Source organism: Anas acuta, chromosome 1 (genome assembly GCF_963932015.1).
Source record: "Anas acuta chromosome 1, bAnaAcu1.1, whole genome shotgun sequence".
Taxonomy (NCBI): Eukaryota; Metazoa; Chordata; class Aves; order Anseriformes; family Anatidae; genus Anas; species Anas acuta.
This window is the reverse complement of record NC_088979.1, coordinates 178159460-178287431: the sequence shown is the minus strand read 5'-3', so window position 1 is coordinate 178287431 and position 127972 is coordinate 178159460. Positions and strand designations below refer to the sequence as shown.

At 37.9% G+C, this 127972-nt stretch overlaps 2 long non-coding RNA genes across 3 annotated transcripts; one reads left to right on the top strand and one right to left on the bottom strand.

The window, feature by feature from the left end:
- Positions 1–51278: 51278 nt before the first annotated feature.
- LOC137849671 (uncharacterized) lies at positions 51279–90739 on the bottom strand. Of its 2 annotated transcripts, none has more exons than XR_011092023.1 (4): positions 90398–90739; positions 78604–78678; positions 77284–77448; positions 51279–53979 (listed from the first exon to the last, which is right to left on the bottom strand). It is a non-coding gene; the product is annotated as an uncharacterized lncRNA (long non-coding RNA). The 2 variants fall into 2 exon arrangements; XR_011092022.1 differs by lacking the exon at positions 51279–53979 and adding an exon at positions 60619–70132.
- LOC137849670 (uncharacterized) lies at positions 82732–84436 on the top strand. The gene is made up of 3 exons (XR_011092021.1): positions 82732–83033; positions 83236–83302; positions 84118–84436. It is a non-coding gene; the product is annotated as an uncharacterized lncRNA (long non-coding RNA).
- Positions 90740–127972: the final 37233 nt, after the last annotated feature.

Below are 127972 nucleotides of genomic sequence, written 5' to 3'. Positions count from 1 at the left end.
AATGGAATAAGAGGCTGAGTTATGAACAGGCAGATTGAACAATAGTACAGTCAAAGAGATTCATATGCTTATGAGTTTGATAGACAACACTTTGTGTAAGAAGGGGAAATGCCCCAAATCGTAAGAAATAACCTTTATATATATATATATATATATATATATATATATATATATATATATATATAAAGTCATTGAAATACATCTTCTTGGTTCCTTTCCAAACTGTATTATATATATATATATATATATATATATATTTAATTTGTTTTTTTTAATAAAATTCATGTACCTAAGTGGATATACTTAGCGCTAAGATGATGGCTAATACATTCATCTCATTCATGCACTTTAGTACGTTGGCATTCATTTTCTTATTTGCCATGTAGTTTCATCAGGAAATTGCATGACTTACTTTTGCTCTTCTATCTATAAATACATATTACAACAGTACATCAGAGTATATATAGCAGGGTACATACATCTAAAAAGATTTGGATGACCAGTTATCCTAATGATAACTCCTTGAAAAACCTACCAATCCTTGCATTAGCACCTAGACTTAAGATCTTTTTCCTGTTGATGGGACTTCAGGTGTTAATTTTCACTTAAAAAAAAAAGCTGGTGTTAGGTTATCTGGAAATCCCCATCACAAATTGCTGCAATTAGCAGAGGCATGCTAATAAGAGGAAGTTGGAAACTTCCCTCAGTGTGAAAGAAGGCAATAAATAGAATATTTTCCATGATTTTTTCCAGAATATATTCCCCTGCTGATACCTCAGGAATATCTCAAGAGTGTGTGTCTGTGCAATGCAGATGGTGGTGACAGCAACAGCTCTTTTCTACAACCGGTCCCACTCTGGGCACAGCCATCTCCATTCTTCAAGGAAGACACCTCTCCCCACATTCTTTTTCCACCTGAATTTCTTCCTCTGAGCTGGAACAGCTCTCTTAATCATCCTGCCTCAAATTCAGATGGTGGTCTGAACAAGAGGGAGGCAAAAGTCTGGTGTAGGTCAAGAGCTCTTTCTTCTACAAACCTTGTGAGAACATCAGCTTTGTGATGGTGGTGATCTTCTTGTTTGCCTGTTTTTCATCATTATACCTAAACATATTTTTGTACATTCTATTTACTTTCAGTGGTTTTACCTTCAGTGACCACATGATTCCAGATTATTTAAGTTTAATATACAGAATGTGGAAAAATCTTGTAGCTAAATATTTCACACTGTGTCCCAGGAACAGACTATGTTAAAGCAGATGTGTCTCTTGAAAACATATGACAATAATATCAAAACTTCTGAATATGATGGCTTTTTATCAGTTAGTTGATCCATGTCATGGGCACCTTTTCTTATTATTAGAGGGATGAACCTCACCAAGAAAAAGTCCTGCATCACCACAGAGCCATTAGGAAAGAACAGCAAATACCTGGAGTTGTTGCAGAAATACCATTCCATCATTTCCATTGGAAAACACTTCCTACTATAGGACAGCTAATATACACAACCAGCTTGCTATATAAACAAACCAACACAAAGCAATTTAGCCTTGCTGTGAGATGAAGTAATCATGGTCAAGTGTAAGCATGGAACAAAGAACCAACTTTTGCAATAAACACTCAAGCATTGTCTCTATTTGGGAATTTACATTTCAAATTAGACTATATTTGACTTTTTTTTTTTTTTTTTTTTTTTTCCTCTCAGTGGGTAAGAACAAGGGGAAAACAAAACCTGAGGCAGCTAAAGGGAAGAAGCATGGTAAACAAAAGAAGGTACATTCTTGATCTCTAGATGTCACAAACAGGAGCTGGTGCACCAAGAGAAGATAGATCTAGTGCTCAAGGGAAAATTTAAACCTGAGAAGCAGGCAGCGGAGCACCAGGCTGGGCTCTGTCAGAGCCTACCCCTTCCTTCAGAAAAAAAGAAAGATTATTTCTGTCCCTCCTCAGTCTATTCACAGCTTCCATGTAGGAAACTATGGTGAGTGCCTCTCCTCACCTACTTCTCTAAAACTGTTCTTTCTTTTGCCTTACATTTTTAAAGGTTCTGTAGGACAAAACACAATACTCATCCCGACCTTCTTTGCTGTCCTTACTCTTTCAGAGGCTGGTGCCTGTGTGAGGAGCATCGGCAGCTCCTCCTTGTTATCAAAGCCCAACTGCAGCCTCAGCTGAAACTAGCAGATCAGTCAGTGTTTAGCAGGTTTATAGCCCGGAAACAATCCCAAAGTTCTACTGGTAAGAAATAATCATATGATTATTTAAAAGACTAAAAATGGTTTTCTAAACATCTTGACCCTCAATATTACCAAATATATGAGCAAAATAAACATATTTGTCCTTTTAGGCTTGCCAGCTCAGAGGAACTTAGTTAGTTCTGAAGCTCAGTGTATTGGAATTCAGTAGGACACAGATGTCTGATTCCATTACACCCCTGAGATACCAGAATGTTGGTGTTACCCATAGGTGCACATTTCTTACACTTGATAGCCTTGTTAGTGTGGGCAGACTGTTTCCACCAGTAAAGTCTTCTGGCTTTACTGGGCACTTTGTGGTAAATAAAGGTTTTTATGCCTCAGTTCTTGCACCCAAAGCATAAAATTATCTTTTCCATAGTCAATAAAAATATGCTTATTATTGCCTCATATAACAATCTTATGTCCTATTTTGCTGATCCTCCATGTCCTCAATTTCAGTGGGTTGGTAGGGAAGTAAAGATGTTACTCAGAGAGTGGCACAAGGAACTGGTCTGGTAGAAAGCTCTGCAGTGGCATGGCACTTTCCCAGGCAACCTGTGTTGCTTTCCTCCTTTATAGATCAGGTTCATAAACAGTGGTTTTCTCTTCCATCAGTGAAGCATATCTGCTAACAAAAGGCTGTGGAAGTCCTATTTCTATTTAGTACAGGGTCCTATGGCATCTTCCTCATCTATAAAATACAAGGATATCTAGGTCTGTATTATAAATAATAATACATGTATGTGGTACGTGATTCTAATGATGTAATTCAGTTTCAGGTTTTTACTGCCATTCATAAACTGCTTCAGCAGACTTCTTGTAATTTATGATATCAATAGAGCCCCTTAAATTACATCCTAGACTCTGCCATGTATTGCCCTATGAAAGAAAACGGCTTTGTATCCAATATCACAGTAAGAGGAGTGCTAAAGGGAGAATGAACCTGAAGTCAAGTGTCCTTTATTGAACACGAATATTGCCTTCCTAATGTGCAATATGTGAGTACGAAACACTTGAAAAAAACCACTGTAATCCCCAACTTAACTGTTTGCTTTGAAACTATGTTGTTTCCTAACACTGGTTAAAAAAAACAAAAAAACAAAAAAACAAAAAAAAACACAGATTGTCAGGGTCACATCTGTCACTGTGCTCTGCTTTTTGAACTCATAGCTCCTAACTCTAAGAAGGTCAGGGCCAAAACAGCAGCTGCAAAATTCTGGCATCCTCAGTCTGACTCAGGGGCCTTTTCCTCTTGCCTGGGGCTGCCATGCCATGCTGGGGGAGAGCAGAGCTCCCTGGCAGAAAAGATTGCTCCTGAAGCCCAAGTTTCTCAGTGCAGCAATGGCATTTGTACAATGCCAAATACACTTGGCTGGAGCATGAATCTCTATCGGCAGTTTTGAATATTATTTTGAATATTTGAATATAGTCATGACCCAGGTAGAAATTATCTCTTGCTTTTGTTAAGCAAGGGGATAAATCCCTATGCACCCATTAGAAGGTGGATCACAGCATGCTAGACTATTGCCTCCACAGCATTTTTTTACCTTTATTCGTCCTCCTCCTATAAAAACCTCTAAGGAGGTCAAGAACTGTGGGTGGTGAGGGGATGGGAAGGGAACTCTTCAAAACTAAGTGGAGACAACTGGCCAATTTAGCACTGAGTTATTTTAATTCAGGTGCTTTCTTCCTCTGCAATGTGTAAACCTTCCTTGAGCAGAGGAGACTTGGGGGCAGTGGCTGGAGGGGATCCATCACTGCCTTGGCTCCATCAAAGCCCTTCAGGGGACAGGGAGATGGTGTGGAGGCACTGAACCTTGCTGGGAGACAGCTCCTGTAGTTTCCCATCACATGAATGCTTTTATTCCCACCTACAGAATAATCTGCTTCTGCTAAAAATCATCAGAAAATAAAGTTGTACAGAAGGTGCACTTGCAGAACCAGTCACACTTCCGATTTCACAACAGTAAGCACATTGTTTGTTAGGTTTTAGCAATAAAGCCACTTGTATTAGACATTAAAGCTGGATTCAGAAGAAAAACTGTCACCAGTACACAGCCCAAAATATTTGAAATTTTAATAGGATTTGAATTAGCTTGTTTTTATGATTTGCAGATATATGTGATTTTTTGAAGTACTTAAATGGAGTTTGACCTTGACTGTTACCTCTGAGGGAAGATGACTTTAGAGTTGGTCTCTTACAGAGGGTACAAAAAACAACCTTAGCTGGTTTTATATAGGTAGGAAAACTCCTGTAGTTTGTATTTCAAAGCAGTTCAGTTGATAATAGGAGAGCACTATCAGATCTGTTCTGTTTGTTTAAAAGACTCATTCTGAATATCCCACAATTTTAAAAACACTTGGTCTTGCACTTAACTTTGCATATTAAATATACTGATATCTGCAGAGTGAAGACAAACAAGACTGAGCATATGAAATTTTCTCAGCTTTTTAGATAGTTCCCTAATCTTATTGTAGCTGTACCTAACTATATAGGATAACATACCAACTCATTGGAATATTATCTAAACTGCTTTTAATCACATTTACTATATCTCATGGAAAGATTTTATTTTATTATTATTTTTGGTGCAATTTAATTCTAGTGCTGTGTAATTTCCATCAACAAAAGAAATGAAATGTATACAGTAGAAAATGGATCCTGCTTTAAAATGCTCAGACCTGTCAGGTGTCCATTAATCTATATATATTCCGTGTAGGAAGTAGAAAGCAATATGAATTTTCACATCCTTTGTATTTAATATTTACCTGTGGGCATGTATAAAATAATTCTAATAAATCCACAGCTACTTACAATTTACAGAACAGGACTAATGCTGGTAGTTGATCCTAAACTGACACAAACCAGATATTCTCTTAATGTTACTCCAAGGAATTTTAAACTGACTCTGTTAAAGCCAAGGTTATTTGCCTTGGGGATGCCTAATGGAAGGGTTATTATAACACTGTCCACAAATAGGTGTCTTGAGAGAGCCAGGGCCATAATACTTCATTGACAGCTAATAGATTGTGCTATTGCTGTATCATAGTGATCTTTGAGGCCAAAGGTCATACCTCTTCCTTAATATTTAAATAAAGATACTTGACTAGAGCAGAAAACAGCTTATTGCCAGTGATGGCTGCTGCTCAATTTACAAGAACCTTTACAAAGTCATGCTAATTCCCGGCCTCCTTAGAATGCACGATAACCTTTCATAAATCCATCTTTTCCAGATGTCCTTGGAAATGACAGTTATAAAACTACAAATGATTTGTAATGCAAAATGGGACTGACAGACTTGGAGATTAGTTCTCAATGTACTAAAATGACTAAAGACTATACCTAACAAAAGGCTTAAAATGCATCAATAAGTGTCTGCCAAAACAGCTCATGAGTATCTTAAACATGCTCAGTAACAGCTGGAAAATAAGATATTCATGATTGTAATAACAAGTGACCATTTTCCCTGTAAGGGTCTCAGAGTAAAACTTTTCTTCTGTGGGTCAATCTGGAAGAGAGATTTTGAGTTGCTCATTCTTTGAATGCAACATTTTATTGGTCCGAATAATTCTCTTCGTGAACAGAACTGTTTATGAACCAAACATAACTGTTTATCAGATAAAACTCTACTTCGATGTATTATTTTTATAGTTAAAATGGATTATAAGGTATACTTAAATTTATAAGGTGCTACAAAAAGAAAAAATAATACATACGTTCCTTTAAAATTGGCAATACTCTTTTGACATTAAGGGGAAAAAACACTTCTTAAAGATTTTGAAAGTATATATGGTAAATGTTTCAAAGTTTCACTGAAGTTATACATTACATTTTTTATTTACAGATAATTTTGTTTTCTGCTACTCCAAGGGATATCTTATAATTCAGAAAAACAAAAACATTTTTAAAATACACCCATATAAGAGTAATATGAATTGCTTAATATTTCCAAATATCTATAGAAATCAAGAGATAAAAGATGTTGATGGGGATTCTTTGAATTATTACAGTCTTCTAGATAAGGCAAAAAACATTTTCTAATACTACTACTACTACTAATAAATAAATAAATAAAGAAGAGGAGTCCACACACCATATCTGCACCGCAGCACTCAGAAATCCCTGCAGGGGCTGCCTGGCTGGTGAAGCATTAGAGTGACGGCAACGGCTCACAGAACCTGCAGGACCTGCTGTGGGAGAGCATCCTGCTTTATGGCTTATATTCACTACCTCTCTCTTTTGTAATATTCTCTCCTACTTTCAATGTTCTTGTTCTCACTTTTGTTCTCATATCCTTTGTCTAAAATGCTTTAACCCTGGGAAATGTTATTTTTGGAACTTGGAAGCATTCATTGTGTTAATGAAGTATTTGATGAAATAAATAATAAATGTTATCCATCATGCTAAGGAAGTACATTATTATGAAATGGTCATTTTGTTCATCTTTTCATACTCTTAAAGCTACCTGGGAAAATGATAATATATATTAGAACCAATCACATAACTAAATTGGTCACAAATGTGTTCCTAGCCTTTGTTCATTTGTGAATTATTTCACAGTCCTGGTTTCTGCAGAGATTATTTGCAATTCCCAAGTTTTATATGGATTATCAAACATATTTCAGCCAATTGTCTGTCCACACTCATTTTACCTCACCTGTGCAGCATTTCTTTCATGACAACGATTGTTTGCCAGTATATAATGATTTTAGTTATTAATCATTCACTCCCTGGTTTATTAACAAAAAGCTGCTCATGTAGATATTAAGAAATGACAGCAATAAATAAACCTGTTTGAAATAAATAGCTCTTCAGACTTTGATCTGTTTGTGAGCTGTGATCTTATTTTCCTCCTAGCTCCATTTTTGTTTACTTTTTTTCCTCTTCTTGATGCTTAATAACATTTAACAAATGCAAATTATTACAAAGATTGTCTCATCTCACATTTGTAGCTACAAGACTATTAGACATATAGACCTGAAGACATATAAAGAAATCTATTTTTGTACTCTGGAGCTCAGACACCAACTCTGTGATGCTATTTGTCATAAGTCAACCAAGTACAGATATAAAGCCATGGTGCTCACTGTACCTGTGCAGTACTAAGTTTGTCAGAACTTTTCCTTTTCTGGGTTACTTTGACCCAAATTGGGAAGTTTTTATCAGCTGTTACTATTTGTTCATTCTCACTGAGTGTTCTTTCACCTCTTTCTCTAGGACCTTTCAGCTTTCCTGCCCACATAATTTATTCCAGACCACAGAGAGCATCTGAAACAAATTTCTCTCTGCACACCAGATTCACTTGTGTACTGTGCCCTGCCACTGGTGGTCTCTGCCTTCCCAGCAGCCTGGGACACCCTGCATGGCGATATGTGACATGGCATGATGGCTTCCAGCTCAAACTCTCTGTAACAAGACAAGAGGGAATTATGCATCTCAGGAAACCAAGAACCAACAGACCAGCTCCAAAAGAACCTGTCAGAAAAGGGGCAGAACTTCCACTTTTTGTGTCTGCCTAGGAAACACATCTTATTTTGTTACTCTTGCACCCATTAAATTTTCCTTGGCATGAAGCACTAATGATGGATAGATGAAAATTCAGAAAAACTTTTAACCTCCAAGGCCTCCTCAGTAAAGGAGTGGTTCAGGCATTCAGTCGAGGGTAAGAGACCTGGCTTTGAAGTACCTGCTTTACCACAAAATATTGCTTAGAGATTTAAAGAGAAATTTAGGAGCCTGGTCACAGTAATATAAATTCAACAGTTATGGAGATATTCCTTCACATTTACACTAGAATATTTGTGTCTGGTGGTTTGCAATAGTGACAGAAATGACAAAAATATTTCCTTGGTGTTTTTCCTGATAATTTAAGTAACGATGATGTATATGGCTAACTTAATTCCCAACAGAAAACATACCTCCAAATGTGTTCGTCTCTTGTCAGGGAAATAGGGACAGAGTTTGTTTGCCTGTACAGATGTTTAAGAAAAGTACACTCAAATAGCAGAGAAAAGTCTTCTCTGACATTTTAAGCTTACAAAGTCATATCTGTTTATATTAGCAGAAAATGAAAAATAAAAGGTAAAAAAAAAAAAAAAATCACAGTGAGAGAATGCTGTATTTTGGGTTGCCTTGGCTCCAAAACAACAATCTCTAAACTTACCAGATATATTCAGGAGATTAAAAAGAAAGGGAAGGAGTATTGGATGGCTACACATGAAATAGTTTTACTCTGCCAACCTGTCCTAAACTAATAATTCAATTTCAATAAGAAAATTGAAACCATGTGTTTCTCTTTATAGGAATGATTGGTAAATTACGTTTGGTTAACCATTTTCTTCCCACACATTCCTAATATGGTGTACCTTTTTTTCCTTTTTTTTTTTTTTTTTTTTTTTTTTTTTTTCAGGACTAGAAATGAATCTTTTCATATTTAAAAGATCAGCGCATATTTTATGCACAAGGATCACAATGCCAAATATGTTTCTGAAACAGACCACCTCCAGCAAATCTGAGAGGAGGGTCCTCCTCAGAGTCCACATAGAGGGGAAAAGTAGCCCAGACACCTATGTGATCACAGATGATGAGGCAAAGATGATGAAAGTATTCACTGAAGGAGACTCCATATTTCTTTTGCTATCAGCATTATGTTCATGTGACTGATTGATAAGATTTGTTTTCATGCAATAAATGTCTGAAGCATGAAGAGGAAAAATGAGGATGCACCATGTAAGAATAAATGTGATCAAAGCAAAAAAAAGCAGGTGGCTGGCAGATCTACTTTTAACATTTTGTCTTCAAAGAGAGAGAGACAGAGACAGAGAAAGAAATAAAAACAAAAAGAAATACAAATATTTGAAAAGAAAAATAACCAAAAAGAAAGAATCAAGCATTTTCTCCCATTTTAGTAATGTCATTGCTTGCTTATTCATCTATGTACTTATTCCTTTCCCCAGTTATGTTGTATTGTCATCCAGAAAACAAAGCTATATGGATAAATTTCATGCTACTGAAAAAGATAAATGCTTTCATTGCAAATTCCAAAGTGCTTATTGTCCGATTCCTGGGCTTGATGAAATGTTTATTATACACAAGTAGCAAACAGGTTTCCTTGGCAAATTGCAGATAACTGTTGGTAAAATTCCTGAAAGAACTGTGTGATGAATGGGGTCATCAAATCTCATATTCATATATCTGAGGAAAGCTTAATTAAGTCAAATAAAGAGGACTAAGATAAAAGCTGAAAATAAAAATAGATCTGCAAAATATTAGATCTCCTCTACCCTCAAAAGAGATCAATTAAATCGTTACAAGAAAAAAGGCACAGAAAAGGTCTCCTGTGGGGCTAGCAAAAGACTGAAGTGCAATATTTTGGAAATACCATAATTCAAGGAGAATACAATGTGTTATTTTTATATGCTGCAGAACCCCACAACTCCACCTCCGTGTCTTGTTGAAAATGCTACCCAACTAGCTTAATACTCACAACTCTTTGACATAGTGTCCTGGATTTTAACACTTTCTGCCTTTTTTTTTTTTTTAATTATTTATTTATTTTATTTCTCATGTCTGCAGCAGTTCCAGGAGTCAGTCACCTCAGTGCTATTATTCTTCATAAATCAGAGGAGTGACTGAGTCCCTTATAAATTATGTGTACTGCTCATGAGACCACCTGGTAAACACTGTGACGGTAAACAGGCCTTATCCTTTTACATATATTTTTGAGAAACCTGCAGAAAGAGTTTAAATTTCTGATGAACTGCTTGTTCTATCTCTAATTAGCATTAACACCAAAAACACTATTCACTATTCATATTTGCTCATCTCCTTATCTTAGATTAACCACTGTTTAATATGTGGTTAAAATTATTCTGCACATCATCAACTGATCTATGTGAAACAGCACAGAGAACAAAAGAAGCTTAATCTTCCATGAAGCTTCAGTCAAGTGAAACAGTACATAATCCAGAGACAGTTTCTTTTTGATAACCTGCACTTAATACACACTGAATGTCTCCCCTCTCTCTGGCCCTATGTATTTTGAAACTGCTTATTGAAGTACAAAATAGCGCCAGTTACTATTATTATTATCATTGTTTATTTATTTATTTTGCTAGATTTCACATTCTTTGGGCCTAATTGTGCAGACTTTGCATTGGGCATGGTTGTTGAGCTGTCCCATGGACATGACTGTGTGCTAACAGCCGTGATACCAATGGGACCACTTGCAGTAATGTTACATCCAGGAAGGAAAAAGAGTTTATGAGATGAGGCTTTGAACAGTGATTGTAGCTGCAAATGACTTGAGACAAATAGTTGTTTGGGCTGCTAAGCTGCTAAATGAGGGAATTGAGAAATTTAAAAATAAAAATTTAAAAAAAGAATCCTTCTCAGAAACAAGGCAAATAATAGTAAATACAATGTTAATACCCCAAAATATTAAGGCATGACAGCAAAAGATAACAGGCTCTTGCTAGTGAGTAAGAATGCAAATTGCTTCACTGACTCCCGTGCTTTTCCAAATGGGACTACTCATCTAAGTAACTCTGAGAGGGCTCAACAAACAAGTCTTAGCAAAACAAAACCAATTTTCTATACCTCGAAATACTGTATATCAAAAAAAAAAAAATAAAAAAAAAAATCACCTGGGAGTTGCAGCGACACCTGAAATTTTAACACTGCCTGCCCCAGCTTCCAGCACGGTGAGTTAAAGGCTGTCACTGCGCTGATGCCCACCGAGCCCAGTACGATGCCTGGGGATCCCCCGAACCCTTCTCGCCCTCCGAGCCGGGGACGGGGCGGCAGAGGCCGGAGGAGCCTGCGGAGGGCGGCGGAGGTGGCGAGGCCACCCGCCGGGGGGCCGCTGCCTCCACTAGAGGTCTCTCTCGTTACAGCTTTCCTCCTCCCGCGCTCGTTAATTATTTTACTCAAAGGAACAATTCTGCCTTTTAGATTGGAATGCCTCACTTTAAGTGGTGTGCTAGAGAAAGATATAATGCCTCCTTAGCTTGTTCTCCTGCTGATGAGTAGATGTTGGGTTGACTGAATGAATCATCCTGGATATTTTAATACACAATGGCTATACTTTAGCAAAGAAGTTTGAGCTCTCACCTTGGCTTCCAAAAGGTGGAAAATTTGACAAGATAAAACAATATGCTGCAGTAAAAGGTGCCTTACAGATGGACAGCGTGCTACTTCAAACTCTCCTGAGGGCACCTAGAACCCTGCTACATATTTTGACCCTGTAACTTCAAATGTGAATCCTTTCATATTCATTTCTATTCCTTTTTGAAAGAAAATAAAACATATTTTCCCATATGAGTTGACAGTAAAGTTCTGATGTTTAACTACTTGCAATTTGTGATGTGCTTTTATTTTAATAATAAAAAAATAGGATATTAATTGTGGTAGTCACTATTTATTGTAACCTTATTGTGAAAAACAATAAAAAAATAAAAACACCACCACCAACAACAACAACCAAGACACAAGAGAAAACACCAAACTTCTTTGTTTAATTATGATTTTTTTTTTTTTTAATTCTTGTAGGATGTCACGTCCCCTACACTGACTACATGTATGAAACAATTCATCCAACTTACATAAAGTTACATTCTTTAGATTAATAAAAGCAAAGGACATGAAGAAAATTGAATGAAATGCAAACATAATCCTATCCCCATAAACAATGCAAAACACGTTTGAAGAAAGTACAGTAAAGCACATTGATATCAGCTAAAAGGCTATATAAATATTCATGGAATAGAAAGAATTTTCTGATTTCCGAGGACAGTGGGGGAAGAAAGGTGGAGAGACAGTGCATCTTCTCAGCACAGGGAGTTGCATGTAGGAAGCAAAGAAGAAGATACTGCAGCAAATCAATGTCAGTATCATGCTAAAGGGAGTCAGAATGAGAGAAGATTCCCCTGTTGAACAGAGAGGTAGGCACTGTGCAACAATGTGGGGAAACAAAGGGATTTGATTCAGTGCAGTGGGGTGATACAACCTGGCCAAAATTAGGAGATGAGAAAAAAAAAGCCAGAAAGTTATGAAAAAAGGCACAATTATAAAAATTACTGTGAATTGAGCAAGAAGGCACTGGAAGGACATATTATTGGGCAATAATCACACCATTCAGGCTGTGCTGAAAGAATTCAAGCTGAAGCTTATTTCCCAGTAAAAAACTGTAAAGTAGAGTTACAATGTGAATACATACTCCACACAATACGTTACCAGGATTGTTAAAACTATTGTGTAGGTTGGGATCCTGATTTTGCTTCCACTAATATCACCGCAGTGCAACTGGAAATCTCCATGGAGTTACTGCTTTGCTTATTTACAATCCTGTGGGATCATACTGTACCTTAAAAGGCAAAGCCTTTCTCAGTATTCTTTTTATGTTTCCAAAGTACTTGTTCAGTTACAAAAAATGTTTCCCTTAAAGATTTTAAAGGTCCCCATTTTTCATTTCCATCAGCCTCAATGTGTAAAAGGCTACTTACCCAAATCAGCATCTCAGCATTCAGTTTACATAAGCACATGGAGCTGTGCAAGCACTAGGTGACAGAAAACCATGTGGTAATAATTCCTACTAGAGTGATAATCTTTAGATGTTCAGTAGACCAAACTTTGGACCATGGTACTCTTACTATGTTATGTACACAGAGCCAGACGCTCTGACTGCACTAAGGTGGACTTGCCTATCATGAAACTATTGGCCCACTTTAATGAAGCTGCTGGCGCCTGATGAGATACCTTTGTTTTACCTCTGCAGAGGAGAATGACAACTGTGCAGTTGCCAATCTATGGGTTTAAAGTCTGTTGTCCAAGTGAAGAAAGATTTCTGAAGTCAGAGGGCAACGCTGAGGGTAAAAACAGTAGCTTGCAGGAGAGACAGATTACTAAAACCATAGCTTTCCTGCAAACAGCAAGCACCTCCTTGATCCCGTGTGAAGAGTCCCTCCTTCCCAGTGTAAACACTGGGAGCCTGAAAAGGCTGCACAGCTCTTGGAGCCCACCAGCTGCAAATGTATTTCCAATTCTGTAGAATTGGAAAAAAAAAATTCTTCATCTTCTTCTGCATTAGGAAGCCATTTTTTGTTTTGAAATCCTGGTAGACACTTGATACAGTTAATTTCTCCATCCTTTACAGTAGTTCCACACAGATCGCTGTAGCCTGAGGGCTGTCATTACTGTTAGGGCTTACAGAAGGGGAAAGAAAGACCAAATTCATTATTCATTTGTACTGAAGGGAGAGGAAATGAATCCAGAGAGACAGTGGTCATAAGCAGAACCTGGTTTTCCCGATTCTCAGTATATCCACTGGGCTATTATGCCTTTGGCATGTGCCAGGGGTAAGAGCTGCATTAAGTACACGTGTCTGACCAATAAGCTGTGCAGCTCTTGCCCATCTCCTGGGGCAGAGCAGCTCCACTACTGCTTTGGAGCAGAGACTGCAAAGCAAGAGCTAAAGCTGGAGCCCTTGACTGCCTGTTTGGGAGAATACCCCAGAGCAGTAAGTGATGGAAAAGGACTGTCATGTCCTTAGCCAGAACTGGATACAGCTGTAATGGTGATACAGAGAGAGCAGCATTTTCTTCAGCTCATGACCCAGAGTGTGTGCTCCTTAGTTTCTCCTTTAAATCCATTGCTGCTAACTGCTGCATTAAATAGACACATGACCCCAGTATTTTTAGTTCATCTTTTCCTGGACTCTTGCTTGACTATTACTATAAATTAGGAAAATGAGAAAGGATTGTATTATCTCTGGAAGTGTCCTTGTTCTGCAGACCTCTCACCTGGTGTTAGTAGCAGCTTCAGCTTTCAATTAGCCTACTCCTGTGATTTGCAGTTTTTTGTTTTGTTTTGTTTTGTTTTGTTTTGTTTTTCTTAACATTCACTTAGGACAAAAGCATGGTCAGTGTGATAGGCTTATGGGTGATGTACTTTAGCAGCACTGCTAGCCAAATCTTTATCCTATGTTACTTCCTTAGGAAGATGTTTATTTGATCCCACAAAGGCATGGGTAGAGACTTCTGGGGAGCATCACAGTTATCAGAAAATGTCCAAGAATGGCTTCTGTGGAGAAGGTCTCCATGCTCCACTGGAAGATCATTTCACCCAGAGCTGGAGAAAGTACAACTCCCAGGATGCTGTGGAGAATGGATGCACTCTGGAGAGTGGTTTACATCTTGTAAAATAAAGGAGGAGAGAGAAGTCTGAAAATCAAAAAAGCTTGAAAGAGCTTTGGGTATGGGAAAGACATCCTTATATTTTGTTGCAGAGAAATGAGTGCCAGACACTCCAGTTTGCACATGCTGCTCTCCAATAGAGCTTGAAACTTTCTGATCCAAGACATCAGCCTGCACAATGTTGTAGGAACTGGTAGAGTTCCTGGTCTTCCTATTGGTTTGGCAAGATTAAGTCAGGAATTCATCACTGACTTGCTTATTGAAAAATGGGTTAAGCTTCACAATTGCTGGCCTAGAAAAGGTAAAAGCATTGTATAGAAATTCCTTTGCATGGAAAGTACTAGATAAAATAGCTCATGTAACTACCAGAGGTCTAGGATCTGATGCCCACGAAGAGAGTAAGAAAGAGAGTGAGTCAGTTTCCATCCCATTTACTGAAAGAATATCACAGTTCTCACTAGGGTAGATTATTTTCAGTGGCATTCATTGTTAATGGGAAGCTACCCCTTCAGCTTCCAGAACATTGGCTTCTATGCCCAGTCACATAATTATAGGTTTTGCAGTAAATTAGAAGGCTTCTGAACTTACTCTGTAGCCATACTTCACCAGGACATAACACCTAACAGTCAGTTTATGTATAACTCATTTTATTTATAGTTCTGCATAGGTAGCAAGAGAATAATATTACAGCTGAGATCTACTCTGTGTCTCAGGAAACAATATTCTCACGATAATGTTCTGACTTAAAGGAAATATTTGGAGATGGATTCTTTCCCTGGATGAATTGTGCTGTGGAGACTCCTTAGCCATCACATTTGCATCGTTTTTCTGTTTGGGATATTACCAGTCTGTTGGGTTGGCATTAAATTTCTGTTTATGAGGAAAGAGAATCAAACAAAAACAACCCCTGAACTGCCATTGAAACACCTCTCTTCAGCTTGATTTCAACCCAAAAAGTATAAATACTGATATTCATATTTGAGTACAGATATATGTCTGTGCATTTGTTGGGACTGAGCTTTTAAAAAAACTCTTTGTCAGTAGCCATCTGATACATAAATGGCTTTGTTTACAGCAAAATGTTGGCATAAATAAATAGGAATATTGAACCAGAATAATTGCCTTTAGCAGCCAACGCTGTAAATCATACACAAGCTGTCATCATGAGTTGAAACACGTCTGCATATTTAGTACCATGTTTAGCTTGCCTAATCAGAACAATATGTAAACCGTTAGAGCACATGAGAGCTTGCCAAGCCAAAAATTATTTACAAGTTGCATTTTGTGTTTCTGGAAATTTTCAACAGAGAGAAAAGAAGAAGAGAGGAGAGGAGAGGAGAGGAGAGGAGAGGAGAGGAGAGGAGAGGAGAGGAGAGGAGAGGAGAGGAGAGGAGAGGAGAGGAGAGGAGAGGAGAGGAGAGGAGAGGAGAGGAGAGGAGAGGAGAGGAGAGGAGAGGAGAGGAGAGGAGAGGAGAGGAGAGGAGAGGAGAGGAGAGGAGAGGAGAGGAGAGGAGAGGAGAGGAGAGGAGAGGAGAGGAGAGGAGAGGAGAGGAGAGGAGAGGAGAGGGGTAGGGGAAGGGGAAAGGGAAGGGGAAGGGGAAGGGGAAGGGGAAGGGGAAGGGGAAGGGGAAGGGGAAGGGGAAGGGGAAGGGGAAGGGGAAGGGGAAGGGGAAGGGGAAGGGGAAGGGGAAGGGGAAGGGGAAGGAAAACATTTCTATGTTAAGTGAGGAAAAATACAGTTGTCATAGTAATGAAGCAAACATTAAATGTTTTCCTTAATAATACAATAGTGTGGGCCAGATCCCCATTTGATATAAATCACAACAGTCAGTAAGGTTGTACAGATTTATACCAGCTATAATTCTGCCTGTTAAAATTTTACTTTCTGTTAAATTCAGAGGAATATAAACAAATAATTTAGAGCCACATGTATTTTTCAGCTTGATTCCATTTGCCAGACTACAGTGCCTTAATAATATGTATTCTCACCCTAGCAGTCTTTTCAGCCTGTAGGTAGGTATAGACTTTAAAGAGTACGTATGCTGGAGCAAATTCTCCACTGGGTAGATTGGATGCTTGATATGAGTTGTTGCTACTTTGTTATATATTTCCAAGTTACAAGAAACAGTAAAGTTTATTATTATTATTATTATTATTATTATTATTATTGTTATTATTATTGTTATTATTATTGTTATTATTATTGTTATTATTGTTATTATTGTTATTATTGTTATTATTGTTATTATTATTATTATTTAATTGAAGGCAACAAGGAAGCAAAGGTTACCCAAGTTCTCATCAAGTTTTGTGCCTCTCTATATAGCCCTCAGGTGTCCCCTTGAACACCGTCCCTGATAATTTTTTAGGATTGTATAGATTTACATGGATTCTCCTTGCATTGCTGTTGGTGAAAACACTTTCTGTATAGGAAAATTCCTCCAGCACATTGAGATTGCATCCTTAACACTACTGGGGGACAGTGATGAGGAATGAGTCTGCCATGACCAGTAATGCCTGAGGCAAAGTGCTTCTACAGCAGTTTCTGATAAGCCTTCAGATTCTGTCTCAAAGACCTTATTTGCTGCCTGTACCAAGAGAAGGATATAGTCATTGGGGCAGTCAAGGTCTATTCTGCCAACAATTGTGGAGCACCACCATCATCAAAGCAGTGCAGAGAAAATGAACAGGAGGAGTCCACAGTGCCTGCTCTGACTATGCACCCACTGCTCATCAGGGAGAGCCAAGATCATCAAATCCAGATTGACAGGGTGAATGACATGCACCAGCTTGGCTTTAGGAGAAGAAGCACCCATTCATCTGTACAGCCATGCAGGCTGATGGGAGGAAAGTGACTTTGGGGGATTCAGGTTGGTTTGCCTACTGTTGAAGCTCAGAGACAAGTGCAAGGGAGTTGAAGCTATCCCTCTGCTCCCTCTGTTCCCTCTGCTATCTGCTGGTATAAGGATCAGACATTCATCACTATAAAAAATAATATAATCAAGAATACAATTTTCACTGCTATGTCACCTAAAGAAAATTTCAACAACCACTCTCAGTTTCATCTGATAAATTTTCATCTATTTTTATAGAGAGCATTGTAGCACAGACTCCTGTGTTAAGTATTTGCTGTTTACAAATCAGATTTCCTTTTGTTTCTCAGCATGCTATTCCAGCAGAGGATCCTTGGTAAATACCTAATTGCTTTGTAGGCCACACACTATTTGATCGTGGTGGTCTATGAAGAACAATAAAAGTAGAATTATAATAGCTTTCTTTAAATCATGCTTGGCACTTGACCATGAACATGCATGTATTCTGAGGTTTCCACTTATTAAAAATCCAGCACTTTTTATTGAGCAAATTAATGGTTCAAAATCACAATGAAATACCACTATTATAGCTGATCTTACCTAGAAAAATATGGCACTAAACCTAATGAGAATGAACTGTTCTCTCTCTCTTTTACATATGCTGCCGACATCCATATGTGGCGTTACAAAAACTGTCTTTGGCCTTTTTAGAAAAATCTTAATGTGTATTTAAATGAAAACATAAGTGGGCTACAATCCTCCAAAGTACTTTATTCAATTAACTCTTTTTTTTTCTTTCCTCAGTAGAAAGATTTGAATTATTTTATATTGTTTTGCTCCCTGAAAGTCTCTAGTGTGATTATGATGATGATGCCATTTGTGCCACTCTGGGTACATTTATGTCGTATTTTTCGTTTATAACTACTTGATTCAGATTTTTATGATGAAACCATTAGGAGTCCAGTCCTGTAAAAAAAGGCTTAGACCCAGATCCTGGAAACACACATATACATGTGCTTAAGTTGACTGCTGAAAGTAGTGCTGATAGTGAAGTTAAGCATGGCTGTAACTCTAGTACTGTGACTTTCTCTGTTTCACTAGTCCTGCAATGGGACAAAGTAGCACAAAAAACTGAGATAAGGCATACTCTGTAGATACAAGGGGAAAGTTTTCTCTTAGATTAAACTATAGGATATTAGGTCAAATTCAGCTGATCTTAAGAAAAATTGGAAGCAAATTGTTTCAGCTGTTATTCTGTCAAATAAAGGAAGGATATAGAAATGGTGTGATATGAGGAGCCTTCTTTAGTTTATGAAAACAAAAAATATTTTTAAATGAAATTTTGCACGTCATTAGTCTTTAAAATGCAGAGAAGTGTTGAGGGCTATTTTGAAAATGCCAGATAACTAATATTTTTTCTAACTGGTCATTTATACACATGTACACCCACAACCTAATTTTAAAAATAATAAATTTCATAACTGTTCACAGATCGCTCTGTATGTGCAGCAGCCAAATAGAAGTGAAATGCTGAAACAGATTTAATGGAGCAGTTGTTATAGTCTATTGGGGTTAAAAATCTCCTGCCTACAAGAATTTAAATATGCATTTAAATAATAGCCCATAATAATTCCTATGCTGTATAGGTGAAATAGAGTAGTTGATAGTAGAAAGTCAGACAAGTTATCATAAAGATGTTTGGAGTACCCCACAGAATGCAGGTTCATAGGATAGAGAATAATGCCATGGACAGCAGTAGCCCTTAGGTACTCAGGCTGTCCATTTGGCTTGATGAGAGGCCAGATTTTGAGATACTCATTCACATTCCTTTGTTGTTACTCATTCACGCAGTGAGTCCTATTAAAACCTGAGGGACTCCTTGGGTGAATAGCATTTCTTTCCTGTGGGCAATTTGACTCCAAGAAAGTGAGATGTAGTAACATTGCACTGTCCAGCTGTGTTAAAGTCTTTTGGCAAACTGGCATGTACTTTTGGAAAATAAAGCACATTGAAAGGCATCCACTCCAGTGCACCACTTCCAAATTTGCACATGTTTTATCATGTCCGTTTGTCTAAGAGACTATCTTTCTTTAGTGGGACAAATGTACCAAAAGGAAGATATAATACTTGATGACATTCTGGGACAAAGTAAAAACATTGAATATTAGCAGTCCTATTTCTCATATTTTCTCCTCTTTTGTATATTATTTAGTGACATTCATGAACTTCTATCTGTTTTCTATACTCATATGTTCAACTCCTGAGCTTGCTAATGAACACTCGCATAAACATCTCCTTGATTACAAAGACACGAGTCATAACAGCAGTTATTCACGAGCTTAAACTCATGAAGAACCGTGCCTGTAGGATTACTGTCTTAATTTCATTTCCTTTTTTTGTTGTTTGTTTAATATTTAAAATTGATTTCAGTAGTTTTTGTCATTATGATTAAATACAGGTGAGGAGAAACATTTTTGGATACTTATCTTCCTTTCATCTTTATTAAAGTTTTTCTTTTATTGAACTGGAAAAATATTAAACTTTTCACCTTAGACAGCAGGTTGAAGTATGACAGTGTAATCCAGATGGGAAACACAGGAAGACTTGGATAAAAGAAAATGAACTGCAAAGGGGCTCAAGCTGATGAAGTTGACAATGCTGTAATACTACCTTCGATTCAGTCTCAAGCTGTTTGTTTTTGCAATGAACACAAGTTTCCATTATAACATTTGCCTGTATGAAAAACTATGGCAAGACTTTGGTTTCCATGGTGACAATTCTCGTTTTCATACATATTTATCATTAAAAAGCAGGAAGCCACCCTTTTCTATCTGAGAATGTTACTTTTAGCACTTAATAATTGAAGCCAAACCTGATTTATTTTTTATGTCAGGGTGTCTTACACACATTCCTCTATCAGTGAAAACTCATGCAGTATTACAATCATTTTCTTGTAAGTAGTTTATTCCATACATACTTCAAGAAAACATTACTATGTTTTAAACCTGGAGAGAAGCCATCCTTTCGTCCCCACATTTTCAGTTGGCACCACAGGGTATCAGGGCTTAGCTTTCAAACTATTCCAGAGCACACACTGCTCTATACACAAAGCTTTCAGCTTCATTAATATGACATGCAGGAGACACAACATTTCTGATTCTTGCCAGTGACCAGAGAATACTTGGAAGAGTAAAGTATTTTATGAAATTACCTTTTTGGAAACAGAAATGTTCTATCTTTACATTGGCCAGCAGTCTTTTGCATCTACACAGCAGCTTTGCTATTTATTCCTTTCCCCCAACAGAACTGAAACTAATAAATAAACTAGGATGACCACTATGTCAGTTTGCCCATTCTTCAAATCCATACTTCAGCTGGCAGTTTGCTAACATTTCTCAAGTGAAAAAAAATTTAGAAGCTCAAACCTAAACAATTTTTCTATTCTCAGGATCCCAAGCTGATGCCTTTTATTAGCAGAGCTTTGAATTGTGGAGGGAAGATACCCTGGTAAAATGTGTTGTCTAATTAGGTTTGAATTTTAAAGCACCAAAGATATGTGACATAATTAAACATACAAATGCTACTTGAACTTAAACAATTCTGACAGAAGTTTAGGTAACATCTAGATGATGCACCAGGCATCTGGTGATGAGTATGGGATAAAAATGTAAGTATTTTATAACATAATATCTAGGAGTCGTTACAGCATTACTTAAAATCCAATCATTATTGCAAGTGCAATGCAATCAGAAATATGTGGATTAAAAAAATCCTTAGCAGGAGTTGTTGCATGTGAAAAATCATGGACATTTCCTTCACTTTTTTCTCTCTAGCTTAAATGCAGATCATTGCATCTGGTTGGCAATGTTGAGCTGAGCAATGATTTAGCTGCCACCAGCACAGGATTTGGAATGTGCATTGTAAGGGTTCCCTGCTGTGATGGGAAGGCCACAGCCAGCACAACAGATTCTCCAACCAAAGGCCTGTTTCACCATCTTGCATCAGCTCCTTCAGACCTCTCAGAACTGGAGATATATGTGGAAGAGCAGAAAGTAGCAAAGCAGTGCTGACATGTTTGTTTTGCATAGATGGAACTGTGCTCCCTGTGTGGAAGTGAACAGAGATGAGACATACTTGTCTTTCTCCTCAAACATCTCCTTCAGTCTGTAGAATAGTTTCATTTAATTTTTTTTTTTTGTCTTTGGATTTTTTTTGGGGGGGTGCTAATTTGTATACTATAATAAACTTAGCTTAGGAGTAAAGAAATAAAAGCCATTAGGAAAAAAAAAAGAAAAAAATAGAAAAAAAAAGATCAATCATTAGATTTACATTACAATAAACAGGCAGCTAGATAGCTAAATAGATGCACTCATACATGTACTTGCTACCTATACTAGTGGTAATATATTAGTGGGTAATAATGAAGCAGTAAGAATTATTAATAAGCTTATAAATACAGGACAGATAAAACATAAAATTATATATAAATGTATAAAAATGTAGAATTAATATATATATATTTATATGTGGAGTCAGCAGCTGAGGTTTTTGAAAGCTGTATCTAAGTTAAATTTTATAAAACATTTCTGAACTATTCAGTTTTCTTAGTTTAACTGTCTCCTTCCTTTGTTTTCATATAACCTAATAACGACTTTTTTTTATTTTTCCTTTCTGGTAACTTGGTTGCTCACACCACATGCAGCTAGTTCAGTCTAGGCCTTGGTCTTCTTCTGGATTTATTTATCTTCCATTATAGAACAGAGGTGGTCTTTTGTACATGCACTAATAATGTTTACATTTCTAAAATGGAACACAGACTTTCTCTTGAGGTAAAAGATCACGAGGTCAAGGAAACTCACAGATTAGATCTTCTGCCTAAGCAGACTGCAACGTAGCAAAACTTTGGAGATCTTGATCAGTAACATTAATACTCTGCTTCAGAGCCAGAGGCCAAGGCCTTGTGTGCACTAGCATTTCTGTTAAAATTACCTTCTAAAATTTCTTTAGTTACTCACTCACACTAGTTAAACTCCAACCAAACAAACTATCAGTTGGGAGCATGAGTGTATTTCAGCCCTGTGCTATGCCCTCTGAGTGATCCGGCCCTGGTAGAAGCAGATGTTAGTCCACTTATACTTCCTGCCCACTGCTGTTGGAAGTACACTGGTGGTAATAAAGCAACAAGAAATGTTAATAAACTCACTGTGTATGGGCAGGTTAAATACATGATGGAAATTTTCGGTTGAACAATAGTAGTAGAACCTATCAACAGCTTCTAAATGAAGAAAGTGATAGTCAACATCTAGGAAGTCGGGCTGTTTGGGTAGCAACATCCCTAAACAATTAACTGTAACATGCTGCAGAAAATCTCTAGAGATGGGTTTGTTCATGAGTTTTGAATTAATTGGTGGTTACATTTAATTCACTCAGGTATGGTGAGACTAAAACACTAGAAATACTTCTAATAACATTCAAACAGATTTTCCTACAAAGACCTTTTGTCCTACATAAACATTCAGCATCATCTCCATGACATGCACATAATTTCCACAACAGTCCAAATATACTTACTGTTTTTTTTTTTTCTCAGTGCCTCGGGGGGTTGGGGGGCAGAAACTTATGGGTCTTTTTCAGCCAATTTCATATTTTCTGCCTGTACCTAAGTCAAGAAGTTTAACTTTCTGTGTTGTACTGTTGTATCTGTAATAATTTAAGAATTTAAGAGAGGCAAAGTGAGTGTGGAGAGGTAACATCTGTTATTTGACAATTTAAGACAGTTGAAAGATACAGGGAATCAAGAAAAAATCTCTGGTTTTACTTGCTTTCTTTCCAAAATACTACAACATGTAAATCGAAAAAAAAAAAAAATCAGCAGGAAAAGATTTGCCTAAATTATCAGCCTTTTGACTGAAGTATTTTGACATTTTTGATCTGAAATAAGTGTTTCTAGTTTGTCAGCTGGAAACAAATGTTTGTTTTGGGCAACATCAGTCTGCGTCATATTTTGAGAGCCTCATGGGAATGGTAGTTCTCAGACTTGTACACCTTTCTTGTTCCCTTGGCCATGCTTCACAGTCAGACCACATCTTTCATTGTCACCCTTGGATGGTCCCTATTAATGAATTACTACAATGTTCAAGGGAAAGAATACGTAAATTCTCCTACTTGCAAAAAAAATGTGTTTCTGTGCTTTGTGTAGGAATGTTTGTTGCAATGCTGACAAAGGAAAACATTTCCTTTCCTGTGGTTAAGTCAGCAAAACTACTTCTCCATTCCCCTCACTCTCTGTAGAAAGATCCCTCTAACTTTGTGCTGCACTGTGTTGTGTGTTGTGTGCAGCCTCTTTATATCTGTACACTGGAACCTAAAAGTACCGTGGTTTTGTTTCTTTGTTTGTTTTTATAGTGAACCAAATATAAGGGATACTATATATGGATGTTCCAGCTCTGTAAATCTATACATATCACAGAGTTGTCACCCAAACTTGCAACCTTTTATTGGCTAAACAGGAGAAAGTGGCTTCTGTAAATTGTGAATGAAAAGGGGATTATCAACCTTCTTGGAGTCAGTGGGTACAGAATGTGCACCGACAGCAAGAGATGATACCTGGACAGATTCACAGGCATAAATTTAGTTGCAACCACTGAGAATGGAACCAAATCAGTCACTGCAAACCCAGACAACTTCAGAATAGAGTTCTGGTTCCAGCCAGTTTCTAAAAATAACATGAAAGCTGTGGTGAAAACTGATAAAAGCTTGGAAATACCAAGCTACAGCTGGTCACCGGGCTTGATTCACTGCTCTTTTAAAACCCCTTTAAACATCTTTGGCAGGCAAAGGGTCTTTAAAGTGTGTGTGAATTATATGGTTAAATATTTGCAGTTGATTTATCATAACTTCTGTTGCTTTATAGAGTTATGGATTTAAATGTTGTCTGCTCCTTTTTTTCTGAGCTGCACAGGTTTAAGGGACTCACATTTGTAGGATAGTGGCAGCTAGAACATGCAGAAAGCGTCAAGGTGTTGGAAGCTCAGGCTTTAAACAAAAGCTCACATGTCTCAGAACAGGTTGCAATGTATCAAAATAAATCAATATTTAAATTATTTTTATTAAATAAAAATTGAAAATGTTAGAAACAGCTCTAGATTGCATTCTGTGTATGTTCATGTAGCTGACTACAGTAGTTGCATATATATAAGTAAAATTCAATATATCCATTGTGCTGTTCAGAGAGCTCTTTTTTAAAAATGAGGCAGTAAAATCCTAAAGTTCATTCTGTAAATACCACCTAATTAAATGATTTTGCATTAGTTTTAACACCATTATGCAAAATATCTAGGCAGTATTTTTCTCTGGGTCCCACCTAATCCAGCTGAATCTATTTTAAATAGCTATAATTGGTGATTTTCTAGATCAAAGGTCTTACTGAGATCAATGACACTAGCTTGTGTATATTGATTACTAACCATGCCTATGAAAATATCATTTGTTACCTCGGGAATGGTAGTGGAATGAACAAGCTAACTCCAAATTGGAAGGGGATCAATGTGTTGCATGTAGATAAAAAGAAGCATGTTACCTGAGAGAGCATCAATTTTTCATGGACTACGGACAAAACACGAAAGAAAAAGGAATTCACTAGGTCAGACACTTAATTACTAAGGTCCTGTATTATTTTCTTCTAGGAAAAGAATGAGCCAAGATCATTTTTCAGTCACAGGGAAGGAGGAAATTCTCTAAACTAACCAGAAATACATGGGGCATGCCCATTAAAAGTGAAGATGAGTGCTGTGGTGTAACAGTCATACTTAATTGTTTAGAGACACAGGTTACTATAACATAATAAGCACACCCAGGTAGGCATGCTAAGCTACCCTGGGGCAAACAAGTTATGCACATAAACATACATGTGTTCCGGCCTCCAGGAGAAGTTCAGTTCTCCCCTTTTCCTTAGACATCTGAAATATTAGAAATAAAGTATATCATACACAAAAAGGACATCAAATTCAGAAAGTATATGATACTGGAATCTTACTCACAGGATTCTTTGTGTCAGAATAATTTTTTCTTTTACCTTAGTTTTGACACCAAAGTGGATTGGAAGATGGTGGCTAACTAGATTTTTAACTGTAACCGTACAATAAAGATTTAGTCTGTAACTGAGCAGTTGTTATTATCATTTCAGGGAGCGCAGGATGTTCTACAGCCGAAAGGGATGTGAAGAACAAAGTACATGCTGTGCAGTGCTACTCTGCTGAAGCACGGAGTAACCCAGAGGCAGAGGAAATGGATTTGCCAAGCTGAGGAGAGGTAGATGTCCTGGAATCATGATGGAGGCTCCTGTAGCTCAACAGACAGGACTGTGCTGCCTTCTACCTCTGGGTGGCCACTGGGAAAGCCCAGTGCTTGCTCTGTAGTGAAGGGGGGGGGGGGAGGGGGGAAGTGAGAGGATAGACATCCTTTACTTGGGGAAAGATCTGATGGTAACGTTACAAAGGCAAATTTTGCACTTTTCCATTGGGAGGGAGGGACGGTGGCTTTTTGACTATCTGGTTATCCTTTTTTTGTTTGTTTGTTTGTTTGTTTTTTGTTATGCAGTTGGCAAACATCTATGTCCTAGGCTTTGCTAAAGGACACAGCAGAAGGTCACCCTTTGTGTTGTTTGCTTCCACTGTGTTGTGGGGCAGTGCTTGGTGCAGTGCCAGAGGCCACATGGCCCAAGGTGGCACTAATGTGAGTACCAGTCAACAGTGACTAAGCCCATCCCCTAAAATCACAATTGCCTGATGCACTCCAGGCCTACCTAGTAGGATCTTTGGGAAACTACTTAATAATAAAGTGACACAGTTTTATGTGATGTTTTCATGTTACAGAAAAATAAAACAGATATTGTACTCAGAGGAGAAGAGTGATGAACTTGTTATAAATGAAGTCCCAACTCAATCTGAATGTAGTAATATTTATAAAAGAAATATTTATGAAAGGTATAAAAGGCAAGTAAACAGCGCTGGGTGTGCAGGGAGTCTACGCTCCACCAACACGCACACACGACCATCAAATATTCTAAACAGAACATTGCTTTTACATACTAAACCTGAGTATGCCTATACAATCAGAAAAGGTAACAAACAATCCTTTAAGTTCCATGACTTAACAGTCTCCATTTTCCATTCCTTTTCTTAATTACAAACAAGTCTCCATTTTCCATTCCTTTTGAACAATATGTCTTGCTTTAAGTTGTCAAGCAACTTGGTCTTTGGGCCTTATGTATCCCGTTCTTCCCGAATCGAAGAAAAGCATATTCATCTCATTTTCAAGGCCAATAGAGCCTGGGTCAAAAGGCACGTCCAGGTCACCAAGGGGCATAAGAGCAAAAGCCTTCGATGGCTGCAGCAGCAGAGGGGCCCATGGTGTAGCAGTCGGATTAGTAAAGGAGCCTGCTGCTCCCTCACTATCTGGCAAACCGCACATTTGTGACTGTGGCCCTGCATGGGTCTTTAAGGCCTCAGAGATTGCTTGCCAGGTGCTGAGCAATCCCGCCGCAACCTTGTCATTTTTAGTTGCAGAGTCCTACACCTTGACCTCAATTTGGACCCATATTTCAGGATAATAAACTGTCTGATTGTTAATAAGGAGAATAAGCTGTAAGGTTACCAGGACAGTCTTTGTTTCTAAGGATGTATGATTCCCCATAATGCCCAGCTGCTTACCAGCGAGGGGCAGTTGTGTGCACAGGTCCGCTTCTCTCAGCTTGAGCTTCTTCCCAGCTCCAGTGCACCTATTTCCAGCGACTTTCTGTATGAGCTTCTTTGGGCGGTTTGCTGCGTCTGGCCGAACCTATCTTCATGAGGCAATCAAAGTGCCTGTTCGCGTCCTGGTCTCTGTTCTGCTTTTCATTCCTTCTTTCTGCTCCTTTATTGATGACATAACTTCATCACATTGTATTGCCCTTTTTTTTTATCTTGAGGGCAGACTCCCCTCTTATACCCTTCTCCCCACAGCAGTTCTTTTCAAAACAACTTTTCATTGGTCAAATAACTTTGCATATAACAGCAACAGCAAACATCCAGAAACTTCCATGCCTTAACGGCTGGAGAACAAGCAACCTGAGACTGCATGGAGTCTCCTGAATCATCCTTCTTAGTTCCCTCTAAACACTTTTATATTCCTGCTGGACTCCCACATCTCCCCCTTCTTTATTAGTATCAACCATTTTCTCGACACGAATTACCACTCCATATATAACAAACTAAAAAAGTCTAAATTTTTAGCTTTTTTTTTTTTTTTTGGTTACTTTTTTGAAGGGAAGGGAAGGGAAGGGAAGGGAAGGGAAGGGAAGGGAAGGGAAGGGAAGGGAAGGGAAGGGAAGGGAAGGGAAGGGAAGGGAAGGGAAGGGAAGGGAAGGGAAGGGAAGGGAAGGGAAGGGAAGGGAAGGGAAGGGAAGGGAAATGCTTTCCAGAATGAAAGGAGAAGTATTGACAGTTCTTTGAATCATAAGTGCAAGTAAAAAAATATTTATTTTATAAAAATTCCACATTTTTGGTCCTGTGATTTTGTGCCACATTTTTCATTCATTTTAATTCATTTAGGAATTTAGGAATAATCATTAAAATTATAGGTGTTATTGAAATCAGGCAAATTTCCTAGTTTCAGTCATATTGGTTTGAAAGATTTCAACCCTATGAGCTGAGGCAATCCTAACCAGCCTGTACCTCATCTTGGATTTGCTTGCAGCATTGAAAACCCAGAAAACAACTGAATTCTGTGTTTTTTATTTATTATTGAAGACTACCATATAGCCACAGAGTTTGCAGATTATTCATTGCCACTTCAAATAAACATTCTTTCACTGTTTTGTTCCCCTAAAATATTTTGTTAGGATGAAACAAGCCAATTATATTCATCCACTGATAGAAAAGCAAGAGAAGTTGAAAACACAACTGCTACTGTGGTTCAGAGAATTTATAGCTTAAAGTAAACAAGTTAGTTCCAATGCTAATCCTTTATTTGTTTTTAAAAAAATGAAGAAGGTCATAGAAACAACTCACAATGAAGAATCTGGCATATTGGCGTACTGAAGAAGTGAGATCCACACCAGAAAGGAAAGAAGTGTTGATATTAACACTGCTGAACTGGATTCATGCTGTTTTCTGCCTCTGCTGCTGTTGTTTTTTCCTTTGCTTCCAAACATTAGACAAATACTAGCTTTCTGCTTTGTTTCAAGCAAGATGATTAAATGTAGACATTGGCTAGCTTGGAAAAAGGAAACACTGTCTCATAGAATTAGCACCCTCATTATATGGTTCAGATTTTAAATCAGAATTAACAAATAAGACTGTCATGCTATTGTATATGAACCATAGGGCAATTTTTACATGTATAAACACTGATTAGCATTTCACTTCAATTTGTTAATTTAATTAGGTATTTCCAAAAATTTTAAATATTGTTTGAGTAGAACTCCTGTATTTAAAGCTTTTATATGAAGGTCACATGGGTAAATCTTGTTTTGCCAGGTGGACTGTCTACAGTGTACAGAGTCTTGATAAAAACCAGCTGCAATTGCCTGATACTGGTTAAGACTCAAAAATCAGACTGTGCAAACAAATATATCTTGGCCCTAGATACTTGCCACATCTGCCAACAATTAGTTATATATCAAGACTAGAAAGGGGCACAGAATAAACAAGATCTGATTTCAGAATAAGCAAATAAACAAGGAGCTCTGCATCATTATTCATCAAGTGCATGTGGAATTACCTAAGTTGTAGGTTTAGGTTCAGAGCTGTCAATCCTTGAGGTTTAGCTAAAAGTATTAGGTAACAAAAGATCTGATTGACAAATACTTTGCAGATGCTCTGGGAGCACATTATCCCACCTGCTTCCCTGCTCAGGATTGCCACCCAAACACTCAGCTGGACAGCTTCTGGGGGACAGATGCAAGGGATGAACTAGTTGTGGCTGCAGAAGGTGCCATTTCTAAAGGGCTTATCATTATTGTCAGGGTTTCTATGAATAAAGGTGCTATTGCACCAGGGTCCAGTGTCTGTCTGTTCAGAATTAGGCAAGAATCTAAAAAAAAAAATGAAAACAAACATTTTGGACTGAAAGGTAGTTTTTAAACTAAAGTGTTTTATGGGACTTGAAGGAGGGAGGGAAGCTGAGACTTGGTGAAAATACTGAGGTTTCTTGGCTTGTGAAACTAAATTGCTGTGTAAAGAAACCATGAATTCTAACTCTCATCTTGCAGGAAAACTCTTCCAAGTTTTGAAGATTTTCCAAAACATTTTGACCTGTTTCTGGAGAGCATGAAAATGAAAAAATGTTGAGTTTCTGTAACAATGAGGCATTTAATGACAATAAAATTGACAAATAATAGGCCACGTTTACTTTACTATCTAGACAAAGCAAGTCTTTCTGATATCATGTTTCACTTGAAAGATTGTGTTCAATTAAAATCAAAGCAGAAAGGAATTTTATTACCTGCATGTAACGTGGGATATGATATAATGACCTTCATTCAAACTCCCAATCATTAAAACTCTCTAACTGGTGACCAGGGAGGACTTCAAATTCAGGTCCAACAGCTGCAAAATATGAATAAAAGCTATAGCTTAATTGAATCAGTGATTCTAAGCCTTAATACACAAATGGCATGAGAAAATCAAGCATGTGGAAAAAGAAGTTTTCACTGTAATATATTACATTATATTTTGAATAATTCTTCAGCTCAGTTCTGCTGGGGAAAAGATAGTAAGATTCTGCACATGGTCAGTGCTCTCTGATACCCCAATTTTATTCTCTTTAATGAAACCTCTGATGGCTGGCAACAGCAGTAACTTGCCAACAACAAAGAAAGAGCTCCTGGTCTCTTGCTCAATGCAATTTCAATAGTGGACTGGGTCCAGAGATCAATTACACCAGAGCAAATTAAGAATAAATATCCTTCTGAGAGCAGATCTGAATGGCATATGAGAAAAGACATTTTTATGTCTACTGAGTAGAAATTAACGAGGATGTTTTTTATTTATTTTTTTTCATTATTAGATTGATAATGGTCGTATAATCACATATTCAAGGACACTGATCACATATTCCACAGAAATCAGCTTTAAGATTTCCACCAGTTCTGACCAGCTTTCAGTCAGTATTGCAGAAAGCAAACAGACCAAGATGAGTAGGATATAAGTTATTTTTCCTAAGCTTTTGGGAAATCAATTTTATTCAGAGTATCTCTGAATTAGGACACAGGTCTTAAAGGGACCTCAAAAATAATTTCCTGTCCTTTTGTATGGTGTTAGAGTCAACACAGAAGCTCATAATGATCCATTTAGATTCTGTGGGCTAACCAGGATTAAGGGTTGCAATCATTTAATTTTGCATTGTCAGAAAGAACATGTCCTAGTCAATAATACTTCAGACACATCCAAAAGGAAAACTGAATGCTTTCCTCAGAAATACAAGTTTCAGATAGAGGAATATGATGCTTCTCCTCCACAACTCAGCTTGCTGTGGTCAACGTTCAAAGCTCACAAGAAGGTGAAACACAGTTAAAAACTGAATTCATTCAAAAACTGCCTTAGAAACTCACATATATACAATGAAATGTTTTGCTTAAGTTAATTAAAAAGTCCTCTTTTAATATTATTAACTGTATTAAACCAACTCGCTTGAAAGTTGCTTAAAAAATCAGAAAGTGGAAAGGAGTTCATTAAAAAGTGAATTAGCATTTCACTGATTTGAGTTGAATATGATTGCATTTAAAAAGTACAGAAAAATTATTACTTTATTAGAAGTCATTTGTATACTGAACTGCTGTATGAATTCACCTTTGATGTAATAGAATATTATTTATATCAACTGTGAGGTATTATAACGTAATTAGTCCTGCTCTGTTCTGCTTCTAAACAGTGAGTTATTAGATGCATGTGATATAATAAAAGTCTTATGATTTCTGGCCCTAAAACCTCCATGAATCTATTAGGATATGTCTGTGCAGTGACTTACCCTTATTCTAGGGAAAACATTACTTTAGGAAAAGTTACAAATGAAATGTTGTTCTTACAGGACTCCAAACCCTAACTTTTCTCTTTTTACCCAGTCAGAGAACTTGGATATTGTCTGCAAGAAGCTTTATTATGGAGGGTATTTCTACTAGGAAAGATGTGGTTGAGCAACATTGTGTTCAGAAACCACCTCAATACGTGAATGCAAGGGGAAGTTCACCTCTGACTCCTGTGTCCTAATATAAGGGCACAGTAGGAAAAAGACAAGTATAATCATATATTTTGTGTATCATGGGGATATGGGATCATATATGCATTCTGACACTTGCAATTATAGAAGAATATTTTTAAACTGCATTTCAGAATGATCAGTTTTCTTATTCTGAAATCAAGTGGTGCTGAAAACAAGGTGCTGCAGATTGATGTAAATGCTCTTTTTAAAATGTGAGTCTCACCATTTTTCATCTCAGACCCACAACATCTTTCTGTACATTCAAAATGAAGAAGGAAGGAAGAAAAGAAGGGAGGGAGGGAGGGAAAAATAAAACATTTCACAATACTCTTGCTCTTTGTCTCAACAACTGCAAAGAGACTGAACAGATTCCACAAATTATTTTGCTGGCTTTTTTTTTTTTTTTTTTTTTTTTAATAAAATCCCTCATATAATGAATGACACAAGAAAAACAAAAGAAAACAGAAAGAAAAAAGCCAACATAATTGTTTTGAGATACAGAGATGTATGCTTTTCCTTTTGAACAGTATTTCAGTGGCATAAAGGGATATTCCCCTTCATGGTTACACTTGAGAACCTTGAAAGATGTTTGACAGTAACACAGAATCTCAGGCAAAATTTGTACAGAAGAGCATAGTTTCCAAAAATGTGCTTAAATCTTAATTTGCAAGCGCTTAAGACACTAGAAGCTAATCTCCATGCCCACACTTCTTGCTTTCCTTAAAAGAAATCTAAACAATGTCAGATTTCATCTGTACTACCTTAATTTTACCTTTCCCTACTTTATGAAGAAAACATGAATGGGAATGGCCATTTCTCACAAGTCACACAAAAAATAAACTTTTAAAAGCTTTCATTCTCCAGTGATGTTAACCTGTTTCAGGAAGACAACTTACTGGGGAAAATCCCAATTGTTTTTCTGAGATAATTTGCATTTCCTTTCTATGACCTGTATTTTTAAAAGCAGCTAGAAGTATGATCAACGGTAACTGTTATGTGTTGCAGTGCAGCAAAGTTTGATGTCGTTTAAAATGGTGCTTTTTTTCCCGTTCTCACAAGAAATAGGGAAAGAACCAGGGATAATCTCTAAGTAGACTACAAGTCTCCTGGATTCTGTAAAATGTCTATTGGTCTGGCTAAGCCCTTACGACTAATATGTCTTTAAGTATCCCTCTTAGCTATTTAAAAAATGAGGCAAAGATCCCCACATACTGTTAGTGTCATTTCTCAGTCTTTATACGTTGATAAGTTTGTGTGTGTGTCTGTGTGCCTTACTTATTTGTGTAAAATAATGTGTTAACTAAGGAAAGATAAATTTGAAAAATGTACATATTTTTTTCTAAAAATCTTTATTTCCATGTTCACTGTGAATGAATGCACAGACTTATTCATGATCCCTTAAAAGCTCAGTTTCCAGAACTTGCAAGACTCTGCTTATAGGGTAAGAACTTCATTCCTGAAGGGGAAAGCAGAATCTCTCAGTTAATTATCGCCAAATTCCTGGAGAAATCAGTGGCTATCCAGATGAGCATCTATCATGAAGAATTTTGGCTTAGGATGCAGAGGGCCATCATATAAAATTGTATTCACAGGGAATTGCCTTGTTTAAAGGATGGGTTGCTGACTTCTGCAGCAAGACCACCTTCATGGAGACACTATCACTTTCTGCCTGGCTCTTAGAGTTGTAATGCCTATGGACTTACTGCGTGTCTGGTTCTGTGGCAGGACCTGCTCATAGTAACACATTGTTCAAATTTATGGTGATAATAAGATGGATGTATATATGTGTATTATACTACAAAAATATTCATAGCCATCACTGGTGAGTATTCTGAGGATGAAGACGGACTAAGTCATAGGTATATTCCTTCACTAGTGAGGTATGGTACAGAAGATGTCTTTCTATGAGTCTCTGTCTCTGTAACACTATCAGGCAAAATAAGAAAAAAATCTCTATGTAAAGAATGAAAAGTTTTCTCCCCACTCCTTCTTCACAGTCCAAGCCATTTTTCCTATTTAAATATGGAAAAGCAAAGCTCTGAATACATTATAAAAGAAGGTGTTGAAAGAAGATTAATAAAATGTGTGTCATCTTTTGCATTCATGGTTTCTATTACAGAGAGACCTGGAAAGACTGTAGTGCACACCTCTGTCATCTTTTCCCTAGGCATAAAACAGAAAGGAAGGCATAGATTAGAACTGAACATGCTTTGATTCTTGTCACTTGCATACAAATGTATGTGGATGACATAGCACTGCTTAGAGTAAATCTGTTACAGAGATAAGTCTCCTGTCTCATAGCAATTTCAGTTCTACTTGTTACTGCTTTAGAGATAATAGATGTGTGTTAAATGAAAATAAGTCAAGGTTGTGATCCCTTCCCTTCCCTTCCCTTCCCTTCCCTTCCCTTCCCTTCCCTTCCCTTCCCTTCCCTTCCCTTCCCTTCCCTTCCCTTCCCTTCCCTTCCCTTCCCTTCCCTTCCCTTCCCTTCCCTTCCCTTCCCTTCCCTGCCCTGCCCTGCCCTGCCCTGCCCTGCCCTGCCCTGCCCTGCCCTGCCCTGCCCTGCCCTGTGATTTCTATGAAAAATCCTTATAGCATTCTAGAAGTATACTCCAGCATGATATTCACAGACTCATAATAGGGAAATTATAGAACCTGTCAAATAGATGTTCAAATATTACTGTGCTTCTGTGGGATAAGTTTTATTCATTTTCTTTCCTGTTTTGTTTTCAAAGGGAAAGACATATTTGTATCAAGTTGAGCTACAGATATTTATTATCACAGTATGTTAAATAAACCAGCCAGGATATATAAAGACTGATGATTCGCTGAATATTTCACAATCAATTTACAGTCAGCATTAGACATTCCTTTTCTTTCTTTCTTTCTTTCTTTCTTTCTTTCTTTCTTTCTTTCTTTCTTTCTTTCTTTCTTTCTTTCTTTCTTTCTTTCTTTCTTTCTTTCTTTCTTTCTTTTTGTCTTCTTTTCTTCTTTTCTTCTTTTTCTTCTTTTTAACCCTCTCTTTTCACAGAATCACTAGGTTGGAAGAGACCTCAAGATCATCGAGTCCAACCTCTGACCTAACGCTAACAGTCCCCACTAAACCATATCCCTAAGCTCTACATCTAAACGTCTTTTGAAGACTTCCAGGGATGGTGACTCCACCACCTCCCTGGGCAGCCCGTTCCAGTGCCTAACAACCCTTTCAGTAAAGAAATTCTTCCTAACATCTAACCTAAAACTCCCCTGGCGTAACTTTAGCCCATTCCCCCTCGTCCTGTCACCAGGCACATGGGAGAACAGGCCAACCCCCACCTCGCTACAGCCTCCTTTAATGTACTTATACAGAGCGATAAGGTCACCCCTGAGCCTCCTCTTCTCTAGGCTGAACAAGCCCAGCTCCTTCAGCCGCTCCTCATAGGACTTGCTCTCCAGGCCCCTCACCAGCTTCGTCGCCCTTCTCTGGACCCGCTCAAGCACCTCGATGTCCTTCTTGTAGCGAGGGGCCCAAAACTGAACACAGTACTCGAGGTGCGGCCTCACCAGAGCCGAGTACAGGGGGACGATCACCTCCCTAGCCCTGCTGGTCACACTGCTTCTGATACAAGCCAGGATGCTGTTGGCCTTCTTGGCCACCAGAGCACACTGCTGGCTCATATTCAGCCGACTGTCCACCATCACTCCCAGGTCCTTCTCTGCCTGGCAGCTCTCCAACCATTCCTCTCCCAGCCTGTAGTTCTGCTTGGGGTTATTGCGCCCCAGGTGCAGGACCCGGCACTTGGCCTTGTTGAACTTCATACAGTTGACCTCAGCCCATCGGTGCAGCCTATCCAGATCCTCCTGCAGAGCCTTCCTACCCTCGAGCAGATCGACACACGCACCTAGCTTGGTGTCATCTGCAAACTTACTGAGGGTGCACTCAATGCCGTCATCCAGATCATTGATGAAGATGTTAAAGAGGACCGGCCGTCCTCTTTCAATTCATTGCAAAATAATTTGCAATAAACTTGTTTTTGGAAAAGCATATGTCAACAGTTATCAGTGTGATAATGTACTAGTAATGTAACCAAGCTCAAAAACAGACACTTGCTTGGCTCTTTCATTTAGGGGGTTACTTTATTTAGGATGGGACACAACTGTTTCATCTGTACACAATCAAGTCTCTGAAGCTGCTCATTTGTGTTTGGAAGCTGCATTTCAGCTCAACTGAGCTGAAGGTAAAAATCTTTGCTGATTGGTTCTTGGACAGTGAAATACCTGTGGGAGAAGTTAAAGAAGAGGTAATTGGGGATGGGGGGTATTTTAGGTTTATTGTTTAAGTTGAATTGCTTTTGATTTTGAATTTGTTTTGCTGATTCTGGACCTGTCACCTCCTATATGTTGGATTTGAGACTCAGTAAGTTTCATTCTGCTTTTTGCTCTCATTGGCATAAGCATGGAATCATTTGACCAACCTGGAGCTTTATTTTATGGATGTAAGTTATAAAATCATTCTTTTTAATTCCTTTAGTCTTTGATAAGACATTAACAAGACTTTACATCTGAAAATTATACAAAATTAAAAGGTGTTACAAGCCACAGTGAGGGGAGAAAAATAATATGGGAGTTGTGGAGGATGGTAATACATGTATGCAGTAAAAATAAATTAAAATAGGTGAGAATCAAAGCAGCAAACTAATATTATGAAATACAATTATTTGAAATGGAGATATTAATTGGAAGGATAATACTTAATGATCAGAGGTTTGGAGCACCCCTACTGTGGAGACAGGCTGAAGGATTTTGGGTGTTCAGCCTGGAGAAGAGAAACCTCCTGGGGAAACTTATAGCAGCCTTCCAGTACCTGAAGCGAGCCTACTGGAAGGTTGGGAAAGGACTTTGTCAGAGGGTGTGATGATAGGACAAGGGGCAATGATTTTAAACTTAAAGAGGGTAGATTTAGATTAGATATGAGGAAGCAATTGTTCATGATGAGGGTAGTGAAGCAGTGGAACCGGTCGCCCAGAGAAGCTGTGGGTGTCCCATCCCTGGAATTGTTCAAGGTCAGGCTGGACGAGGCCCTGGGCAAACTGATCTAGTGATCTAGCACAATGGTAAAAATAAAATAACATAAAAATATAAAAATAACAGTAAAAAATCCAAGTGCAGTTGTTGCAATGAAATTTTTTTTTGATAGAATAAAATCTTTATTTGCCATTTTGAGTCTGCAGAATATCTTGAGGCAAAGTCACTGTCTTTTGTTAAGTATTTTGTTCTATCCCAATTAAAACCACAGATTTTCCACAGAAGATGAACTTCTCAGTATTCCACACAAGGAAAGTAATAAAACATATATCATTGCTTTTCCTGCCAGCGTGTATGGCTACTGCTCTTTTTAGACTTTTCGACTGCTTTGTTTGCTTGTGCAATTATGGTCTTATCATGGATAAAGTGTTAGTTTATTGATTTCCATAGTCTAGTCTGAATCAGCATAAAGCTGATTGTTTTAGACTTATTATCTCAGTATTCTCAATGTAAGGTGCAACACAGAGCTGACCCAGCATGATCCTTCTCTCTAGTCTCTGTATAGTATCCAACAAATTGTAGAAGTGACCTTATAGTATAGATTTGTTCATTTGATTTCACACTCCCCCCACCTCCCCTTCCCCCCTTTTTTAATCCGAACTGGGAAAATGTTCTTGCCGACTAATTTAGTTTGTCCAATTGTGATCTGACTTACAGCTGCAATCCGATGAGATATTTTCCTTATAGAAGAAAAAGTGAATACTTTCCTTCAATGTGATTCATTTGGGCCTACAATGGAGAAACAGAAATTGGGTCAGCAATAAAAAATGTCAAGTTGTTTCAAATACAGGAGTCTATGAAAGTAATGATCAAAATGAGGTCACTGAATTATCTGATTCTGAAAACAATTTTATTTGTCTGCATACACTGAAGCTTGAGGGTCATAGAATTTGAGATGAGAGCAGGAATGAATATGCCTGGAGACCATGATAAGCACTTGAACTTGTAGCTACTGTGATCTTTGATTTTGGAATATTCTCCTTGAAAGCGATACTTCAAGGATTGGCATCAGAACTTCTAACTGAAATGACTGATTGTTTCTTTGACAAAATTCTGTTTATTTCTCCACCCACAGGCATTACTTCTGAGAATGTCTTTATGGGTCTTGTCAAGAATGCACAGTTATCTGTGAAGCATACATGGGTGCTGTGTACTCCATTTTGAGCACTCTCTGAGCAATGCTTTTTCTAGAGTATTAAATAGTCTGAAAAGCACAGTGGAAAAAAAAAATCGGATGTGAATTAAATACTTAAAAAAAAAAAAAAGCATTTTCAGTCTTTTAAGTCTCCATCAGTGCAAGTGAAAATGTCTGTCACAGCTGTCATGACTCATGTACTCCATTATTTTTAAAATGGCATGTGACTGCTGACATTGTGGCACTTTTATGTTGCTATGAGTGGGTAGATGAAAGAGAAATTTAACCACCTTTACTGAATTTTAACTGTTAACTTTTGACAAACCACTTTTCTCATGCACTCTTATTTCAGGAACAACATAAAACCGATAGAATTGTCTTCTGAGTTGTCCATATGTCCCATAATGTCACCACATGACATGGTGAAACACGACTGTTTCTTTCTGCACAGGTCCAGTGTGGAAGGATAGTCTTTTTCAGAGCAGAACAGTGGAAGCTTCTGTGGCAACAAACACAATTTCCCCAGGTATTCCACTTGCTGGAAGACAGGGAAAGATGTGCTATATATGGAGTTGCTGTGTATCTTCTCTGAGTATGTTACCTTTTAAAATACAAAAGCGCTTTCTGTACATTACGGAAAATACCTCGAAGAAACAATGCATGCAGGCTCACTGAACGAGCTCCTCCTGACCACTCACACTTTGGATCCTGCTTGCATTCCTTTGCATGGTGGTGAATGATGCAAATGTTAGAAAATCAGATCTTCAGAAAGTCAGTTGGAGGAAATAATTGTCATAGTAACTATGGCAAATATTAAGAAAACAGCTTTGGTTTCAGCAACAGTGAGAATGGTTAAAGCCAATCTCTTTTCTCTTATGTAATAGGGTCAGGCTTTTGGTCAGTTGCAGTGGTCAGCCAATGTGCCATAACTTATTAAGAGCTACGGTAATTTGAACACATATGTAAAAGCTTAAGCTTTGGAAGATGTTCTGCCAATGCAACCAGGATTTCTTACAGCTGACTAGGTCCATTTCAGTAGATTTATTGCCTGACAATAAAACTTAATTTATCTGCCTAGGTGTCTATCTTAAGTTGGGTTCCTACTAGAATTATAAAAGCAAAATATTTGTTCACAATAATTCATCTCATTCCCATATGGCGTGTCTTTGGCAGAAAGCACTATCTTCTCTAAAGCCTCTGTGGAGGTAGTTTAGGATAACAGGATATTGCAGGATATTCCCTCACTACTTCAGTACTTGTTTTTTGTTTGTTTGTTTGTTTTTAACCTACAGCAGTGTAAATAAGATGCACATTTTTAGAGGGCTAGCTTTGGGTGGGATAACATCAACCTATCAACCAGAAATTCAGATAAATTAAACATTTTAAAAGAAAATAACAAACAAAATGGCAAAAATAAATAAATAAATAAACTGTTCTTTAAAAACTTTGAGATGAAAATATCTTTGACTTTGATTCTAGCTCCATCTTCATATTGATGGTACTGATACCTAAATACATTAACACAAAAAGGTGGACTAAGGAGAATCTCCAACCTTTACTGGATGAGGAGGGAAAGTTATTGATGAGAGATGAGGCTGAGGTGCTTAATGCCTTCTTTGCCTCAGCCTTCAGCGGCAAGAACAGTTGTTCTCTAGATACCCATTGCCCTGAGCTGCTGGGAAAGGATGGGGAGCAGGATGTGGCCCTCACAATCCACAATAAAATGGTTGGTGACCTGCTACAGCACTTAGATGTAAGCAAGTTGATGGGGCCAGATGGGATCCACCTGAGGGTACTGAGAGAATAGGCCGAGGAGCTGGCCAAGCCACTTTCCATCATTTATCGGCAGTCCTGGCTATCAGGGGAGGTCCCAGTTGACTGGCGGCTAGCAAATGTGACGCCCATCTACAAGAAGGGCTGGAGGGTAGACCTGGGGAACTATAGGCCTGTTAGTTTGACCTCAGTGACAGGGAAGCTCATGGAGCAGATTATCCAGAGTGTCATCATGTGGCACTTGCAGGGCAACCAGGTGATCAGGCCCAGTCAGCATGGGTTTATGAAAGGCAGGTCCTGTTTGACGAACCTGATCTCCTTCTATGATAAAGTGACACGCTGGGTGGATGAGGAAAAGTCTGTGGATGTGGTCTACTTTGACTTCAGCATTCTCTGTGAGAAACTGGCTGCTCTTGGCTTGGACTGGCGTACGCATTGTTAGGTTAAAAAGTGGCTGGATAGATGGGCCCAAAGAGTTGTGGTGGAGGCCGGTCACTAGTGGCGTTCCCCAGGGCTCAGTACTGGGGCCAGTCCTCTTTAATATCTTTACTGATGATCTGGATGAGGGGATCGAGTGCACCTTCAGTAAGTTAGCAGATGACACCAAGTTAGGTGCATGTGTCGATCTGCTCAAGGGTAGGAAGGCTCTGCAGGAGGATCTGGAAAGGCTGAGGTCAACTGTATGAAGTTCAACAAACCAAGTGTCAGGTCCTGCACCTGGGGCACAACAACCTCAAGCAGGCTGGCAGATGTGTGGTTGGAAAGCTGCTTGGCAGAGAAGGACCTGGGAGTATTGGTTGATAGTCAGCTGAATATGAGCCATCAGTGTGCTCAGGTGGCCAAGAAGGACAACAGAATCCAGGCTTGCCTAAGAAACAGTATGGCCAGCAGGGCTAGGGAAGTGATCATCCCCCTGTACTCGGCTCTGTTGAGGCCACACCTCGAGTACTGTGTTCAGTTTTGGGCCCTCACTACAGGAAGGGCATGGAGGTGCTCAAGTGAGTCCAGAGAAGGGCAACGAAGCTGGTGAGGGGTCTGGAGAACAAGTCTTACAAGGAGTGGCTGAGGGAGCTGGAATTGTTCAGCCTGGTGAAAAGGAAGCTCTGGGGCGACCTGATTGCTCTCTACAGGTACATTAAAGGGGCTGTAGCGAGCTGGAGATTGGTCTATTCTCCCACGTGTCTGGTGACAGGATGAAGGGGAATGGGCTAATGTTGCACCAAGGGAGGTTTAGGTTGGATATTAGGAAGAACTTCTTTACTGAAAGGGTTGTTAGGCATTGGAGTGGGCTGCCCAGGGAAGTGGTTCAGTCACCATCCCTGGAGGTCTTTAAAAGACGTTTAGATGTTGAGCTTAGTGATATGTTTTAGTGGAGGACTGGTTAGTGTTAGGTCAGAGGTTGGACTAGGTGATCTTGGAGATCTCTTCCAAACTAGATGATTCTGTGATTCTGTAAACAGTTTGGTTTCAGTTTATGTTCTTTTTCACATTGCACATCATCTTTGGGAAGAGAGATTCAGACTGGCTCAGCAGCCTCCATCGACTTTCTTAGAATTGATTTGCATTATCACATACCAAAACATTAAAAAGAAAAAAAAAAAAAAAAAAAAAGTAAAATGGTAAAATGAATGTGTTATTAAGTGAACAAAGCATGAAATTCAAAAGATTTTTGTTCAGCCACTTCCAGATCACCTTTGAGGATAGAAACCAACACTTTAAAAAGGAGAATGTGAGTTACAGTGATCATCTTACAACATATAAAGCTTTTTACTACAACTAATTTTTCATTTTTATTTAATTTTCAGTAGAGGTAACCTACTGCTGCCAAAATTATGAAACCACTATGTTTGGAAATGGATATTCTGGTGTTAGCTTAGAAGAATAATTTCCTTCAATATGAAAAACAAAACAAAACAAAAACAAACAAAAAACCAGTCACCTCATATCTTCATAAAAATCACAATTGGTAGTTTTGTGAGGGAAGATATTTGGTATCCATCTTCTTATGATACTCTTTAAAATTTGTCACCAGTTATGTAATAATGTGAACATATTCATATTAAAATAAACTGCCCAAGCAGTTTAATTTACTTATATATTCATAAACAACAACATAATTCTTCACTGAAAGACAGCTGAGACATAGTTGCTATGGGAAAGCAATGGCCACAAAAAACAAAAAATAACAACAAAAAAACTTAGAAACCCCTGTCTATTACTCTTTCCATTCTCTCAAACAGAATCATAGAATCATCTAGGCTGGAAAAGACCTCCAAGATTAATAAGTCTTGTACTTAATAAGTCTAGCACTGCCAAGAACTTAGTAAGTCTTAATAAGTCTAGCATTGCCAAGTTTACCACCAGACCATGTCCCTAAGCACCACATCTCCACATGATCCTAGGTGTAAATATATAAACTATTATTATTCTCAGTGTTAAATTAATTAAGTATCTGAAACAATGGTTGTTCTGGTGCCTAAATTGAGTTCCTAGCCAAAACAGCCAGAAAAGCCTGTATAGATACTCTGCCCACTGTACAAGCTGTATGAGGGGAGATGAATCATTCTTGTGGATACATTACCCATGTATTTGCTGGATCGCCATTGACTGTAATGGCAGCTACAAAGATCAGATATGATCATCTTCCTTCAAAAACCAAAACTGCAGTATCTTAATCTAGAAGATGAATCCATTAAATCCCATGCTGGGGTTACAATCCAGTTGATTAAAAGTGGTGTCTAACATTATAACAAGTAACATGAAGTTAAGTAGTTTCACTTCAGCAGTTGTTGATCTGATGATCTAGGGAATAACAGATCTTGTGTGATTTTTTATTAGTCTTCAGTGAATGTTTCAGATAATCTGCATCATTTCAAATGCCAGTAGGCATTTGGATGGTTGCAACTGTAATAAGATATAAAATACATGCTTATATCTATGGCATAGTTATGGAGACTTATGTAGGAAACCACTGCATTCATGTAATTGCATATTCAATTGAAAAACACAAAACCTTTTTAACATGGTCATTCACATATGGTTTCCAGGCCCACTATAGACCCAGGTTTAATTTGACCTGGTGTTCTCATCAGGTGGTAACAGAAAAAATATAATTTTTGTGTCACCTCTCAGATGTACCGTCAAGCCACAAAAATATTGAAAAGGCTTTTTAAATTCAAAAAGTTGTTAGAAACCATTTACTTTACAGGCTGAGAATACGCTACAATACTGCAATCCACTTTCTGTTACTGACACTTCTGCTCATGGCACATATGCTTCACAATAATTCCTCAAAATTAAGGCCAAAACTTTATCAAATGACTTGTGTATATGTCTTATTTTATATGCTTCATAGTATCCTGTGTGAAACCTGCCACATCACTATTGAGCAGATAAGCTAAACTTGGTATACATATGTAGTTTTTCTGTTCATATAAGAACCCTGTAGGAATCAAGGGTTTTCCCATTCAAGATCTGTAAAACCTTTAATCTATGGTCTGTGGATATCACCAGGTTCTTCTTTGCCAGGTAGAAGAGTCTGGAAATTCAACTGGCTAGGAATTTATACTCCATTCAAGTAGGAATCCTGAGGGGATCCTTTCTCCTCTAAATATACCTACTAAGTGGTCTCATGGAAAAGGAAAAATCCATTATTTCATTAGAATCATATAATCATTTCTGAGAGAGAGAGAAGAGACAGAGAGAGAGAGAGAGAGAGAGAGAGAGAGCTTCCTGAAGGGGCTAAGTGGCTTTAGGATTCTATGTCACTTTTAGCCTCATGTAGATCCCATAGGAAAAACCGTAGACCAGATACATCCTCTAATTAAAGAGAACCTGAACATGAAATATCAAAACAGAAAAAGGTAAATTATACCTACCTATCCTACAGCAATTCACCCCTCAAATAATACTTAAGTGGACTTTTGCAGAGATTTCAGAGGATATTAATTCAGAATCATTCCTTTGAAAGTTTCCTAATATATTTGTAGGTCTTTCATATAGAATTCTGTGAGAGGGAAAAAAAATATATATTAAACAAACAAACAAACAAACAAACAAAGCCACCACAAATATTTCAGCAGAAGCATTTATTTGGACAAAAGAACAACAATATTTTAAAGTTTATCAAAATCTCTAAAATTAGTTTGCTTTCTAATCTAGATACAGTGGGAAATATGTGTGAATTTATTCTAGTTATCTTTTTTTTTTTTTTGTGTCACTGAAGGTTATTTTTAGACAAATATATTATTCCAAAAAACAAACCCAGATGTCAATTTCTGACAAAGTAAATACACACTCTCCACCAATCATTAAATGTGAATACACAAATAATAGTAGCAAAAAATAATAGACTGGTTTTAATTTGGGGATACTTTGTACACCCAACAAAAGATACATGGATTACAATTACTAGATTTTTAGTCCTTGAAAAAGTATTCAGGTGATGCTTTTCAGTTTATACATATCTACTGTATTCAAAATTTGATAAAATTTTAATAATAGGTCTAGATACTCAGGACATAAAATCAAACTTTCATTTAATAATATTTATTGTGATACGGCAATATTAAAGAAGATGGTAAAAAATGTTAATCTTCTATTGATCGAGTAGATTTAGCCAAATGAATATTACAGGTTGTCACAAAGTAAAAGTTTTTGTTTGTTTGTTTTATAATTCCTATCATTTTCATTTGTTATCCTAAGCTTTATCTTTTGAATGTATAATTTCTCACATTTTCTGTTTATGCCTCAATTTTTAAGCTCTAGAATAATTACAATTTTGTTTTTCCCCCAGTGAAGTATAACCATCCTTTGTACTATGGATTTTGATTGGATTGGCATTCCACCTTTGTCTGAAAGGTTATTGAGGCTGTCAACAAGAAAAGGACTAGAATTACCAGCCAATCAAATTACAGAATACTTAAAAGGTCAAAGTAGTACAGCACACTAACATAATTCACCGAATATATGAGGCATTAAAATCCTAATACCTCATTCTCGTAACAAAGGTTGTAATGAGAGCAAGAAATGGCACAACATGAATTCATTCACGTGACAGTGATTATAACAAGAACCTGAAAAGAGTAAACTTAACCCATTCTTGCTTCTAAATTAATACTATAACTTAGGTTCATTTTAAGCTGCCTTGAAAATGACTTATAAGCAAAATATTAAACAAGATACTAGGAAGTAAGTTGTGTTTGTATATCACCTCAAACTAATTTGTAATTATCATCCTGAATTTGTTGTCTGTGATGCCTTTTGTAAAAACAAAACAAACTCTAAACTATTACTGGATGGTATTTTAAATTTTGTTTGTTTGTTTTTTTTGTTCAGCAAGATATTTTTGGATATTACAAGTGATGCAATGTTACATCTGTTTCTATTTTGCTAGCAATAAACTTAAGTTTTGTTGTCTAACCAGATACCCTATACAGTAATAACACAGAAATGACACATACAAATGTAGACCTTGCAGATTTTTTGTAGAGCAAAATTCATATGTTGGAAGGTTTCACAGGAAAGAGACTTGCCTTTATACCAGTCTTTAGTACCCATGTCATTGCAGTTATTAGAACGTGTAAAATCTTAAAAAGTCTTTTTTTTTCCTGATAGAACATTCAGCTTTAGATCACAAATCTTGTCAAGGTAGAGAAGGCTAACAATGACAAGCAGTCAAACCCTTAACTTTCCAATGCTTTTTTTTTTTTTTTTGGGGGGGGGGGGAGCATTATGGTAAAAAACATGCTTTTATTTTAAATTTCCTTTTCTCTGTGAAATGTGTAGCACAATCCGTTAAGTAGTACTGTCTACAGAAAGGAAATAAAAATAAATTTAACCTACAGACCTTTGGTTAATTTTTCCTCAACTAAATAGAAAATGTTACCTCTTCTTGCTCAAATTATAAGGGATGAGGGGAAACTCCCCCCATTGCCACACATTCCCTTACTGAGAATCTCTTATATATAAAAAGAAGAGTCTGCATATAAAAGACAATCCAGAGACATCTTTGAAGGTTCTCTTTCAAAGCATCTCTACTTCCCTGAGTGTCTGGGGATTTCTGTTATTAATTGAAGTTAATTTTCTAGGATATCTGTTTGCCATGCACGTGGGAAAGATTGATAGCCTCTTCGATTCTCAAGAGTGTTGAAAATGACACTGTTCCATCACCGGGTGTCTTCACTTTTATCATCACAAATCAAATTATAAACATCGGGGCAACCTTGCTGGAATCTGGCTTCGGGAGATTTCCATAAGATTAATTAGGCGGCCAAAGCAAAGATGGTAAAATCTAAAGGGGGGAGGAGGCTGGGGGAAGGGGGGAGAGAGGCACCATTCATTCCTTGTAGAATGGGAAGTCAATTCAACAATGGGTAATTAGCGTGGGCCATGGATTCTCAAAGGCACTGAGGACACTGGACTCTTTCTCTCACTCTGATGTTTAGTGCGGTATTGTGGACCCCTCATTTAATTAGTGCACTTTGATACCCACAGGAGCTTGAAGCTCCAGGGCATGCTAAACACAGACTGACACCAGCAAGCTTCTACCTCCTTCCACTCTAATTAGAGACACAATGAGCTGCAAAGACAATGTTTTACTCCAAGATTTCTTCTGCAGATACCTCTGGCAGGAAACAATCGTTTATTTTGTGTCTATATTGGTATTCAGATTAAATTGTTAGCATGCAAAAGATGAGCTAAGGGCACATATCTATTAAAAATGCTTAGCAGAGTTCAGAAATGATGGAAGCAATTTGTGAAAAAAAAATATTTTTCCCTTTGGAATTTTTTTTTTCCTTTTTGTTCTCTTATCTAATTAGAAGTAAATGGTTTGAGTAAGAAAGCCAAAATAGGCTGGACTCCAAAGCATCTCTTATGAAATTATTTTTCCTCCTTTGCATTAATAATTTCTACTTCTCAGATGAGAATTATTAACTTAACTGTTTGCAAAAGTGGAGGGGGAGAAGAAATAAACCAACTAGTACTCGTATTTCAACTGTCTGTTGAAATGAACACCCACCTACCTGAACAGGTCATTGTGCAGAGATATTGTAACTCAGATTTAAAGCTCTCTAAAGAAGCAACCCAAAAAAGTTTTCAGTAGTGATTATGTGTGTGTGGTGTGTGGGTATATATATTTATAAAGTTACTTTTGATGGACAGTTCTATGCTGATTGGAAGAATATAAATATCCCAAGGGAAACTGCGTATTGAAAATTAATCTCAGCATACATAAAACACTTGTATGTGCTGCTTAACAATAGGTTGGAGAACCACTACTCCTAAAAATTCAACATCTTCTCTATTTATAATATCATTATTTTCCTCTTTCTCAGGTAATTAAAGAGAAACAGTCTAACATGTATCAATATGTTGACTCTCAGGCTAGAATGGTATTCTGCTGGTTAAAGTATGATGATCTGGACAGATCTATACTATAATAAGTGGTTACAAAGGAAGAGGGAATGCAGGTAAAAACATGCAAAAAAAAAAAAAAGAAAACAACAAAAACATTTTTTTTTTTTTTTCAAGTTTTAGGGCAAGGTCTGTGTATCTACCCAACTCTGGACAGGCTGCGCTGAGGAAAAGCCAGGCAACCAGGCTTATCGTGTTTCCTAAAATCAGGTATAGGACCCTTGCCAGTCCTTTTAATTGTGCTTACTTTGGTGACATCCTGGAGGCTGCTCCTGTTGCCTGGGATATCACAGGAGGGTTACAGAGATCCTGCTATTTTGCCTGCACTCCTCTGCAAAATGTTTTTTAAAGAAAACATTTCTGGGGATGATTCACCATCATCCCCACAAGGTCTAACCCTTTAGATAACATCCCTCACCTATAAATTCTTGGACAAATTTGGACAGATTTCTGATCGGAATAACAAGAGCTTTAGTGGCACTGAACAGAGATTTTGCCTCACTTTGGACTGTCCCAAACTCAGAAATTATGTTTATACCAGTAAGAAAAACATAAAGAACAGCAGTATTATAAACATTCATTATAAAACAGATGTCAATATGTTTTTAACAGCCTGAACCAATGTATTTGATTAGTAAAAATTGTGACTCTTGCTTCCTCTACGGGTATTTAACTTAAATACCTCAAGCAAGTTTGTGATGACCACACACTACATGCTGAAGAAAGCTGGAAACCACACATTAAACCCAAATACATAGAAATATTTAAATATTTCATTTCATATATTCATTAAAATATTTCATAAATAAGTTCATTTTCATGATAGTAACTGCTACAGTAGGTACAGGTCAGAGACTTAAACTGTGGCCTGTCATCACCCATGGCATTAACTGTTAGCAGGGTCTGATGTACCCTTTTGTCTTTTGCCACCTAGGACTTTTCCAAATATCTCAGAGACTGTCTTGTGGAAGAGCACAGATCAGGGACCATTCACAGAAGACAGTAGGAACAAGTTTAAAACATTTATCTTCTTCTCCATGGTGCAGTTGTCCAACACAATTCCAACAATTTTTGTACTCTCAAAATCCCCACATGTTCTCATCCATGCATTAAGTTGCTCTAACAAATCATCAGTTTCAAGCTAAAAATCTATCAGGTAGACACCTATCTAGCAGGTGAACACTCATTATTTCATGGACTTTGAAATGAGTAAAACACTCCTCAGATAATCATCATGTTTTATGGCTATGACATCTGGTGACCCCAGAGGAGATGCAGGAGCAATGTACTGGGAGTGGAGTCAGGAAATACCACTTGACCTGAGAACCCATGGCTGGGCTCTGCTACGTGCTGTTTAATCCTTCTGTCAGAGCCTGCAGAGCACTGGACATGAGCTCTCCATTATGAGGGTTGTGAATAATTATTACAGTTAGTAGTAGGATTGCTGTCTCTATCACTTGAGATAATTTTTCCAGTATGGAAACAATCAGACTAGGATTGTTGTTGGACAGAGTTAAAGTATATGTTACTTCTCATTTAACAGTTTTGTAACAGACACATTATGCTCAGGACTGTCATTATAGACTCATAGAATGGTTTGAGTTGGAAGGGACCTTAAAAATCATCTAATTCCAAACCCCTCTTCCATGGGCAGGGACATCTTCCACTAAATCTGGTTGCTCAAAGCCCCCTCCAACCTGAACTTGCACATTTCCAGGGATGGGGTATCCACAGCTTCTCTGGGCAACCTGTTCCTGTGCCTCACCACCCTCTGAGGGAAGAATATCTTCCTCATATCTAATCTAAATCTAACCTCTTTTAGTTTAAAAAAACATTATTCCTCGTCCTATCACTACACTCCCTGACAAAGAGCCCCTTCCCAGCTTTCCTGTAGGCCCCCTTTAGGTGCTGGAATGCCTCTCTAGTGGTTCCCCTCTCCAGGCTGATCAACTCAACTCCCTCATCCTATCTTCATAGGAAAGGCGCTCCAACCCTCTGATCATCTTCATAGCCCTCCTCCGGACTTGTTCTAATAGGTTCATGTCCTTCTTGTGCTGGGAGCCCCATATCTGAACACAGTGTTCCAGGTAGGGTCTCACAAGAGCAGAGCAGAGGGGAAGAATCACCTCCCTTGTTCTGCTGGACAAGATTCTTTTGATGCAGCCCAGGATATGGTTTGCAGGCACATATTGCCAGCTCATGTTGAGCTTCTCATCAACCAGAACCTTGAGGTCCTTCTCCTCAGGGCTGCTCTCAATCCATTTTCCTCCCAGCATGTACTTGTGTTTGGAATTGCCCCATCCCAGATGCAGGACCTCGCAATTGTCTTTGTTGAACCTCATGAGGTTCACACAGTCCCATCTCTCAAGACCGTCAAGGTCCCTCTGGATGACATCCCTTTCCTTGAGTGTATTGACTGCACCACACAGCTTGTGTAATTGGCAAACTTGCTGAGGGTGCACTCAATCTCATTGTCCATGTCACCTACCATGATGCCAGTCTGTCTGACCCCTGAGGAACACTGACCCCTGAGGAACACCACTCGTTACTGGTCTCCACTTAGACATTGAGCCGTTGACCACAACCCTTTGAGTGCAACAATCCAGCCAATTCCCCACCCACCAACTATTCCATTGACCAAATCCATATGTCTCCAATTTAGAGACAAAGGACACTCCATTTTGGGATGGGGTTCTCAAAGTATGTCACCAAAGATATAATCATACGTAAGTGTTATTCTTTCTCTTTGATATCATTTCAGTTTTCTTCTTTGGTTGTTCTGTTACACTGTGGTACTTATGGCTTTGCAGGACTTTTAGCAGACAAGGCTCAGGAACTCTGGCACGAGTGATCTGACTGACAAGCTCTGAGGGCCTGAGGAAGTTAAACTGTATTGCTTTCAGCCGTCCATCTCATAGACCAGGGTTTCACTGAAGACCAGAGAAGGTCAACTCACACAAAGACACTGAACTGTGAAACAGGTAGTAAAGGGCAAATTAATTTCCCATTCAGCTACACCCAGCATGACATGAGGCTGGCAGCATTCTGTCCTCCAGAACTCATCTTTCAGAGCCCCAATTGCTGACACAGGACTCTTAGATAAAATCTAGATTTTTTATTTTTTTTAAATGAGAAATAAAGAGAGTTTTACCACTCTGTTTCTGTCTTCGAACAGAGAAAGAAATAACAGTAACTATATGCAGTGGATGTCTTCTAGTAATAATGCTTTACTGTAGCTAGACTTTAAAAGCATGATCTGTTCTCCCCAAGGCTACTTATTCCCTATCTGAAACATTAAAGTAACTGCTGAAAAATTAGCCGTTGATACCTTGGAAATTAATGTTTAAAATGCAGAGGAAAAAAATAGTACATTTTCTTCAGGAAAAAAAAAATCAAGCTTTAAATCAAAAGACACTGTGTAATCCTTTCAAATGTCCCCCAACATCCAAAGAAAATAAAACAGGGAATATTATTATTATTTACCATATATGCCAAACTTACCTGTATTTTGGTGCATTTTTTAAAGATATGACAATTAATTTGGCAAGGACTAAAATTTCAATGTATTATTGTCCATATACAGGTTTTCAACAAGGTAAGACGTGACTGATATGTAAAAACAAAAATAGGTAGGGGGGAGTGGAAGAGTATGGAGCAACTGAGCAATATTTAGGTTTTAAATATTTACTATGGTTGAGAAATAATTAGGTTTTAAAAAATGGACATAGGTAGCAGCCAACAATGATACCCAAAAAGCTTTCCCAGGTGCACATGGACTTCTCAGCCATTCATTCCTTTGTAATTAAAGCTGTCATTCTGAATATACCTGTCCAAAAGCTAACTGCTGGAATCTCATCCTCCCAAGTATGCACAGCTTCCGAGCCTTTGCTGTTCCTTATTGGTTTGCACAGCCACAGTAAAATTAAAGCAACATATATAGTCAGAATCTGAAAAAAATAACCTCAAATTTCTGGTGATACTTCTTGGGAATACAGCAAATTATGGTGTGGGGACTGCAGTTAGCAGCTGTGTTTGGAAGCTGGATCATAAATTAGTTTTCTCACTAGAGAAAATGTTCATGTAACTGCATCCTTTGTGTCTATTAGTAAAAGTCAGCTCTGAAAACTTCAGCTCCTAAGCAGGTGGATATCTCAGGAGCAGGTTACTGGGAACTCCAACAACTTGCTTTCACTAGCAGTTGCTGGAGATGTGGGAGGGAAAAGACCTTCTGATCTTTTTTTTTTTTAACCGTAATGTCTCCTTGGTGACAGGTTCCTACATAGACTGTTGTCCAACATGACAAACTAGGTGGTGTAGTTTAACCCAGCAGGCAGCTCAGCTCCACACAACTCTTTGCTCTCTACTCTGCAGTGGGATGGGGGAGAGAATTAGAAAAAAGTAAAACTCAGGGGTTGAGATAAAGACAGTCTAATTGGCAGAAAAAGAAGGAGTAACAACAACAATAAAAAGAATACTCAAAACAAATGATATGACAAATGACAGCACAATTGGTCACCACCTGACAAACAAAATCCAGCCAGTCATCGAGAAGAGCTAAGCCCAGCTTGGCCAGCTCCCTCGGTTTTATTTTTCAGCATGGCACCATATGGCATGGAATACCCCACTGGCCAATCTGGGTCAGATGTCTTGGTTCTGACCCCTCCCAGATTCTTGTGCACCCCCAGCCTCCTTGCTGGCAGGGCAGCAGGATAAGCTGAAAAGCTCTTGGCTCTACTCTGCAACAACTAAAACATTGATATGTTATTGACATTATTTTCATGGTGGATCCCAAGCATAGCACCATACCAGACACTATGAAGAACATTAACTCTATCCCAGCCCAAAACATGACACTTGGTTAGGATAATTCATTAGTTCTTTGTCAAGTTTTGATCAAAGCTGATCCTGTGACAAAATGCAAGAGACCTTTAATTAGATAAATTTACTATAAAAAAGATGTCAATCGTCATCCAATAAAAACTGTCAGATTTTGTCAAAAACTCTGACCAGTGTTACAGAGTTATTGCATTTTTTTAGGTTATAGTAAATCAATATGCAAAGAGCAGTACAGGCAAGAAGAACCAAAGAAATAAGAGGAAAAGGTTTTTGTGATCTTGCCTGTTCCATATTGTTTCCCCTATTTCCATTTGCTTATTTTTTCTGCCACCCCTCTTTCTGTTCCTTTTGTTTAGAAATTCATCTCATTCCCTCTTGAATTCAATGATGCATCTTGCTTCAGGGCCCTTTATAGTAATTTATTCCATATACCTTCCATGTTTTTATTCCATTATTCCTTCTGTGTAAAATAATTTTGCCTTAGCTCTTCTTTTTGTGTTCCTAATTTTCTAATTTTTAGATGTCTTCTAGCTTCTGTGGTCTTGCAAGTGTAAAGAGCTTGCTTGGATCAATTTTATCAGTCCTTTTCATAATTTTTAAAACTTCAATTGGGTTACATGAAATCTCTTCTTTTCCACTGAGAATATGCTCAACTTTCCCAGTCTTTCCTCATAACTTAAATCATTGATATCTGGTATCATTTATATAATTGCTCTACACTGCTCCCCTGAAGAGCAATTAAACCTTTACAAAGATCTAGTGGCCAGCACTGTATGAATTACTCAAGGTAAGAGTCTAAAAAGTAAAAATTATTCTTAAATAAGAATAATTCACATTCTCTTGAATTAGATGGAAATTCCTCTGACATCACTATTTAAATACCAGTTCTGTTTACTATATTTTTAATTTCAGTTAAATAATGGAATGAAATATGATTAACAATTATTTCCTGTGCATAATAGATAAAATGAAGGAGAAGAAACAGTTTGCTGCTATGAAGATTACAGGGCAAGAAAAAGGAAGAGCCAAATTAGAGAACAAAAAAGATATGGCCTAATTGCACATAGCAGCGTAAGTACTCATATGTCCTCTCTAACCCATCTAAGGGTCACAGTTTCCGTAAAACAGCTCTCAGAGAAAATAAAAATAAAAATAAAAAAATTAATAAAAAGGCCAAATTCCAAGACCACAGAAAAAGTGCACTTACAGAGCCTGACACTGTCTATACTCCATCTTAGTTATCCAATGCATTTCACCTTAGATGAAGAGACAAAGAGTTGTGCTGTTTGTCAAACCTAACTTTAATCACTGCAGTGATTCAAAGTCTTTTCTCTGAGTAAGCAAGAGCAATAGCTTTTCCAGTAAGCAGATTTTTTTTTCTCACTCTTTATCTATGAGACTTAGAGTCCCTCACAGCCATCCCTACTTTACTATGCTGACTATCTCACCTGCAACAGAAAATCTGAGTCTTATAGATATCACAGTGGCACACTTAAATGATTCTTATTTTTGGAATATAAATGTAAGAATCTCACCTTAACTAACCACTCACACTACAATGCTGTCCCAAAATAGGAGTTATATTTTAGAATGTTCATTCATGTTTATTTAACCAGTTAAAAATGTTTAAAGCTTATTAAAACTGCACCATTTTCTAAAATATAAATTAAAACAAGTTTTTCAAAACCCTGCATTGACACATATTTCTTTAGAACCCTGAAGAGGCTGGATGGTCTTAGAGGACTGTACCAAAACCTTTTTATTAATTCATAATCAAATTCTTGTTTTTACTTTAATAGAGACAAGGAATAAGATGATTTTAAAATGTTTTCTGCCCTTCTCAGTTGGCCAGAAAATGTTTCAGTACCAACACTAAGTTACTGACAGTGGCAAAGTAGTACTGTGTATATTGCTATTATCGTAATGGTTCAACAAATTCATTGAAATATTCTTTTAGAAAATGTTCTCAACAAGCAATAGTAAACAACAATATTGGCCTTGATGTCTTATGTCATTGCCCAAAATGGGATTCTTTTTTATTAGCTTCAGGACTGTGTTCCTGTCACCTAAAGGACCAGATGTTATGCTATGGTAAATCAGCTTAGCTCTGGGACCCTGAAAAGGTATTTGTGATATAAAATCATTGAGGATCTTCACCCCTAAATGAACCATATTTTGTCTAGATATAGCTGTACTGAAAATAATCTAGTCAAAGGCATGGGTGTTCTGCCTTGTAGTAGAATCTGGACCAGGATCAGTAGACTCCCTTGTTCAGATCTGTAAAACAAACAAACAAACAAACAAACAAACAAAATAAACAAACAAAGAAAAAACATTGTGCTGATCTTACCAGAGAGATAAAAGGCATATAATGGAAGAAGTCCCTAAAGAGCAAAAGAATTTGCAGAACAGTTACCTCTGTAGCCCTCAACATCTCCCAAATCATAGAATCATAGAATGGCTTGGGTTGGAAGAGATCTTAAGGATCACCTAGCTCCAACTCTCCTGCCATGGGCAGGGATGCCACCCACTAAATCCGGCTGCCCAGGGCCTCAGGAATGGAGCATTCATACCCTCTCTGGGCAACCTCTTCCAGTGCCTCACCACCCTCAGAGTGAAGAATTTCCTCCTAACATCTAATCTAAATCCCCCCTCTTTTAGTTTAAAACCATTCGCCCTTGTCCTAGCACTATCTGCCCATGTAATAAGTCACTATCCACCTTTTTTATAACCCCCTTTTAAGTACTGAAATGTTGCTATAAGCTCTCCCCAGAGCCTTATCTTTAGGCTGAATATCCCCAGCTCTCTCAGCCTGTCTTCATAGGAGAGCTGCTCCAGCCCTCTGATCAGTTTCTTTCCCCTCCTCTGGACACTCTCTAACAGGTCTGCATCCTTCTTCTATTGGGGGTCCCAGACGTGGATGCAGCACTGCAAGTGGGACCTCTCAAAGGCAGAGTAGAGCGGGACAATCACCTCCCTTGATCTGCTGGTCACACCTCTGTTGATGCAGCCCAGGATGCAGTTGGTCTTCTGGACTGTAACTGCTCACTGCTGGCTTATGCTGAGCTTTTCATCCAGCTCCTGGGCTGTCATTCCTTACTGCCATCACTGTTGTCTACTCACTGCTCTCACTGAACTGCTGTTAGCCATGGCTTACTACAAGCTATGCAGAGTCTCGCTCATACTGCACATTTCCTGTGCTTGTCCATTCACTTTAACTCTGTCTCTTTATATATCTCACTTATCTCTTCTTCCTCTTCCTCTTCCTCTTCTTCTTCCCTATAGGCTGTTCTCAGCTCAATCCCATTGACCTCCTTGCTCTTGTCATTTCCTGCATTTAAAACTAACCATGTTCCATTGATAAATCTCTTACCCTCATTTATCCTCTTGAGCACCTCTGCTTTTCTTCCCAGCTCCTCCACATTCAACTTAAGATTCTTAATTGTTAAGCATCCATCACATATACAGTCTTCTCTAGGTCCCTCATTGCTCATAGCCAAATGCAAACCACGTCTTCAGCAACTGATGGCAGTACTATGCTCAATTTAGAACTCCCTCTTTTTCATCACAAAGATAAACTGGCAGAGACTTATTACTAGGAAAATAAAATATTTTTAATAGAAAATCATACAAGAAAAATAATGCTGAATGAATCTAGTGGTGATAACAAATTTGGAATGAATAGCACAATATGTGGAAAGGATAATACACTCTCTCTTTGCAGGTGAAGTTATTTGTTGGATGCACAGTCCAGTTTAAGAATGCTCAGGTTAACACTTAGATATAGAAATATCCTTTCTATATGTGCTCCATAATGAAAGAGGAAACAAAGATTTTCAATTTTCTGCACCTATATAAGCAAGTCAAAAACTACTATATACCTTAATGAAGAAATCCTTTTAAGGGGAAACTGTTGGAAATCATGACCAGGTTCAACAGGAGAAAATTCAGCTAATAAATTTGTGAATATGATATTTGATGTACCTACATTTTGTAATGTACAAAATTGGACAAATATATATATATATATATTTCTCAACTCCTGGGATGACATAAAGCATTATTTCTAGGAATAGCTTTTGTTATATATGACAATGCCAAGATACATTGACATTTATACGTTAGAAGAAATATTTGAACAGTGGTTAAGTCTACTCTAACCTACGAATATCTCCATCAGACTAGTTACTAAAGCTTTACCGCCCTTTCACAGTAGCTTACAGTGTCAACCTAGGAAGGAATATCTGTTCTTTTGTGAAATTTTCCTCCTAAAACCTAACACTTTTTTCATTGTTCTTAATCTAATATGTCTTTACTATGAGTATTTTCTATTTAGCAATATTAGACCTGACACGGTATTTAAAATAATTTTATGTCATATGTATTTTATTACTGATTTTTATAAGATATCCTAATATTTTCCTACTTTATGTTTTTCACTAGTTGGCTGTACTGTATTTTTATCAAGAAAATCAGGATCTACTCTTACCAAGGACTGCAAGTTCTTTCAGATGGGTAGCGAGTTACAATTACTAATTACCCAGGGTTAATATTACTTATTAACTCTGCATAATAGAATTGTGCTAAGAGGCCTCGATAAGGATGAAGCCAGCTGTGATATAGAACTAATGGTAACTGGTAACCCCTGCCCACCAAAAAAGGGATTAGTGGATAAAAGAGAAGAAACAAGGCTTATAGAATACAAAATAAAAGTTTTGCAGTTTAAAAAAGATCATAATGAGGTGGATGAGGAGTTGTCTCAACATTCACCTCCTCTTTACAAATTATTCATAACTGTATTGAATAGTGCTGGTCTTATCTCTGATCTCTGAAGTACTACTAATATATAGGTTCATTCCAATAAGAACTCAACATTTATTCTTACTCTTGCCTTCCCATTGTGAAAGCTCTTTTTAATCCATGAAAGTTCTGTATTTCTAACACTGTGTTTATTGGGTTTCCTTAGCTGACTCTGAAGCAGGTATTTTATCCAAAGACTTTTAAGAATCAAATGTCAATTTGTTTTACTTGTTCAAACTTTAAGAGAGTGTTTGGTATTTGTAATGTTTTTATTGCAATTTGGATTGTTTTAATATGTTGCAGGTAAAATTAATTGCTTTGCAGATGGATTTTTTAAAAATTAAGATGATATAATTGATATTCAATATTGATATATATTGTGACATATTACATTGAGGAAATGCCCTCTATGCCTTCAGTGCATTTCTCATTCTCTGATATTTGGCTAGGATTAAATCATGAAGCATCAAAAGTAACTGAAATAGTGGTGAGAAGTGATACAAAAATTCAGCCAATGACAGTGTCAACTCCTTGGTCTGCCAACACCAAGGAAAAAAAATGCAATATGCTGATAAAAGAGACTAATAAGACAGATATTACTGGGCTATCAGCAGCCTTTGAAACACGGAATATCTGGTGCATGTTGCAAAGCATGACTTCTTATTCAAAGAAGGGAAATTTATATTACCAAAGTTGCTCAAGAACAATGAAGCTGCTGACATGAAGAATAAGAACAAAATCTTGTGGAAAATAACTTGATTTGTGTACTATTTATTTTTACAGTAATTTATTTCCTATGTGATGTATTAAACAAAAGTGCCTCTGAGTATTTAAAGAAAAATATTGGTCATAAGGACTTTTATACTGTTTTTCTTTTAAATGAATATGTTCTGTCTGTTGATACATTGTCATAGGATGAAAAAGATCTCAGATCCATACAGTTAAGGTTCCTGGAAGAATGACATATAAATATTATTTCAAGCTGAGATGACTTGTATACACAGTGGTTATCCATTCTTTTTCCCATGAATTAGGATTCCTGACACTATCATTAGATAGATAGACTGGCCCAACTTTTTAACTTCTGTTAAATATTCCTTCCTTCCTTCCTTCCTTCCTTCCTTCCTTCCTTCCTTCCTTCCTTCCTTCCTTCCTTCCTTCCTTCCTTCCTTCCTTCCTTCCTTCCTTCCTTCCTTCCTTCCTTCCTTCCTTCCTCCCTTCCTCCCTTCCTCCCTTCCTCCCTTCCTCCCTTCCTCCCTTCCTCCCTTCCTCCCTTCCTCCCTTCCTCCCTTCCTCCCTTCCTCCCTTCCTCCCTTCCTCCCTTCCTCCCTTCCTCCCTTCCTCCCTTCCTTCCTCCCTTCCTTCCTCCCTTCCTCCCTTCCTTCCTCCCTTCCTTCCTCCCTTCCTTCCTTCCTCCTTTCCTCCCTTCCTCCTTTCCTCCCTTCCTCCTTTCATCCCTTCCTTCCTTTCTTCCCTTTCGTTCTTTCCCTGCTTCCCTCCCCCATGCCCATGATTGCATGGATCATCCCACTTTTCTTGGAGGACATATTTCACAAGATCCATGTTAAATATAACAAATGCTTTTCTTTCTCACTTAACAATCTTTTATTTTCTGAAGCTTCCCTGAAGACATGATATACTAGACTTAGCTATGTGGTTAGATGGCATTTATGTTAGAATGTAACATTTTCAAGAGGCCAAGTTTTTAATTGTATTTAAATGCCTAAACATTGTAGTAGATCATACAAGAATTTCCAAAATTGTAAAACAGCAATTAAACTTGTCATTATTTAGATGCCTTTGAAAATATTAACCTATAATTTTAATTAAAGTACTAGAACCAACTTAGGCTTTTAAACACCTGTTTGGGTTATTCCTTTCTCACAGGTTTTCATCTTGCTCAGATTAGCATAGTGTAATAACTCTGTTAAGCAAGTTCATATATTCTGAAAGGGTTAATCTGTATCAGATTATGGGTTTTTAAGTATATAAGAATGTACTCTTTTTTAATAATGCACATTTTCAGTGCCATGTCCAACATGACTATGGAAGAGAAGTTTGCCATTTTAAGTGCAACATTTGTACATCTGAATTTTCAGGAAATTTGAATTATTATATATAACTTATCTAAGGGGATTACAAGAACTGAGGGTTGATTTGAGACATCTTTTATTTTTTACATTATATATTATTTATTTCACAGCAGTGCTAGTATTTTTGCTAGGTTATTGTGCATATGAGCCAAAACATCTACATGTATGTTCTCATAAGCTTACATTCTAAAACCACAAAACAAGACAGGCTGTAGGAGATGGAAGAGTCATCAACCATATTTCACTAAAATCAATAGGGTTCTTGGACATGTTAAGGTTTGCCAAAGTCAAGTAGAGTTAATGACCTCAGCTCTCTGAGATCATTAGACATCTCTCTAGGCACTGATCTCAGCTCTCTAGTGTTCGTTATTCTTAACATGTCACTAGCCTTTCCCTCATTTCTCCCTGAATTTTATCAGTGTGAAACCAATCAGCTGCTGGGAAAGCAGAGTAGCAGACCTAACAAGAGTAGCTTTGCACCATTAGGTCCTACATAATGCTGTGCCATAAATACAGCATAACACCAAGGAATCATAAGCAAATTTAACCTTCTGGGTCCAAACAACTTCAGTCTCAGAACTGTTTGAGGTCTGTCAGGTCAGTATGCTTCTTTGGAAGGACAAATAACTTTTCCAAGATACAAAGGAAATAACTTTAAGCTTATTTGTGCTCAGAGTCTCTCAGTCAGAAAACTCTGACCACTATTTTTTATTTTATTTTATTTTATTTTATTTTATTTTATTTTATTTTATTTTATTTATTTTATTTTATTTTATTTTATTTTATTTTATTTTATTTTATTTTATTTTATTTTATTTTATTTTATTTTATATTTTATTTTATTTTATTTTATTTTATTTTATTTTATTTGTTTTTGCCTTTGCTTGATATGTAGTCTCACTTCATACGGATAGAGGACTGAGATGTCCACTAATTTAGTGAAAGCTACCAGCTTAGTAGACAGCCTAAATTTCCACTAGAATGTGTATCTAAGCGTGGGTCCCACCATGGAACAGTTAGGATGATCCTGAGAGGCTACACTGCTGATCTTCACTAACTGCAGAGGGTAAGGCGGCTTCTTACCTCAACAAAAAGAGACATTTAGGCAATTATTCTTTATTTTGTTAAAGGTCTGTCTTTACTATAAATAAATCAAGTAGTTGCAATGCCAGCTTTAATGACTGTTTCTGGATTTGAATGAGACTTATAGTCCTTGAATGGTTCAAATTTCTTCAGAATCAGGGTCCATAAAACTGAGACTTGGAGTGTGAAGTAATCTCCAGTGTTGCAGGGACAGTGGCTTTAGAAAGAGCTAAACAGAGACTTTGCACCTGATAAAAAGACCCAGCTAGAGTTAAATACCCTAATTTAGAGAAAGTAGAGGGCTATCATTAAACGAGATCCAAACTAAGGATTGTGACTTTACTATTTCTCCTAGGGCCTTAAAAAATGCAGATGCTTTTGTTGGCATATATTGTGGTATAGAATTAAAACAACAGCATCTGATGCATGTTACAGCCAGGATATTCTGGGGCCTGGGACCTAAGACCTAGGTCTTAGGTAATGTTCTGAAATTTCAAAATAGTCTCTGGGAATCTGCATCCCATTTCCAAAAATGAGTGAAGGTACATAGACATTTGGCATAAACTGATTTTTAGGGAAAAGAGAATTGTTCTGAATAAAACAAATTACAAAAGCTTATTCCAATGAGGGGAAAAATAATCTGTCATCTTAGAACCAGAGCATGTAATAGACAATCTGCTGCAAGCCCTCTGTCATTCTCCTGAATTTAAATTCAAATGGAAAATAGAACATTATTCTTTTTTTATTATTATTTTATTTTTTTCCCTACATAAAGACTTCCTTCTACTCATAACAAAAATAAGAAAAGATGGTTATTATATGTATTACTTCTGTAATTTTAATCCACACTTTCCATTTGTTCTTCCATATCTAGAGGGCTATTGTATGTCCAGTGGCTTCAACGTATATACCACTTAACATATAATGCAAGAAACATACATCATGCCAAAATCATTTAGTTTTTATTACAACTTTTTCCTTACAATTTTCTACTTATAATGAGTGCATAAAAGACCCCTTTTCACCCTATTGTTTTTAGACTAAAAGCCACTTTATTCTTAATAAAAGGAATAATAAGTGCCAGTTGTAAAATACTCTGTCAATCACTTCAGCACTTACAATTGTGTAACACCTTTCTTTAGGACCTCTTAGAGTGCTTTAGAAAAGATAAAAACAAATAAAATAAAATTACAATTACATTTAAATGCAGAATTAAACTAATGAGTTTTAGATCACTTGAATTTTGTTACTAAAGGTTGAAAAGATACAATGTGCTTCTGAACACCCTGCAAGGAGTTGAAAGCTGCAGTGGCCTTGTCCATGCTGATCTTCAAATGAGCTATTCCAGAAGACCCTCATTAAAAGCAGGTTGAATTGCAGCAGAAAATATCTTCTTCTACCTTGATTTCCCGTATCTGATTTTTGTCAGCTTATATTATACTTTTTTTTTTTTTTTTCCTGCTGTATATTGTTTCCTCCATGTGTACTGGTGGTAGTGGAAAAAATATTTCCTGAGATAAAAAGACAAAATTAGGATCTTTCAATGAATCCTATATTCAGGATAAATGGGAGGGATGAAGAGTGAAAACTAAGTGAGACATAGTCTAAGCATGTTGTGACTATGCTTTGCTTGTGTGCTATGGATAATTAATTTAGTTTTTTTGATGACTATGGTTTGTGGCTTCAGACAAACAAATTAAGCTTCAGAATATATGTTATCCAGTGATTGAAAATGCTGTCTCCATTTACAGTCAGGTTTACAGTTACTTTTACAGACAAACACATTTGAGACACCTAGGTTAAATACCTATAGGAAGCGTTCCCATGCCTTTTTTTCAAAAATGGTCAGTATAGTTGGTTTTCTTGTGGGTCCTCAGAAAGGCATATGTCAATGGTTTGTGACATTCTTACTGTTTTCTGCTGTTGCTTTTGGTAACAGCAGTCTCATTACAAGGAGATTACAATTATGAAACTCTTTGTTAAAGGTAATGAAAAGGTGACTAAACTGTCTTATAGGTGATGAAGCTACTCTGTGTTTATGTAACAGTAAAAGTATTCTATTTTTACTAGCAGACAAATGTAACAGCTTCTTGAGATACATTGCTTTCTTCTCTTAGGGCTCTTCCAGATTACAAAGAAATGAAGATCAACTTAATTTAATGAACCCTGTGAAAGATATTATACCCATTTGCTTTCTCATGCCTTAAAGTTCAGCAAGTCTGAGGGAAGTTTTTCAGTATTCTTTGGATTAAACTCACAAAATACTAAGGAAAGTTATTAAGAGGCATGCACTGCTGGTAAAGAAAGAAGCCATCTAGTCACATCCCATGAGTTAACTCATGCAATGACTGATATGGCTGATTAGCTGTATTAAGCATAAATAAATAGGGAGATGTCAATAGGAGATGGCAGTATTTAGAGGAGGAATGATCCCAATATATTAGCAACCAAATGCAAAAGACAAATAGAGTGCAGTCCAGTTGACTCACCTCTTGCTCTGTGCCATCTGAGATGCCCTGGGACATCCCGTCTCAAATGAATTTTTCAAAATAGCACAGGTCTTCAAAATAGCATAATTTGTTCAGAGTATTTGCCAGCCCTGTAAGGACATCTCAAAATATCTCTAAAAGCAGTTGATCTCTGTATTTAGCCAATGGAATATATCTGGAAATTTATGGGAATTTCCACCTGTAGGCATCTACATTAAATTGTTCTGTTTATACATATTGAGGACACCTTAAGGGATTGACTCAGTTTCATAAACAGTTGTCTAGTGCCATTTGAGGGTCCTTGGGGTATCTGAGACATCCACAGAGGGCTGGCATATGTGACATGGTGGATCTATGTCCTTCTGCAGCCAGCTGATGGAGGACAGGCAGTTTCAGATAGCACTAGTTGCCTATATTTATCCCACTGAAAATAAAATAAAATAATAATAATAATAAATCTACATCTCTGTAGATTATGATGGCAGCCTAGAAACCTAGCTTTCATACTGTAAGCAACTGAATGTTGATTTGGGTGTGTTAATCTCAAAAAGAATAAGACTCCTTGTAGCAAAGACAGCACTATCAGGAAGAGAGGGCACATGGCTGTGCTGGAGGTACAGCCATGCACACCCTTCTGAGCCATGGGATGTGACCTGTCGGTATCGCTGACAGGACCTTCTTCAACAGCTCCTCCTCTCCTCAGCTGCACAGTCTCATTCCCACATCATAACCTCTGCTGTGCCAATACAGCCAGTTGTGGGGCTCTGAAGTAAATCAGAAAGGGAACTGATCCATTTCTGGTGGGTCATTTTTCACTGGGACCAGGTTCCCAAGACTGTTCACCATGCAGCTGCACAAACAGTGGTGCCAGTACAACAAAGTCAGGGGTGAAGGAAGGAGTGAATGGGAGGTGGACAGCAGGAACCAAGTCTAAGTAGGCTTAAGCAGCCCTGCTGCTGAATGTGTAACCACAGCCTCAGTGGCTCTCTGATCATGCCTCTGCTCTAAATGATTTCCTTTTGAAACTTTCCTTTTGCCTGTTTACCTACTGAGGCAGATCAGTCACTTGGCACTTATATTTGCTTCCTGCATTTCTGCTTCTGTTTTTTCTCATGATCAGTGACTGAAAAGTAACATTACACTGGCAGCAATAAAAAATTGTCACTGGAATTCCTCCAGAAAGAGCCAGTCAGTGTTCTTTATTCAGCATACACTGGGGGATTGCTGTTGTTCTTTGCCATCTTTTGTTTCTTTCAGAAAATTAGTGATTAAGGAAGCTGTTGCACGGGGTGTGCACTCTCTCCCCATTATAAAGTTTGAGCATGGGGATGAAATCAACTTATTTCTTCCATGTAAGTGGGCTCGTCGTGTCATCAGTTCGTTTTCATTGTTTCCTTTGGCTTCTAAAACAGACTAATTTTCCATGGAGACATAGTCAGCCCATAGGAAGATGTGAATTAATTTATGACTCATTGTAATAAAGCACTTGAAAACATATACAGGACTCCCAGCGCAGGAGTCAAAGAGATTTAAACACATGCCTAAAAGTAAGCATCCACTTCATTCCTTTGTAAACAGGACCTTCATGGAAAAAACTAATGCCCACATTTATTCAGCACCAGTGCATCAACATTTTAATTCTTTCAGATATTGTCTATACAAAAATGAGATATCAAAACTTGTCTCAAAACCGAATGAACTACAGCAGATGAGGAAGAAAAATTTCCCACTGAAATATTTTATGTCTTTAAAGTGGGGTAATTAAGTCCTCTAGAATCTCTTTAGCCAGTAAAAAAGTTTTAAAATCCACTGCTTATGAACAGTTTTTTAAGCTTGCAACATTCCTAATAAATTAATGTTTACTATTCCAAAAATACCTTAGAGGTATCAGTGTACACATCTTAAAAGTATTCAGCATGCAAGCTAATCATCTGTTCATGTTTAAATGATACATTTCTCTACTTCATGTACAGCAGTCTTCAGGCTGGACTCTTTGTATTAAACAAAGGAGGAAAAAGCTGGTGAGAAAAGTCAGCTAGTGGAGAAGATAAGAAATGACTTGAAAAAGAAATAAAAATATATGTGATACAGCAATGAAAAATCATAATAAGAACATTAAAAAAACCACCCTCAAACTCCAAATCCTGGGATACATATTACAGCAAAGAGACAACATAATACTTTAAAGATGCATCTGCACTGTTTTGAGCATAAAGACGTAAACGATTATTTTCTTTTAAAAAATACTATATCAAATTTGTAATTCTATACAACTTCACAGTATTAAGTAAAATTTTTAAAACTTAAAACATGCCATTTTTATTAATGGTCCATTTTAAAACCACCAAACATTTTGATGTCAATTACTAAAACAAGGTTTAACGCTGTCAGAAAGCATTACTGCTAAAAACAGTCATCTTCTCGGTGTTTTTGTCTGCAAAGCATTACAGTTTATAAAACAATTTTAACTTGGAATACGTAAGACTCTATATGAAAGTTTCCATATGTTAAAAATTTTATTTGTGTGTTTGATTTTAAATTGCTTTGAAAAACAGACAGTTGAGGTTTATAGAAAGGAATCTTTCTTTTAGGAAATAAATGTCTCAAAAGTACAGGGCACCAGCAGTAAAAACATTCTTACCACAAATCAGAAACACATTGAGAAGTGTTTGTTGAGTACACCTTCTGAAACCAGAATTTGTTTCTATTTGCTGGAAAATTGAAAAATCTGTTGTATCTTGGCATGCTTGTTTGGCACTGTCCCAGGCTGTTCATGCAGCAGTGGCATTATTGTGCAATAAAGCTTTCAGGACTTGTAAAGCTTTCAAGTTTCTCTTCCATTTAATTTCTAATATGCAATGTATCTGCCAATGGTCTGCACAGAACCAACCAACACCGTTGTTTTATGAAGTGAAAAGCAAAAGTGTATATTCCATGATATTTTATTTTTAATAAAATGTGAGGAATTTTTAAGAAATGAAGACAATTAATCAGTGTCTCAGCTTCTGCATGGCACCTAGCCAGAAGCCACCAAGCAGACAGCTGAAGTTTGGAGATTGTTTTTGCAAGGCTAATTTAAGGTGAACTTAGATGGATTCAAGATTTATAAGCACTACAAAGTCCTGACTGGAGCAAAGTTCAACTAAGTAATCCACAGCTCACTCTGCAGACAAAGTGCTGCAGCCGAAACTTCCCTGTGATTTAGTCTACAGTCAATGAGAATTTTCAAAACAGGCAGAAGGACTGAATTTCACTGTTTCACTTCAAAGGTCTCCTAATAACTGAGAGGATTATACTCTTTTAACCGGTTAAGAAGGTTAGATGATTTTGAGTGAGTGGCTTTACATCCATCAATAATTCTAAGTTGAAAGTTTAAAGATATCGTATGTATGTACATCATTTAACTCTTGAAGGGTTGCAGTGCAACAATACACCTGTTTTGAAACTGCATCCAAATTGCTAAATAAGTGATAGCTGTTTTTAAACTGCTTTACCAAAGTGAAGATATTAGTAAGAAGATTAATTAAAATTCTTCACTGAAACATTTAGTAAAATTAAGATCCTTTAAACTGCTTCTGACTTCCTTCTTTCCCCACTAAATAAATATATAATGCCCATTTAAGATCATTCTAATGTGAGCTGTGCAGACTTTGATGTTAGTACCCTTTACCTCTAGCATGCTAATGCCATATGTATATTTTATCAAATTAGAAAGAAGTTTCAAATGCTCAGTTCCAGTGACAAAGGTACCGCTGAAGTAAAAAAGCTGAGGATTGTCAAACTAAAATGAAAAAGGTACATGCAGGAAATGGCTATAAATTTTGTCTTTTTACAGGGGAAGACAGGAAATTATACATCATAATAGTAAAAGAACTATCCTTTATCATATCAAGTGGCTCTTCTTAAGTTCTTTTTGCTCACGTTTACCATTATTAGTTCAGTCAGAGAGCCCGGTTAATAAAGAATTAGTTCTGCATTACATGATTGTACCTCAAATCTTCTGCAAAGAAGTCAGGGTAACACATGTGCTGTGAATTCTCAAAGAATGGCTGACAATTTATTGTGAGTTTTACATAGCCTATATTAACATTAGCATTAACACTAGCCTATGGAACTGCCCCTAAAATAGTTAAAAACAAAACAAAACAAAAACACTCCAAAAAAGACAAGAGGGAATGAAGAAGTGAAGAAAAGGCCATATAGAATTGCATATAATGTATCAAAAATTCCATTAATATTATTATTAACAATAAAAATAACCATTATTGTATTAATGTAATGCCTAGGAGTCATAATACTTTTTGAATAAAATATCAGAGACAATCGGGAAAGGTAATTACAATTTTGATTGATAGAAGGACCACCCATATCTTCTATCTGACCAGTAAGATATAATACAAATTGACTTAATATCTCGAATGGAAAGTGGAAGGGGTGGGAAATGAGTCAAATCTGCTACAATGACTTTTAGAAATGACTGAAATACAGGAAACATTTCCTCTTGGACTGTTTTAGAAAAAACTGCATCCTGCTTCCTTATCAACATAAGCAATTATCTTAATATATTCTAATGTACATTATAAGTGGAAAAACACTTCTGAAAAATGGAAACTATGCTTTTAAAAATGGGAATATTAAAAAATCTTATGGATTTTTTTTATTATTACTATTATTTTCCCTTAATCTTTCATTGCTCTCAAGTTTTCCATAGTTTACCAAAACATTGCTGAAATAAATACAATAAAGACTCTGAGAAACTGTTCTGAAGCCTAACTACAATGGGTAGAGAGTAGCCCTGGATGATTTCCATTGAACTGGCAGAGGATACAGGTCAGTGAGATTATGGAGATTTTTGCCTGATCTGATGCTCTGCACGACTGACACCTTTCCATTTTCCAGCGTTACCTGTTATGCATTGAAGCTTACAGTATGTTACTTGGGGCCTGCCTTTTGGGGAACGCATTTTACAATGCAGAAATTCCTTATGTTTGAAATATTTTGATAATTAGATATGTCTCCTTCCAGAACCTTTAAAGGGAATTTGAGATTTATTTTCCTTAATGATGAGCACAAGAATAAACGTACAAAACTAAATTGCTAGTTGGGTAAATGGGGTAGGGGCAGAGAACAACAAAAACAACAGAAATAAAATTGATTGGGTGGACTAATCTGGAAGCGGTGCCTTAATACGCATACCTTAACGCATCATAAGTGCTACTGGATGCATTTGTTTCATTTCTTTATTATTTTTTACATGGTTATTTATGTATTTTTCAGTTTAACCAGGACAAAAACAGCACTTTATGTATTGAGAAATCAGCTACAAAGGCTGGGTCAGTTGTTGGTCTGTGCTGAAGGATCTCTTCTGCATAGGATGCACAATGTGGTATGACTACTCAAGGGTGCACTTCAATCACTCCTAGAGAGGGGATATTTAGACTGGGTGAATGGGAGTCCCTGTGAGCAGCACTCATACATTTTGCCCATCAGAAGAGTGGATAATGTGGTTTTTCATCTAAGATTTCTTAGGCATTCTAAAATGTTTCTTTTTTATCAGTAGGTGGTTGAGCCTGCTTGATACTGTGGCTGCTTTGTTAACCAGTGCCTGACTGCATCACACAAGTGCCATGGGTTTTGTATTATTAACACAGTCCTGCACAGTGCTAAGCAAGACATCCAGTCTGAATTGGTAATGCTGGGCACTTCACGAGACATGCTCAGCACCTTCCAGTACTGAGCCCTAAATAATGGTCTGGAATTAAAGCAGCATATTAAATTTCACAGTCGTCTTCATAATCAGGTAGGGGGAAAGGTCATGATATATCCACCAATGCCTTGATACTAGCAAAGCTCTATCTATATGTATGAAAAGCAGCAAAATGTAGTTTAAGAAACGTATTTTAAAAAAATGATCTAAGGACTGTAAAAGCACTCAAAAGTCTTTTATTATGCATTCTTTTGAAAAAATGTTTCTATAAAACATAGATAGTTACGAAGAGAATTTATATAAAAATTGATCTATAGCATGTCAATGTGAAATGAGAAAGTTTGTCATATTGTTAATGCAAATTAAAAGGACAATCTTAATCTATGGGAGATGGATATTTCAGTCCTTTCACAAGGAACTGAGATTATACATTGGTAACTAGTTGGTGATACTTCAGTGCTTTAAATACTGTTCTTTCCCATAATAAATATTTTTATATTTATAATGAATAGGTAGGCAAATAATAAATTACAGGCATAAAATATGCATGTTTCTTCGTATTAATGGCATGTTTTAAATTTTCTTCCATAACTGCAGTAGGATTTTTTTAATGTAATTTCTATAATGAGAATCCTGCAGTTCTTATGTAGGCAAAACTCCACTGAAACCAATAACCATGTTCTTAAAGGAAGGTGTGCTCATCTTTTTAAATATAACTATAGCTTCATTCACTTAAAGTACCTCAGTCCTCTTAGAAGATGAGCAATGCTTTGTTATATAGACTTAGTTTGGAGCAAGCAGTCTTCATGTCCAATCCAGCTGTTGACTGGGACAGAATTTGACATGGCAGAATTGTTTTCCAGTGTGTGTAATGACAGTACAATCCTGGTCAGCCAGGCACATACTCATTTCAAGTTACTGACTAGTTATGGTTGCTAGAATGAAGTGTAGTATTCTGAGCTCTTAATCTCTTTTCCAAACTTAATGCCAGATATTAGTTCTACTGAAATTAATGGGGAATGGGAAAAAGTATCGTTATCCTTTTTGAAAAACAGATCTCAAATCTTTTTATAATGTTCACTACTTTTTTGATGGTGAACCATAAAAAAAAAGGAAAATCTTTAACAAGGGGCTATAAGCTTTTTCCACCCATAAGAAAATTGGTAACTACAATATATTTGAAAACCTTTGAAATATTATGAATGTTTTTCTCTTTAATGCTTCTCTCATTCACCTGTTTCAAGCACTGTGGCTGTATCATATCAGGTGAGACTGAGTGCACCTAGTGGGCTCGCTGACACTTAGGACAGCTGAGTGTTTTGTACCTGTCCTTCTCTACAAACAATCCACAAAAATTTAAAACAGAAAGAAAACCCGCTGCTGCCATTCAGCAAGAAGTCTATTACGAATCCCTAGGTGGCATAGAAAGCATTTAGACTCATTTCATTCACATGTCAGGTGAAGACTTTCATTTAGAAGTGAGATGAATGCTGAATAATGGATCGTTTGAATAATGTAATTAAGAATTCATTAAAGCAACCCTTAAAATAAAATCTCCAAAATGCAATGCATGTATATATTCCCCGTCTAATGTACCAGAGAATCAAACGAATGAATGGAACATAATATAATACCAATGTTTACAAAATTCTAACATTTAAATTAAATGAACTCTCAGTATAATACAATATATAATTTTTAATGGCTTCTGAGTAGGAACAATTAGGATTCTTGAAAGAGATTGGTGTCCTTGTTAGGAGTAAAATAAAAGTATCCAAATTAATGATAGTGTCTCTAAGTCTGGCTTTTGCAATACACATTTCTTGAAAATCTTGACTCAACTGAAGTTTACTGAAACTATCACACTTTGTTTCCTTCAACATTTATATGTCTAGTTTAAGAAAGCATGGATAAAAAAAAATAAAAATAAAAGCTGAAAAAAAAAAAAAGGTCTTGTTCCCCAGCTTTCCAATCTTGGGCAGAGTGACCACAAAATGGTAGAGTTCTCTATTCTTGCTGAAGTCAGGAGGGGGATAAATAAAACCACAGTCTTGGACTTCCGGAAGGCTGACTTTGAGCTGTTCAGGACACTGGATGGTAGAGTCCCTTGGGAGGTGGTTCTGAAGGGCAGACGAGTCCAGGAAGGCTGGGCATTCTTGAAGAAGGAAATCTTAATGGCGCAGGAGCAGTCTGTCCCCACATGCCCAAACATGAGAAGAAGAAGACTGGCCAGACTGAACAGAGTGTTGTGGCTTGAGCTTAGGAGAAAAAAGACGGTTTATAATCTTTGGAGTAGAGGGCGGGCCACTTGTGAGGACTATAAGGATGTTACGAGGCTGTGCAGGGACAAAATTAGAAAGGACAAAGCTCTTCTGGAGCTCAAAATGGCTACTGCCGTTAAAAATAACAAAAAATGTTTTTACAAATACATCAGTGCTAAACGGAGGGCTAAGGAGAATCTCCAGCCTTTACTGGATGCGGGGGGGGGAACTTAGTTACAAAAGATGAGGAAAAGTCTGAGGTGTTTAATGCCTTCTTTGCCTCAGTCTTCAGCGGCAAGAGCAGTTGTTCTCTAGATACCCATTGCCCTGAGCTGCTGGGAAAGGATGGGGAGCAGGATGTGGCCCTCACAATCCACAATAAAATGGTTGGTGACCTGCTACAGCACTTGGATGTACACAAGTTGATGGGGCCAGATGGGATCCACCTGAGGGTACTGAGAGAATAGGCCGAGGAGCTGGCCAAGCCACTTTCCATCATTTATCGGCAGTCCTGGCTATCAGGAGGTCCCAGTTGACTGGCGGCTAGCAAATGTGATGCCCATCTACAAGAAGGGCTGGAGGGTAGACCTGGGGAACTATAGGCCTGTTAGTTTGACCTCAGTGACAGGGAAGCTCATGGAGCAGATTATCCAGAGTGTCATCATGTGGCACTTGCAGGGCAACCAGGTGATCAGGCCCAGTCAGCATGGGTTTATGAAAGGCAGGTCCTGCTTGACGAACCTGATCTCCTTCTATGATAAAGTGACACGCTGGGTGGATGAGGAAAAGTCTGTGGATGTGGTCTACTTTGACTTCAGCATTCTCTGTGAGAAACTGGCTGCTCTTGGCTTGGACTGGAGTACGCATTGTTAGGTTAAAAAGTGGCTGGATAGCTGGGCCCAAAGAGTTGTGGTGGAGGCCGGTCACTAGTGGCGTTCCCCAGGGCTCAGTACTGGGGCCAGTCCTCTTTAATATCTTTACTGATGATCTGGATGAGGGGATCGAGTGCACCCTCAGTAAGTTAGCAGATGACACCAAGTTAGGTGCATGTGTCGATCTGCTCAAGGGTAGGAAGGCTCTGCAGGAGGATCTGGAAAGGCTGAGGTCAACTGTATGAAGTTCAACAAACCAAGTGTCAGGTCCTGCACCTGGGGCACAACAACCTCAAGCAGGCTGGCAGATGTGTGGTTGGAAAGCTGCCTGGCAGAGCAGGACCTGGGAATATTGGTTGATAGTCAGCTGAATATGAGCCAGCAGTGTGCTCAGGTGGCCAAGAAGGCCAACAGAATCCAGGCTTGCCTAAGAAACAGTGTGGCCAGCAGGGCTAGGGAAGTGATCATCCCCCTGTACTCAGCTCTGTTGAGGCCACACCTCGAGTACTGTGTTCAGTTTTGGGCCCTCACTACAGGAAGGGCATGGAGGTGCTCAAGTGAGTCCAGAGAAGGGCAACGAAGCTGGTGAGGGGTCTGGAGAACAAGTCTTACGAGGAGTGGCTGAGGGAGCTGGAATTGTTCAGCCTGGTGAAAAGGAAGCTCTGGGGCGACCTGATTGCTCTCTACAGGTACATTAAAGGGGCTGTAGCGAGCTGGAGATTGGTCTATTCTCCCACGTGTCTGGTGACAGGATGAAGGGGAATGGGCTAATGTTGCACCAAGGGAGGTTTAGGTTGGATATTAGAAAGAACTTCTTTACTGAAAGGGTTGTTAGGCATTGGAGTGGGCTGCCCAGGGAAGTGGTTCAGTCACCATCCCTGGAGGTCTTTAAAAGACGTTTAGATGTTGAGCTTAGTGATACGTTTTAGTGGAGGACTGGTTAGTGTTAGGTCAGAGGTTGGACTAGGTGATCTTGGAGATCTCTTCCAAACTAGATGATTCTGTGATTCTGTGATCTCTAGCAAAGCTGCTCTCTCCCGTGAAATGTCTTCCAAGGCTGTCTCTATAAGCCACTTATCCCACCCAGTCACTGAAGACACCTTTATCTTAATGTCACGCCAAACTGGACTGTGCCAGAATGTGTTCTGAAGATGTAATTCAAACAAGCACTGAGTTATCCACCCAGCATCTGTCGAGGGATTGCCTAACTAGGAAAAAACAGTGATACAGGTGCTCTGGGAGTGTGTTCCCCACTCCTGTCAGTGAGGCATCTGAGGCAAGAACTGCAAAGTGCAGGACCATCTTTCCTGAAGTTAGACTTCCTGCATCATCCTCCAACTGGTCCATCAGGAAGACAACATTAAGAATCAGGATTTTGAAGTAAAGTCTTAGCTTTTTTTTTTTCATGCTTAGCTTGAATTTGACGATGAACTTGGACTATTAGAGGGTAAAGACTTGATCCAATTTGTGCAGGTGGATGTGTGCAGAGGGACAGGGCTGGTGGTTTCATGGGTCTTGACCTCTGGCATTCAAGAATAGGAGTGTCAAGGAAAAGATACATTTAATGATGACAGAAGCCCTTGATTATGCATAAGTGACTGAAATCAGACTGAAAGTTAAATGTCTGACTAAGAATCTAAGCACACAAGATATTTATGTGGCTGTTGAATGGCTTAGACTACATGCCTAGGTTTTACACAGCCAGAGTTAGTTAAGATGAATTTCATTTAGGTTTTCTTCAAATGAGGGAAAAAAGAAAGAAAGAAAAAAAGGTAATAAGGTAATGAGTGAATTGAAAAAGCTGTTATGTTGACAAGAACAATAGTAAACCTAGAAAAAAATATTAAGAAGGATAAGTGCCTTCACTTCATTTAGGGTTATCTGTTAACTAATGCAAACGCCCTTCCGGTACTCATATAACTTTTTTTTTTTTTTTGGTAGAAAATGTAGTTTATAGAAAGCAGGGGTCGGTAAGTCCAGGATGTCTTAATTCTCCTTTTCTCTGTTATAGTTGTTTGGCACAACATTGGAGACCCTCAAGAACTCAAAGAACATTGCCCTGCATTTTTAGAGTGAAGTATTATGACGTATCAGATGTTTTCACCTGTTCTCAAGCAGGTCATTTTGATCATTTGTCTCCACTGTCCCACAATAAGAACACAATCACAATTCTACAGGCCTCAGACAACAGAGATGGTGGCAATCCCCTTAGCTTATCTCTTTTCTCCTTACAGAAACATATGCAGAGATGCAGGAGCCAAATCCATTCTGCCATCAGTACTTGTAGTGAAGCTGAATGAAAAACCTCCCATTTCAGCAACCTCTGGCAATTTTATCTATCAAGTTTCTCAGAACTGAAAAGCATGGTCTCAATACAGAGGTCACCCAGGAAGCAGGACGGGAAAAAGAACAAAACAGACTTCATTTCAACAGCCCATGGCAGGAAACCTATTAAAGAGCCAAAATTGATAAACAGAGATTTTATCACACTTGTTGCTAGACAGGGCTGAGATGTTTCATGGATACAACTCATTTTCTGTGCCTTCCCTCCAAAAAAAAAATAAAATAAAATAAGAAAAATAATACAATAAAATAAATAAAATAAAATAAAACAAAATAAATAAAATAAATCCCCCAAATAAAATTAACTTCAATTGGCATTATTACTGGACAGCTTTACCTTACATGGGAATATCACAGAATCACAGAATCACAGAATCACAGAATCACAGAATTGTCTAGGTTGGAAGAGACCTCCAAGATCATCTAGTCCAACCTCTGACCTAACACTAACCAGTCCTCCACTAAACCATATCATTAAACTCAACATCTAAATGTCTTTTAAAGACCTCCAGGGATGGTGACTGAACCACTTCCCTGGGCAGCCCATTCCAATGCCTAACAACCCTTTCAGTAAAGAAGTTCTTCCTAACATCCAGCCTAAATCTTCCCTTGGCACAACTTGAGCCTGTTCCCCCTCGTCCTGTCACCAAGCACAATATATAAATATATATATGTGTGTGTGTGTGTGTGTGTGTGGCTTCCTGAATGTTTTTAAAAAGCTCACTCAGTTGTTTGTGAAGAAGATGGTTGCCATTCACAGGATGCAGAACAATGGAAAACATCAGCTGATGTACTGGTGCATGAAGCCTCTTGAACTTAACTTTTCTCCAGACCATTAAGTTATTCTGTGTATCTGCTGACTGTGTTTAGCACTGACCCCCAAATTTAACGTAATCTATTTTATCCACTTTGCAGGAGACTAGGAGTGCTCACAGAAATGACAATGACATCTCAGTTGATTAGTGAAAAATTCCAGCAGTCACTTTTAAAGTACTTTAACTCAGTGGCTTGCAATTATCAAACCATGTTCAGGTTTTCAGTCTGCACAGCCACTCACTGAACTTCTCTTTACCCCTACTTCTTTACTAATGGAGCAAGTTAGCATACTCTAATGCTAAATTCAGTATATTTCATAAAGCATTTTATGAAGTTATTCTGAGAGAAGTTACTACAGATGCAGTAGAAAGTGTTCTTACTGCAGTGTCTCTTCTGGTGGGCAGAACAATCATTCACTGAGAAATTTGAGGGGAGGATCAGAAGTGTCAGAAGGAAAGTAGACAGCTGCCAACACAACCACTTCCAAATTGCTCTTCTAAGTAAGACAAAGCAGGTCATTTCTTTAAATCATTCCTCTCACAGAGAAGTCTCTGCCATTGCTATATAAGAACCTTAAGGTTATTGCTTTGCTGTTTGGGAACCTACAGAGCCTTCAGCTCAGACCACATGGGCCTAATGGATGATTCTGCCCTGAAGGGGAGAGTCCGTAGTTTCATTAGGAACTAGAAAAAAAGGCTGTATTCAATGGCAGTCCCCTGATGTCACTTGTAGTTAATCAATTGCCATATGTGCCAATCAGGGTAGGTTGAGCTACAGGCAACTCTTTTTATTTATGGCTAAGAGACTGGGAATAGCCTATGCAGCTGGGAAGCCAAGCAGACCTAAGGATTTTCCACAAGCAGGCAGTCAAGGAGGCAATTTATTGAGGGAAAGACCCCAGAGCAAGAAATTAAAAAAAAAAAAAAAAGTAAAATAAGGCAGTGATATGTTTTACATTACAGATTTTCTCTTGGTATGGGTATCAGCTTTTGAATATTTCAGTAACGTTACATCTCATCTCTCATCTACATATCCATTGAGAAGTGTTCAGCAGAAATTGCCCTTTGTTCTGCAGCACAGAATTAAACTGACTTGCAACTCACTGCCATACTTGGGTCCTGAAAACTAAATATGCTTTGTGATGATTTTAGAATGGCCTAATCTTTACTCTTGTCAAACTAAACTGCAGAATTATCATATGAAACTTTTTCAAATGTCCAGGTTAATCACACATGACAATCAATCTTTTATTCTAACCAATAGGGACAATCTGTTTTATGCACTTTTGAGGGTAAAAGGGTTATTTAGCAGTTGAATTCTATGATTTGTGACACTTGTTTTGAATTACACATCATCTTGTCCTGGGAAACCACTAAAAATGAGACATGGTGCTGTCTCCTCCAGAGGCATCTACTTTTCCCTTCTTCTCCATGTGCATCTTTGTCTAAATTTATGTTTATATATCATATCCATATAAAGATCATCTTCTTGACAGTTTACTCACCTAGGCACTAGGGAATATACAACACACTTGACATTGGCTTGATGTAGTGATACAGAATAAGTTAGAGCCAAAAGTTAATATCGAGAAAGAGTCACTACCAGCCATTCATTCTAGCAGTCATAACAAGCAACCTGTCAATTGCAAATACATAGGGTAAATGTTGTTTGCATTTTAAATTGATTTTACTTTAGAAATACATGTAACTGTTCCCAACATTAAATTAACATAGACACCAAGTTTTCTATATACTAAAAGATGTATCTTTAACTTTTAGGTTATATTCACAGTTACTGTTAAGAAAATGTTAAAATAATGGTGGGAACAGTTCCCCATGTTTCTAAAGTGAGAAGGACTGCTTTAATTCCCCACTAGCCCAGATTTTTCTTCCACAGCTCCATAGCCTACATTACAGGAGAATGCCTGGTTTGGCCAAGTCACAGCTTGAATGCTTCTGAAAAGAGACTGAGGGCAGAAGATATATATACATATATATGTAAATATATGCATTACTTGCTGTATACATACGTTTTAAAGAATAATCTGCACATTGTTTGACTGGCTGTTAGATTTCTATTTTTTCTTTATTTACATATATGCTACAAATATATGCTGATATATGCTCAGCAAAGCAATGAAATCCATGCCCATCTTTAAATTGTCTGTCCTGTGCAGGATGCTTCAACCTTTTTACAGTTTAGAAATAATTGGCATTAGCGGCTCGTCCCATACTAAGGTCTATTTCATCTGCATAAATAGTAGTATATTTAAAGATTCAGACCAACTTTCCACTTAAGTAAGAATGGCTATGTGAACATGTGAATAGTCCCATCATGAGAACAAACGATTTCAACATTCATGTCTCTGCAAGTGCTACCAGTTCACTGAGACAAGGATTCACATATCACAATATCACAACAGAGGTAGCTGAACTTCTACTAGACAATTAACACTTCTATAAAGAATAAAATAAAATCTACATTTAAGGCCATTTTGCTCTCATACAGAGAATATGCTTTTACATTGGGGAGGTTCGTCCATTGCATCAAGATCCTTGAAGAATAAATGAAGAAATACTTGCTGTAATTTACATGGTAAGTATTGCCAAGGAGACAAAATGGTTTTCCTTGTACATTTCAGCCTTGTGTTAGGCTAAAAACCATAAAAGTCTTACAAAATACTGCAATTCCTCCTGTGTTTTTTTTTTTTTTTTTTTTTTTTTTCCTCCCCATAACCTCATTTTCTACCCCTTCTTCATTTCTCACTTGTTGAAAGGAAAGTAAAAAAGAAATGTTCATATAGACAACCAGTAGGATGCCAGAAAGGGCCTTTTTCAGTCAGAAATGGTGTGGTGCCCTCTGGATAATCAATTGTCCCTGTAACACTTTAGGATTTTTCATGCACTGAGATGCAAACTGAGCAATTTCTTCTTATTTTTTTTTTTTTCCCCTATCTAGTTTGTTAATACTGGGTAGGCAATTGGACAGTGGGGCCTCCTCATTCTTGGCACTATTTCAAACACAACTTGAAATGCCCTGACAGCAGTTCTTCTTACAAAGTAACGTTAAGGTTGTGACACAGGCCAACAAAAGGCTGACACACTGTCGTTAGCTTACCCTGTTGTGCTTAGGTAATGGTGGAGCCTCAGATCTGCGTGTGATGTTAGCATTATATGTTCTTCAATAACAAGGCACCAGAGGATGAATTGAATGCAGAATGTCATCTTTAACTTTGAATTTCCAAGTTTAGGCTGGCTTCTTTCTTTAGAATAAGGACTGACTCTGCATTAATTATACAAAACCATTGATAGTAAATATATTAGTTTCTCAGAAGTTGTTATTATTTAAGTGCAATATTTTCAAAATAAAAATGTTTCATAAAATCTCAATACTAAAGTCACTTAAGTGTTCTTTTACATAGTTATCCTGATGTATTAAAAATCCTGGCCATGAGCTGGCATCCACAATCACATTTCCCACCTGTCCAGCAGTGTTCAAAACTGGGATTTTGTTTGAAATACATTTCTGGTTTTAACTACCCAAAACCCCACTATAAATTGTTTCCCTTATAAATTTCATGGGACAGTTAATCCAGATCTGGAATTTTGGGGCTGTGTTTCAACACAGACATGGTAATATAATAAAAATAATTAGATGGAGTACAGCACAAGTAATACCCTCATATTTTTGTAAAATTGGCTAATATCAATCACTGTGTAAACCACTCCTGCCTGTTAATGCTTAGCAGTTTCCAGTGTCTGTAAAAAGAGAACTCATATGTTTCTTTGTAATGCCAAAGAAAAATTGGCTCCTCAGAGATAACATATTCAGTATTTTTAGACTCTCCAGTTACTTTAAATCAAAGTATTAACAGTGCTTCTCTTCTTACATTCACAGTTAGTATGTTGTTTCTTTTCCCCTCCCCCCCAAAAAAGTCTTTAACTCTGTTATTTTTATGCACTTATATAAACATGCTAAAGAAATGCAATTTTGCAAGCTTTTAGCTGAGCTGATTTCTTTGAGACTAGAATCATACATAGACTTAAATTTTCTGGATCGGGTGATGGTAGCTTAACATAGCACACCCACATGTTGTTTTTCAAAAAGGGGAAGAATGCCATTCATTTCACTGCCAGGTCTTAGGTGATTTAATAGTCATTTGAGGTCCTGTGTCTGGGAAGAAAAAGCTCAGATCTTTCAGAATCACTTTCCTGGAACCTTCTTTTCTTCTTGTGTTAGCATTACATTATATGAATGAGGTATAAGCTTTAATTCCTGTAGTAGGTACTCATTGTTCAGAAAGTTTGCAGGCAGAACAAGTGAAATTTGCTTTGTGAGCTCCCTGTGGGAACCAAATGACAAGCTCTGTCTTCTCCATGAGAGGAAATATCTGGCATGATATTATCCAGTGCCTGAGACAACAATTTTCATCCTTACCTTTTATCTCTTTACTCCTTCCTCAGAAATCTTGGGCAATCTGTAGCAAACATCTTTCATCTGTGACTCTTGATCCTAAAGCAGTTGAGAATAAATGCTGTTAAAAAGAGTTTAGCAGAGTATCCTGTAGGATTAGGTCCTTTAAGATAGGGTCAGCCTGGAGGAGATGAGGGAATTTTCGTTCTCCCCAAGAGAGAAGAAGTTAGGTTGGAATTTGACAAATGTTGACATCTACATCTGTGCAAGTCCTCTTTGGCTGCCTTTATAGTCAGTGGAGAGAAACTGGCACTACTGGGGTGCAGTTAATGTCATCCTTAGGTAGAAGTCTAATATAAGTCAGATAAATTCTGCCCTTCCGTTTCCTGCTGGGACAAGTTCAGATTAATTCAGATCCCACTTGAAGATAGATGGAAAACTTCCACCTTTAAAGTTATATACTCTGCCCTAAAAACACTAGTGTAAATAAGGACTTCTGAATTCATCAGAGATGAAAATTTTGCAAGAATTCTTATTCTGTGTGTAAATAAAATTGAGGTCACAAAAATTACAGTACCAGTATTCATAAATATTGTCTCACATAACTTGCCCCCCTCAGGTAATTGAGACAAAATCAGACATGGAAGCACTGGCTAATCAGAAACACAGGGGTTATTAATGTATATGGAGCATGGCACAGAGGTCTGGGGAAAAAGACTTTTTGGGAAAAAGAAAATTAAAGGAAAAAAAAAAAGAAATATGGTCTCCTTTCATCATATCCATAGTTTTTTATAATAATCTCTGTTGTAGCATAGAGTCTGGCTTGTTTGTTTTAGAAATAACCCCTTTTTTGTGCATAAGAAAATATATTAAGTATTCTAAAGCTGTTTCTTTTTCTTCTCCGTGTAGCAGAGAGTCAGGGGTCAAATTCTCAACTGCTGTAATCCCCACTGGAGTTATTCTCATTCATTATTGAAATGGGCTTGATCCTGGGCTCATGTAAACTGGCATAGCAGTATTGAAGCCAGTGGAAATGTGTCAATTTTTTTTTAGTAGAAGAAAACCTGGTCCTTGAAATGCAGTAATTTTAACTGAGCTTAATGCTCCAGGCCAAATTATTTTTAGTATTTAGCAATGTCTGGCTTTTCCTGTACTAATCTATTTTATCACCATTCAGTGTACTTAAAAAGAAAAATCCCTGCAGTAGTGTTATATTAGTGAGTGGCAAAAACAAACAAAAACCAAACCAAAAACAAAAGCAAAACAAAAAAAAAACCACCACCACCACCAAAAAAAAACAGCCTCATTGCTTGGTTTCACTCTTTGCCCAAAATTATTTATATATTACTCTGCTGATGATATTTTGCCATACAAAACATCTCCTTTGTTTAGTAACAGCAGCAGATTCCACAATACCTTTTTTTTTTTTTTGTCTTTTTTAACAGTAAAAGACACTATGGCATGCAGAGCATCCCAGTGGAATAATGCACTGGTGCAAAGGAGCACTAAATCAAATGATAAATTGAGTGTAACATCAATTATGTTAGCTATGCATAGAAATATATACATTTGATGGTCATTATGACATGTGAATGTTCAAGACGAAAAGTGAAAAATACATTTCAAGTTCTGCATATGTGAAAAACTGACAATGATCTGTAATTTGCGTCTAGCATTAAATTCTATAAATCTGCTGGTGTTTTCAGCATTGAAAGCCTGATTCTAAATGGAAAGGTCATTATCATTATTAAGTTTTATAAGAAAATCAGTACGTGTACTAGTATCTATTTAATAACTGAGACATCATGAATGTCAGACTTAACACACTTTGCTGGGTGCTAATAACTCTTTAAGTGTACCCTTGACTCGAGTCGAAGGCAGTATTGAAATTTTTATATTATCTGAACGGCCTGGTAACATTTAAAAGTACTTCTATAATAGCCAGGTAAAAATATAGTGACTTTACACAACTTTACCTAATTTTGCTCCTGTTTTAAAGGTTAAGCTAAACTTGCAGCCCCTTTGCATAAGAACTGGATGTGCAGGCAGCTGAGTCACAGTGGACCTGTCCTACTTAACTATTCCCTCAATTTTATTGGAGTATATTGTACTTCCTGAAAAAATGTATGTGTCAGTAATGACAACAAAATGAAGCCTTTTGTACCCAAAATAAGTGCCTGGCAAAACAATATTTGCATCAGTGTCAAAATTGCTTTTTGAAATGTCTTAGTGGAATGATGCTGTCTCAATATAAAATATGCATTTATTCAACATTTTTTAAACTTTTGTAATTCCCACATTATATTATCTCTAATTCAAGTGCAATGATAAATTGATGCAGCTTGTTTCTTTTTTCTATTATATATTTAAATTAAAAATTGGAAGATGTAGTTTCTTTTAATGACTTTTGTAGGGGTCTTTTAGTATTATGTCCCTAAGCAAGTTCCTTACTTGATGTGAAGTCCTCATAAGAGGTGCTTGTGCACTTGATTAATTCATAAATGGTGTTGAGGGATGTATATTTGCACAACTCTTGTTAAATCACAGAAGTTTGCTATTTCTCTGTAGGATGTATTGCAAATTGTCACCCATATTATGCACCAATCTCATATAAAACTACAAGTCCCAGATTTTCCAAGTATTCTTATTTATGCAACTTCCTTTTCCCATGGTAAAGGTTAACCTTGGCTACATTTATATTGATTCTGAAGTAAAATAAGCAGACAAAAATAAGTGGAGTATACAGTTGGCTGAAAAAATAAGATTAACAAAAGTACATGACTAGCCAAAAATATCAGATAGTTTCATACCACTGAAGAGGGCTTTCAGCAACTAATACAAATTCAATACTGACCTACATAAGATATGATACAATTAATGTATCTGTAGAATTTTACCCAAACTTTGGGATGGGAGGCTGGCTAGTTATAGTTGTCTGTGAAGGTTGCAATAGCGTTTCCTAACTGGTAAAATGTAAATCTACTAGAAGAATCAGCAGTGAGTCCAGAAGTTTCTTCCAACTAGTAGGACTGGACTAGTAGAATTGTTTTAATGAAAACAAGAGCACCAATCTCTTATCATCATCAGTTGTGTATTCACCTACAGTTAAGAAACTGCTTTAACAGTTCCCTTTAGGGAAGGGAACAGAAATGGGTGAAACCACTACCATAATACAGAAAGCCAGACTGCTGTTGTCTACATACTGCAATATGAAACTGGACCTCATGCATTTCTGTGCAAAGAAGATGACAATTGTTAACTGATTGTTTTGCTAAATACGCGCCCATTAGAAAGATGTGACTTGTTCCACTTAATTTGTTAGTATTGATACCACAGCAGGAGCTTTGGTGCCCTCTGTGAGTGCAAAAGCATAAAAACGAATGGATATTTTTTTTCCCTCTAAGTATGTGGGCCTTCAAATGTCATTTAATTCAGAAACCAACAGAAAATATGACTCTGTAACTTTGCACCCAAAGATTTTTACCTCAGATAAGAATATCTGAGGTTCTCACTCCTCATCTGTACAGTAAGTCCACTTTATGTATTTTTTTTTAATTTATTTTTGATGGTAGTAGTGCGAGCGGGGGAGGAGGGAACGCATAAACGATCCTTAAGGAACAAAAAAGAAAGAGGAGTTTCTAGGATGTTTTTTAGTTTATATTACGCATTTTATTTTCTGGCTATTCACTTCTCTTGATGTTATTACAGGACAGAGAATTCAAGAAAATATGGCAGCACCCCAGTGGTATTTAAGTGAAAGACAGAAGCTTAGCATGGTCAAGACTTCAAGTCCTTATGTACCAATGGCTAAGACTACCTTGGAAGTATATTTCCACATTGCACCATTTTTCTCCCTCTACTTTTGTGCTTAAAATATATGAGTTTGAACTTGCTTTTAATCTGTGCTGATTTTCTTTTTCTGGTCTAATTATGGACAGAAATTTGGTTGTAAATTACACTGAAAAAAAAAAAAAGTTCTCACTAATCCAAACAAAACAACAACAAAAAACCAACCCTGCATTAGATACTTTACCTCAAAGATGCAATATATAAGCAAGATGATCAGTTAATTTATTTATTGTTATTAAAAAAAAAAAAAAAGACAAATTTGATAAATGGAATTGAAATAGTTCCAGCTTTTTGTGTCTTGTGTCAGAAAATGTGAAAGCTGGCTAAATTGTAGAGGCTATATTCAGGTGAAGTCTATAGGATGGGCCTAACTTTGAGCTCATGAACAGCTGCATTCACTCAGGTGAGACTGCTCAATTGCTCAGAGACATGTGTGTGAATAAGGTACTTCACCAAATCAAGGCCATTGTGCAAGAAGAATGCAGTGTCAGTGTATAACAACCGTGCTCCCCAGGAAGGAACTTTTTTTTATGTGAAAAAGAAGTGTTACTACAGAGGCTGCGTATGATAGGGCTGTGCTGTGTTCTTTGTTTCAACCCACTAGGGTGCTGTCTTTTCCCATATTATTATTATTGCATGCTCTGCAGTAATTTAACATCTCAGAAAGCTAATAGTTCTTCTTAAATTGTAGCCTGCATACCATTACTGTTAGTTGTGGTAGAGTGCAAAGTCTATTTGCACACTATACATCCTATAATGTTTTTTTTTTCTTTTTCTTTTTCTTTTTCTTTTTTCTTTGCAAATCAGAGAACATCGGTGGAAAATAGTTTATGCCCAATGTCTCAGAAGTACTGGATCAAGTTCAGCCTCTGAGGTATGCAAAAAAATCTCTTTGCAGTTGTTGGGTGATGCTTCTGCTTATATCAGTAATGAGGTATCAGATATAGTCTGTTGCATAAATAGCACCATAGATACTTCAGAAAGGGGAAGAGCACTGTCCCTATTGCATCTGCTTTGTGCTACCTCAATAGTATAAAGAAACTTAAAGCTCCTTTGTGTAAAAGTATATACAATGAAGGTACAACACTGACAGTTTTATACCCCCATCAGAAAATAGAGTTTAATAGGGGAAATGGGCAAAGATACTATTTTACAGCCTTTTTAGTGCTACTGTAGTACAGTTTAGTTGTAAGGGCATGTGTGGAAAGCTATACTATGGACTTCCAAAGGGAGCTTACAGCTAGCTACTTTTACATAGAGTAGCCAGATCACTCAGCCTGTGATTTGAGGGGGCTTCAGTTGTACATGTCCAGACAGTGCAGCAGGGGCTGTGTGCTTTGGTTCCTCTGCTAATACCATCCGACAAGGTGCCCTGGGGGTGCCTGCTGGGATGTTGGATGTTGCTACACTCTTGAATGGTCAAGCTTCAGTTTTACGAGTCACCAGACGGATGGAAAATTAAGCCAAACGCAACAAGACCTGCACTTAGCAAAATTAAAAGGAGCTGACATCCTGTTTAACTGCTTTCACAGAGATCCAACAGAGAAATGAACACAAATTAGGAACTTCTAGGACAAAAACAAAACTGTGGTCCCTATACTGACAGAATCAGGCCGTGATCCTGCTCTAAATTTCCATGAAAACTAGAAAGTGTAGAAGTGTAATACTGAATGATTATTTGCATTACAGGACAGGCCTGACATGAATACCAAGTAATGACTGATGAGCAAGAGAAGGCTTCAATGACTGCTCAGATCAGTCGCCCTGGTGCTTTAATCTGGGATCAGCACATGAAGAGCTGTATTTGAATGTGAGCTATGTTTCTGTAGAGCTCTAGAATTTATTGTGTGGTCTATACTCCACCGGCCGGGGAAAAAAAAAATTCATATCCTGAGTTTCAGTGGTCTTCGACATGGCCACAGCCTATATTCCAGACTAATTTGTCAGATGTATACTGAACATCTTAACATACTCCTGAGATGTCCTTGAAATAAAAGCCACATCATAACTTTCATGGTGAATTATGCTGCTGTAGCTAAACTTCTTCTAGTACTTGTAGTTAGGGTGTGTTCAGGTTATTAATTTAGTGCGTTGTGAAGCGTAAGTTTGTTATGTAGTGGGGATATTGTTGGTACACCCAGAACAGTTTCCCTCCTAGTGGAACCAAAGCAGAAACAATGCATGGGGGCAGTCCTCTGACATGCCCCATTGTAATGTCCACACAAGATCTTCCAGCATTTAACTCCTTGTATGTGCAATATGTGCCTGGGACAGGCAAACGGCCTGATTGTCATTGCCAGTAAAGGTATTACGTGGTCACAGGGTCCTAGGGCCAGCACCATATGGCAATGTGGGTATGTCCATAAAACTATTCCAAGTTACTCTGTACTTCAGCTTGCAGTGTGATTGAGTAATGGAATGGACTGGCAGTTACTATCTCTAATCATTGCTGTTATATCACCTCTGCATCCAATAAACAAGTGCTTCCTCTTGGGAGAACATATTCCTTTCAGCTATCCTTTCCTACACTGCCAGGCTAGACAAGCCTCCTGGTGATGAAGGATGACTACCTTTGTTCATTCTCACTGGCTAGTCCCAAATGATTAAGATATGGTGATTTAGTCTCAAATGCCATTAATGTTTTCTATGTGACAGAGCAAGGCAATGTGGCAATGTTAAAATTAGCAAATAGTGTGGAGCAAAAGGAGCAAATCTCCAGAATAAAAACAGCTGGTTCTGAGGACCTAAATTCTTCACCATAGACACCTGTTTATTTTTCACTTCAGATTATCCCTTGTTTGATCTCATAGGTTGAACTCTCATTTGTGGCTGGATAACATTAGGTATGCTTCTGGATATGCCTTGGAGTACTGTGTAAAGTTATATGGTCTTTGAATGTACCTCACAGGCATGGTGGTAACTAGATTTTTTTCTCTATCTAATCACCAATCTCAAAATTTTGCTCTTCTCAGACAATATCTCCAGTTATCTCAGACCATGTGTTTTGATGATGCAAATAACTGGAAAAATAAAACTGAGGGAGTGAATGTTAAGCCAAATATTTAAAGAATAATCTTGCAACTTTCCATGTGCATTTTCCTCTCCCACCAAACATTCCCTATTTTAGCTAGCTGTTGGCAACTCTCAGTTATCAGTACTGGATTACAGAAAATTTAATCCAGTGTGAGTGATCCATCCCAAAATGCACAATTTTTTCCACAAATAGTGGAAATAGGAATGTCTATATATCTCTGTGTCTTGGAGTATAACTGTCCAGTCTATTATAGAATAAGATTAATTAGATAAACTTTGAATTTGTCCAGAAGAGCATTTAATTCTGAGGATGAAGCAAGAGAGACAAAAACGCAAGAAAATTCTTGGCTCTCCTAAAGTCAATGGGAGCTTTCAGAGGAGCCAGGACTTCATCCTGTATGTTTTGTTTTTCTTCAGATGTCAGTTACCTGCATACAACATAAATACGATGTGGTCAGAGAAGTGTACAGTGAATGGCTGAAACAGTTAACAAAATCAATAAATGTGGGGAAAGTAGATGAAAACATAAACCAGACTGAGATATTTTTTCCAGACCAAGATTTTTAAGTCTTCTGTATTTTGTCATTTGTTAAACCACAAATAGTTATAAACAGAGCTGCAGTTCAGAGAGTCTTTGTTTCTAACATAAACAAGGTATAGGGCATAGCTCTGTATGTCGGCCAAACATGACTATAAGTTACAAAAATGATATATATGTATAAAAGAAGTGTCAGACCCTAATTGAAAAATTATATTTGGACATGAATAAATATAAGGAACTCACTTAACTCCAGAAATGCAGTAAGTATTTAACAGAAAATAACCCATATTAACACATGTATTATGTTTTTATTTTTTTTTCTGTGAAATTAATTTAATTTAATATACTAAAACTCAGAAACTGCGTTTGCATCATTAAAGTATCAATATGCATACTGAAGTTTGTCTGTCCTTGTTGAGAAACCTTATACTTTTAAACATACTGAACACACACAAGTTTTGTAGACCTAGGCGCAGAATAGCATACTACAGGAAATTTGATTAAATATACAGCAAAATTATTTTTTTAGCAGATATGCTTTGCATAGTCATTAATAGTCATGACATTTTTCACTAAAAATGGACACAATTCTTAACAACCAGGTCACATTATAAAACCCGAAATCTGTAAAGAACCCACTTAAATACTGATTTTTTCACTTAATTCACTTCTTCCTAAAGTAACATTTTCTGAACATCATGAATACTGACTTTCAAGTGGTGATTTTAAATTCTTTTACAGTTTTATATTTAGTTCTAAAAAGCAAGCAAGCCCTCGGATAGCCACATTGGCCCACAAGTGTGTCTGTGGTGCAAGCTGTTCCGCTGCATAGTGGGTCATGGCAGAGTCACTGCCGTAAACAACGCTGCAAACTTCCAAAGCCTGCAGAGGTCAGTATAGCGACATCAACAAGAAATTATATAGCTTCTCTGAATACATTAGCAGCCACAAATATTTATTTTTAAAATGCAAAAATGATGTATCATTCTGGCCATTACTATAATGGTGGGATTATTATGGCATGTGTTGAGTTTTTCCTGCAAATATTATATGCTATTGCATATGCTAAAAGTTTTAAAGATTTATTTTTGCTTTTGTATTTGTTGATTACAAAGGGTTAAATGCTCTCCTTGAGAGCATTTGAGAAAAGTTGTTGGGTGGGCATTATGGAAAACTTCATCTCACTCTTCGGAAGCTGTCTTTTCTGTGTTGCCCTGTCAATGACCTCCACTGTGACATTGAAGGAATACCCTCCATGTGGGTGAGAAGTAATTTGCTTCAATAGCTCTTCTGCCCCAGACATGTATAAAAAAGAGACTGTAAACATATACCCCGCGTTTGCTTTGGCGCTGACTGATCTGACACCATCAAAGTCATTTAGAGCAGAACTTTTAGACGTTTGTGACAAACTAGACCAGGACGAATGATCCAAACAGTAAATGCAAGACTCTGAACTCAGTGCAATGAAATCTCCGGGAATGAAATGAAATGACAGATAAATAGTGCTAATCAGGCACTTGAACACTACTATATTAATTGTATTTACCCTATTGGCCAGCTTTTCATGACCTGCCTGATCATGGCACTAAAAAGTGGTTGCCTTAGTGTTTCACTGCACATTTTCAACTGTGCATTAAAGAGTAAGTAGATGTTCAGAGATGACCTTGGGGCCCACAGAGAAAGATTTTGAGAGGCACAAATTAGGATTAGACCTGTGTGATTTGCTTCCTTCAAAGCACTCTACTTAGGCAGGCAAGAGTAAGTACACAGTACCCACACCATTAAATTTTGCCCACGCTGTCTCCCTTCTCCCCCCACCCTCCTCCTCCTCCTCCTCCTCTTCCTCTTCCTTCTCTTCTTCCTCCTCCTTCCTCCTCCTCCTTCTCAAAAAAAAAAAAAAAAAAAAAAAAAAAAAAAAAAGCTGTTTATAAATAAAATAATTTTCTTTCTGAAATCTTAAAAAGTGCAAGGTCAGCTTTTTCCCCCGTCAATAAGCAGTGTGCGTTCCCATCTCAGCTGCCCACCATAACATTACTTTGTAAAGCTGACATTAAGGTGTTGAAATGGTTCTGTATTCAGGCTATAAACAATTTTTCACTCCCCATAGGCTTTCATATAATGCAAGTCTTCATGTATTTACACCTTCACAGTTTCTCAAATGAAAATCTGGATTGCTTAAAACTGATTAGTAAAAACATCTGAAACAGAAAGACTATCCTGAATGTGAGTGATGGATCAGACACTGCTACTTCTATTTATACATCTCTACTTGAACTTAACATTGCACACAGATCTATGGCAGTAGGAGGAGTACATTTGAACTTCCTTGGTCTTAAGAGACCTATTCTTCCCTTCATTTCTGAAATTCACATGCATATATCTATGCAATATATACAATTATATAGAAATTACGTACTGTTGATGTCTGGCATAAGTCCAAGCTGGCAAAATAAAATGATAAATGATGAAACACATCTAACTCCACTTACCGTCTCTGCAAGTCTAAGTTGTTGTACTAGTAAAGAGTCATGAAATTAGTGGTTTTCATATATGTATTAGTTGCCTTCAGGTTTTAGTTATAGCTTTCTGCTACGTGACAATGCTGTAGGTTCAGGTATCCAAAGTGTCAGGAAGATTTAATGCAGCCTCATCAACTCCCAATCAAAAACTAGCCCTGAGAAGCTGATAAGAGCCTGTTGTAAGAAATTTAATGGGTGGGAGGGAGGTCACAGAGAAAAAGTTTAAATGTATATTAAATCCCAACTTCTACTGAAATGGCTTGTTGCCCATAGCAGCACTAGCATGACACTGAATCAAGTACCTGCTTCATGCAGTTCCTGCAAAACCAAATCTACAGCTTTCTTCCTTTGCTATGCTCATAATTATCTTTCTGAGAAAGACAAAGAAATGCAGCTCACAAACTGTCTTATATTGTATTGACATGGAGGGTTTTCCCTATAATCCATATATTTTTTACAGAGTTGTATTTTGCTGCTGAAAAGAAGGGACAAGAATGTGTGAACTATAAGTTAATACTTTTAGACAAAACAAACAAACAAACAAAGATTTTCACATAAGTTAACATATTGAAAGAGTAGAGGGAGCTTAAATAGACCAGTTAATAGAATTTTATTTTCAAAGATCATGTGACTGTGCTGGAGTAAGAAGTATTAACTTTCCTAAAATATTCACAAACTAGCTTTCTCTTTGACATTCCATTCATGCAGGTGGATCTCAGACCAGCCAAAGCAAAAGCATAGGTAAGGGAATTTTGGTCTGAGCACAGAATAAAGTCCAGTGACTTGAAATTCCCACAATAAGACAGCTAAAGGTGAACAGCTGGTAATATAGATATAATTCTCACAACCTTGCTTCTTATTCACTTATTTCCCCCTGTGCAGTATGGCTGCAGAGTGGAGATGAAGGAGATGATCTGAGCAGAAGTGCTTTGTCCTCACTTTGCACAGACATGCTTGATGGCTTCTGGTTCTAATTAATTAAACTCAGTCCTGTAAAACAAATGAGACTTAAAATATTTCTGATTTTGGGAGGTTTGGAATAAATGTGTAAGAGAACATCAAAACCTCACTTGCCTTTTTGTCATCATCACTGTTTTTTTCATACCATCAGTGGTGTACACCAAACAAGAAAGAACTCATAATTACTGTCAGAACTTGTTGTTTAGGTCCTTTTCAATCCCTAAACATTAACAATAATACTGTAATTTTTAAGTTAATTTTTCAGTTGTCTCTTACCTCTTCTCTGAAGCTCAGGATTATTGGGCAGGGAAAGAATCCTTTAGAAAATCTACAACTCCATGAGTACATCTTTATTTCATTTAGAGCAAAGTATATTTACTGAGCCAACAATGAAATATGGAACTGTTGGTAATCCAAGGCTGGGACAAGTGTGCTAAAATATTTTCAAGAAATATTAGATCCACCATATCAGTGGCTGCCTACTAATTTCAGTAGTGCAAAATACCACATTGAGTCTGTCCTCAGGGATTCTGTAGCAGAAATCCCACTGGCTTCAGAAGAAGCAGGATAAGATCAGAGCACACTTTCTCCAGTTCCCTGGAAAGATCTTTGGCAGAAGGCAAGTAAACCCAGCCTCGGCATACAGTCTTACTTCTTCCTCACGCTTGCCAAAATAATTTCTCCTTCACACCACTCCTCACTTTTAAGAGACATGTGAGAATCTACCAACAAAACAATGTAACAAAAACATTGCCTCCACCCAATGGAGGCAATGGGTGGTGTAAATATAATCAATAGTCAAATATATTCAGTATTTCTCAGTCTCTACCAAAAAAAAAAAAAAAAAAAAAAAGTTCAACCCAACAGACATTTGGCTAACTAGAGCTCTTAAAATCAACTACTTTCAACTACTTACGTGGTAGGTACATGCAGCTATATGGGTAGCATCCTGGGCCACACAGCAGAAATCATCATAGTCTAGATATAATAGAAAAGGTATACATTTGCTTCTTGCACTATGCAAAAAGTATCCTCATTATATATAATTAGAAAACTTATTTTCCTCCTGCTGCCCTAATTTGTTTTTTCTCTTCACTTTTAAAATTCTCCATTGGCTTTAATTAGCTTCTCTCTGCAATCACCAACCAGGTGAAATTAGAGCACTTTTTAAGTTTAAAAAATGTAGTTGGATTTTTTCAAACTTTTTTTCTTTTTTTTTTTTCCTGAGCTTTATTCCCTGAGGCCAAATCTTCCATGTTCTTACTCATGAGAGTAGTGCTGTGCACTTCAGTGAGGAAGCTTTCCAGAGGAAGGCAGGTTTTGGCCCTAGTGGGATGTACCGAAGCTCTACTAAATATAGATGTAAGATATACGAGACAAATCTTCACTGAAGGAAATCAGCAGTGTTCCCCCTAAGCCAATGAAGCTAATGCATTTACAGCAACTGAAGATTTTTCCATGTGTTTTCAGACTTCACAAGTCTTCACCAAATATTTATCACTTGTGAAATGCTGTACTTTTTGCTAAAACATTTCTATTCTTTCATTTAAATGCTCATCATTATACAATCAATACTAGTGATTCAGCTTCTGCTACTCTGACAGGAGCAAATTTTGCCTAAGAGAAATCATTTGTGTGGTCTATATGACATAACATATTCTTAAATGTCTCATTGTTAATTAAGAAACAAGCTATTTAAGAAATATGATAAAATATATCATTAGCTACAAAATAATACAGCTCTGAGCTTTAAAATGTTCTACTGGAGCTCTGGAGCTAGAGACAGTCATGTCCTTGTGATATTTCAGTGACAATTTCTATTTTAAGTGTCAAAAACAACTCTGCTATCTGGAGCAAGTAGTGTAGTATTCTCTCCTTTTAATATTCTAATCGTGAGGTGTAAAGTGAAATGGTTGCACAGTGTAATGGTGGTAAAGAAGCTGAGTGTCAATGAGACGGGAAAGGTGACAGACACGGAATGAGTCCCCAAGGTGCTCTCCAAGTGCATTGGATAAAGATTCCCCTGGGAAATTTTTCTCATTAGTTCTCAGACACAGTTCAGTAATTCAATAGCACCAGGTTACCATTAGTCACAAGACCAAAATATGTTACTTTCCATGCTTTAGCTCCTTGATTTGTATATGTCATTTTATGAGAAAAAATTATGAGATTGTCTATCATTCAAAGTAAGTTCACGTGTTGTTTACATACCTGAGTATGATCCATGACAAGACTCTGACAATACTATTACCAGACCATACAAATTAAACAGAAACAGACACTTTTTTCATATATGAATTTGCATTAATGAATGATTGCATTGTACATACACAAGAGAAACATTACAGATTGATTTTCTACATTAGCACCTGAAAAATTAATTATAATTTGAGAAGCAAACCTAGAATTATCAACAAGTAAAAAGTCAAAAAAGCTGGATTGTTTCTGTGGATATTGTGAGGTTAAAATAATTTCCCTGTGCTTAAAGATGAAATGTGTATGTATTCAGTTAATATGATGTGGAAAAGTAGCTAAAAACTTTGATGGTTAGCTAATTTTATGTGTAATTACTCTGTGAAAATGTTAAACTGAATAGGTTATTCTCGACATTTTTTTCTATGCCATAAAAATGTACTTCTATGCTATCAAAGTTAACTGCACTCCCACTCAGCACTCAAAGGGATAATGGCTGGAGGTATTGTCTCTCTCATTACCCACCAGGGTGGAAAGAAAGGAGTATCCATCCCCAATGGTCATTTAAATCCTTGTTGTTATATTAAAAAGTAGTCACAATGAAACTGGAAAAAAATTAGACACCCAAGCATAACAAGTTATTATATGTTTTACCACTGCAAACAGAAGATTAGTTTGTCTTTTTATGTACCAGTGCATGTGCTCCAGAATGTTCCAATTTATTTTTCATTCTTGATTAACATATTTAGCACTCATCACTGCACCTTGCACTCATATTTAAGAGACAGAAACTACAGATAATTACTCTGCCTAAAGTAGTAAGTAGTTCATGAAAGTACAGACATTTTACCTTTTTTTTTAAAAAAAAAAAAATACCTTCCCTGGAAGCTTTTTCATTTTACTTCAATTTGTTTTATGGAGTGTGGTTCTCTTTTTTTTTTTTTTCCTTTTATGAAGAGTGTACAACATTTATAAGAGAAACAAAAACATGTTTACATAGAATTGTCTGTCTTGAACAAAAAATATTGAAATCTGTCAGTCAATAGGTGCTTCATTTTCGACCCGTCAGACTGGTGAGAGCTTGATCTTTTATTGCAGTCAGATCAAAATCGTGTACCTGAGGTGTCTCATTTAGCTTACAAAATCAACTTATTAGTAGAATTTTTTAACAAGAGGAATTATATCCCCAACAAAATTATATCTTGTGCTGTAAATAGAACTCACTGCTTCATGACTAGATTCCGATACGCTTACCATTGTACTGCAGAAAGGCCATATGTTAAGTGTTGTGGTGTCTGTGCCAAATAAATCATCAACAGCCAATTCCTATTAATCTTACTCACGTATGTTATTGCACTGAAGCTGGATGTTTTACTCCCATGATTAAGATGAGAATAGTTCTTCAGTTTCCTAGAAGTATGAACTCACCTGTATTGTGTATATTATTTTCTTCAAAGTTGTGCACTGCAGTCTCCAAATGAAGCTCTTTAAATTGAAAATGTTTCTATAACTCTTTAACACTGAGCTATTTCCAATCTAATGATCAGACTCCAAATAAATATACCAAATACTTACAGTATTATGTGCTATACACAAGCTCATCATTGACTTATGAATTGTAAATATTTATAAGTGGCTCATATTAAAGTAGTTGTCAACTGCAGCTACAGTACTTCACCTTCTGTCACTCCCAGGTATCAAGGGGGCTGATTCAATCACTCTCTTGTCAGGCTACCTTTCTTCTCCTGAATACCCAAATCCCTAAACACAACAAAATATAAATGAATGAAAAGTGCTAATGATGCATCATTACCAAGAGGTATCAAGTTTTTTAAGGTCCTTTGCTGACTAAATTTTAAATTAGCACAATTATTCAGAGCATTCCCCAAGGTACCATTCATTATGCCTAGCTGCTGAGCTGAGGCACACTGCAAACGAAATATATATTACTGTCCACATGTCTGTCTGCCTTCCTGGAGTAGGAACACATGTAATATATCCTTGAAAAGGCGAAACTCAAGATTCATATATAAAATGTTTTTTTTTTTTTTTTTTTTTTTTTGTATGGAAAGAAATACAAGTATGCATGTATTTTAGAATGGATAATATTACTCCATTATTATTAGTGCTCCACTACCTAAGATGTATTTATTATCCTCAAAGATCCTGCATAACATAAACAGAAACTTAGAGACTATTTTATTTAGACTAGTGTTTCATCTACTCCCTAACACAGCAGTTTTAATCTCAAGTGAAATACAAAGTCTGCTGGAGCTGGGAGATAGAAAGTCTCTGATCCTGCCTAAGCCTTGCTGAAGCTTGGGCTGCACAGTGGATTCATTTCTGCTTTGGCCCTGTGTTCAGCAAACATGTCTGAGTGGGCACTTCCCCGACTAAAAGTATTGGGCAGTCAGGATATCAGATCTTTTACAGTTCCCAGGAGTAATGACCTGTGTTATATCTACCATGTATGTCAAAATTTTGTCAAATTTTCCTTTTTTTTTTTTTTTTTAATGCAGTAAATGAAGAGTCTGAACTCCTTGCTCATATTAGATATATTAATATTTAACAGTTCTCTGAAGGATAAGAAAGGCAACATTGACATGACAGATCCCCGAACTGTCCATAAAGTAGATCAATCTGATTCACCCAGAAGTATAGATAGTTTTATTCAATTTTTTTTTTTTTATAAAACACATAGCTGTATATTTTAGAAGAATAACAAAACAACCAGTTATTACACCCACATTACAAGTTATTAAGAAAAGAGGAAAAAGCTGTGAATGCCTACATGCAAGTGATATGGGCTTACCAAACTCTTAAGGTGACAGCTCTTCTGGTAAAACCCAGTGTATATTTACTCTCAAACAGATGGAAATGGGTATATCCGCAAGAGAAAATCATTTCTGTATGTACCTAGCTGTGAAGTCCTGAGCTGCTTTTTTAGCCCAATGACATCACCACACACAAGCCGGGCCCCACCACACAGATGTGCTTTCATGTGCGGTGATATCACTTTCACTAAAACACTAAAGGCATGACTTTCAAGCAGTTTTAAAATTCAGATCAGTTCTGCTCATATTTAATCTAGACATGTTGGTTTAACACCAAGCCAAGCCAGACCTTTTAATGTTCAGTGGCCATGATATAAAATTCTTCACTGTGTTGCACCAATAAATTCAGAAGTGCAGTGTAATTTGCTGGAGTCACTGTGGCTGTTGTGAAATTCAAGCAAGAGTTTAAAGCAACCCATCTTTATGTGTCTTACTGCAGTTCGTATATATATATATATATATATATATATATTTTATTTTTTTTTTTTCTTCTCCCCATGAACAAGTAAGTACAGAGACAGGATAACTCACTCTTGCTTGTTTTTGTCAGGTTAAAATGTAATTAAAGGTAGTCTGCAAAATGGGATTGGACTCTTCCTGAATTAGGAACAGTTTCACTGTGCAGTTATTTAGGAGTTGTTTAAAACAAACAATGAAAAGAAAGTGCCACTTGACACTGACAGCAAGTATCTCTGTTCATTTTGCATTGTCAATAGCTCCAGTGGTAGCACTATTCTTTTGACAGCTAAAAGCAGATGTGTGGGTTAAGTATGGGAGCAATTCAAATGTCCATAGTAAACTGCAGGGGGGCAGAGAGAGCTCAGAGAGCAGCAGCTTTAAAGTAATTGACTAATACAGTAAGGATATTAAAGTCATTTAGTGCCAAAAGGGAACACACTGATCCTTGACCCTGAGCCACTTTGGAGTAATCTAGTATTCAATCCAGCGTGTAATGACTGCCAGGCCTGTCAATCCTCCGGGCTCTCCAGTCAAATGCCTGTGGCTACTATTGGCTTATGGTAAAAGGACAAAAATGCAAGGAAATGCCTCTCAATCAGGCTATGATGTGATAATGTTATTGCTCCAATGTATTCTATATTGTCCCTGCATAGTTTAATCTGTTGAGATCCATGTCAAAAATTGCCCTTGTTCCCCAGAGGTCTTTACTCAACCTTTTAGTAATACAAGTGGATTTGAAAGGAGAGGGGTAACTCACTTGATGAATTGTTTCCAGTTAATATAAAAAATAAGAGGTCAACTGTGGCTTAAAGGCTAACCGTGGAAGGTATAAATTAGAATAAGCATGCTAGTAATCTGATTAGTAAAGCCTTGCTCTTCATTTACCCTAGTGGTTAAAATACTTTACAATAAATAATATTGACACAAAAATTTATTTACATGAGTGACACAATTCCTATTAAGTTTATATGCTGAAAGGACTTTCATCTAGGAAGCAATACAAAGAAAAGGTTCACTTGCTTCTGTCACTTCTTGTCCTTAAAACTTCTGCAACTACTGGGAATCTTGTACTTTAAATTAGGCACCTCACATTTGAAAAATATAATTATTGCTACAGGCTGAGTAGTCCACTTGAGCTTGAGAGAAGGAAATTGCCATTTTTTGTTATTTTGAATTTGCTAATTAAAACAGGGAAAACTGACCCACATAGATTCTCTAAAGTTAAAAAGTCAAAATGGGATAATAATTATGCAAATTTCAATGCATTGTTGTAAAAAGGATCTTTATATTTCATTACACAATCTCCACTATTTCCCAGCCCCACTTTCCAGGTGCTGTTCATATACTTGGGAAAGAGAGAAGCTTAGGTGTTATTGATGCTCCCATTATTTTTATAGAAAGGGGAGGTTATGTAACAGACACTTTGCCTAATTTTGTTCTGTGTGATTCCACAAAGCTCTCCACAGGGATGATGCGGTATGAAAAGGAAAGAAAGAAATAACATCTCCTGAGAAATATCTTGCTTATAACTTTGAAATAACTTCAGTGTCAAAAACAAATGACTTTCTCCAAAATTCTGCCTATCCTCTCTCAGTTCAGTGCCCCAAAGTCATTATTCAATGTAAGTCTGTATTTATAAAACCATTTTCCAGCCTGTACATACCCTTTACACTTGAAAAATTATGATTTTGTGGACAGTTTTAGGGGGTGACTTGGAGAGAGAGGAAAATTGTTATTTTGTGCTCACTGAATTCCCCTGCCATGACACTGGAAGCACATGCGACACAAACCGTGATCCCACCAGGAGATGTCTGGTTGTGTTGTGTTCCAGAGGACTTCATCCCAGACAGTTTTATCACCAGATGTTTTTTTCACAGGGAAAAATAAATAAATAAATAAATAAATAAATAAATAAATAAATAAAATGGCTAAATCAAACTAACCAGAAGCATGACAGGACATTGTCTTGTTATTGCCCTGCAATTAGTGAACATCAGTGCTACATTAATGGCTATAACCTACAGTTTGACAAAACAGGAACTCCTCTGAGCCTCCCAGGAATGGGTGTTCAGAGGAACAAATTCCCTCTTTCTTGGGGAGCTCTCTTAATGGCTGTGACAGACCAAAGCACTAGGCTAGGTTCTAAAGTCCTTACCCAGTGTGTACCCATTTCTGAGTGCTCACTCACACCACTTCTCCCAGATGGCACTGTCAGTCTGCCCTTAGGGAGACAGTATCAACACCAATGTGAGCACCTGAGGAGTCCTTCATCTGGGATAAATTCAGCTGGGTGACTAAATTAATCTGGTTGATTTAAATGAACCATACTCTTTAACACCCTCCAAAAGAATGTCTCGCATGGATGAGACTGATGAAACCAAATCCTCACATTTAGGTCATTGCCCTTTCTTCTCGGGATGAGCAAGGCTTGTTTTTATCAGGATGAGCAAGTACTTGGTGGTACTCACCATCAGCCCACAGAGTTCATATCCTCCTGCCTGATTGGCAGTTATTCAGAGCATTGATGGCCAGTCTGATGACACCAAAGACTTGTTCCAACCTCAGCAGGACAAGCAGCATCCACCAGCTGGTGTCAAAGATGTGCTCACCAATGCTCAGTCCCCATGAGAACAGAGTACACACAGTCACTGTTATCCAAATAGGACTCAAAGGCCCCGTGCTTTTGAGGTTTGGCCTACTGCTGCTGTGTCAGCAGCAGCTGCAGCACAGAACAGAAGGCACAGGTTAACAGGGAACCAGAGAGACCTGATCGTCTGCTGTCATAAGTGCAGGACAGTCACTTGTGATGTGATACATTCACTGCTTGGAAGCTTCCTCCCTCTCACACTCCTCTTCCCCTCTACCACACCTGTAAGAGCTGGTACTCACCCTTCTCCCATCCTAGACAAGAGGATTCCCTTTTTCCTTTCTTCATCACTGTTTGAGGGAGAGGAAGTGGGAGACACCACAGCTTCTCAGCCTGAGGTGGGCTTGGGAAGATCCGCCTCCTTTGCATTGTTTGATGAGGAAATCAAGGTAGCAATACCCAAGTTTTCAGGATCCCTCCTTTCTTTCACCCTCCAAATGTACCATGTCTGGTTTCAACATGGGAAAATAAATTTAAAAAAGGAGAGGATGGGGAAGGAAACATAAGAAAAAATGCTGAGAACCTTTGCTCAAATGTTTTTAGAGTAAATATTAGTCAGGTATGAAACACCTTTCTTACAGAGAACTATGTTTTAGTGCTTCTTTCAGCCCCCCGCCCCCCACCCCAGCACAAATTCATTAACCATTTCCTTGTCACTTAAGGAGCCTGAAGTGTCTGGAAACTGATCAGAATGATGATCTTCAGAGCTATGACATTTCATGAGGTATGCTTTTAAATTGAAAGGGGAAGAAAAAACTTTTAGAAAATGCAAGAACATACCTGCTGTTTCTTAACCTACTTGAAACCAAAAATGCCTTAGAGCTAATAGGTCAGGCATTGCGGAAACACCCACAAACCATTTCAAAATGCAGGTATCTTGCCTGTAATACATCTCCTCTTGCATCTGTTCTAGGATGATTGTGTTTTTATTTAAATTCCAGACTTTAAGTGCAAGTCTAAAAGCCACCTGGACCCCTAAGGGTCTGGAGGTTTTTAAAGTGAATCTGTACTCATACCCCCTGCTGTCTCACTCTTATTAAATTAGTGTCGTTTTGCAGCCTATAAGAAGAGAAAGCTTGTCTTTTGCACTCCTCTTTTAAGAGCATTTGAAACTATTAGTACCATTTTGTAAACATATTTTGAGATGACAGTGCAATCTTTTCAAAGTGGGACTTCAAACACGGACATGCACTCACACAAATGCATGCATGCATGCATTCCACTTTATGACTTTGGAATAAAAATGCAAATGAATTTATTAGCTTAAGCATGACACCAAATAGAAATTTATGCACATACATTTAAAAAACAGACCCCTTGAAAATAAAGCAGTTGCAGCCTATTAATTTTCTTCTTTGGCAGTTTTTAAAATTCCCCTAAAAAAATGAAACAGCATGAATACTGTCAATATATCACAACAGCCACATTAGGTTTTGTGATATACATCATAATATAAAGAGCACTATTAGAGCACAACCTGGGAACCATTAAATCATTCTAAATCACTGTTACATTCCATTAGTGTCAATGGTGAAACCACATAATAGGCTTTATTACAAACTTCACCTTGGTAGGCCATTGTCTCTAATAACCACTTCTCTATGATGTGGTATCATACCCAGAAATCCAGGGAGATAATAAAGGCTCCCTTATTTCTTTTTTATTGGATGGGTAAAGTTAAATTTAGCTGTAAGTAAAAAAAAAAAAAAAAAAAAAAATCCTGAAGCTTTGTTCACTAACTGTGAGTTGCTGCTATTTGGACAAAAAAAAATTAGGAAGACTTTGGAGAACAGTTTGAAATAAATTTGAATCCTGGTAAATGCTTGAGGCCAAGGTAAGATAGGCAGTCCCAGCAATTACGATGTCATTTTTGAAATGCAGCTTAGTGCATTTATGACCTTCTTTACACTTTTGTTCAGATACAAAGCATTGATTATGGAAACACTATAGGAATTAAATCTGTGTTCTCATATCTTCAGTCCCTATATATGAAGTATCCATTAAAAATGAAAGAAAGAAAGAAAGAAAGAAAGAAAGAAAGAAAGAAAGAAAGAAAGAAAGAAAGAAAGAAAGAAAGAAAGAAAGAAAGAAAGAAAGAGAAGGAGGGAGGGAGGGAGAAATAAGGAAAGAAAAAGAAGGAAAGAAAGAAACAGAGAGAGGAAGAGAAACAGAAAGATATATACAGAGAAATCTGAGCATGCCAGATTTTCTTGCTTCTTCCTGATTTTCTGGAAATGCTTCAAGAGTAATTACTGTATGTAATTAAAGATCCATCTTTCCATCTTACAGGGTGAGATTCTGCTTGCCATAAGACTCATGATAGTACAGATCAACTCACAGATTGTAACATGGCCATATGGGAATAACATGCAGAATCTTCCCATTCCAGGCAGCTGGGGGTATGCATCTCTGTGGAGGTGCAGTTCTGTAGGCAGCTGTGGGAGAATCCTGCCCCTTTGAAACTCATCCAACTTTGGTATTGTGTTCACTGGAGCAAGGACTTCCATCTCAAGATTAAAAAAATTAGTTCACACAGGTACACTGTATTTCCTGTATGAGAACTGATGAATTCTGATGAATTAATGTCTCCATCATCACAATATTTAAGCTTAATTGCGTTGCAGAAGCAGACCTGCAACTTCAATTTACACAGCAGTGCAGCCTCATTATTCAGATATTCACGTGTCTGAAAACATTTCTTATGGTGATGCCTAATGTATAGTATCTGTCCTTATAATTCTTTCATGTGAGCTTAGTACAAGAGTTGGAGTAACTGGAAGGTAGATGTGAAGAGACAGGTGAATACACCAGTCTCATACTGTAGCTGAATTAATGAACTGTATCCCCTTGTCCACCTGAATGAGTTCAAGGGGCTGATGGCATTTTATCCTTAAATTTTCCTGTAGGTGCTGATTAAGGTTGGGTGTAAATAAGAACTGGTCATTGCTTCACAAACTGTGAAAGTTTTACAAACTCAAAAGTTCTTGAAGATTGCATCAGTTGTTATCAAAAAGAAAACAAACAAACAAACAAACAAACCAAAACAAACCACTACATTCCCCTCTAATAAAATAACTAGAAATAAAATAACTAGCAATAACTAGCAATATCCTCTGTTAAACACTTAAAACTAAAACATTTTTCATTATTTCATTGATTCTAGATTTTAACCAGTTTCACTGACTAAATCCTCTTTTGTCCATTCATTCCTTTTTGTGCGTCTTCTTTTTTTTTAAATTATTTTTTCTCATTCCAATGCTCCTGTTTTGAAATGATGATCCAGATTGGTGTTCTCTAATGCATTCTCTATCCGTATGTGGCATTTTTTAACTTATCTTTTCCTTCTAAATGGCAATTTTATGTAGCATCTGATAGAGATTAAATACACACAAGTCCTTAACATGAATTGGGAACAGTTAAGGTTTGTGTTTTGTTTCTACAATGACTCCTGTTAAATATCAGACCACCTTCAACATTTGTTTTAATCTCTACCAGATCGTTCTGACTTTCTTATGAGAAAAATGTTTTACCATGCATTAAATGATGTTTTAGAAGTGTGAATCTGGTTTCTTTGTCTGCACAGCACAAATTTGCCAATTTCAAGCAAACTATACCTAGTGCTGTGGCAATCCCACATCTCCAGCATGTAAGATCTGAAGTGAGAATGTACAGCTCTCTCTGAACTTGGAATATCTTCAAAGGTAGGAAAATCATTCTGGAACAAAGGAAAATCTGTGTGATGATGGAGGAAGGAGAAAAAGGTATGTTGAAGGAGATAAAAATGACAATAATTCTGGGTGTCATGGAATGATTAATTAAAGGCTTACTGATGAACCACAGTGACTAGGCTTGCATCCATTTGCATCATTCAGGGAAATATAAAACCAAGGTCAATGTCTTCAGGTGTGGATGAGATTGGATGTGGTTGGAAGAGGAACATAAAGATGGGAAAAGGAAGTGAGAGATGTCAGAGAAGAGAGACAGAAAATATAGTTGGTCTTTTGGATACTTTTATCAAAACCTAAGCTTGTTTGGCATGGCAGACACAAGCCCTGTTCTCAAAGTCAGCATTGTGTACCCTGCTGTTCTTATGGGTCTTTCTATTAGCTTGAGAAACACAAATTGATTGGTTCCGTTTACTAAAATGAGCCATAAGAAAGGTTTAACAAGACATGCATGTAAAGTGTAATGAATAAAATTAAGTATAAGTGTAAGGGCTATGAAGATGCTGAAGGGCTTGGAGCCCTTAGTCTTAGGGCCATAAGTATAGAAGTTATGAGAAATTATTTTGTTTGTATTAAGTTTCCTGGGGGCTTACAAGAGAGAATGCACTAAATTTGCTTTATTTTTTCACACCTGAAGAAATATTTTTACTAAAATGTCACCCTTGACCTTGTTTCCTTGTCTTCTATTTCCAGTGCACATTGTAATTGTAATTGTAATTTTTATTTTTTTTACTGCAAGAGTTTGTAATGCCATTGGTATTGATGATGAGAGCAAATTTCTTATCTTGGTTAAACAAGATGGATGGTGAAAAGTTGAGCTCCAGCTTGAGCTCCTTACTTCATTGTTGCTTCTCTCTCTCTCTCTCTCTCTCAAACTAATACCGTCTAGGCATTTAAATATATGGAAATAATATATTTATTTGGAAATATATATAATATATATATATTTGGAAATAAGATTTGGAGGGGTTGCATCATGTAAACCAAATACAAAGGCAGTAGTGACAGCGTGCTTAACTTTGGCTTTAATTTTCCTATGGTGTTAACTTTGCACCTGAGACAACTTTTCCTTTCTGAGAAGTGTCAAAATATATTATACATTAGTATCAAACTTAAAATAAATTTGTTATTAATTTTAAGAAAGAGCTGACTCAGTGTTTTAGGTGATTAATGCAGAGCACTGACTGTGGCTTCTTACCATGTGCACTACCCAGCTTAAATACCAAATTTATTCAATACCAAATTATGAGAACATCTTTCATTTTCTACCTTTTTTTTTTTTTCAATGCTCTGATATAAGTTCATTTATAAGTTCATTCTTTGGGCAGTTTCTTTCATTCCTGGCATAAAATGGCGAAATAATGGAGAGACTTGTTCTCCACAGGTCAGTTTATAGCCCCGCTCATTTTTCTCACTCCTCCAAAATGTTGCCACTGGTAAGTGTATGTGACATAGAAATTTTAGTCGCCACTTATTATATGCAATGATAGCAAAGAGTGATGTCAAAACAGCTGTAGAATGTGCATGCTTCTGGGAAGAGGATTATGGACACTGGGTATCTCACACTATTGCACCAGCAACAAAATACTGTTTTTGTCTTCCTGAAGAACATTCATGAGCATTCTTATTCCTATGCTATCCTGTTTTCTGGTAGTTTACAATGCAAAGGATATATTATATTGAAATATGTTGAAATAGAGTCACTTTTTCTTCTCTTAAGAATTTCTACCTTTACTTAACCCTGTTACAAAGTGTGCCTCAGAGAAAAACCAATAGTCTGTGCATGTCTTTAATACTGGTTAAAATAATTCTCAGACAAATGCCATTTAAGTCAGCAATGTAGGCTGGACGAAAATGGATCCAGGACTAAAGAAGCACACATTAAAACTACCTGTATCCTTTTCCTTGGGCTATGCTAACCATTGAAGCAAGTAGAGGCAAGCAGGGTTGATGATTCTTGCTCCTGTTTCTTATTTGTGGTGACTAAAAAAAATCACCTGTTTTCTGTTCTGTATCTAACATATTGGCATGGCAGAGTAAGAAATTAAAAAAAAAAAAAAAAAAAAGGAAATGTCTCTTCATAAATTAGAGAATAATACTGTGTCTGTATAATGCAGCTGAGGAAAAGAAGCAGTAAGATTTTAATGAAGTATCTTTTTTTTTTTTTTTACAGAAATATTCAAGAGCTTGGTGTGTTATGAAATATATGCAAGCATTTGGTGCCGCATGGTTTATAATGCCCTGAAGCAAGTTGTAAGTCTTATCAGCATCTGGGAAGATCAGAACTTTCCGTTTGGGTTTTGATTAATCAAATATATTATGAAATCTTTGCTATGTCTGATTTTTGAGAGAGTCTATTTTTGATATTAATATGTCTCTACAGATTAGATATACATCAGTTGTTTCATGAAAATAATTCTCTTATCTTTTTTCCCTTGTACAAAAAAATACGTTTTTTAAAATAAAAACCATCAGATAAATATTTAAATACAGATTTCCTTCATGTGTGTGTCTCTTCTATGCTATTTCACTTATAAGTCTTTGTACAAATGAGGCACTTTGAAATGTAGGATGTTTAAGAGTCTCTAACTTTTGAAACAATCACTAGAGGCCTGAAGACTGCTTCCTAGGAAGAGACAGCCAGTAGTATTTCATTCAGTTTCTTTATGGCTGCATGTTAGAAGCCTGTGTTAAACCACGAATCTCATCCTATTAACCCAGTCATATAACCTTGAGCTATCCAGCCTTCCTGATGACAACACACAGTGCCTCTAACATGTATATCAGCTGTGGTGTTAGCTTTTTATCAGATACAATTAATGTCTGAAAGCACCTACATTAAACAGACAAGTATGCAGTTTGACTCAAAAGCATCTACAGTAAATTTTTCTATGTTAGAATAATAACATCAGTCACTTCTACCACTGTATTAAGGGTCTGTCAGTAATTACATTATAATCCTCATTCATCCCTTTGGATAGGGCTAATGAACTTCTTTTTTAATTTCACTAAACTGGAGAAAACTGATGTTTTAATATTATAAATGTGCATATCAAAAAGGACTATCAAAATGAGTGGTCTCAAGTATTTTTATGCTCTCTCTCACTGTTCATGGTAGCTCAATAATTTGTTTGTTTTAAAACAAAAAAAAAATGCACACAAATGATTTTTTATTTTTTTTTAGATAAGAATGGACATTCAAGATTATTTGATATTTTAACTTGAAGCATAAAGCTTTTCTCTTCAGAAAGCAGATTTACTACGCGAGTACAATCTTTACAAGCAAAATGGCAAAGAGTTTTACCACAAAGGCATGAGGGCATGAGGTCCAATCCTGCCAGATGCTGAGTAGACTGGGGACCAGCTGAAGCTGGCTGGAAAGGGACCCAGCACATTCCAGGACTAAGTCCATAATGCATAAGCACACCATCTACTTTGATACCAACAACCTGAAACATTTTGGTCTGTGGTGTCCATGATCCATGAACTAAGACATTTACTGTACACCAGTGACAGGAGCAGTTTAAGGAGAACAAGTAAGGGAGTGGTGTCAGCCTTCACTTTGACTCTCTTGTTCACAAGATATGCCTTAAGCCTTATGTTTACTTATGTACCACAAGTTCTGGGTTTATCTGTTATCTCTTTCATTTCTCTGTGTATAATTTAGCTTTGCAAAAGTTCTTCCCAGCAAGTCATAGCTTTGCTGAACAAACAATCAGTAGTGTAGTAAGTATAATAACTACACCGACAGGTTTACAAAGCCACTATTACACCCATGCTCTGTGAATATGTGTATGGGGTACGTTTTGGACATACACATAGCCTGAGGCTCCTGGATTAGCTGTGTGTGATGTCCCACATTTGTGCATACAGAGGAGATGAGTAACCCAGGGAGTGCGTGCAGATGCCCCAGTTCTTGGTCCACAAGTCTGGCATATGGCCTAAAAAAGCATTAGATATACTACTATTGTGTTACATTTTTCTCTTTCATGTCCTGTCTCTTGTAAGTTACCTCTTTTATTTATTTATTTTTACCATTACTCTTCAAACACAGTACATGACAGCCATTTTCATTGCCTTGCTGTGAGCAAAGAGCTGCTCAATGCAGACTGGACTTTTTGTAGCTTTGCTCCAGCCATGTTAGGGTTCCTTTACTTCCTTGGGAATATGGGAGTGCTGGAAGAAGACTTTCATACCTGGTAGTATGTGTTAGTATGCCCACTGCACCAGACTTTCACCAATGGAAGGCTGAAGGCTCCTGTGAGGGTGTTGTGGGGCAACCGTTCAATGCAGAATGCATCTGGCCTCCTCCACATCCCTTTCCCCAGCCTCCCTCTTAGCATTATCCTGCTTTTTTCTCACTCTCTCCCATGCACATACTACCCACATGTGCACAGTGCGCACACACACGTACATACATGTATGCACATAAAAAACCACAGGACCATGTAAATGAATGGATAGCCTGGAGGTAAATAGCTGTGTTAGAGCATTTTATAAGATATTATTAATGATTTCCAGTGTACATATTGGAAGTTCATGTTTGTGCAGGAAATGAATGTACAAATGCACATTCCTTTTCTGTATGCTGAAAGAGAAGCAGATAATTTTGTGATACAGAGTTGACAGACAGATAAACAGCCCCAATTTAAAAATACATATGATGAATAGAGTTTCAGAAATGAGCCATAGCTTATCTTGTTAATTCTTACTATGTCTGAATAGTGATGAAAGGAGCAGTGCCAGAACTCAAGGATATGATGAATAAGAAAGAGCAAAATGACAACCAAAGGCCCTGGTGACCAGAAAACAAGCTACAGTTTGTCCCCCAGAGAGAGACAGTGATGGGTTGAACTTGCCATTAGAGGGAAGATTAAGTGTCCTTGGTTCCTCAGTTAGTTAATTATACACTCAAATCTTCCCAGTATATCACATAAGCCAGGCGTTTTGCTTTTGAATATCTGTATACTGACTACTTGGATTGCTTATTGGTTATTTCTCTTGACAACTCAAACCTGAACATTAAATCCCATTGGCAACAACTATCTGTCAAGAGCAAAAAAAAATAAGATTTGTGTATTTAGTTTTCATTATAGAAGTGCTTGTAGTTGAAAAAATATGTACCTGTCAAGTTTTCGACATCTCGCTGGGGATGCAAGCAATGCTGTTGTGATTTCAAAACCTGGCTGACAAATTCACGTTCCAGTAGTAAAGACAAATCAAGTTTTTTTTTTTTTTCCTTTTTTTCTCTCTCTCTTTTTTTTTTTTTCCCTTTTTGCTTTTTTCACCGCTTTGACAGTCATACATAACAATTTGAGACCTAAGTGGCACTTTGATGCACTATTCCATTATTAAGTGGTATAGTCACTATAGAATAGATGACGGGCCTGTACTCAAGGCATTGTGAATTAAACAGCTTTCAACAATGGGGGAAATTGAATGGCCTAAAGAATTCTGAAACATAAAAAAATAATGATTAAAATGTGTTTCAGAATCAGCAAGGCATATAATTTAAAATAATGTCAGGTACTGAAATTCAAACTAAAGAAAACAAAGTATATTTTAGAAGAATCTTTGAAGTTATGGTGAAACATTAAATAATTAGCAAATATCACTAAACCTGCAATTATTAATTTTAAATATGACTCTTTGATGAACCTTAGAAAATTAGTATGACATAAAAAATCCTACCTAAAATTTAAGATATGAAGACATAAAGCCTTTTTTTTTTTTTTTTTAATGTGACAGTACTTTGACAGTATATTAATTGACTAGTTTTGTAGGCGCATTTCCTTGTGCCTAAAGGTACAGTTTTAAACTAAAGTAACATTGACTTAAAGTACTTAAATTAATTCTTTTGTCAATAACTCTACAGCTAATCAATACACCTGGAATTAAACAACAGTTTTTGGCCAGAAGGCATGTTAATCCCTGGTCCCTTTTTGTTACGATTCATTAATCATTCAGCCACCCCCAATAAAATGATTTAATTGTTTGAATCAGAAATTTTGATACACCAAACAACCCACAGTGGCAAGTAGAAAAGGGAAAACCAAAGAAAGGTTTCCAACATGACTTTTTTTTCCTTTTTTTTTTTTTAATTGAGAAAATAAAAATTCAAAAGCTACATTGATAACAATTCATGCTATATTTTTAGTTAATAAAATGTAAGTAGATATTTTTTCCTATTAAGATAAAAAACAAAAATGTATTACTTGTATTACCCTAGAGCATAATTGGTCATATATTATCTTTTGTTTTTAAGATTATTAAAGGCTAAGAAATTACTTTTCAAACATTGATCCAGCAAGATTACCAGGGAAAAAACTCCACCAAGCAATGAAAATTCTATTAATCCACAAAGTTCTAAAATATTTGCTACAATACTTATCTCTCTGCAGTTCTGACAACTATATCAAACTGATCTCTATCTCTGAATAGGATGTGGATTACAATTTCAGTTCTTAGTACACCAAATCTTTTCTTTTTCTTCATTTTGCACTAGAAAGACAAAATTGAATTATTGCTTTATCCTTTTCAAATGGTAATCCTTCAAAGCATGTAAAGCCACATTAAGAATGTAGTGTACTTTATAAGATGGCATAGTGTATGGCTCATATCTGCAGTCAAAAAATATAAAACAAAACAACCATTCCGATTTGGATATGATATGTTAAAAGATAAAGCTGATTTGAGTGAGTTACTAAAAGAGATTACATCAATATCCCACTTTTTCATTCCAAGGCACTAAGGGAGCAAAAATGAAATGTAATTATGAGAAATAAAATAAGGATTTTCTTAGTTACAATTCCTGGCCCTTCACTGATTGCAGTAAATTATAAATTATGCAGTCAATGTAGGCCAACAAAAGAAGACATCTTCAAATCTCAGTCAAAGGTAATTACTTAAGTCGGCTGAATGTTCCCTTTTCATAGAGTGTGATCTCTCTTTGACAGCTCACACTGACAGATGACCTTCTCAGCGACGTTCTTATCCTTCGGATCATGAGCAGTGTGCCTCTCTCCCTGAATATCTCTATATATTTGTGACACTAAGCTTTCAAATACAGCTATTGACAAATCAGAACATCAGTCTAAGTGCTGGTCTTCCTATCACTCACAATAAAGTAGCTATCACTTGTGGTGTTGTAGAGCAAGCACATCTCTGAAAAATGAGTTCTCACCAAGTGCTAATTTGACACAGCTCGCTTGCCTTCCCATAATTGCTCTGTCATTGTCAGTTGGCAGTTCGGGCTCATTCCTGGAAGCTGTGCCGTACAATTGGATACAATTACTCCCATTTACCACCACTATTATGCCACTGATGTTGCCCAGTCCGCATATTGACATGCCTCATTAAACCTGGATGCAGGCCATTAATGAACATTGTTAGCATTTCTCTTAAACTTTTTGCCTCTAATAAACAGTCAGTGTTCCATGAAGGAGCACTGCCATCCTTGTGATATGATATTTATTATCTTATGGGGGAAGGGGACTCTGCAAATGGAAACTATCCAGATGCTGTGAGAGAGATATATGGTTAGATCAGCAGAGAATAGCCCTGATCAGGAGGACCTTTTCCATCAGGGGCATCCTACCATTAACCAAGTGACCTCTCCTATCCAAAAGAAGACAGGAAGGATAAACATGATAACCTCAGCATGGCCCAGTCACTGCAGGTTTCTCAAGGTTGCCCTGGCTTCCTGCAGCTCCCCCTGGCCCCCTCCTACCCCCAGGTGGTGCTGCAGGACGCGGCAAAGAGCATTTTGCCCTGGGTCCTCAATCCATTATGTCCAGCCGCTCCGACGTGCATTTTTATTCAGAGATAATTATGTGTTGATCAGAGAAGTCAGCGGCTGTCACCCATATGGCAGGCACACCTGCAGTGTGACATAGGTGGTAACGATGGCATGCTCTTGAGCTGTCATGACAGGGACAGGGACTTTATTATGTATATGTCACCATTTCTCTTAGGGAAATTATCCTTTTCCGTACAATGACAATAATGAACCTTACAACACTTTCATAAACCCTGTTGCCAGGCCCTTTCCTTGACCTTCATTAAAACTCTTCCTAGCAAATTCAGTGCTTTATGAACGAAATGCAGACTTTCCAAGCAAATGTAAGTGAGCTTTTGGAGTTTCTTTTTAACTGCTTTACACCATGTGGCCATCTGGATGGTCAACGACCCTGAAGAGCACACCCCACTCTTTCAGCAGACCACATATAGCAGGACTAGGATAGGACCAGTTAGCTTTTAAGTACTAGGAATCTGTCTAGGTTTTAGAGACTTATAGGAGAAATTTTGTATCTCTAAGTGTTAAAGATAACTCTTCTGTCCAATATAATATAGGGACAATTATTCTCTCTCTCTCTCTTAGCTTTGCTTCATTCTTTACATATTTCCTTCTGCTGTTTGGTTGATGGCACAACAGGAAGTCTCTATGGAACTGAAACCAAAGAAGAACAGACAGGCATCTTGTATCCAGAGAGAAGGAAAAGGAAAGAAAGGGATGTGAGCTTATGCTGTTTCTCTCAGGCATCCATAAAAGCTATGTCTGAGTATCAAAAGGGGAAACTGAAAAACTCCCATAACAATGTCTATTATTTACGTGGTGGTTTTTTTTTATTCTTCTTCTTCTTATTTTTTTTTTCTTTTTAAAGTAGGTCATTCTAATTACAGTGTTCTCAATTAAAAATAAATAAATAAAAAGCAAGGCATTAAAAAAATAAAAAGTAAATTAATGTTGTCAGTGCCTTTTGAAACAGACAGATACTCTTTTTTAAAGCCTTAAAACTATGAATATGCAGTTTAAATTGACATTTATTCACCTTTGGGTTATCTTTCATACAGATTTTAATGTGTGAGTGCATGTGAGTAATATGCCTGCTTGCCATGGTTGTGCTTAACATATTTCTCCCGTTTTGATATATACAAATCCACTTTCCACTGCATTATTTCAATAGCAATAGAATAATTCAGAGTAGAAGTAATTTCTTACAAGTGAGTGCTATCTGTCTAGAGAGAATTGAGGGTCCAGGGAATTTAGCTTTAAATTTACATTTTTACTTTAAATGGCTTTAGCAAAAGTTGCTAGCAGAAAAATTGTAAAATTTGGGACAGTTGCAAACTTATGAACTATCTTAGTCTCTTTTATATGTAAATATTGTACTGTTGAAAGTGCTTGTGGGACATGTATATGAATTCTGGAATAACATGCCCTTTGGTTCAGCTGTGGTCTAAATAACTATATAAACTGCAGAAATGAATCAAAAATATCTGAAAACTTTAACTGAATAAGCCCACACTTAGTGGGCTTACTTTTTACACTTAATGGCTTACTAATTTGTTCACATTGATTTGAATAATTTTCTCCACAGTGACCTCAAGTTACTTTGAAAAATATTAAGACTATGAGATGAATTTGAGGTTCTCATCTCTCTTTCTAATGAGTTATGGCTTATTTAATCAATTAAGCACCACAACTACAAATAACAATATCATGCTGCTACATTTAAAAGCCGAGACATACAATGCCTCATTAACCAATAAAGTCCCTAAGCTTCCTTTCAGTATCCTGGTCAATATTTTAAGAGATTGTAGAAGTATTGCACTGCCACTAGAGACAAGCAAAAAAGTGGAGTATCATAGACAATTGAAAAGTCTTTAAAATGTAGGCCATCTCCAAAAATAAGTACGAGAACTGAATCTGTTCAGGATATTGAAGTTAACTGTTTTGGGAAATGAAAAAAAAAAAGAGGACATATTAAACAAGAGTGGTCAAATCTCTATATCCACAAACATTGTATAGCATTACAAATAAACTAGTGCTGTCTACCAGTGGACTAGCCTGTATTATACTGTCCAAGACAAATGAATAAATGCAGGCTCTCTCATCTTCCATTCAAATGTTTATTGAAATCCATTTAATTCATGAGAACTGATTAGATTACAGAATCAAAGAATCACAGAATTGTCTAGGTTGGAAGAGACCTCAAGATCATCGAGTCCAACCTCTGACATAACACTAACAAGTCCTCCACTAAACCATATCACTAAGCTCAACATCTAAACGTCTTTTAAAGACCTCCAGGGATGGTGACTCCACCACTTCCCTGGACAGCCCATTCCAATGCCTCACAAAACTCTCAGTAAAGTTTTTCCTAATATCCAACCTAAAACACCCCTGGCACAACTTTAGCCCATTCCCCCTCGTCCTGTCACCAGGCATGTGGGAGAATAGACCAACCCCCACCTTGCTACAGCCTCCTTTAATGTACTTATAAATAGCGATAAGGTCACCCCTGAGCCTCCTTTTCTCCATGCTGAAAAACCTAGCTCCCTCAGCCGCTCCTCGTACAACTTGTTCTCCAGAGCCCTCACCAGCTTCGTCGCCCTTCTCTGGACTCGCTCGAGAACCTCGATGTCCTTCTTGTAGCGAGGGGCCCAAAACTGAACACAGTACTTGAGGTGCGGCCTCACCAGAGCCGAGTACAGGGAAACTATCACTTCCCTAGACCTGCTGGCCTTCTTATGCAAGCCTGGATTCTGTTGGCCTTCTTGGCCACCTGAGCATACTGCTGGCTCATATTCAGCTGACTATCCACCAATACTCCCAGGTCCTTCTCTGCCTGGCAGCTTTCCAACCACTCATCTCCCAGCCTGTAGCTCTGCTTGGGGTTATTGCGCACCAGGTGCAGGACCCAGCACTTGGCCTTGTTGAACTTCATACAGTTGACCTCAGCCCATTTGTCCAGCTTTTCCAGATCCTCCTGCAGAGCCTTCCTACCCTCGAGCAGATCAACACACGCACCTACCTTGGTGTCATCTGCTAGCTTACTGAGGGTGCACTCGATCCCCTCATCCAGATCATCAGTAAAGATATTAAGGAGGACCGGCCCCAGTACTGAGCCCTGGGGAATGCCACTAGTGACTGGCCTCCAGCTGGATTTGACTTCATTCACCACGACTCTTTGGGCCCAGCTATCCAGCCAGTTTTTAACCTAACAATGCGTACACCAGTCCAAGCCATGAGAAGACAGTTTCCTGAGGAGAATGCTGTGGGAAATGGTGTCAAAAGCCTTACTGAAGTCAAGGTAGACCACATCCACAGACTTTTCCTCATCCACCAAGTGTGTCACTTTGTCATAGAAGGAGATCAGATTCGCCCAGCAGGACCTGCCTTTCCTAAACCCATGCTGACTGGGCTTGATCACCTGGTTGCCCTGTAAGTGCCATGTGATGACACTCAAGATAATCTGCTCTGTGAGTTTCCCTGGCACTGAGGTCAAACTGACAGGCCTATAGTTTCCCAGGTCTGCCCTCCAGCCCTTCTTGTAGATGGGCATCACGTTTGCTAGCTGCCAGTTGACTGGGACTTCCCCCGATAGCCAGGACTGTTGATAAATGATGGTAAGCGGCTTGGCCAGCTCCTCTGCCTGTTCTCTCAGTACCCTCGGGTGGATCCCATCTGGCCCCATCGACTTGTGTACATCCAAGTGCTGTAGCAGGTCACCAACCATTTCCTCATGGATAGTGAGGGCCACATGCTGCTCCCCATCCTCTTCCACCAGCCCAGGGCAATGGGTATCTAGAGAACAACTGCTCTTGCTGCTGAAGACTGAGGCAAAGAAGGCATTAAACACCTCAGACTTTTCCTCATCTTTTGTAACTAAGTTCCCCACTCTTCATCCAGTAAAGGCTGGAGATTCTCCTTAGCCCTCCGCTTAACACTGATGTATTTGTAAAAACATTTTTTGTTATTTTTAACGGCAGTAGCCATTTTGAGCTCCAGATGAGCTTTGTCCTTTCTAATTTTGTCCCTGCACAGCCTCGCAACATCCTTATAGTCCTCACGAGTGGCCCGCCCTCTACTCCAAAGGTTATAAACCGTCTTTTTTCTCCTAAGCTCAAGCCACAATTCTCTTTTCAGCCAGGCTGGTCTTTTTCCCCACTGGCTCATCTTTGGGCATGTGGGGACAGACCGCTCCTGCGCCATGAAGATTTCCTTCTTGAAGAGTGCCCAGCCTTCCTGGACTTGTCTGCCCTTCAGAACCACCTCCCAAGGGACTCTACCAACCAGTGTCCTGAACAGTTCAAAGTCGGCCCTCCGGAAGTCCAATACAGCGGTTTTACTGGTCCTCTTCCTGGCTTCTCCAAGAATGGAGAACTCTACCATTTCATGGTTACTCTTCCCAAGATAGTTTCCAACCACCACATCTCCCACCAGTCCTTCTCTGTTTGTGAAGAGAAGGTCTAGCGGGGCACCTCCCCTGGTAGGCCCACTAACCAGCTGTGTCAGGAAGCTATCTTCCACACTCTCCAGAAACCTCCTAGACTGCTTTCTTTGGGCTGTGTTGTGCTTCCAGGATATATCTGGGAAGTTGAAGTCCCCCACAAGAACAAGCGCTGACGATTTTGTAACTTTTGTCAGCTGCCTGTGGAACTCCTCAGCAGTCTCCTCATCCTGGTTCAGCCATCTCTCAATGAGCCCCACCAGCTCCTGGCCTAGGATCCATTTTCCCCTTAGAGATAGGGACCCATCTATGGCCATCAGGCCGGTTGCCAAGTAAAGCGCCCCATGGTCAAAAAAAAAACCAAAATTTCTGTGTTGGCACTCTGAGCCACGTGTTTATCAGGTGGGCTTTCCGTGTCCTCTCTGTACCCCTCCCTGCCACCGTAGGGATGGACAAAAACACCACCTGTACTTCTCACTCCATCCACTAACTGACCCAGTCTCCTGAAGTCCCGTTTGATGGTCTTCAGGTTTCTCTCTTCAATGTCATCAGTGCCAGCCTGGACTATTAAAAGAGGATAATAGTCAGAGGGGCGAACCAAGTTGGGAAGCTTTCTGGCAATGTCCCTGACCCTGGCCCCAGGGAGGTAGCAGACTTCCCTACGGGTAGGGTCAGGCCAAAAAATAGGGTCCTCTGTTCCCATGAGAAGGGAGTTGCCCACAACAATCACCCTTCTTTCTGTCCTGGTGGAGGCAGTCCTGAGGCGTGGAGTCGACTTCCTCACCCTAAGCATCTTCCTGGGTAGACTTTCTACCTTTTCCTCAGCTACCGGTCTCTCAAGCTCCAGGGCCTCAAAACTGTTGCATAAGGGCACCTGGGAAGGTGGAGCCAGTGGGGGGGGGCATCACCTGCGATGTCAAGCAGGGACCTGTTTCCCTTCCTCCTCAATTCCTAGGTCCCCTCCCTCTGCCCAACAGCAGCAGGGCAGGGGGTCCACCCCCATTTGGGGTGTCTCACCCCGGCACCTGTCCTTCAAGCCACGCAGGGAGTTGCTCCACAAGTCTATCTCCTGCTCACACTCCCCGATATCCCTCAACCTCTCGACCTCCTCCTTGAGTTCTGCCACGAGGCGGACCAGGTCTCCCACCTGCTCGCACCTCACGCACATAGTCTCTTTGCTCCCCACAGGTGGTAGCAAGAGGCTCAGGCACTCCCTGTACCCGGAGACCTGAACTGCCACAGTTTTGAGCGGGCAGTTAGTCTGGGTGTGTACAGACTTCCTGGAGAGCACACTGTGCCTGGGGTACACCATTGCAGCTGAGGTAGCAGTAGAACGCTGTTAGAGGAGGTGTTCATATGGGCAGGGGGGAGCACTATGCCCTGCCTGCTCACCCTGCCTGCAGGAACTGCCGCGCTAACTGCCTCACCACTCCCTTCTGTGGCGCCACACCCTGTTTGCCCATCCTGGCCGCCACGCTCCTGGTCACTTGCGCTCCCGAGGGGCAGTTTACGAATGGGGCGCTGCTGGCTCCGCCTACGCCTCCTTCTCGCCTCATTCACCTCCCTCATGAGGGCTGCTGGGTCCTGGCGGCTCTCTTGAGTGGGCTCAGTGCCGGAAAAATTAGCCCTGCCTGTCCAATCCCCCACTCTGCTGCAGAACGCATCTGCCCCAGAGCCGATCACCTTGGCAAGATTGCAGAACAGAAGAATATAGTTGCTGAAAGTATTATTTGCACATCAGATTGAGGTTGCACAAATTGCTTCCTAAGTATCTCAGATATGGGTGCGATATTAAAATTGATAGAAAAGCAATAATATTCCACTTTTTTTTTTTTTTTTTTTTTTTTTCTTTTGAGAGAGGAAGAAAAGCAGAATGTTTACTATCTGGGAGGTGGAATGGGAGGTGGAGTTTTTTGCCCCGTGATGTTATAATTCTGCCTCTTCTGAGTTTGTGAGTCTGGTCACTGTTTTTCAGTCTGTACTAGGGGAAAAAGAAAAACATATCTAGGGTAAGGTCAAAAGATAAAAAAATAATGAAATCACATATTTTTCTTCTCTTCCTATCTAACTAGGAATATATGACATGACAAGAACCATATGGGTCACTGGGTCCTATTCAACATATAGCATACCATGGCACAAATAATCTGAGTCCTACTTTCACTTTCCTTTCACAGAATCACAGAATTTCTAGGTTGGAAGAGACCTCAAGATCATCGAGTCCAACCTCTGACCTAACACTAACAGTCCCCACTAAACCATATCCCTAAGCTCTACATCTAAATGTCTTTTAAAGCCTTCCAGGGATGGTGACTCCACCACTTCCCTGGGCAGCCTGTTCCAATGTCTAACAACCCTTCGGTAAAGACGTTCTTCCTAATATCCAACCTAAAACTCCCCTGGCGCAACTTAAGCCCATTCCCCCTTTGAGTCACACCTATCTATCACCTAAACACATGTAAGTTGGTGAGTGTAACAACACAAATTCCTCAAAACTTCAGAATGCCAAGAAAAAGAAAAGCAACCAAGGAGAACCAAGGAAAACACTCCTACTTTGGATTCCTGCATTACTAAGGAAGTTGTTCTGCAGTCCCATGTAGTAAATCCATGTGAGAAACTGAGGAATATTTGTTTTGATGTACACTCTGTTCAATGGCAGCACCAAAATATCTTCACCTGAATAGCCTATGAAGTTTTACATTCATCAACTTCCATGTATCTATTCATTACGCAGTAGAAAATGCTGGTAAGTAGCCTGAGAAGAGAAAAACAGTTGAAAATAAGCATGCAATTCATTTCCAAGGCTTTATATATCTGAGTACATATTATTGCCACACTTGTTGTTTCTTTGTTTAAATGTAAAATAAAAGAATTATTAACATTGTTGTTGTGTTTGTATCTGATGGCCTTCTACAATGGAGTGACTGCATCAGTTGACAAGGGAAGACTGAGCAATGTTATCAACCTGGACTTCTGTAAGGCCTTTGACACAGTCCCACATGACATCCTGGTCTCCACACTGGAGAGTTCTGGATGTGATGGATGAACCATTCAGTGGATAGGAGTCCATAGTAGATAGGATCCATAGGAGTGGATAAGGAGTTGGCTTGAAGGTTGCACCCAGAGAGTGGTGGTCAATGGTTCTATATCCAAGTCAAGGCTGTACCTTAGGGGTCTGTCCTGAGACTGGTACTGCCTAATATCTTTATCAATGACAGAAATAGTACCCTCAACCAATTTGCAGATGACACCGAGTAGAATTGGGCCCGTGTGACCTGCATGAGGTTTAACAAGTCCAAGTGCAAGGTACTGCACTGGGGTCAGGGCAATCCTGGACTGGGAAAAGAACTCATTGAGAGCAGCCCTGCAAGGAAAGACTTAGGGGTTCTGGTGGATGAAAAGCTCAACATGAGCCAGCAGTGCACACTTGCAGCTCAGAAGGCCAACTGCATCTTGGGCTGCATCAACAGAGGAGTGGCCAGCAGGTCAAGGGAGATGATTGTTCTCCTCTACTCTGTCCTTGTGAGGCCTCACTTGGAGCACTGCATCCAGGTCTGGAGCCCCCAGCACAAGAAGGATGTGGAGCTGTTAGAGCAAGTCCAGAGGAGGGCCACGGAGATGATTAAGGGGCCGGAGCACCTCTCTTATGAAGACAGGCTGAGAGAGCTGGAGCTGTTCAGCCTAAAGTAGAGAAGGCTCTGGGGTAACCTCATTGCGGCCTTTCAGTACTTAAAGGGATGGAGATCAACTCTTTGCTCAGTCAGATAATGACAGGAGAAGGGGGAATGGTTTAAAACTAGAAGAGGGGAGATTTAGATTAGAGATTAGGAGGAAATTCTTCATTCAGAGGGTGGTGAGGCTCTGGAACAGGTTGCCCAGAGAGGTTGTGGATGCCCCATCCCTGGAGGTGTTCAAGACTAGGTTAGATGAGGCCCTGGGAAACCTGATCCAGTGGCTGGCATCCCTGTTTATGGCAGGGGGGTTGAACTAGATGATCTTTAAGGTCCCTTCCAACCTGAGCCATTCTGTGATTCTATGATTTAGGAAGACTTCCATGCAGACCTTGTATTAAGGGTTTCCTCTCATATTAGTGCAGTTCCAGACAGTCTAAGCTTACAGTCAGGTAACTAGTTAAGTATGAGTACTGGAAATATAGTCTCTAAACTTGTACTGACTGATCTTACAGATAATCAAATCAAGAAAACTACTACAGATATGTCTTCTGGTGCCAGGGAGAATAGAATGTTATTGAGGTATTTCCAACACAAGTAAGCATTAGAAAGAAAAATAACCAGGAAACCCAAAATCACAGGATGACTGAGGTTGGAAGGGACTTCTGGAGGCCATCTGGTCCAATCCCTGCTCAAGCAAGGACAACCAGAGCTGGCTGCCCAGGACCATGTCCAGGTGGCATTTTTTTGTGCCATCCCTCCAAGGAGGGAGACTCCCCAATCTCTCTGGGTAATATGTGCCTGTGGTCAGTCACCCACACAGGAAAAAAGCATTTGCTGATGTTTGGGCAGAACCTCTTGCATTCCAGTCCCTTCCTGTCCTGTAACTGGCATCACTGAAAAGGGCCAGGCTCTGCCTCCTTCACAACCTCTCATGTACCTTCATCCAGATTCCCTCTTTTCTTCTCAGGCCATCTTGTGTTTCTTCTCCAGACAAAGTCTATTCAGGAACATCTGTTTCAGTCTCCCAGACAGTGTGTTACACACGCCATTTGTAACTTCCACATTGGACAGAAGGAAGATATGTGGAAAAACCCACAAGTCAGTTACCACAGAAGAATAACTGTTCTCAGAAGTGTCCTTGAGTATGAAACGCAGTGGCAGCTAAGCTCCTGCACTTTTGTATTGGGTTTACATAGCAAGGTTTAGGTAGCAGGGGGCTGCAGGGGTGGCTTCTGTGAGAAGAATCCAGAAGCTGCCCGATGTTAGATAAGGGCCAGTTTCAGCCAGCTTCAAAGGGCCCCGCCACTACCCAGAGCCAAGCCAGCAAGCAATGTTTTTTTGCACCTCTGCAAGAACAGATTTAAGAAAGGGGGAAAAATCAAACAAACAAAACTCCTGTGCCAAGCAGCTGGAGAATAAGGTGTGAGAACCAGCCCTGCAGCCCCCAAGGTCAGTGCAGAAGGAGGGCAGGGAGATTTGTGTGCTTGTGCAATTACCACTACATGTAACCTGCTTTTGTTTCTACTCCTCCAGAACCAGCAGAAATTTATTCCTAAAACAAGAAGAAAGTTTCCCAGAACAATCTTCCCTGGCAAAAGGAATATCTGAATTGTAAGGATCATTTTAGATCCCCCCAAAGTGATTGAATTCTGTGGTAATGACCCCAGCATAAGTTCAGGATGGCATGGCATGGCATGAGAAGGAAGGAGAGGGGAGGGGAGAGCACAGGATACGACAGGACAGGACAGGATAGGATATTATAGGGCAAAAATAAATGATTTTCAGTGCATGTGTAGAGAGCTTCTAAATGAAAAATGGACTGTATTTGCACTGTAAAAGGAAGGTGTCAGATAAAGGGTGATCGAGAAAGGATATGTATATAGAAATGGGCAAGGCTGAGGGCATCCAGTAAAGCAGATAAAGATTCGGGCTTCAGATAGACTTGACTGGCAACTCTTGGGAGGCAACAGCTCAGAAGAGCCAGCCGTGTGCTGGTGAAAACCATGAATATATGAGGAAAAGAAAATTTGTCTGTGAGCAAGCAAATGTAGACTAAGTAACAGCAACTAGCGAGTAGTACTGTATATAATTTGTGATAGGAAGAGGGGAAAGACAAAGAGATAGTGAATGTAAAATCAGAAAGAAAGAAAGAACAGAGAAAGTAAAAAGAAAGGTTTTGATCTACTCTCATTGATACTTTGAAGTGAATCGTCTTTCTCCATTCTGCAGGGGAGCAGCTGATGGAAGACCATTTCTCCTTTCTTTTCCTGGTTTCAGCTGAAATAAAGTTAATTTTCTTCACAGTGACTGGTATGCTGCTATGCTTGGGATTCAAGATGAAAATAATGTCAATAACACACCAGTGTTTTAGCTGTTGCAGAGCAGTACTTACACTAAGCCAAGGACTTTTCAACTTCTCCTGTTGCCCTGACAGAGAGGAGGCTGGGGATGCACAAGAAGATGGGAGGAAACAGAACCAGGACAGCTGACCCAGACTGGCCAAAGGGGTATTCCATACCATATGGTGCCATGCTGAGCAATTAATATAGGGTGGCTGGCAGGTGTGAGGGGAACTGCTGCTCAGGGATGGGATGGGCATCAGTTGGTGGGTGGTGAGTAACTTTATTGTGCATCACTTGTTTTGTATATTATTATTACTTATTATTATTATTTCCCCTTCCCTTTCTGTTCTATTAAACTGTCTTTATCTCAATCCCAAAGTTTTACCTTTTTCTGATTCTCTCCCACATCCTACTGCAGGGTAGTGAGCGAACAGCTGTGTTGTGCTGAGCTGCCGTCTGGGTTAAACCACATTTCTCCTTCATCATTCCACTCCAGAAAATATATCTGTGTCCACAGATACTATGGTAATAAGCATACTGTAAAAAACTGGAATAGATAGGTGGGCAAGCATTGCCAAGATTTTGGCTTTGAAATCTAGGTAGCTCTCAGGAGAACAATGGCCTATTAGGAAATGTTTGCAACCTTACCACTTAGATAAGGCACCATCTGCCATTTTTCACAGATAGGGCTGACTTCAGAATCCCCTTCTGTCTTTACTGAGCATTATTACTGACTGTTTTAAGATACAGTAGGAGGAGATACATGAGGAAAATTTCCTGTACAAATTATTAAATTTGGTAAACATAAGTTGTTTTATTGGTTTAAAATATGCTCGTATGTATAATTAGACACTACAATAAGTTTTTCATTAATCTAGGGCATTTATATGACATAAATACGCTGTAGCAGCCATATGAAGGAATCATTTTAAAAACTACTCTGATCAAATGACAATGTCAGTAGTAGACGAAGGCCCTAATTTTACAAGCTTTCACCTAGAAGTGTGGGTCATCCTAATGGCACTAGGCTTTTGGGGAGCCCCAGGAGTAAGAGCTATAGGCTCTAACAAATCAGCTCCTTAACCAGTAAAAATTGGCATATCAGTATCCATTTGGACTGACTGATTAGTCAAACCTGGAAGTGAAAAAAACAAACGAGATGATCAAGCTTCCCAGAATAATTCTGTACAGTACTCTTCCTTTGGAGCCATGTCTTCACCATAAAGTGGAACCCCATATAGCAAAGCCAAAGGTATGAGGGATTTAGAAGGAAGGTCCATAGGAAGATGTGCAATGTTGGTCTGATTTCCAGCTTCATGCTACATACAGGTACTCAGGATATATGTGATTGTAATGGTTCTGCAACCAGCCTGAGCTGCATCATATCTAACCAGCACTGAGCATCTCTGCCCCACATTTTCCCAGTCTCCTGGCCCCTCTGTGGTAGGAGATTTAGTGGATTTGTACACCCCATGAAGTTGATGTTCCTCTGTGTATGAAGCTTGCTGCAGTTTTAGAGCATGAAGCATGCTGCAGTTTTAGTGCCTCAGGGGTGAAACAAAGCTATCTGGACTCCATGGGACTCTTCCTGTTCACTGTGCTTCAGTCTCACCGTTAGTGCCTAGATAGGGATCGCTGTGCAGATTCCACTTATAGTAAAAAAAAAAAAAAAAAAAAACAAAAACAAAAACAGAGTAATTTAGTTTTAATGACATGGCAATCTGATCTCCATGATACTTTACCAACTTGAATTATTTTACCAGATAATTTTCATACATGTAAACATATATGTGTTTGCATGTGGAGTTAGTAGTCTAAGTTATTAATGTATTTTAAGAATTGCACCATTTACAATTTAGCTTATTCATGTATTTACTTTCATATTGAATTCCAAGTAATTTTAACAAGCCTACAGTTGTATTGCGATAATAGATCATTTTGCAATGAATAAATGTAACCACAACCAATACCTATTTAAAACACCACACCTAAATAATGGACTTGTGTATTTGTGTTCCCAAGCAAAATATTTTTCACAAAAGGTAGCAATAATACTGTGATATTTATTGCATGTGTGCTGTCATACTTGAGGATACATATAGTAATCCTATAGGTATATTACAAATGAAATGGACTCAGCTGAAGAAAAAATAAAATAGTAAATATAGAGACAGAGTCTGAACCTATGAGACGTTCATCAGCAGAGTCGGAGTCAAGTTTCCTACTTAAGTTTCAGAAGCATAGTGTCCTCCTAGCTGTACGTATCATGCTGATCTTACACAGAGCCCCTATTCATGACCGAAATAATGGCACAGAGCAGTGGAGTTTCTGTTGTATTTGGATTTCTAGGCAGGAATGCTGCTATCTGATAATAAAAACAACAGAAGTTCCTTGTTTCTGCAGAGACTGCAAATTATGAAAGGCTCCATTACTGATCTGCTTGGTGTTATTGTTTAGAGACCTAAAACATACATTGACTAGTCTTTAATGGCTTCTGTATTTACATTTCCCTACAGAGATTCATTTAGACGGCAATGATGAAGAGGTTGTGCCTGATGTTGCATAATTTTTGTTTTCCTGTAACATACCTCCTTGCTCATTTTTTTTTGGTGAAACTAATGCTTGTTGTCTGAGGCCACAAGTCACTTGAACAAAACATTCTCTTTAAAACATCATCACAAAAGGTTTTCACCATACTCAGAAACAGTACATGGCGAAGAATACCAGTTTGAGCATTCTGTCAGCTTAACAGCCCCAAATGATTTTCAATCACCAGAGACCTCAGCCTGTTCTCTCTGGACTCAATGTGAAGAATTTTATCATGTATTACAGAAAATGTAAGTAAACAAAAACTAAGGCCTAGTGATATGATTAGGTCATTCCTGCAAATGACCTAATGACTCTAATGAAGAGAGTCTCCAGTCTTTGCATGGATGAAATGAGACAACGAGGATAAGATTCTCCATCTAACTTCATCTGTGTGAGTATACTTCCAAGTATAATTATCTACTGCCTGTTTAGATGGCAATTTAAGATTACTGCCTAATCTCTTGAACTCCTTCTGCCTCTGCAGAAAGCTGTAGAACTTGTGCCACACAGGCTAGCTCTAGGCACATATTCCAGATTGAATATGTAGAATATGTAAACTATCTCTACATCTGAGCTAGATACCTAAACAGTAATTCACAAACAGTGGAAAGAAACAAGTACACTTAGGCTATAATCCAATGTCCTGCTATAGATGCCTAATCTAGGGCCACAAAACAGTAGTGTGAGAACCTTACTTTTCCTTTGACTCCATCGAGAGGGATTTGGTTGATTTGTTCTTATGATATTAAAATCTAGATGGATGAGTCCCACACACCATTTCTAACATTATTTTGGAAGGGGTTGCCATTACTGAGAATACTGCCACCACAGACAACACTCCAGTTTCTGAAAATTTTGGTTTCTGCCAGCTCATGCTTCCTTCCAGGTTGCCAAAATGGTGTTGCTAATATTGATAACAAGTGTTACTTCTGTGCTGTTATAATTTAATAACTACTACAGCAGTTTTCCTACAGCAGTTTTCTGAGACAGAATACCACATGTGAATAATTATTTCAATTTTGCTGCAGCATCACTAGTGAGTGCAATGGGATATAGAAATATAGAACATGCCATTGATTTTTGCAAATGTGATACCTGCCAAAGCGTCTTTTTTTTTTTTTTTTTTTTTTTTTCATTGGTCTGTAGCAAGTAGAGAAAGAATTTCTTCTGGTCTAGCCCACCAAGTGCTACTACTATATTTTTGTAATAGTAACATTACTGTACACTCTTAAGTAGGCGATGACCAATGGTTTCATTTGACAAACTAGATAACTGAGATGTCACACAAGGTCTCAGAATTTGGAACAGCTCCTAAATTTCCCATATGATAGACTGAAATGTAAACCACTTTTTGCTGCTTTTCAAAAACATCAAACATCTGCCAATTATATGTGTTTGACTAAGCTGTCTTTAAGTAGTTTCAAACTTAGATCAACATTCCCCTTGTGGGGTAGAAATTTCAGCACCTCATTGCTATCTTCTAAACAGCTGCAAATAACAGAACAAATGTACATTGTTTCCTCCTCTAGAGAGCCATCTGACTGATGGATAATGGCTCACGTCTGCTACTTCTCTATATCTGCTGGCCAAAATCTATGCCATGGGCTCGAAGACTGTATCTGCATAACCTATTGACAAGGCAGGCAAGAGAAAGAATACATGTTCACAATTAGACTGTACCATAATTAATACACATAAAGCGCTGGAAGGAGGCCTTCCTGATAGCTATAATTCTTGTATCTCACTGATTTTATATGTTTGGTTTTAATGATGTTTTAATCTAGTTTTGGTAATTATGTATGTCTGGATGTGATACTTCTACTCAAGACATTGTTTTAATCTGTAGAAGTTACCAAAAAGTTCTGTCCCTACCTCCATGAATCTGTCTCACCCATGTTTCTACTACATACATTTGTTCAATCTTTTGTTAATCATTGAATTATTCAGATTAAGTTTTGTGTTTCTTTCTGTAAGTCTCAAAGCACATAACATATCTAAACATCAATTCAAAACATCAAACGTCAGAAATTCTCTAGTATAAGCAGTATATCACACATGTATTTTCAGGTATTTAAGTACATAGCAATGAGCTTGGTTTTCCAAAATATTATGAGCATTAATAACTATGGATGGCAGACTCTCATAATGCTTTAATTGTCTTTGGTTCTTCAGTTTGAATTGTTCAGTTCACTTACTGTGACACAGTGTATGCAATACTGTGTCTCAGGAAAGGAGCTGTGTTGTTTTAATAATATTTGTAAGTATTTTATCATGCAATCATCATAGACCAAAGAGCTTTTGAATGAAGGATTTTCTATGTGCAACTGTTATAGAAATAAAGGTTATTGTAGGTGGAGTTCTTGGATGTTCCTGTAATACAGGCACAGAATACTAATATTAGTAACGGTATTGCCAAACTGAAAGTTAGAGTCACCTTCCTTCTCCTTAAACTGTTTTCATTAAAACACACATTGAACATGTTTTTCACAAATAATCTGCCACTCCAAAAAGGTTTTGGGATTCTAGGTGCCAGGTTCAGTGCACTTCATGCCAGAGGGAGTTTTAAAGTGGAGTCTTATAAAGAATGATTAGTTAACATCTTTTTAATGATGAATTAATGAGCAGTAAAAGCACTGTAGTTCCAATATGTACAGAACCTTGTATCCAAAGGCACAGGTTCAGTGGGAGCTGTTTTGCGACCTTTGTGGTGCCAGTAAAGGTTGGGTTGAGTGCAGGCAATGTCCAATCAGTCTTTCAAGGTTAACTACACATGCCAGGCTAGGAAATGAAACAATTACTAACAAATTTTATAGGTATATTCTGTCAAATTTAAAAGGCAATCAGAAGTCTAAATGAAAATTATGCCTGAGGAAAGCAGAAAGAAAGCAAGCAAGAAAGAGATGAGGAAGCCTCTCCCCTCCCCTCCTCTCCTCTCTCCTCCCCTCCCTTTATCTGTTGAACTTCACTCTGAACAGGCCAATGAAACAGTAGAACCAAAAAAGGCTTGTGTGAGATATCCTTAACTGCTGGAGAGAAAAAAAATACCAACAACAAAAATGGAAAGGGTAAAAGTGTTCGTGATGGCATCAGTAATCATTGGGTAACACTGGCACAGTGAGTGTGAATGATTCATTATGCTGTAACTAACTTTTAATTAACTTTACCCTGCTTTCCTTATTCTAGCAAATTAAATAAACTTCATTTTATGGTACTCACTAAACCAATGAGCAGAAACTAGAGTTATGCTCTAGTTAAGCTAGGCAATATGGCAAAACTGTGTGTAAAGCATAATGAAGAAGTTTCTTTGCAACTGGAGCTGTTTTGTTTTTTAACACTGATATCTTTTTACAATATTTCTCATTAGCTGCAGTACGATAAGATCCCACAAAATGTTTATTTGTGGTCTTCCACTTTTTTTCAGAAAAACATCAGTTTCTTACATAACTAAAATTTCCCTAAAGTTTTGATTTCCCCAAATTACAAGAATCATTCATTTTTCATTCCCCTCTTCTCCATGTAATTGTAACACCCTAAAGAAAAGCATAACAGCCAGAATAGGAAGCTTTTAAGAGCAGATCTTAAGTTGATATTTAAAAATTTTGTGTAGGGAGTAAAAAATCTGATGCCGTCATTAGCAAATTATGAAAAGTTATACTTTTGCCTGTTTGTGGGCTGATTCTCTATCAAGGGATTTCATCTAGTAGATCCTTTGAGATGTTTCAAACCTTCATTTTTTCTAACTGCTAACAAACTGAGCTAGATTCCTAGGTTGAAATCTTGTAACAATGGACTCAGTGGAATTTTAAGCCATTGACTCTAGGTGAGCAGAGATACAAGCTATTATAACAGATTGAAACATGATCTTTTCCTGCATTAAAAAAAATCTGCTTAATCAAAAATAAATTTTGTTTCACTAAACCTATTCAGTTTTGAAAATGTCACTGAATGACTGCATACAAGATGAGGTTTCGAAGGAGTAGAAACTGAATCAGCCTGTAGTTGAAATCAAGGAGATTAGCACTCAGCTTTGGATTTCATCTACACATTGTTGGCTGGTCTGTCTATGACTTGTGAATGTTTTTAGAAACTCTCTCTCTCTCTTTTTATTGCATAAAAATCTCAAATAAATACAAATAGAAATAAATTTGTAGGAAAAAATAATTTTTTCAAGCCTTGTCAATTGTCAACACTTCTACAGACTATTGTCAGAGTTTACTCTTTGTGTTAAGCAAAGAACTAGCAGATTAGTTCCACATGTGGAAGTGAAAACTTCTCTCTTTTTTTTTTGCAACTAATGATGGGAGAAAGCCCTTTCCTTTTCATATTGATTTTCCTATTCCACTCCTTGCTGCTCCAGTTGCCTATAACAAATCAGCACTGCAATATACCTGGATTCCTTCTGTGGTCTTCCCTTCCACATGCTATACTGGTCCCCTCTGTGGACATTATTTTAATGAAGTTTTGCCTGTGCAGAGTAGGTATCTTTCCAATCTCAAACCTAACTAAGAGAGAGACAAAACAAACAAACAAAAATTTAGAGAGCAAAAACTATTAAAAACAGGGGAAAGAAGGTAAATGAGTCAAATCAGATTAATTCAGAAGAAGAAAAAGGAGTTCTAAATAGGCCACTGGAACAGGAGGAAAACATGCCTGTTTCTGTGGGTTAGGAGCTGATTACGAAGAGGAGAAGAGGCTGTTCTGGCTGTGCAAGTGGCACCAAGAAACAGAAGAGAAAAAAATTCTTTTTGATGGCAAAATCCTTGGTTTTCATTTTATTTACAGGAGGAAAGATGGCAATGATATGTGAAAGGCAGAAGTTATCAGTGACCTGCTGGTTATTTTTTCAACATCCTCAATTCCTTGCTATCAACTACATGAGGAAAGGAAAATCACACAATTCAAGGAGTGAAATAAAAAAAGTTAAATCTGACAGGTATTATTACTGTTCAGTTACGACATTTTCAATAAAATTATGAAGAAAATGCACGTTAGTAACATGCTTTTTATTTATATGTTTGAAAAAATTAGTGACAACTATGATCCCATTCTACATGATTACCTATACATTAGTTCTTTTCCCTAGAGATGTCAGGCTTGAATTTCTATTCATAATCTCTGCCCTTCTTTCTGTATTACTCTGATGTATAGATTAACCTGTCAGACCTAACCCAAAGGCCTTGATCTCTACTCTCCTTTATGTCCCTCTTCAGGATTTTCTTCAGCAATGGCATCTACACAAGATCAGTGGTGGCGAGTTTGCAGTGCAGTTAGGGAGAGCTAATTTTAATTAATTAATCAATTAATTAATGCTTTGGAACATGTAATGGCTCCCTAAGTAACCTCATTATCTTATTATCATTACTCTCCTCTTTCTTGTCTATTCCCTTCTTTCTTTTTGTGTCAGAATTGCTTGTTGTGTCTTGTTTTAAATTAGATTCTTCAGGGCAGGGGCACTGTCAGACCTGCTTTGTACAGTAGAAGGCATGTTTGGGCCTCATCCTGACTGGAGCTTTTGGGCACAGCTGTAATTAATTATCATTTACAGCTGAGCCATAGTGATGCTAAATGCCTTGTTCAAGGTGTCAAAGCAAGTCAGCAGCACAGCTGTAAATGAAACCCAGATGGTATTTCTTTCTGCTTGTTCTGTGGGACTGCTACAGTGAAATAAATGTTCAAAGATATTACCAGATTTTCCCAAGAATAAAGAAGGTATTTTTGATTTCCCCAAGCTTCTCGGAGAAGTTTTTCTCAGAGAAAAACTCTTCAAGTACCTTTTATGTTAAAATACGGGT